At 37.2% G+C, this 129830-nt stretch overlaps 1 protein-coding gene across 1 annotated transcript; it reads right to left on the bottom strand.

Annotated features, from left to right (window-relative positions):
* Positions 1 to 8405: 8405 nt before the first annotated feature.
* On the bottom strand, positions 8406 to 53348 carry ABL2_2 (Tyrosine-protein kinase abl2). The gene is made up of 15 exons (XM_051218401.1): positions 53133 to 53348; positions 52959 to 53099; positions 49518 to 50197; positions 36866 to 37277; positions 34512 to 34588; positions 31853 to 31940; positions 30572 to 30749; positions 28709 to 28882; positions 24692 to 24858; positions 23222 to 23311; positions 18686 to 19369; positions 15082 to 15552; positions 14576 to 14775; positions 13181 to 13728; positions 8406 to 11333 (listed from the first exon to the last, which is right to left on the bottom strand). Exons 1-15 carry the CDS (start codon positions 53248 to 53250, stop codon positions 10082 to 10084), a joined length of 5280 nt encoding a protein of 1759 aa, XP_051073315.1. The 5' UTR covers positions 53251 to 53348; the 3' UTR covers positions 8406 to 10081.
* Positions 53349 to 129830: the final 76482 nt, after the last annotated feature.

Raw genomic sequence — 129830 nt, 5'->3', positions numbered from 1 at the left:
GCTGATATCTAACAACAGACCTGGTTGAACTCCACTGGTAACGGCTTCTCACTAGAACTAGGAAATACCTCTTGAAATCAATCACTAGTGAGTAAATGATGATGATTATCAGAATAGGGATTTGTGGATATAATAATAATTCAATAGTTAAATTAATGAGTCGATTTATACGAACTCTTTACAGTTATTAAACACATACCTGATCACTAACTGTTCAATTTTATATTATAGTTAAACCAAACATGGAATTTACTATACATCAAATTTTTAGAAAAAAAAGCGGGTATAATGAATTGAATTATTTGTAACTATTTTTAGTTCATAATCTGAAAATGTAAAGAATAACAAATGATAATTGATTGTTTAAGTGAACCAAAATGAGATTCGTCAAACATATTTAAATACAACGAAGTATTCATTCAAATAAACAGCATGATTATAAATTTAAAAAAAATACATAAAATTGTTGTTCAATTTAGTATCAACCAACTGACACAATCGTCATATTAATGAATATAGAAATTGTTAGTTGAAGATTTTATACTACTTTATATATGACTGAAATCTGTCAATTAAAATTAATCTAGACAGTTTTATTATAAACTGCTTAATATATTTATAATCTAAAAGTTTTCTAAGCCTGAAATATGATCTAACTGATATGCTACTGTTTAATATAACAAGTATAATTGTACTTATATTGAGTAGTTAAACAACATTCAAATAAAAAACTGCTAGGGTTGAGGTTATCACGAGTTCACTTAATCTGAGAACCAGAACAAAGACTCAGTGACCAAAGATCAGTAAGCTAGCTATTTGATGCGTCCCAGCCCCGCTAACTAGAGGGAGAAGTCCAAGCTTGGAATGGGAAGTATATTCTGATTATTTTTATCGGGGCATAACAAAAACAAAACAAAAAAAAATTTATAAATAACGTCTTTGACTATGAAATTTGGTGTTGGCAGCTTTTAATATAATGGACTACATCGAATGTATGTACTAAATTATGTAGTTTTAAAGCAAAGAGAAGTAAACACATGAACAGAATTTTAAGTATATCCCAAAGAATTCGCTGCTCATGTAGTGAAGGAGAACACAGGTGAGGGCAACCGAATTATATTTGACACAGTTACCGGGTTACTTGGTAAAATAGAAAAACCATACTATAATACTTAATTTGCAAAATATTCAATAATTGTCTCGAACTTCGTTCTTCTTGTATTGCCATACTAATTTCTTTCTATTCCCGTTCTTCCTTCTTGATCTTCCCCATCTTCTGCTGCCAGACATTATATTCCTGACTCATGTTATATACTACTTATATCAATATAAGTAGCACGCTCCATACTCATAGCCATCAAATTTCTCAATAGTTTGTTAAACGATATTTTTTTCTAAAATAGAGAATGAAACTCAATTAACATAATTACTAAGTAAAATAATGCGATCTTATTGTGTTTTGTTGAATTATGTATTAATAAATGACTTAAATCCACGTCATAAAATCACAATGAATAAGTTATTAATATATCACTGCTACGGTAATTCAACAACCTCCAAGATTTATTTTTGTCTCATTACTTAATCTACTTTAATGAACATATTTCAGTCCAACGTGAATTTATCATTTAAAAATTCTTTAAAGATTTCAAAGTCATTGAGTGATATATTAAAATAAATAGTAATATTGAATGTGATTATGTACGATATAGGAACTACTGAATTTGTTTAAAACACACTTTATTGTCTTTGAATAAGTGAACGATTGAACAGAGAAGAAAGATGTGGACAAATGTAAACGTACTATACTAAAATCACCAATAACACAAGCAGCAATTATCGTTTTATACAAACACCATATATACGATATTCATTTTCCAGTTATATCATACACAAACGCTTTCATAGTCATCAGTTTTGGTTAAGCGATATAATGTTATTGTTTAAATTGTTAGGTAAATTTAATGAGATAACTAAAAATTAAGGTGGATGACATAAAATCATAAAAAAATTATATATTCACTTGTTATCTATATCAAGAAAATTGAATATTTAACATGCTAGCATATTGTAACTAACGATATGTTACAAAGTGATGGAAAGAAAACAATGATTTCCTTAATTATTTAAACGTAAAAATTGGTAAAACAAAAAACATACATGAAAATATATATGTACCACAAAATAAAAATGAAACCGTGAAGATATAGAAAAAAGATGAATACAAAAAGTGAAAAATACCGTAATTGAATAGAAATAAGTTAATAGGAGTATTAAATAGTGAGAGTAATAGTTTAGTTAAGAAAAGCACAACCAGAATGGAATCTGGCAGTTATTCAAGTTTATTTCACTTATACGAATGTCAGCAATCCTCGAGAGATAACAATGATCGGACACAAAGATCCTCTTAGCATCCTTCACTGACATGCTGTAAATCCGAACACCATTACTCATATCTATCAGACCTGTTTATAGAACATGAGCAATGGAAACGTTGAGGAGGAGCTGTGAGGATGGGCAACCCGACCTTACTTTTTTGAATGGAAGACATCCATTCCTTATGATGAAACTTCTTGAGGCCCAGCACGTTCTGGCACATTGAAGTTAGTGTTCCTTTCAGCCCTTTCCGGTTATTTTCCGTAGAAGTTTCTTCGTATTTGAATAGATCCTGTAAGGCTTGGAACCTCTTGTTCAGAGTTATCTTGAATTCGTTGAGCTTGTTAGTATCTCGTAGGAAGACTGTATTGAACCTTTGTACTGCTGTTTGTTCAGTGCTTCCCTAGCTTCAGTTTCATCTTGGCCACAACTAAATGGTGATCTTAATCTATGTCAGCTCCTCTCCTGGTTCTCAAGTCTCCCATGGGACTGATTTTTTATTGATGCAAATATAATCTATCTGGTTCTCCGCGGTGTAATCCGGTGAGACCCATGTAGCTTTGTGTATGCGTTTGTATGGAAATATTGTGCTGCCTATAACCGATTTGTTGAATGCACATAGGTTTGCAAATCTTTCCCCATTCTCGTTTCTCTCTCCCAGTCCATGTCATTACATAATATCTTCATATCCGGTGTTGTCTGTTCTGACTTTGGCATTTAGATCTCCCATCACAATGGTGAGGTCCTTTCTTGGGCACTTCGCTATGATTAATTGCAGCCACTCGTAAAACTGATCTTTATCGTCTTCATTGCTACCATTGGTGGGTGCATAGTATTGGATTATATTCATTAGGATCACCTTCGTTTTGAAGAATACGTTGACGATCCTGGGTCTATGAGATTCCCATTCTATAAGTGCATTTTGTGCTTCTTTGGACAGCATCAAAGCAACTCCCTGAGTGTGTAGAGGATTTTCCTCTTCGTGACCGGACTACAGCAGCATTTCTCTAGTACCCAATCTTTGCTGTTGTTGTAACGGGTTGATTGCAGGTTAGATGCGCAGCGTATTTATCGATCGATTCAGTGACACGTAAACACGTAATAAACGACTAAGAGTCCCGATTGGCCCTGCTTCCCTGTCTAGCCCAGCCAGTTGAGTCCAGAACACAAGTCACAGCCTCTGAGATATGAATCATTATATTTCAGACATACTCTATTTATATACCAAACAAACAAACCACATCGTACCATAAAATAGAAAACAACATTTACACAATATTTAACAAGTGAAACAAATATCGACCAATAGGGAGTGTACATTCAAAGTCCTAGGTCACCGTTAGACTTAACATGATAATTATTGGTATATTCCTCTGAATCCCTAACAGCTGTCCAGCTTGAGTCCAATAGATTTCGCTGATTCCGAGAACCGTCAAGTTGTATCTCCTCATTTAGGTTGCTATTCGACTGGTCCTCCCGCTCTACCACATTGTTCAGACATCCCATATACCTATATTAATTTTTGTCATGGTTGTTAGAGGAGACATCAGCATCGTGACTTCCAAAGAATCTTGGTTTCACCATGAAGCATCATAATTCTCCTAAATAAAGACCTTCGGCTCCCAAGGCAAAGTTTAAATGATATGAATGATTTTTTATTTATGGCGTTCTTTAACAAGCTTTTTTTCTATGGGATACGGTTTCTTACCCTATATATATATATATATATATATATATATATATAAAATGTGATTACGGACTCATACGCAAAAGATTTAGACTTACTGCTGATTCACAAAACAATTGGCAAGACACATCATATGATAGTTAACGCATGAGATTATGTCATATTCTTTGATAAGAATAAGCATTCAATGTTACGAAAAAATCGATACACTTTTAGTGTTATATTATGCCCGTCAATCAAAAATATTTACAAATTTTAAAAATCTCATACTGTGGTTTGTTCCTGGTGAATGTTGAATCCAGACGATATAATATTCAAGACTAACTTTTATTACAAATTATACCACAGAAATCTAATCAAGGTGTATTACAGTTGCATGTAACATGCACATGCATTCTAAAATAACCTGATAAACAACCCGATGGGTAGAAAAAATTGACCTATAAATCAAGAGACGACTCTGTTAACATAATGGTAAATTAAATTCCGCGCTATCTAATGGTAAACAGTACAATTCGAGAAAACAACGAAAGAGCTTTGATGGAAAGCTAATTCTATAATTATCAGATCTCCAATCAAAACGTGGTATGCGAATTAGTGGACAGATATAAGTAGTAGTATTCACGAGGAACTGGAATTAAGATTCTTACTGAAAAGAGGTTGGCATATTAGTGTAAACTGGTTTACTCTAACCTGATGTTTGTTTATTACAACTTTACAACTAATATCAATTTGTAAGAAGCGGACTTATTCTTTTCATATAAGAAAATGTTTGTGAACAAAAGAAATTAAATAAACACAAGACATTCATAAACTCACATCAATAAACAGCAGAATAATGACATTTTTCATATGAACTATTCATTCCGATTTTCGAAGTATCACTCTCTGATCGATCAACTTCGTATAATATGTTGCTGGAATTTATTTTAAAGAATATATATATATATATATATATATATATATATATATATATATATCATTGAACAATAAATAAACAGACAAAGGTATATAAGGAGTTTAAGTGTTTTGATGTATAATATGTCAGGAATGTGAGTTTTGAAAAAAAAAAAAAAGGATAAAACAATATTCAGTTTGAATTTTACTACATATGTTAACTGAGAAGTTAAACTGAATACATTAACAAACAGTAATTATTCTTAGATATTGTTATATCTAGAAGGTTGTTCTTAATATACCGCGTATAACGTGAGCACTAGAACGCTAGAACCCTTCGAAGTCTCAATGAGAAAACAGAAGACTAATGAAAGGAGTATTATTCCCAGACAGTGTCAATTATAGTACAAAATCATCAGGTATTTATAGTTTTTAGTAAGAACGAAATCATCATTACAGTCCTCCAATCCGCATACAGGGGGTTATTAGCATTGTCTAATCGGGAAACTACACGTAGGAATTCTAGAATATTCTACCGAAAGGTGATCGGATGGAATATCTTCGGCTCCTTCTGAGCCTCCTACAGCTTCCTCGAGTTCACCCGTGGTCCGTCGTCACAGATATGAAGACAAAAATTTCTTTTTTCTAATGAACATCATTAAAATCACAGGAGAAATGACAATAAAAGTTTAAAGAAGCTTCAGTAACTAGTTTAATCAAACGCATATCATTTTGAAATTATCTGATTACAATGACTATCTTTGTGTTTTAGGCAAACATATACATGAAATAATTCCCAGTGAAAATACTTGAAACTAATGACGAGTAAATACAAAACCGATAAATATTCGTGGTTCACACTGTTCATGATTGATAGTTTGCAATACAGTTGTAATCAAAGTAGAGCTAAGCAAAAATGCGCACAAGCCAAAGTTGTCAAACTAAACAAGTACAAGATGAGTAGCAAAAAATTAAAATAACAGCAGTATCGATTATAGTTGGAAAGACAATAAGTTGAGAATATGATTCTGTTATGTTTCACTGATATATACGCTTTCTATACACGTGCCCAGATCAGCTACTAATGTGAGGGAATCAAGATTGAATAGATGGCTTTCATTGGCTAGCCTAAGTGAGCACATATGTACAAACTTATTCCTCAGAAAATAGAGCCACATTTCCAACTAATACCGTGCATTCTTTTCCTCCCACAGTGAAGCCACACTTTGATCAATAGTGTGCATCCGCTATCATTTCCCAATTATCATTTTGATTATATCTGATTAGCCTAACTTACGAGATTCTAAAAGAAGGAATGGAAGAATAGGTGTAAAAGAAACTCAAGATCTTAGGCCTGACAAAAAGTGAATGCGTCTGGAGATGCAGTAATCGATTTTAAGACATCTCATTCAATGACTGCGATCATCAATTACAATAACCGCGCGGAAACTGACCAGGTAGTCTATATGCCCCAAACACTTAGTCGATGAGTTCTATAAGTGATGCCATGCTCCATATTTAGTCAACCACAGCTCTATTTAAACTCACTCTAATAATTGATGATTCACAAACTCATCAACCGATTTACCATATGTACCGTCTAAAATACTCTTAAACTAAGCACTGCTTGCTCGATAGTTTCAACATACGCCTGTAATGCTCCGAAGACAATGATGATCAAACACTAGAAACCTATGAATTCCCTCTACTTTGAAGGGTCATGTATCACAGACAGTCAAAGATGTGTAATGTAAAATTTGGCACAAGTTTGGATTGGTTCAAGTTTCTATGCAGTAAATCCGTCCTTTGTTTGAGACTGACATTTTAATTACGCCAAAAGTCGGCAAAAGTCAATCAAGCTTTCTAAATCCAGTCCGTGATTTTATCAGCTACTAAAGTACCACAGTCGATGAGACTCTCGAGTTGAGTGAAGTGGTCAACTATTTTACTCCCGTTAATGATGTGGAACAGTATTGAAGTGACATTTGCATTTAGAACGGTGGAAACATGCCTGTGTGAATGCTCAAAATGAACAGAAGAATCTACTCCTTATCGGTCTTCAGCGGACAAAACTATCCCATCTAATAATTTTAAGTCGATAAATGAATCTCTTGGTAAACTAATCCACAAAAAGGTTGATTAGGAATACAATCTGTGTATGTTCATGTACTTCTTCCGTACATTTTTCATGAAAAGCATTGTTAAATACTCTCACTCAACGGAGTCGAATACTGTCGAGATGTAGCATTTCTTCACCAGTGCTAAGTTTAAAAAAAGTCATATGTACTTTGTGTTAAGAGTAGACTAGAAAGAGAGAGTGGTATGAAGCTATAATTCAAAAGGGATATCAATTGAATAACAAGAGGTCATCACCACTCAGTACTCAATATCCTTACATCTGAAACAATCATAAAAGACACGTTTCATTGAAAACACCCAAACTTACTAGGGTGCAAGTACATTGGTTACACTAGAAAATAGTTAAACCTTTAGGTATCTGTTAAGACGACCTTAATATTTTCTAATGTGAATGCAAGTTATATACAACTGATTAAGCAAAATATTTAGCTAGTTGATGTAATTAACTGTACAACAGAATAAGTACATTTATATACGTTGTAACTGAAGTAGCGTTATACAAATGCACTAAGATATAAAGAAAAACCTGTATATCAAAATCGTTCACAATAATACTGATGCATTCACTTTGTACCTTCTTCTAGATATTAAATTCCAACAATTCTACATACATGCCGTTATATTATAATCAATAATCTTTCTTATTATCATAGCTATAATATTTTTTGGTATTCATCTTATATTTATTTCGTGCTAATATGCTACAACTTAAGCCAACTTACACCAGTGCCAGGCTCTATGTTGATGGTACCTAAATCAAATCTATATTTTGTCAGACTACTGCTCCAACTTGAGTAATGGTATACCTTGCTTCACTACTCTTAAATCTGTTTTACTTAGTAATCTTTGATTCACATAATCTAAAATCACCTCTACATCGATATCATGCGTGTGGCTAATGATATTATGCAATTAAAGACGGTAAAAATAAGGAATCCTACTTCTAGATTCCGATCGGTCAATCCAGGCACCATTTTTTCGATTCTAATGTTATATTTTAGTTGACGTGTTCTACCTGTAATAAAACCCATATACATTTGAGCCATTACAGAATAAAAATCAATCTTACATAGCTCAATAAGTAACTTCTTACTGTCAATATTTTCTTAACCTTACTACTGAAGATACAAAAAGCAGATCCTACTACGAATAATTCGCACATGCATAAACTCAGAAATAAATTTCTTTGATGATTAAGATGAGGCTTATGATGATACCATGGTTGTCGCAAAATCTAAAAGTTCCGGGGTAAAATCTTCGTGACTGATCACTTAAGATATGAAAATAAAACAAAACAGCTGGTTGATTATCTTATTAATTCATCCATTAATATCATCTTTCAATCAGGTTTTAACGTATGTTTTAAACTGTATTCAATACATTTCAAAACATATTAAAAAGGAATACAGGAAACGGATCAACATAACATCATAAAAAGGGTTTCTATTACGAGTTCGGAAGAAAGGTTGATTGTTTTGCAATCTCTACCTATGTAGTAAATAATTTATTAAAAATATATCGAAACATACAGACATTTACTTTTCACATCCATGATGATATAAACAAGACTAGGAATGACTAACGATAAGATTTTATTTACTAACAGTATACGATACACACATATCACTCGGTAATAAATGAAGATGTAGGAAACGTATTTCCCACTGTTCAACAATACTCATTCACTGACATTCTTTAATTCATACAATAATCAATACATTGGTTATTAGTTTTATCTCAATATGAAAGGAGAAAAACTATTGATAAGTACAATGGCAATAGGAAGAAATGTTTTAAATACTTCAAGTAAGAATTCAAAAAGGAAAAAAATAATTTTATCATTATTATTATCAGTTACTAATAGCAATCGATATTATGTCTCTTTCATTATGTATTTATATAATGATATACATAGGGGACTTTTAAAAACTTTTATTTACTTGGCATTATTGTGTCAAAATTGTTGTTTATGAGTAAAATTTGAAACACACATTTGTTGTTATTTAAATTAATGTTATTTTGACAGGAAAATAAATTAAATTTCATTTTCAGAATGTAAAGACGTAACATAGAATTTTATATCACACTAAATGGGTCACCCATTAGAATGCACAATCAATTCGTGTGTACACAAGTCAAAAGATTATCAATGTTGTATTATTATTTATGTATACAAAGGTAAACAAGAGAATGTCAAAAACGAGATTTAACTATTATTATTATTACACATAAAGTGGGAATAACACAGACTATCTCTCTCCGAATTTGTGTGTATGTATACTCAATATATTCACCATAGAAACTGATCGTCTGACTTAGTTTTCTGATGAAACAACAACCGGAAAAAAATTGGTTGACAAAAAAACAATTGTGGTATTATTTTTATAGATAATTAAGATAGTGTAAATCACATATTCCGAGTGAAAATAAAAGGTGAGAAATCGGAAAAGAAAACAAACAGAGAGGAAAAAACACAGTGTCAAAAATGATATAAATTTAAAACGAAGAAATGAGCAAAAAAAACACCAACATGCAAAATGAACTTTATACAGATATGATAACATTGTATGACTTTTACAGTAGTAAACAATGGGGTAAATAGAGATGATTGAAATTATGTAAAATTAGTTTCTGTCATGAGACGATCAGATCAGTCGATCGCCCAATCATATATATAAATGATAGAAAAGTGAATATTCGAAAGACATTGGTGTAATTTGAATGAGGTGAAAATTTGAAATATGATAACGTTTCAGTTGAACAAAACAACAAGTATATGTGTAAATGATGTGATGGCTATTTCTGAATCCCGGACACTTATTAATGTTGATCAATTCAGAAAGAAATCAAAACAATTAGCTTTTAAACAATAAGAATCTTGTAGACTATGAATAATAATTGCAACAGAATGAAGCATATACAAAAAGATATGCGCATACGCAGTGAGTGAAGAAACAAACACAAAATAGTAAAATTCAGAAGTTAAACTTTCCCAAATACATGAGTAGTAGTAGTAGTAGTAGTAGTAGTAGTAGTAGTAGTAGTAGTAGTAGTAGTAGTAGTAGTAGTAGTAGTAGTAGTAGTAGTAGTAGTAGTAGTAACAGTATTATTAGCAGTAGTACTAAACGATCGATCATCATGTAAATGAGTTTGATTAGTAACAGACGTGGTAGAACCAGTGGTGACCGCGGTAGTGGTTACCTCATTGGTTACTTTTGACTTATTTAAAAGTTGTACGATATGTTCATGAATTTCTTTTAAACACAAATGACAAGAATTACAATGTACACTAAAGGCAGGTTTATCAATTTCCATAGTCTTTAAATGCAAAGATAAATTTGTAGTTAGTTTACCTAGATTATCACATGAAATTAAGATAGTTTTAGTAAGATTTGGATTATTGCTTATATGTTCCACAATATAGGCTTCTAATTCAATACGAAAAGAATCTAAACAATTCGATAGTTCAATGAACGATGCATTCGGGATCTCATATTCCATTTCACAATAACTACATAGATCTTTAGTCCAACTGACTAATTCAATAGATCTTTCAAGTAGATTTGTAATTGATTCCTGTGAAGTAGAGTTAAGTTGTAAATTTTGTGAATTCGAATTATTATTATTATTATTACCAACATTTGGTAAATAGTAAGAATCTGGCGCCTGGTAAACATCGTCTCCTTCACCACCACCTGAAAGGTCTGCATCGGGTTTAATCGATATTGAATTATCTTGAGAATTGTTCGGAGAGTCAGACGCGATGGATAAAGTCTCATCCTCGAATGATCTTGGAACTTCTTCCGTATTCGATTCCTCTTCTGATCGATCATCCAGTGGTAAATGACGTCGCCCTACTCCTGGATAGTCCAGGTGTCCAGCATTACCACTAACAGCACGTTCTATATCTACTCTATTACGTCGGCGTGCCTGAGAAATCTTGGAATAAGAAGTATTAGGATGCATATCTTTAATATCAGTATCATTGTTGCTACTGTTATTATGATTCAAAGAAGATTCATCAACAACTATGTTATTCTGTTCAGACGAAGCTTTCAATTGAGATATATTTTGATTGTTAGACGATAAACAGTTGATTGGCTGGTTCATATTTGTTCCGGTCTCACCATCCCTTATTTCTTTTGAATGAAAATATTGCTTACTACGTTGTACAGGAGAAATCGGGTGAGAAATATTTGACTTTGAAATTTCCCCGGTTGAAGTTACGTGCGAGCTATAAAAATAAATAGAATAAATTTAAAGAAATAAGAAATTTAAGAAGAGTTCATCAATTAGGATAAAAATCAAAACAATTAACTAACGATTATTCACAGAGAAAAAACGATGTTTTACATGAAGAGTTGTTCTACAGCAGAAAATTTCGAGCAATTTTCAAACGTAACTGATTTACCGAATACAGGTTTGTGTTCGGTTATGAAACATGCTATTTATAAGCGGTAAGTGATGTCTAAGCCGGATGTTATACGCTGAATATGTTAATTGATAACCAACCACTCTATTTCGATAGATACTGCAAATGGATTTAATAGACATGACTCTAATCCCCTTGAACGATAAACTCAATACAAATTTGATCTGTCTTCAAAGTTAGTTATAACTAGAAAGTACATTATCTTAATATATACTAATGTTAAAGCCATTAGGTTGAACAACAGATAAACTGAATACAGCATTCAACATACACCAACATTCAAATGATACAAAGAGTGTTTTGGTACATTGACCAAATATTCTTTTCACTATATAAAAATTGAGTTTGCTAAATTAATCAAATAAAAGTTAATTAAAAACAACAATTAACTTTACCTTTTACATCAACTAACTTTTGTCACAGGTCAAAGTAAAAATTATAGGACTATAAACATCTTGCTAATTGAAATTATTCAACCGAAAAAGAAAAGTGTGTTGGCTAGGTAGACAGTGAGAAACCAAATATTACACAATATTACTATAGAAAAATCATAAAAACAACCAGTTTAATAACCAAGGACAGACAAAGAAAAAGCAATCGACAGCCAGTGCTTTCAACATAATGTCGTTATATAGTTTATCAGTAATGTTCAACGATCATCTAAACAACAAGAAAATAGCGCTGAACCTATTGCATTAATATACCCAGAAATTTCAAATTAAAATCACCCTATCTGGAAGTCAGTCTTCTTGAGTCGGCTTCCGAGAACCACAACGGAGCCTCCAGAGGCCCTAAAGGAGCCGAAGAGTTCCAGCCAATCAGAACATGATGGAGCTTTCTAGAACACTAACGTGGCGTGCTATTACTGGTCAGTAGCATAATATATCTCATAGCGGATTGGCCGAAATATAATATTGACTTAACAAACGCTAATATCTATAAATACCCTTGATTTTCTGCACACTTTGATTCTTACCAAATAAACACTTCTCCAGCTTTTTTTCTGTCTTCTGATTTGCGACGGTGAAGTTCAACGTTCGGGTGTCGTAGTCGTAAACCTTATTCTGCGTTAATCAAGTAGCGAACTTAATAAGTCTTAGTAGTGAATACAATGAAACACAGTTTATTAGCACTGAGTATATATATATACTAGTAACTAGCCTATTCAAGCATAATTGTAAAATCATAAGGGCTAGTTAACAATAAAATTATCACAAAATCAATTCGTTAAAAAAAACACTTAAAATTTAATTTAATTTCATTCACAATAAAATTTGTCCAAATAATTTGAGTAGAAAATGCTTTCTACTAAAAAAGAAAGAATGTATAAATTGGTAACGTAAGAATTTGAGGGAAAAAACGAACAAGTGAAAAGACACTACTCAAATATTTCTTATTATGAAAAATCTATCAAATTCGTTGATTAGTGTCACAAATACGAAAATCGAAGTTATGATCATCAGTTTTTTTTTCATTTGTGTATGAATGTATATGTAAATTAAGTTCACCGTAAACTTGACCACATGTTATAACCACAAGAATATTTTGGAATTTCATATAAATATCACATGACTAAATACAGAAGACAAATTACTTGCCTATAGAAGAATAGAATACATTAAACTTAATTATAATCTAAATTGGTTTACCTTAATTGAATTGAAGCATTATTGGTGGTAGATGTAGGAGGTAACAACGGCGAATTGCAGCATTCCATTATTGATGAATGAGGTGGGGGAGGCACCGGTGGTGGTGGCGGTGGGAGATAATGTAAAAAGTTCGATGGATGATTAAATGTTTTATCATTTACATCAAGTATATCAGTTGGTAAATTTGATTCATTTGGTTGCGATTGGTGATAAGCAAATGTTGGTGGTTCGTTACAACGATGATGACGACCACCACTGGTATCTAATTCACCCAAACTTTTTAAATAACTTCCAATTCTATCGTGAGGTGGTATTGTAGAGAATTGTTCCATTAATGGATTAACATTGAATTGAGTAGATGATGAGGCAGAAGAAATATGAGAAGTAATGGTATTGATAGTAGTAGTCGTTGTTGTAGAAGTATTAGTAGTTTGAAATAAATATGGATAGGAATGTGGATGGTGAATAACATTTGAAGAAGGAGTTATTATTTGTGCATGATGAAAATGTTGAGAATAATCATCAATTGACATGGACACTTCAAACGGCTGAAGTAAGAAAATAGAGAAATAAAAAATAACAGAATATGATAGTAAGTATACATCATGTATATGCAAGTAAGAGTATAGCGCATAACAATGGCCTGGAAAGAGAGTTTGTGAATACATTAGCGTCACACATGCACAAATTCATAGAAACTTGTGAATATAAATGTTATAAACAAAAAGAAAGTCTCAGATTCATAATTTCTAAATAATACCTCGAAATGAGTAAAGTAGATTGATTTGTATCTACTTGAAGTAATTTTTAATAAAGAGTAGATTGCATATATGTGAAAAATGAAGTAGATATTAATTATCTTAAAAGTTAGTTAGAAATCAAACACTTTGAGACTTATGATCTGGTTCCTATAATTGATCACATGCTGCGGTTTGGGCACCCGGGCAGTATCCCAGCCCTCACACAAATCAAATGATCTGTGAGGTACATATATATTTGGTGCTTATTTGTACCAAAGTTTATGTGTCTAAATCAAAATCAATTGATCACCCGAAAATGTATGAAAACCAGGATCAAATGCATGTAACTCTCACGACTAGGCAAACAATTTGACAAAGAAACCTAGATCCTACGAAGAGATAAGAATAATTTCCACTTTTTAGAATAAGGTAAAATATTAAACAAAAATTTTGACAAATAGAACGTTTCGTGTGTGTATTTGTTTGAACTAATGCAAATTCAAGCTTTCATAGAATACTAGAATAGAAAATAAGATGAACTCAAAGTTCACATGATGTTTATAAACTAATGTTTGCTTTGTCGTTTATTTTTAATTACGTTGAGATGTATCGACAAAAAGAAAACGAGAGCCTAAAACAAAGAAATATTACTCACCACATTTAAACGCCAATCAACTTGACAGGGTCCACTTGGTGTTATCGAATTCATAGTAGCAATTACACCAACACCGACAGCATTACTCATTATCCCACCGCCACATGCTCGACTTTCTGCAGGAGATTCGTTTGAAATAATCGATTCACCAACACCACTTTCATCTGGTGTATCCGTATCTTGACTACGTGTTGTACCATCTACGTAAAATGGTGAAAACATTAATAGAGCATTAAATTCATTTAACAACAACATGGTACTGATTATATAGTGAGAAATCATGGATATAATCTACTCATTAAAAACAAATCTCTATAAACAAAAAACAACACTTAGAAAAGACAGGAGAGTTGAACGATCATGTACGTATATATATAAAATAAACAAGACCAATAAATGGCAAAAGTGTGAATAACATATTCCAATTCAACACACAAAATATACAAAAAAACTAAATTGGTATTTTTTTTACATTGTAAATGAAAAAGATTTGAAATAACACTTACTTTGTTGAGAACTAGTCTGAGTATTACAACCAGAGGTAACATTACGATGAATAGAACGATTCGTTCGAATAGCTGATCGATCATTCACCACTTTTGTTGAATTACCAACATTTAAGTTAGGAATTTTAGAAACTATGGAAGCTGAATTATTATTGGAAAATTGAGAAAGATTTGAAGTACCACAATTTTGTGTAATATTTGACGAGGTAATATGTGAATTAGGTTGATAAGATAAATTATTACTCATTGGGATAAAGTAACATAATTTTTCACCGAAAGGTAAAAATCCATTATCAGATAATGAAGCCGGTGAATATTGTGTTTGTGTTAAACAATTTGATGAAAATGGTGTTCGACATTGAATCAAATTAGGAAATCCATTTTGGTTAGATTCATGTATGGATTTATTTTGTGGGCCGCATGGTAAAAATTTAACCTGACCTAAACTGCTAGTGGGTAATAGAATATGATCTATATTTGTTAGATAGAAAATGTTAAAAAGATTAAACAAAGAATTTTTAATTATCAAAAAGACATCAACTTACATGATTAGACAAAAATTTCAAAATTAGATAATAATGAACAATTAAACTGCCAGAAGAAAATAATAAAACAATGACTAATAACGATGAAATAGTGGAAATTAAGCAATTGATTGTGGAGAGAAGGCCGTAAAATGTATATGTAAACAACTAGCATTGATATGGATTTCTGTCCAAAAGTGAGATAGAAATTTATCACTGATCACATGACAAAAAGATCATATCATATTAGGGAAAAGATTAAGACAATTGAGTTCTGATTTAGTGATCGAAATTAATTGTGCCTGCCAAGAAACCTCAATGTTCTGGATCAAAATTTTTATAAGACGATATGTGCATACGGCTGGGAAATGTCAAAACTGGAATGAAAATAAATCCATTATTTTTTGCTTTCCAATGGCCGATTCATTAAGAAAATTTTTATGAAATAAAATGGTTTTGCGCAAACTACTAATGCAAATAATACTCATTTGTTTGTACATTCAATTAACGACGGAGAGAAGGCCAAACAATTACTATACATATTTATGAGTCACCATGTTTAAGTGACCGATAAACCATGTGTTGCATATATATATATATATATATATATATATATATATATATATATATATATATATGATCAGCCAATTTGTACATATAATTCACTATGATAGTACTATTGTACCAGTTCCGCTAACATGACTCACTTTACCTGCGCTTATTACTTGGAAATGCTTTTGTACACAACGTAAAAAATAAACAATATTCACTACTTTGACGGACGCACAAAATGCAGACGCACAGATTCATACAATATAACTTTCTTACAAACTTCGAAACAAGAAAAAAAATCGAATAAATACACAAATGTATGTGTCCATGTGAATGACTCTAATGAGACAGAAGAGAAACTGTGACCAGTAAGTGAATGACAAAGTAGTTTGTGGAGAATTGTTTAAAAAAAAAAACTGAATAAAATCAGCAAACATAGACACACACACATTAATAGCCATCAATTGCTTCAAGACAATGGACGTAAAAACAACTTGTGTTGAAGGAATAAGTTCACGCATTTTTCAACCGTCGAAGTAATACTGAGAAGTTGGTTTACATTATATATATATACGATAATGTCCTTCCGAAGAATAAAGGTGACATCAACGAACTAAAAATTCACATTGTTTTCCTCACTTCAAGTGAAGAAACACTTTTTGACTAAAGGAGTTCTAATGGTTTTTGTAGAAAAAAACGAGACGTCTATCATCAATTTGTTTCTGTTTGCAATTATCAGGTGGCAAACTTAGTAAATTATTTAATATTGTAAACTAATTTCAAATATAAAGTCATTGGAGAAAAAAACACTGCTAAATAATACAAGTTACTTCACATCAAGTTACCATCAATGATTACTATTTCAATATACATGCAAACTACCACAAATCAATTGAATTAAAGTGTATTTATACTGTTGTATAGTTGATATTTGATCGATTTCTGTTATTCTATTGGATAAGAGCATATGGCATTTAAAACGATGGATAAGAGGTTTGAGTATCAGAGTGAAAATCAACCCTAGAATATTGGTACACATAGATAATGAATCTGGAATAAAAGGAAATGTCCATCTGGGATCCCAATGTTATCCATAAACAAACGAGACTAGAGATTTTAATGTTTTTTTCCAATGCATATACACTTTTCCCTAACTAGCTAAATATGATTGAAATATATAAAGAACTAGAAAACTACACCTAGATTGTAGTTTTGTTATGTTTTCCAATCATATAGGTTGACGAACGAATCTAAATACGGTGTCAGCAGAATTCCTGGTAGACGAGGTGAGATTATATGCCATGACAATGTAGATAAAAATGTCATCAAATGAAAAATCATACTGAAGGATGATATGCAGTAACCACATACAACCCATATTGATTAGCAGGTTCTGTTTCCCATATTAGAATCGCGTAAATACCACATCAGTTATGTACACCGTTTACAGCTACGCTCATTAACAACTGGGAGTTGGATGCTAAACTGCTCAAACTATTAATCCTGAAGTTTGTGTGTACCCTTGGTGAAATTCGCTTGTCCAGAGACAATTAATGAGTCTGTCTGTGAACGACTCACTACTCAATTGGAATTGAAAAGTATTACATATTCATTAGCACCCAGGCAGTATCACATCCCTCACACATATCAAATGAGATCTGTGTGGTGCATATGTATTTGGTGCCTCCTTGTACCAATATCTATATGTTAAAATAAATAAATAAATAAAATAAAGTACGACTTAGAGATCGGTGCTTATGTGAGCGGTATTTTAGTGTCACTGATGTTTAGTGATACAAATTAACATTGGCACTACAATTGTGTGCCAAACGGATGTGTGAAACTAAATACTAGTAGAACGTTGAACTCGCTAGTTTAATAGTAATTAATGCCGAAGTAGTGTCAAGTAAAACTTTTGAGGTTACGGATAAGTTGTGATGAGGAAATTATTACTCTGGTTACAAAGCATATATGTTATTTTGAGAATGTACAGGATATCGCACAGATTCCAAAGGAAAACTGACACAATTAACAGAAGATAAAGAGAAATAGGGAGGATATCATAAAGATGTTACAAAGTACTGAAATTTTAATTCATATATTATCTGGCTAAAATAATGTTGATATATTAAAAATTTGTTTTACGAGCAACATAAATAGGTGTGAATAAAGCCATTTTTATTGAACACATTATCATCCTAAACGCACCCCAAACTAATAACAGGTTTTCGAAGATGAGAATTTTCTTGTTTAAACTTAATGAGGTAGTCAAAACGATTTTTAAAAAATAATATATCGTTCACTAACTATCACCTTTGGAGTGAATAGCATAATCAATAATTGACTTGGTGGGTTCTCCACTCTCACCTTTCAATTCATATTTTTGACAACTAGTTCAGTTGAGAAAAGAAAAAACAATACTTAAGCAATACTACTAGAAGGGATGACTTTTTAATACAATTATTATTATTATTAAGATACAGAGATGAATAGAAAACAAAAATTGAATCAAAATAATAAACACTTGCCTGGATTTATCTCCGAATTACTTTCACGTTGAACAGCATGATTATTTGAACTAGCCGAGTGTTTATTTTGATTATCACCATCATCATCATCATCATCATCATCATCATCGTCATCAATATTATCATTATCATCATTGTCATTGTCAAGTGAAACAGCAGCTAAATTATCAGTAATACGACCAAAATGATCACTGCCACCAACTCCACCGCCAGATGATGAAGGAGAAGGAAGAACTGAATGTTTATCTTTAGACAAACGATTCTGACCAATAAATATAGTCTTTTCTTGTTTTATACAATTAATATTATTATTGTTATTAAGTGAAGTAATATTATTTTCAACATGATGATGTATTGAGTGATTAGCAACAGAATTCATTGTAACATAAGAAGATATTGGATTCGGTCGACTTGATTCAACATTATTACCGGTGAAATCTATATTCGACGTGGAATGAATAGCGTTATTATGTCTAGAAACGACATGATCCGAATTCACAATTTCTGTTGATATAAAACTATTTGGTAAAGACTCCTTGAAGACCATATTAAATTGATTTACTGAATTGCCTTGTAAATCTTGTGGTTGTATTTCTGTGAATCTGTTTGAACTCACAAGTGGTTGTTGTTGTTGTTGTTGTTGGATAAAATTAACAGGTTGCTTTTCCAATTCCAAAGCAACTTCTATTAGAGGGGTAAAATTAGAACAATTAATGATTTGATAATTAGAAACTGTATATATATACATATGTATATACCAAGGACCAAAACATTAATTTACGTTGACAAATAGCATGTGCATAAGTTAGTTTAAAAATAACAATAGTTATTATCTTTATCATTACTTGAACAATAAATTAATGATAATGTACAGTTAAGTTACTGATGATAAAAGAGATTAGTAGTAAATAAAGTTATATGTGTGAATAGCGCCAAGTATGGAGTAACACAAACAAACACATACTAAACGAAATTATTCTATTATATTCTTGTAGAAGATTGAACAGAGAAATTTTCTCCTTATTAAGAAAGAAAACTGAAACTTCGTACAGTTCTGAACTGTCAGATATAATCAACAACAGATGACAATAAACGAAGAACCACAAACACTTGGCTTTTGGAACACAGCTCGACAATGTTATACCAGATGGTTAGAAACAATTAAATAGATAGGTAACATCATGAACACGGAGTCCAGTTTGTAACATATATGTAAGGAATAATGCTGGAAAGAACCACATGGGTTAAAGTAAATCAATAATCATGTAAAATATATGAGATGTGTCTTACAATCTGATTGGTTAATGATATATTGATGAAGAACAAAGACTACAACGTGAAGGCTAGTGCCTATTTTGGAACACATAATAAAATAGCATCAAATATTACAGTATATTAGTCACATGAAAAACTGTTAGTAGTGATGAATATACATGAGAATATATATATGAATATAATTTATTGAAATATTTCGAAATCTACCTAGTGATCTATGTCATTTATCCTACGAAAAATAAACCTATGAAAACATAATATCAAATTTTTATCTCCACCTATGTAAAAAAAAAAGCCAAGTAGCAGAATGATATGACAAATGGATGAGTAAAACTAGTGACCTTTCATAGATGGATAGAATGGCACAACTTATAAAAACATGTACAATAACTTAAATATTTAAACTTAGATATTGAAAATTCAGCTTTTCAATTAAACTCTCATCAAGCCTCAATACTAAAACAGAACTTTACACTTGAATGTGAAGAATCAATACAAATTAATTGGTTGTGAGTAGATTAACACAGTAATGATAATAATACTCAGGAAATAGAATTCTAATTGATTGGTCATTAAGACTGATTACACAACAATGAAGATGTAAACAATGTAATTCGTTACTCGGATTGATTACATAAAGACGGAGAAAAATAACGGAATAGCTAATGTAAACATGTATTTAGAATTGTATGGGTGTGTTGATTCTTGAGAATAATTGCATGTCAATAATAATAATGAAAAATGTGAGAGATATGTTTGAAATCAGTTTGATGATGAGGACAAGGCGGGGGAGGCTGTACACACACTTTTTCTTGATGGAAAGACCAGGTTTATTAAGGTGGATTCCTATAGCTTTCGCTGAATGTAAGAAATGACATCTGAAAATATGGGAATTTTATGGAATTCGATATTTCATTTTTCATTTCACATTTACATCGACTTGATGACTAGTGTCAACCAGATGTATCAAGATATAGTTTCTTATTCGTTTCATGATTTTTTCATCTATGAAGTACGATATTCCGAAATACGGTGATGGGCTTAACTCATTGTACGCTCAGTGTAACTGGTTTCACAGGACTCGTCGAATTGGCAAACACACACAAAGGTTGTTATGCATTGAGACGCTAACCAATATCACATGCTGAAGTCGCCAATCAAAATTCTAATTTTAATTTTGTCTGTTTCACGTCTACTATTTCTTCCACAGTGAAATATCCGAGACTTGATTAGTTATGGGCCTGACTAGTATCGTTGATCGTGAGCGGACGCAGATAACCTCTTGTCGATTAACTTTTCGCAAGTTTTTCTTTATGTCCTACCTTGTGTCCGAAAAGTCAACAAACATCTCTTATTACTAGACTTCAAAAATATATGGGTTCATATACAAACAGACTGGACTGAATCGGACCATAAAACGAAAAATGACAAGAATATACAAACCAATACATTCAGAGAAAGCTATAGGAATCCACCTTAATAAACCTGGTCTTTCCATCAAGAAAAAGTGTGTGTACAGCCTCCCCCGCCTTGTCCTCATCATCAAACTGATTTCAAACATATCTCTCACATTTTTCATTATTATTATTGACATGCAATTATTCTCAAGAATCAACACACCCATACAATTCTAAATACATGTTTACATTAGCTATTCCGTTATTTTTCTCCGTCTTTATGTAATCAATCCGAGTAACGAATTACATTGTTTACATCTTCATTGTTGTGTAATCAGTCTTAATGACCAATCAATTAGAATTCTATTTCCTGAGTATTATTATCATTACTGTGTTAATCTACTCACAACCAATTAATTTGTATTGATTCTTCACATTCAAGTGTAAAGTTCTGTTTTAGTATTGAGGCTTGATGAGAATTTAATTGAAAAAACACCTTTTCTTTGTTAAAGTCGATTTCTCGTAAAGTACAGTAAATTAAACAATATGTTAAATAAGATAATTAAACTGCACCAGAAAAGGTAAGCTGATAAGAAATATTTAACTAGATAAAATAAAATACTAGTGAAACAAAATTAACACCTAACAGTCATATAATATGCATCGAATAATTACTACGATTATTATTATTCATTAATGGAACTACTTACGGGAATCGATTGAATAGTGATTTGAATAAGGAAAAGCATATTGTTTCATTAATTATCACAATGTAGTAGAACAGTGTGACAGGTTAAATGGGAAAATCAATTTTAATGCACTCTAAACTGAGTGAAAAGACTCATAGGTGTACATGTTAACGCTTATTTCACGGCACAATATGTCAAGCACAATACTAAATTCAATGTCGTTAATATGAACATTACAGACAACAATAACTAATATATAGTAAATTAGAAAACAATTTTCCTAATACAGTGTTAGAAACTTGTCAACAACTATACTTACAATGATTCATTACACAACGAATGAACTAGGAGAGAAACAGAGCATCCAATTATTTATTTTATTTAAACGCACAGATATTGGTACGAGAGGGCACCAGATACATATGCACCACAAAAATCTCATTTGATATGTGTGAAGGCTGTGATACTGCCCGGGTGCCCAGACCGAAGCAGGTAGAGCATCCAATGATTATGTTTGGCTTTAGATGTATTTAGTCAATTGACATATCGAGTACCTACGTTAATAAATTCATTACTGTTACTCGTCCAATATAGGTTTGGGTAGTCAGTTTTCGAATAGATTGCTTGTATGTAAGGGTTAATGACAATATCCAGTTATCCAAATCAAAATAGTCGATGTGGAATCCGAACTTACAGACTCATAGGTGACGACGACATAAAATCACTGCATGAGCATACTATTAGGAATTCTATGGAATTTAATACTTTGAAAATAACAATGTAACTAATAATAACCATAGATAAATAAGAGGCACAATCAATAAACAACTTTTTAAAGCAGTACTCGCTGAAGCACATAAAGATGAACAGAACACTTGGTTAACACTCATGCATCTACGCTTAGATAATAATAGCTTTTAAGGCAGTAATATATGAAATTTCGTACCTACTATGTTAAACAAGAAAAATTCAATTCAACGATAGTGTGATGACTTATTACAAACCTAATGAAGACAAAATAAATAACAACACTGCCCATATATATATATATATATATATATATATATATATATATATATATATATATATATATAAGAGTAGATAAGAAAATCGAATTAGTTATTAAGATAAAAGAGCTATCATATTAGGCTAGTTAGGTAGGGATTCAAGCTTACCAGCTTCAATGTTCATAGTTGTATACATTTGTTCTAGTTCTGCATGGATTTCACTGAATGAAGGCCGCAAATTAGGATCCCAAGACCAACCTGAATCAGATAGAATAAAAGAAAAAATTTAGTTTATATATCGAAAATATATCAACCACTGTATTTAAACAACACCTAAGTAAAACGAGATCAATTAATGCGATCATATCAGTTTTAGCGACCTCAATGTTACAGTAGGGTGAAGAAAGGACGAGGAATTAAACTGGAATCAGTCGACCGAGTTATAAATGTTTGTTCTGTGGAAGGATATTACATTTATATTCAAAGTATAAAAAGTAATTGTGAAACAGTTATGAAAACGTTTCAAAGTTAGTCGGAGCGACACAGACACATTCATTCTGTTTCACATATTACACCTACTATTATTCAACAAATTCATTAATTTCATTTCACGGTTATACTAAATTTTATAAGCTATTTATTATTATAACTTGTATTTCTTATAGTATTTCTTTTGGTGATACCCTCTTCACTACGCTGATGTGGAAGTGGAGCATGATAGATTGATATTTTTCAAAGCACAAATCATATTGATATGTTGTTCAAATAACGAAGAGAACACTACATTCATCAGATAACAAATTAATATATTTCAGAAATTAAAGGGCAAAAACACAAGGAGTTCAATCTCACCAATATAAAAAATAGTTTTAATATTTACTAAAGATATGCGAAAACTGAAGTTAAGAAAAAAGTGAATGTCATTTTATCAGGAAAAACATTCCGATTTGAAAAAGATTTGTAACAAACTTTTTTTCCATAAAAATGAACAAGAAAAACGCAACCATTTAAGTTTAGATCAGTCAAAAACATCTAAAACAGAGATAATCACGGAAAAATTTTAGAAATTTTGAAACCGAAGATCTTGACTTCAATCAGTAGTGAGGTCATAAATGTACAATGTTAAGCATTCCTATACTAAGAAAAAATAGTTGTTCAGTACTCCTAAGTTTTCAATGGTTGTTTAACTTAACTTGGTTCGTGACGTCAATAAAATTTGAAACGACTAGTTGATTGGATTTAGAGATAATACTGCATAGAATGACATATCAGACCTATATATATCAGTCTGAGAAATAATCTGAAAGAATACAGATTTACCACTAAAATGATGGTTATTACTGTTTTATACATCAATTTTAACAAAGAAAATAAGTTTTTTTAAATCAGTAAATAACAACTACTTAGGGACATCCTCATTAGTGAGCTATCGATAAACACAACAACAGAGAAAACATGCTGACACACACTAAGCTACAAAAAAAGAAAATCGCATTGATTCAGTGGATATGGATTTTTTTTAAAGAAGCACAGATTGAAATTCTACAAACTGGGAACAAAAATGATTGACGTACTGGTGGTAAGAAGTGGCAATAATATTAGTAGTGAATAGAAAAGATGAAAAATATAACTACTTACATCTTAACATTATAGAATAAACTGCTTCTGGGCATCCATGTGGCCGTTCCATTCTGTAACCTTTCTCTAAAAGATGATAAACATCATGCAATTCAACTCCAGGATAAGGTGAAAGACCATAGGTGGCAAGTTCCCATAGGACTACACCAAAAGCCCATACATCCGATCTACAAAAATGTACATAAAACGACAGAAGAAATATAATCAGTTACAAAAAACATATCTTAATATGTATCAATGACACTTATGAAATGATTCACTTATTAGTAAGTTCTCTGTATGTCTACTTCTACACTGGCTAGTATTGAAATTTGGAGTAGACGGTGACATAATATACATTATATATATCCTAACTAACACAGTTGATGAAGGTTTATTATTAATTCTCAGCAACTGACATGTTATCTCTATGTAATACTATTTTCAAAGAATTTATTTGTCAGTAAACGATGAAAATCAGCTAAAAAAGAGTACACTATAATTTTTATATTTCAACTAAATACGCCAATAAATCTAACTCTTAATCCTGCAGTAATATTACATAAATGAAAGAGAATAGTATCCCAAGACCTGAAAACACTTATGAAAAAACATTTCAGTGGAATAGTTTACATTCTTATGTAACTCTTACGTTTACCATATATATATACACCAATTAATTTAGTTAGAATGATTAATGTACACGAAATTAAACAATAGGTTTCGATGATATTTTATTTGAAAATTATTACATATGATCGGTTGTTATTTCTACTGATATGATGGGTATAGTCGTTAAAAAAAACTATCTGAAGATTATTGGTAAGACAACAATTCATGCTATGAAAAATATCAGAAGTCTAACAAAACCAATTGACTTGTAACAAACTAACCACAAACAGGTACACAACAGATAATTCATTAGACAATAAATTATTGACAAACTTATTTATCTAACGATTAGGTTAATTAGCAATTTTAGTTATATTTAAAATGAACTTATCTAGTCAAGATGTATTATTTGTGAACATTAAAGAAAGAAATCCATTCATTGATGGTTCGTCGCCTTTCATAAACAAATGTGTGTGTGTGTTCACAAACACAAATGAATGTAGTACCGAAATGGAATCTGTGCGCAATATTATAATATTAACCATTAAACTTATTTATAGAAAGAAGAAAAGAATTACATTTACACATTACAATCAATTTGCACCAAATTCTTTACTGTCATCCTCCCAGTGTAAGCCAACGCAAATGTAACAACGTAATTTATTTTCTTTATTTTGGTAAAGGATAATGACGAACAAATCTTTATTTAATTGTTTCATCACGAGAAATTTTGATTCGCAAAGCGTGATGTTATATGAATCTATTTACAGTCCTGATACCTCTCTTTCAATTAAAATTCACTGATGAATTAGTCACCTGGACTACTACAAAAAAAATAAGACTGATGTTTATTTTCATGCTATATGTATGCACTGTTGTTCATAACACTCATTTTACATTGTTTAAGGAACATGGACTTATTTACCATTTAGGGCTAAGAGTTCCGTTATATATTCATCTGGCCTTATTCTGAACTGTATAGACACTTGTTTAGTGAATCATATCGTATGTAGCAACAACAATATATTTTACTTTACAGGATGCATTTAACTGTGATTACGGTCGGTCAAGTAAAGTAGGCTTTTGCTACCTGCTAGCTTGCGAAGTCTGCAACATGGCTTCCCTCAGCTCGGAGTGGACACCAAGAAGTTTGAAGTGAGAAGCAAGTTGGTAGTGACATCACTCCATACTAAAAAATACCAGAAAGTATCCTCCAAACTTAAATGAACAGGTTGGTGATAAAATTCGGACTGTGGGGAGGTATAACGGCCGTAATTAAGTCTACCAGAAAACGAACCATCTCCACAAATTAAAATAGTCATAGTTGTTGGCTTAACAACTAGTTCTAAACAAAATTCAGCATTTAGCGTCGGGTGGTCGGAGATAATCAGCAAAAAACGCATTCTTGACAGAGTTGAATTTTTTTAGGTCGTAATGAGATGTACTGATTTATCGAATAATTTTGTTGTTTGATTATATTTTCCTTGAAAAAGCTTGGACCAGATTGTCAGGCGAAACGTTGGATTTACTTAAAATTCATTTGCTGAGATTTTACAAATATATTCTTCTTTTTAATGTCTAAACATAATATGGTTGTAGCAAAACTTAAATGTGCTGGATTTGGTGCCGTGTTAGACTGAGAATATGAATTACTATAGAGTCCCAAAATTGTACGATACAGGCATTTGTTGCTTCCTAGTTTCCACTCTTTATTCATCTGATGCTTTAACTTCAGATAAAAATATCTCTTTAAATATTAAAGGATAAAGTACAAACTTAAGTTGATATTTTAAAACCCTTGAATCGATTATTTATTTATTTATTTATTTGAACACATGAATATTGGTACAAGAGAGCGCCAATATATATGCGCCACACAGAACAATGAGAATTCGAAGAGAAATAGAAAAAAAACTAAGGAGCGCAAAAGAAAAAGAGAACAATAACGAAGAGATTGGTGTAAGGTAGTGTGGTAGTAACGAGGGAACGGAAAGGTACAATCAGAAGAAATCTTTCAGGTAAGGGAGACACACAGCCACTTTTTGTGAAGAAAGTAAAAGAAGGTTACAGCAGGATCGCCACTGGCTTCTATTCTGAGCCATATCTGATAACGTCTCTAGCCACTGTGTAGCACCATCTCTCAGACCCCAACCAGGGAGTCGTGAAGGACCAACAGAAGCCAGTCCTTTGCAGCTTTCTTTCATACCACGACACCATGTCATGCATTGACCACCTCTCCGCTTCTTCCAACCAGTCGCAGAGTCGGCAAATAATGCACGATGTGGAATTCTCTGGGACGACATTCGGAGAACATGTCCAAGCCACCGAAGTCGGTGTTTCAAGATGGTGACACCAATTGCATTATCATCTCTGTGCCCGAACACACGATGCCGAACCTCTGCATTACTGATATGGTGTTGCCACTGAATGTCAGCAATCCTTCGGAGACAGCGATGATCGAACACAGAGAGTCGTCTAACATCCTCAACTCGGAGAGACCAGGTTTCACAAGCATAGAGCAAAACTGCTCTCACCGACGCGTTGTAGATCCGACCTTTTACAGCCAGACTAACATCTCGAAGGCGCCAAAGATGGCCCAGATTGGCATAAGCCGCTCTGGCTTTCACTATTCGTGCATTGATCTCATCACTCACACCCCCACCAGCACTTATGCAGCTACCCAGATACACGAACAGTACTTTGCACTTCGAAGGTGCAAAGTACATTCCATACCTACGGACACTGATTGCCAACTGATTAAGTGCGGATTGCATGCCTTGGGCATTATCGCACAGTAAGACAATATCGTCCGCATACTCAAGGTCGAGAAGTCTTTCTCCAGGCAACAGATCCACACCACCATTACTTACATCCATCAGAGCTGTTTCCAGAATGTCATCGATGGCAAAGTTGAAGAGGAATGGTGATTACAAGCTTATAACATAGAAACCACCATACAATGTTAATACTTATGAAGTTGAGAGAAATCATAAAACAAATTATGCTACATTTTCAAACTTATGTTTACGATAAAAGAAATAATGGAAAAATGGATTTAATTGATGTGTTTGATAAAATTAATAATAATAATGGGGTCACTAGATATCAAATTAGAGGCAATAGATGATTAAAACAATAGAGATAAAAGATTTTATTAAGCAGAGTTCATCAGCGAGTGGTTTTAATCCAGTACTTAAAATTACCAACCTACAAAGGTAAAAATTATTAAGTTGCATTCTTTTATAATATATTTAATTAAATGAGTTAAACTATGTTATACATTCAACGAAAATGAAAGACGAGTCCTGTAAAATTCAGTGATGTCCAATATGGCTATTTACAAATCGCTAAGAAAACACGTCATGCATCAAATTTAATATAAACAAATATTAAACAAGTTTCTTTTTAATTACAAAAACAACATACTTTGATGAGAACAAATAGTAAGAAAGACCTTCAGGAGCAGTCCATTTAATAGGGAATTTAGCACCATTACGAGCAGTATAAGTGTCTTGCCGTTGCATGTAACGTGCTAAACCAAAATCCGCAACTTTGATCAAATGTTGATCACCCACTAAACAATTTCTAGCAGCTAAATCCCTAGGAAAAAAAGTAAAATAAAATAATAAATAAAATCTTTTACAAAAATATTACTTAGTTTACAAGATTTTTAAGAAGAATGCATATTAAAAATTGAATAACTACTGACAAGACATACATTGAAAATAGAATCACATTATTGAATTAACTAACAATACGATTACATATACCAAATAAACCACAATATCTAAAGGTAATCAGCAAAGGATTGTTATATACTGATATCTTTATAATGTAAGTATATTATTCTTTAAAAGGTATTTTGTGTTATCATTACTGCATCAATAATACATTAATTCTATGAATAAAATATTCCGGATGAAATAGTTTCGTGTAATGTAAAGCATTTTAAAAAATGTCCTAATTTTATTATGTAATTTTCAGTTATTTAAAGTATTTTTTCTACTGGTACTGAATTACAATGTAGAGTAAATGTTATGGTGGACGGTGTCCAAAATATGATACCGCCCCAAAATGCCCTGGTATGGCCGAGAGTGGAGTGGGCCCGCCCTCCCTCTCAAAATACTCTCACACGGCCACGCGTATACAGCCTCTGCCAGGGAAGTCCTACTCACTGCCTTCTCGTGGCGGGGGTGTTGTTTACGAAAATGAGAGGACGAAAAGCGAATGTCCGGCGCTTTAACCCGATCCCAAACCAATGGTGCACATGGGCTCCAGTATCCTACGGGAACAAATGGCGTAGGAACCAATCGTTGGTCACCGGCTACCATGGGACTGTATCTCCTCACGATTCTCCACTGCCTCGTGGGTTAGACCTTTAGGTCAAAGGCTCGGGGTGTGGTCCCCTAAGAAAACCACCTGCTTCGGTCTGGGCACCCGGGCAGCCCTCAGACAAATCGAATGATTTGTGTGGCGCAAATCTATTTGGTGCCTCCTTGTACCAATATCTATGTGTTAAAATAAATAAATATATAATATGATACCAATACACGACGCGCTACACACTAGCCGGTCCCCCAATTGACTACTTGAGTGAGAACAAGAGTAGGGAGAAAAGTACACTGGGCTACTGAGTAAAATACAATATATATATATATATATATATATATATATATATATATATATATATATATATAATTTCACTAATTGAAATCATCAGTCAATTGAAGCTAGACCACCATGGAAAACCTGGAGGCACTCGCGCCTGGCGCGAGACTGATAGGTCCTGGGTTCGAGTTTCGCAGGGTGCGGGATCGTGGATGGGCACTGTTGAGGAGTCCCATACTAGGACAAAACGGCCGCCCAGTGCTTCCAGGTTTTCGATGGTGGTCTAGCTTCAATTGAATCATGATTTTAATCAATGAAATTTCTAAAATCTCCACAAAACCCCTTCTGATATATATAATTGATCTATTTCTTAGCCAATGAAATATACTTATCCTGTAGGTCACTTTTGATTGCCATCGACCGACCTTGACATCCGGCTACTTCATTGTATCGGTAAATATTGAGTATTTTACAATCATGTGATTCCCAGAATGATTTAATAATTTGAGTTCAATGACTAACCCCATGATACTAACTAAATTTCAATATTTAAAATACATATTACGATTAATGTCAAAAACTAACGTTTGCACCACATAACATCAATAAGTTACATTAAATTCAATGTAATTCTACTGATAAGTAAAATAACACGATGCAGACAATAGTGACATTACCTACCTGTGGATAAAATTATTAGCTTCTAAATACGCCATTCCAGAGGCGATTTGAACAGCCATATAAAGTAGAGTAAGCGGGGTGAGTTCACCTGGACTACGTGTACGTAAATAATTCAATAAATTCCCATTTGGCATATATTCCGTAATTAAGTAAAGGGGCGGTTCTCGAGTACATACGCCTAAATAGAACAGTGAAAATAAACGAAATAGAAGAACGATAGAAAATATACATATTTTTAATATTTTTTTCCAAAGATCATCGTTAAAGAAAATTAAACTTAAGGGACAATGAACTGAGCATATTTCCTCCAGTATACCTGCACTAGTATTATACCGTTGGCAGTTCATGTTTAGGTCCCTTAAACAGAATCCAGTTCAAGAATTCATTCAAAAAATGCAGAAACAATAAGTCATATTTTCAACATCAAGATCTAGTGAAATTATGATGAGATCACGATAATCAATAACCAGAAAAATAAATCTTCATTCATTATTCAGAAAGCACGTCGTACATTTTGAAAGAAAAGCTCCCGAAAACCCTATAATAACAATCATTATGCGCGCACCAGTCAATAACTTCAAAGGCTGATTCCCAGAGTTCTAGTGAGAAGCTGTGACTGATCAGTGAATTTCAATCCTGTCGAGTGTGAAACGATGGATGGTAGGTAACAGATGATGGCTGCATACTGTATTCACATAAACACAGCAAAACACGGAATTAAATGAAAATCAAAGGTTCTGAACTGATAATATCAATGATAGTAAAGCAAACTAGTGTCAAAACGTATGATTTATCAAAAGTTAACAAATGAGTGAATCTGTGCCACTATAATCGATCTTGACCCATAGTTATTTAAAGCCTTTCAGCACATATAACGACTGTTCAGTAAACTCCAATCAGAAAGTTTGCAAGTAAAATTAATTAAATGCCTATTTGAAAGATTCTAACGAAATAGTTTGATATACAAACTAAAACAGAAAAGTTTAACATATTCATTCAACATATTATCTTGCGAAAAAAATTAAGTTTTCTACATTCTCACTATTACGTTCGTAAAATAAATTTTTTGATCCAAACAAAGTGGGTTAGGGAAAGTGTCCTCTCATTTAAAAATTTGAGGGGGCTGACCACATTCGACGAATAAAAGTGTTAATCGAAAAATATAATGGCAAACAAATCGAAATTACTGAAACCAATTTTACTTGACGATTAAATACATTTTATGAATATAAAACCATGAAGAAATATTAAAAAGTGAATAGAACCACAACAAAAACATACCTAATAATTGAACTAAATTCCTATTACGTAACTTCTTCATAATAGCAGCTTCTTTGAGAAAATCATTGACATTCAAATTAACATCTTGCTATAAAATTATTTTTTTAAATAAAAGCAAATATCATATAAGCTGTGAATAGGGAAAACGTGTTTCACACTAATTGTTTGTAAGTCTTGTAAAAGAAAAATTCATAGATCAATAACGCACAGAATCCATTATCTGTGATTCGCTTTATCAACATTTTTCTCAAAAAAAAACATAAAAATATAACTATCTACACGAATTATTATTGGAAAATCGTACTAACAAATAGGGATGAAGTAAGCTTGCATTATAATGTGAACGGGTGTAATGAATGACTCCTAATAACAGTATGTATTAAAGCAATGATGAATGATTAACAATGGTAATTTAAATTTATCCATAAGGAAAGAATAAATAGTACAAGGTTGCTAAGTGTTGCATATAACTTTATGTGAACATATCTATAATATGAAATGGTTAAGACAATCGACATTATAACCAAATAGGTAATCCATTCCGAACTCGAATTGATCTGCTATGAATTAAAAGGAATATATACCGTTATAAGCTACCATTAAGCAGATATAATTTAAAATCTCCAGTAAACTAACACGTAATGGTAATCTACATCCGCCTTTGCTCAATAAGTTGTGACAGAAAATTTTCTTTAGAATAACCTGCCACAGATATCTGTACCAATTTTAATTTGATATTAATAATAATAATAATAATAATAATAATAATAATAATAATAATAATAATATGGTAAATAACTGTGAATAATAATACAAGCTTAAATGAATAATGATAGCATAATTATCTACATTTGATATCAGTGAAGTTTTGACTGTAAAAGTTTCTCCCTCCAGTATATTGAAGACTACTTAATCAGCATTAATAATTGCAAAATAAGTAGCTTTACGATGATTCTACAATAACTTTTAATTCCTACGCTGCAAATTCATTTAAGTTGAAACTATTAACCGTATACTATCACTAATAAATTACATACAAACCAATATACATGTACAAAGCGTAGATCAGAATCGAGTAGAGCAACCTATACATAATGTTACACTATGGTTCACTAAAATGAAAACGTAAACAGATCATTTTTACATACACTTAGTTTATTTCATTATCTTGAGGAGAGCAAGAACAAATTGAATAACGTGAATTCATTCTATTTCGTTAGTTTTTCATTAGCTGATACTTACAACCTATAATATTTTAAAATAAAAACTAACATAAAATTTTCATACTCATTACAGTAAAATTGGATATGTATGATTGTGATGGGAGTAATGAAATTGAAGTCATATAAAGTGTTTTAAATAAATACATTATGTGAGAGGAAATCTTAAATCATCAGACATAGTAACAATAATTTATTGAAGTATATATATGTAATAACTGATTGCGTAATGAAGTAGTTGGATACAAATTAATAGCAATAAAGAATAAACATGAATTAAGTCAGTCAAAAAATAAAATTCGAAAGAAACGATTATATCATTCTCACTGACAAGTATTTTTAAAGTTGAACAAAATGCAACGAATAAGAGAATAGATACATTCGTGTATGCTTTAAAAAGTACAATTAACTTTGATTGTTTTCTTCCATAATCTTTTTTCTTGACTAACTTTTAAAGTAATGCATATTCTTTTTTCGTGACTTTCAACATACAACAGAAAAACACATATCATTTAATCAATCTGTTAAAACATGAAATAACTTGATTACATCATCATCCAACATAAAATGAACTGGAAAAAAAACCGGATTCATCCTTTTGTTTTGTTTTACTTAAAAGAAAGAAAGCTAAGTACATTTAGTTAACAACCAATCAATTAATGATTGTTAAACAAACCATATTATTACCCAGTACAATATCAGTATTAACAATCTCGAAAATAGTTCATATATACAAATACATACCATACACATATTATATTTTAGATTGTATTTTGAAAACCATCGAATAAAATTGTCTACCTATATATACTTGGTCTCATTTCATATGATAGTGTACTACTACTTATAAACGAACTGTAAACTTGGCAAATACAAATTGTGTAATCCAGATCCGAAGTTTTTCATGTGTGTCTGACTGTCTGACTATTATGAAATTCAATCATGACAGTTAGCAAACCACTACTGTCAATGAATTATCAGATTTAGCCCCACACAACCCAATCATATTTAGGAAAACAAGTATTATGGTATGATAAAAATACATTGGCTCAAATATATATTATTATTAAGATAAACAATCAATCGCATCACAAAAACTTTGTGCACAAAAAATGCAAGTGTGTGTATATGTGATCAACTCTAAATCGCAGTCTTTGTATGATGCCTAGTGCCACTAGCTGGGTAAAAAACCAAAGGTGATTCAGTGGTCCTATGACAAATGCGTTCGAATTTCAACTATATACTTGCAGGTAACAGCCCCACCTATCTTCAATTTCAGAAGCTAGTTAGCATCACTAGACACCATACTCTAAACTGTGTAACTGAAAGCTGACCAAATGAGGTCATATACTTGGTTATTAAACTCATAAAACAGTACAGAAGCAAATAAGACAAAAATGAAAACCACAAGAAAAGTCGAAAACAGATAATTGATTTACTTTCAGTGTTTTTACTGCAACAACAGAGTTAAAACGTTTCCATACAGCTTCATATACATCACCATATTGACCACAGCCTAAACAAAGTAACAAAAACAACAAAAAATAATTTAAGGCTTATGTTTGTTGAAATACGATTGCACACGGAATAACAGCCTTGTGGATAATAAATATTAAAATAACTGCTTAAGCAGACGAATGACGAACGAAGTACTGTACCTTTAAAAAGTTTCTAAATAACAATCTTTTACTAGCTAACCAGTAATGCTGGAACTGATTGTTACGCATTTGTAAAGTAATAAGAATAAGCTTTGCAAAAACTACAATGAGTTCGTTGTACCTCATTGTTTTCTGTGCATTTACGTACACGCGGAGAACTGGAAAATATTATCAGTATGGAGGTTATGGAGATAGTTGAATATTATTGAGATCAAGAACTGATCAAAGTTAAATAATCACTGAAAACCAGGAAGCCCTGGACAACTGTTTCATTCTGATATAGGATTTCTCATCAGTGGGCACCCACGCCTGGAGACTGAACCAAGTACCATAGGTTTCGTAGTAAGGGATCAACCTCTAAACTGGTAATTCCGAATTCAATAGTTGGCAAGCCCAACTTTAATCAATACACAATATTGCGCAACCACCTTTTATTATCTTTGGTGGATACCATCCTCACATCCGAAATGGCTGAGTTTCACTGGTCATGGCTTCGCAATAGAACTCCGGAAATTTCGTCTCGAAGCTAGTAACTAGTAAAGACATGATAATATGGCAAAACACATCTTTACGTTGTGTCATGAAAAATTTAAGATGATAGTTAATTTAGCCGTAATGCAAAGCGGTCGATCATTTTAGTTGATAATACATCATACTTATGAGCACAGGATAATATGATGGTTATTTAGCACTAAGTAGATAGACAGATACATCTCTACTTAACACAAACTTTTAGAAGTGGAAATTACTAGGTCACGTGAAGCATTAGGTACTTGCCCGAGAATATAGCACTCATGTTTGCATTCCTTTTTAAAAGAGTCCAAATAGTATTTTCGTTTACACTATCCACTTAGAAAAATAACTTTCTTTATGTCGTACCTTTTATTAACCTACATTTTGTACGTTCTTAAGAAATGTGATTAACTTCCACAAAACGCGGTGATTTAATTGTTTGTAAGGGATAAACACTTATGCAAACTGATTCTTAAATACCTATGGCCTATTAATTAAACTGACGTTTAGATACCAGGTGGCTAGTTCGAATATTAGGTTAGATATCTCAGTTAGAGTTAACTGGCTATTATCACTAGCTGTCACACAAAAATTTTGACTCCAAATTGAGCACATAACATCCGTTTAGTAAATAAATAATAAATAATTAATATGGCAAAGTAAGTTAACATAAAACAAATGAAATTTAGCTAACAGTGCAATCCGAGACTGATCAGATTTCAGTCAAAAATAGCAACAACGGGATAATAAAAACCGTTTCAAATTGAAAGTATGTTAGTATATTGAGGCTAACCAGTCAACAAACCAGTCGATAAAGACAAATTACCAATTTATAATAAATTGGTATATTTAACTAATGTATATGCCAAATTTGAACACTAGATACTCCAAGAGTAAGTCACCTTTCATCATTATATGCAATTATTTTCCATCCTATGTCAATGAACTATGCAATATAAATGGAATGAAAAATCTAGGAATACCAATGAACAGGAAAATAATTCACTTTCTTTTAATTGAATAAAATAACCCTGTCGGTTTTTACATGAGCTATATAGAAGGAAAATAGTTCCGTTACTGATCGACATTACAGTAGTTTCGCGAATAAATAAGGTTTACATTGTCTACGATAATACAAAAATGTTTGTGAAATCTTTAAACCACTTATAATAAAAAGAAAAGATTAACCGCTATGAGTAAATAAAAGTTATAAGTTCAAATGACAGAATCTTAAGTGAAAGAATAAACCTTAAAACACTTCAAAGACCAAAACGAAAGATACCTTGATGAGACTTATATTAAACAATGTTATTATTTGAGCTAGTCACATCACATTGCTTGAATGGTTGACTAGAAATCGAAACAAATTACTTTTTATTGTAAACTGAGAACTCGTGAAAATAGAATTATATGCAAAATGTTAAGTTTCGGATTATAATAAATAGTAAAAGATTAATTATCCTGAGATTTCGTCAAGTCATCCCCTAGTAAATTCGTCTCCTCATCAATATACTAAGTAGAAGAGAAAACACGCAAATGTATAACAAAACAAATCTAAATTCTCTGGATAACAAATGACATATATTAAAAAGCCTATAAAAGATAACAACCTGTTCACTTACCCAATTTTTGACGCATAATAATTTCGGACCTATCAATTTCCCATCCATCAAATTCCATACTTCCGATAGAATCACTACAAGCACTTAATCTTTCTGAATTGTTTATATGACTTTGATGAAATGGTCTGGGCACATGTGATACGGGATTTATATGAGTTAAAGGGAAGTTAGATATTTCAGCATTTGATTGATGAACAATGGGATTGACTTCAAACTGATTTTGACCAGGTATTCTTGAACTGGGTAGTGTTTGAGGGACAGATGAGTAGCAAGATTGTTGCATGGGTTGATTTAAAAATTGCGGTTTCGGTACTGAATAAAGAAGTGGACAAACCAAACCATCAGCAGAACGAGAATGGTGCTCAATTAGTTGAACGACGGTCGGGAATCGATGAGCTTCCGTTATATAGAACTAAAATTAAAAGAAATGTTTTAAAAATACTTGGCGATATGAATCTGGATGGTATTAAAAACTGTTTTTATTGTAACTGAACAATGAGTTTAATTGTTAGATGCTGCACTTAATAATATCTCTCATATATCAAGGTCTTAAGAAACTCGAAATCATTTACACGACGATTTTATCGAATCTCGAGAATATCTGCTGAATTAAGGATATAAGTTTAAAGGATGTTACGTTGAAAAATCCCTCCCCCGAAATAAATAATCAACGAGAGTTAGCAACTTGAAATATAATCAATTGATGAAAATAGTCGCAAAGAAAACTGCTCTATTCTGAGAAAAACACCTCGTTAATAGTACAGAAAAGAATACTCACATGCATATTTTAACGAGTGTGACTCCCAAAGATAAACAAGTCACTAGTAAGGAAACAAACAATTAATGTATAACCCAAATAAAATAAGAAACCGATGACACCGTTTCAAAAAACCGAGTTTCGATGGTTTAGATATGTGTTACGATTGTCATCCCAGAGAATTCTATATCAAACATTCTTTTCCAACAGTAGGATTGGGTAGAAACGACGGAGAGGTGGTTAAATTATGACATAGTGTCGAGGTTTGAAAGAAAGCTGTATTGGACTGGAATTGTCCGGCCCATCACGAATCTACAGTTGGATTCATAGACGTTATTAAACATGGCTCAAGATATAAGATAAAGACGTTCCCGCGACAGCTTTTTTCCTACATTCTTCACAAAATTGAAACTTTTTCGAATGAAAGAATTCTTCCCAATTGCAACTTTTTAACTGCACTTATCTTTATTTATTTGTCTGTTTTGATTATACCCCTCTCCTTAGTCGCATAGTTTATTTTTGTGCCCATTCTTTTTTGAAATAATATAATTGAGAGCTCTAAAGCTGCATCTAGTAGGCCGAAACCTACAGTATATTCACATAATGAATAAATAATGTTAATTAGTATAATGAAATCTTACAGTAAGTGGTCATTATTGTCAAATCAAAATAACTTATAAATATCAGACCATTTAAACAACTTCAAGTAAAATAAGTTCAGTATTATCGATATCTAACGAAGGAAACTATGCACAAAAGCAGAAAATAACAAAAGTGTAAAACATGTCGTAAACTTATTGATATATTATTTTCCAATGAAAAATATAAACTACTTAGAGAAAAAAAGAAGCCATGGATTTCTTGAAAGATAAGGCCTAATGACTAATACAAACTGTAACAAACAATGTCGCAATATGTATAATATCGATTAAAATCAATTAGTAATGAACACACACTTAAGTTAGAATATTTTAATCACGAGAAAAACAGTATCTCATTCACATAAAAGTATGACAAATAATTGCCTGTCGAAAAGTTTGTGTGTACAGGCACCAAAAGAAACAATTTCAGGTTAGAAATGAAAATTTCGAACAACTGTTGTCGACAACACAAAATGTAACCTTGTAAATTTTTTAACATTGATTTACAATAACTTTAAAAACCAATTTTAAAAATATAAAAATACATGAAGTTTTAATAAACAAATATATATATATATATATATATATATATATATATATATATATATATATATATATATGTACAGTCACTAGAAACAGATACAGAAAACAACTAATTTATGTGTACTGTTGATCATTTAAAACAGCTGTCAGAAAGTCTCTTTCAGTCTTGGTAAGCTTCTAGAAATGATAAAATGTATATTCTTGTACTCTATTTACTTTAAAAATTTCTTATATACACATTTATTGAATAAATCGATTGTGTAGCGTGAGGGTGCGATTATGAAGACACATGTACAGTCATATCTCATTAGTGATGAATTGACATTTACAAAAGTACAGTAGCTCACGTAAATGGAATTGAACTAAGTGGAAGAAATCTAAAAAAGACTTACTTTGAGTTCTCTTAATGTAAAGTAAGACAAATGCTACTGACCAATGCTCACTGGTTTTGATTGTTCCTCTAAATGGTAGTTTCTTAATCACAATTATTTTAAACTGTATATTCATTTCATTTTATCAACTTACATTTATTTTATTAAAATCATGAACCGATCTAAGTTGGACCGCCGTTGAAAACACAGATGAATTGAACGAGCATTTCGCGCAATGTCGTAAATTGTTTGAAGTTGGACAATAGCGCTGTTAGATGGAGGTTCATTGGTCTACAGGCTAAGCGTTCGCTTGCGGGACCGAAGGTATTGGGTTTAATCCCCATGTGCGGTGTCGTGGATTTGCTCTACTGAGAAGTCCCATACTAGGGCGAAACGGCCGTCCAGTGCTTCCACGTTTACAATGACGATCTAACATAGATCGGTTCATGATTTCAGTGAAATTCAACAATCTCCACAAACCTACATTGACAATTACACTATTTTTGTTTAAATTGAGATATTTTTTTCGCTTTTTTGATCAACACTATTCGAGTACCACCCAACTGATTATAGTACAAATAATAGAAAGAACTTTGTCTCAATAATAAGCATTACAAATATACAAAATTCAAGCATCCCTAAATCATATCAAGTGATATATTTTTAGTTGGATTAAAAATTAGTATTTTCTCCTTGTTAAATGCTAGGAGATAATTCAACTAAACGATAAACTGAAAAATTAATTTCCGGTTAGGTTCTACGTATACAGTAAAAATGGATATCAACAGTTGGTGAAATATTATACAGTGACAGTTCAACCCATATGAATAACATTGCTTATTTCAAACTAATTTAAGACTATATGAACAGTTCTGAAAGAAAAGGGACAGAATATGACTAGCAAAACCCAGTAAGCAAATCGGATTGACTTAATAACATGTCACATGTGATTGCAAAAACATGATAAGATATCATTTAATTAGTTTAAACTTTTGATTTTCACTTGACTAGGTAATTTTTAGTCCATGACAGATAAATTGTTATTTGAGAAACCTTTTTCGGAGAGCACAAAAATAGGACTGAACACTAATTATACACACAAAATTATCCAACAGTCTTAAAACATTTTCTACCTAAAAGTCGACCTTTTGAAATATACAGATGTACAGATATGGACATGTTTGTTTGTGAACAACAGTCAGAGAAAATATGTTCACGAATATATGTTTAGTAGATGCACATGATTAACTGTTACCCTTTATTTAAATATATACAGTTCTTAAAGTATGTGAATATAAATTAGATGGTAAACTTCAGGACAGAACTAGATATATACACATTTAGTTATATATATATATATATATATATATATATATATATATATATATATATATATATATATATATATATATATATATATATATAGGAATCAGTATTACGTAACTTTGAATGGTCGATTACTGTGTAAATGTGACATAAGTACTTCATCTAAAATAAGCAAATTATAAATCTCCCAGTAGATTTTGTCATGTCTGGTGAAAATATAGGTTATACTGGAAAAAGATCGACAATTCCGAATTATAATCTTATAAAAATCAAATGAGAAAGGATGAAGTTCAATTGACATTGTACGGACCATTCTGGACAAGGCGAGTCCACCTAGGGGAATCGGAATGGGATCGTAATGTAGATTATATTTCAGTATTCCTCTGGTTATGTAGTAATTAGCCTGCAGCTAATGTATAGATTATGTTTGTGGCCAAGTATATCTTTACTGATCATGAAAATGATAAAGTTATGTAGCTCATATTTGCTTTCTTAAACCATAAGCACTAAAAAAATCAAGGGAAAACAGTAGTATTTCCTTAGAAATTTTCAGTTTCATGTAACCCAAGGACAGTTTTCTATAATCTAAAAGGTTTATTGTGTTCCAGACGGTCGTTTCCGTCCCGATGAATCCTGTAATCGCTATTGTGCCTTTTAAGAGTGTGCAATATTCTTTAGGACTCCAGTTATCCCCATCATGAGTTTGCTCGGGTCATCAACCTACCAAATATTTTTAGTATTTATGTTGACTAATAGATAGAAAGAGATGATAGTATTTTCAAAGTCGTCACACTCGTGAGCGTTTCTCTGGAGCAGGAAGGCGATTGACTGTGTAAGTCACGAAGCAACAAACATAACAATATTCTTCATTTTATGTAAATGCGTAGATACACTAATTAATCATTAAGTACTAACCAATGCCATGTTTATCTAATTATTAATGCTATTCGAACTTTATAGATCGATATGTTCTGTGGTCACCAGTATGTTATTCGGCGTCGCGTTCATTGTTTTGATTTTCTCAGTGATTAGGCAAAGTCAGGCAAGTAATCACGTTCTTGTCCTACCTGTGGACTCTGACAACATGCATTTACCCCACGAAAATCTAGAATATTAGTCAATAAAGCGAACACCATTTAAGGTCGATGCAGTGAATGATCCAGTCAGTAGTTAGGAGAGCACTTCCAAGAAACTAGTCTCGTTTGCAGAAAAAACAAAGCTAGAAAGGAAGTGTTTGTGATATGGATGATGAGGAATCTAATGAGCAAGGAAGGCAACTGTTAAAAGATTTAATTAGTACTGGAGATGTGAGGCAGACCGGAGCTGCTACCTTGACGCGGTGGTCGGGCTTGCCTATCGTGATGACCCAACCGAGCTATATTGGCTGGAACATATGTTCCTGTATGTTCTACCATGCCAGGCAGGTCGATTGGAGAACGGTAAGACTAAAAGCAGCAACTCAAGGTCTGAGGGCGAAGTCGTACTGCTGACTGTAGAGGGGTGTGACAGCAGTAAGGTCTTTCCCTCAGACAACCAGCATCTACAGCGACGCTGCCTTCCCACAAGGAGGGATGGGGTAAGAAAAGGTCGACCCTAAAAATGTCACACCTCACCTTACCTCACGGATTTCCGTCTCCGGCGGTAAGGCCCTTTGAAGAACGGAGCTAACACGTCAAAACCCTTCCACAAAAAGGCCGTGCGCGACCGGCCTCAAGCAGTTGTCCCTTGGGCTCTGCGGTCACGCTCCCAGGTCGTTAAGACCAACACTAATCTAATTTCCTTTTCAGGTTCCTCAAGAAATACCCTTCCACGGTGTGGTCAGCCGGGAAGTGATATCATCCCTAATACCCGTAACAGCACACGAGACCAAGTTGGTCACATTCAAATCCTTCCTACACCTCCTAATACCTCTCTTATCTCCATGACTAACCCTCCTCACGTCTCTCTATCACCTCGCACCGCTAGGGTAAACAATTCGAGTACGCGGAACGCTATTCCTGGTCTCCTGAAACCACGCTCTAAACTACACGTAGGAGCTTTTAACGTCCGAACACTTTGCCAAATAGGACAGCAGGCTTCCTTAACTAGGACTTCAGAATCCCGCGCCATCGATGTGTGCTGCGTCTCCGAAACGCGCATACAGGATTCGAGTAGCGTCATTCATCTGACTTCACCATGCCAAAATAAAGAACCGACTCGATTCACACTTCGTGTATCTGGAAGCCCTGATTCTGCTTCCCGTGGCCTCGCCGGCGTAGGTATAGCATTGAATCCTAGGGCAGAACTAGCTCTCTTAGAGTGGAACCCAGTAGACAGTCGTTTGTGCGCTGTCCGACTGAACGGAACAGTACGGATCCGAAAAGATAGGGGCACTCGTCGTTGCCTTTTCGTCGTCTCTGCCTATTCTCCCACTGACTGCAGCGCAAATGATGTAAAAGATGAGTTTTACAGAAAGCTCTCCGACCTTCTCCGAAAAGCTAGGCTCTCGGATGTAGTAATAGTGGCCGGTGACTTTAATGCTCAAGTAGGTAAACTAAGCGATAGGGAAAGACACCTGAGTGGATCTTACAGCATCGTGGCTCAAAGAACAGATAATGGCGACCGTCTGTTGCAGCTATGCTCAGATAACCGCCTCTTTCTTGCAAATACTAACTTTAAGCGTAAGCAAAAACATCTTTTAACATGGCGACCCCCGAATTCGTCCCAACGTTGGACCCAAATAGATCACATCGCTATCAGCCACCGATAGAGGGGCTCGATAGAAGACTGTCGCTCATTCTGGAGCACATGCTTAGACTCAGATCATGCTCAAGTGCGAGCGCGTATTTGCCTGCGTCTTACTGGACGTAGGAAAGACGCTGCTAGGAAACCTCTTAGGGTCCTACTTAATGATAGTCAAGCTAAGAGTATATTTCAGGAACAACTAGAAAAACAGTTAGGCAACCATGTATGTGCTGCCCACCCCGAGGCAGCATGGAATGATATCCGAAAAGCTGTGGAAACAGCAGTGATATCTGCTAGTAAGGTAAACCACAAGGTTAGGGAGAAACATTGGATCTCAGCAGCATCTATCGCACTGATAGATGCTCGGAAACTCATTCCACCTGGCTCTGAACATAATGAAGAGCGGAGTCAGCTTAAGCGCAAGCTGACAAGAAGTCTACGCAATGACCGTGAACAGTGGTGGGTAGCGAAAGCAAGAGACATGGAAAAGGCAGCGGCAATAGGTTATAGCAGACAATTGTTCAGACTTGTTAAGGAAACCGGTATTACGAAACTGACTGTTAGCGAAACACTCTCAGAGAAAGATGGACATATTATACATTCTCAATCCAGGAGATTGGGTCGATGGGCAGAACACTTTAGGGATCAGTTCAACTGGCCTTCAGCCACACTTTGGTTTCCCACGATCTCCAGTCAACCTGAATGGCAAGTTAATTTAGGTCCTCCGACTCTTTATGAAGTTGAAAAAAAGCTATCGGAAATCTGAAGCGAGGGAGAGCAGGAGGCCCTGACAGGTTTACTCCTGAGATTTTTAAGGATGGTGGTTCAGTATTAGCAGTGAGATTAACTGGGGTCTTGGGTAGAATTTGGGAACTAGACGTAATCCCATCTGACTGGTCTCAATCACTGATTGTGCCAGTCTATAAGAAAGGACAAAAGTCCTCTTGTGACAATCACAGAGGAATCAGTTTGACAAATATAGTGTCTAAAATATTAGCTTCAATAATACTTCGACGCCTAATCAAAGCTCGTGAAGAGCAGATTAGAGAAAACCAGGCTGGTTTTCGACCTGGACGTGGTTGCATAGATCAGATATTCACACTATGTCAGGTTCTAGAACACAGACACACATTCAGACGCCCTACAATGGTAGTATTTATCGACCTTAAGGCGGCATTCGACTCTGTTGATCGTGAGGTTCTATGGCAGTGTTTGTCACTGAAAGGAGTACCAAAGAAGTACATTAACCTCATTAAAGGCTCTCCACTCGAACACAACTGGTAGAGTGAGGGCTTATGGCGAACTGTCATCAGAATTGATTACCTCAAGTGGTGTTCGTCAGGGCTTTCCACTCTCTCCATTCTTGTTCAACTTTGTCGTCGACATACTTTTAGAGATAACACTTTCCTCGTCTAGATTTCCAGTGGTTGAACTTCTACCGGGAGGTCCACTTGTTGACTTAGAATATGCTGATAACATAGTTTTATTTGGTGAAGACGCTGAAAAAATGCAGTCTTCTGACCACTCTAAGCAACAATGCAAGCATGTTCGAGATGCGATTCTCTCCCTCGAAATGCAAAATGTTACTTCAGGATTGGCTTACATCGACACCCGAACTAATGATAAGGAGTGAAGTAATTGAGCGTGTCGATCGCTTCACTTATCTTGGAAGTCTCATCAGCCCTTGTGGTCTGGTGTGTGACGAAATCTCAGCACGGATACAAAAGGCTCGACTAGCTTTTACCAACTTGCGTCATTTATGGCGTAGGCGAGATATCCGTCTATCAACCAAAGGACGTGTTTACTGTGCAGCAGTTCGTCCCGTCCTACTTTATGGCAGTGAAACATGGCCGGTAAGAGTAGAGGATATCCGTAGGTTACTAACATTTGGTCATAGATGTCTTTGAAATATTGCTCGTATATCCTGGGACCATCGAGTAAGTAATGCAGTTGTTAGGAAACGGGTACTAGGTAAGGATGGCAAATCAATTGATGACGTAGTGAAACTTCATCAGTTGAGATGGCTGGGACATGTGTTACGTATGCCCAACCACCGACTGCCTCGATGTGCGATGTTTTGTTGTATAGGAGTGTAGGTTGGAAGAAAGCTAGGGGCGGCCAGACCAAAACATGGCACAAGTCCATGAAGTCACTGACAAGTGGATTGAGTCATGTTGGTAGGTGTAGACTACCTGGTTAGGAACCGCGAGACGATAGCAACCGATGGTTAGAGACCTTGAATGACATGGCTCAAAATCGTTTGCAATGGTGCAGGTGCATTCACTCTCTGTGTTCTCCCAAATTCTAATCTTCTGAATTCTTCATGTCCCTTTCTTTTACTCTTTCCAAATTTATTTCACTGGATTATACTCCTTGAATAACATCTTCAAACCCCAATTTTTCTGATTACAGCTTATAATTTTACTACATCTAGCACTACGGGATTTGAATCGACCACTGCATCTCTGTGCCAATGTGATGTGGCAACTTGAACTGATGTACGTACGTACGAAGTTCTACGTTGTTATTGACTGACTGAGGGGAATTGGAAAACCCTGAGTTCAAACCAAGGGTGCACATGGGCCACAGTATCCTGAGGGAACAAATGTTGCATGAACCAATCATTGGTCACCGGTTACCATGGGACTGCATCTTCTTATGTCGCTCCACTGCCTTGTGGATCAGACCCTTGGGTCAAAGGCTCCGGGTGTGGCTCCCTAAGAAAACCACCTGCTTCGGTTCGGGCACGCGGGCAGTATCCCAGCCCTCACATAAGTCGAATGATTTATGTGGCACATATCTATTTGGTGTCTCTTTGTACCAATGTTTAAATGTTTAAATAAATAAATAAATACTATACATTTACGTAGACTTCCTTGTAACTATATATATATATATATATAGTGGTGAGCTCTAAGTGCATTGAACATGCGTTGACAAATAGGGAGGAAGGAAGGTTTTATTAATAACAAATATTAATATCGACAGCAAGATGATACCATTAATTAGATAGAACAGTATAATATAATTTCTACACTAAAATATACAGCAGAATTTCACTAAGGTCATCTAATCATTTAAAATCTTATCATACCATTGTTTTTATCTAAAATCTTATATGATAACGAGGAAACCTGACGAAAAATTCATTTTCTTAAGTTTCCTAACTTATCTATGCCAATAGCTCTACTTACATTAGAATCTAATTATGTCGAAATAAACAAAGCAGAATATCAAAAGAAGGCAGAAAAATTTGAAACACACAAATCAAAATGTTTCAACTTCACAAATAGTAAATAGTGAAATTTCCCCTCTTTAGCAATTATTTGAAGTGAAATATTTAAAAAATCTATTGTATGTTTTGCAGTTCATTTCTAGAGAAGCTGCATGATCGTGCATTTTAACAACATTTAAATACACATATCCCTTGGATGTTAAGGCTTCACAATCAACACAAAGTTATGGGATCTAATTAATGGTGCATTTATAGAGAGTCTAATACTTGGTACTACAGTGCACATTGTATAGTGTTTATGTGCAAATCGAAAAAGATCTTAAGTACAACTGGATACAAGTGAAATATATTACACAACTAAAAATATGTATATTAGTAGTATATAATAGGTAACCTACTTATTTCCCAACTACAGTTTTACGTAATCGCTGTTGTATCAGACTATATGCATGAAAATGAATCATGTTCCCAGGTTGCACAAACGAAGTGTGTGGAGCGAGTTTCAAACGAACAATTCGATGGTTGAAAGTCAAGTGCTTTGCCACTAAGCTACTAACCATAACAATCCGCGAGAGTATTCATATTTCTATCTATAATTCTGAATCACTCATTTTTACCCACACGTATGAAGGTGTTGTGAACTTGTCAACTAGAAACACATGATTTTAGACCTTTTCAAGCTTATGCATTTCAATAACAAAATAGACAAACTCAATGATTTCAGATAAATGAAGATCATGAAAAGTTAGAAAGATTACTATGACATATGAGAATAAGTTATTTTGGGCTTCCAGTACATGAAATAGTAACCAACCTCGTTACATACATATCTGAGAGCTTACTTATATATTTAATTTCACATAACTGCTATATGTGTTCATCAGCACCTTTGGAACCTGGTCCACCCTATATGCTGAAACTTCACTTATCAGTCAAAGAAGTTATTCAACTTGAAAGAAAATTGATCGCCTGATAACTACTGATGTAGCCAGTGAAAAGTATACTAAGATACAAAAGGCGATATCATTATTGGTTATAGTAAGAATTGGGGATGTTCTGGACAATAATAATAAAAGCTTTTCAAGCAGCTAAATGACCGTATTTATAGAATCTCTGATGGTGACCGGAGTGTGACTAAGCTAAAAGAAGACAAGACTGATTATTTCAAATTAAAACATTAGTTTATGAGGTATGCAAAATGTTATAATCTTGATTTTAGCCTTATGGATCACATAAATCAAAAATTAAATACCCTTGGTAGAATAGCTTAAAGTAAACCAAAATAAAGTAGGTGCATTTCCATTTTGTTTCATATGTCTTGAACATAATACTGTTCTTTATTCCTTGCATTGATACATATTCACTTGGCTCATTTTAACATCACTCTACTGGTTACTTAGCTTTTACGGTGGATAAAAAATTAGTATATAAACATTGTGAGGTCTCTCCTCTCGAACACTATTGGTCAAATCAGAGCTTACGGTGAACTATCATCTCAATCGTCAATCCCAAGTTAGGTTCGACAGGGTTGCCCACTGTCTATTTATTTAATTTGGCCATGAATGTCCTTATGGGAATCACACTTTATTCATCTAACTGTTCAGGGATTTATCTTCTACAGGGCGACCCACTTATTAACTTACAATATGCAGATGAAATAATCCTACTCAGTGACAAAATTGACGTTGTGCAGAATATTCTGGTCACCTTGAGTATTAACCCAAGTGTATTTAGGGTGCATTTCTCTCCCTCTAAATCCGAATTGTTGCTTTAAAACTAGTCTGTATCATTGACTATATTAACCATAGGGAGTGAAGTAATTTAAAGTATCAAACACTTCTTGGAAATCTTATGACCATTCGTGGATTGGTGTCTAATGAAATCCCAGCATGAATTCAAAAAGATGGGTTAACTCTTACCAACTTACATCACTTGCGGCCTAGGTGAGATGTCCATCTGCCAACCAAAGAGCGGGAAGGCTGTACGGCAGTCCATCCTGTATTACTTTATAGTTACGAAACACTCTTTGAAAGTAAAAGATATTCATTGACTACAAGCTTTGGACCCTACATGTATTCGAACCATCGCTCGCGCTAAATGTAAAGACCGAGTGAGCGATGTTAATCTTAGGCATAGGGTACTAAGCAAAGATGGCAAATGAGTTGATGTGGTTATAAATCTTCATCAACTGAGGTATTCAGGATATATTACACATAATTAGTCACAAGGTGATGCTGCCTGGTATACGAATAGGTTGAAAGAAAGCTAAAAGCGGTAAAAACAATGCATGGCATCAGTTAATGAAGTCATTGGCCGCTGTTGTGAGACATCTGGGTAGAAGTTGGAGATGCGTGGTACAGCAGATGCATTCGTTCTTTACTCTGCTCTAGATCTTGAATCCCAGTATTATTTCATACATGACTCGTTACTGTCTTTTTGAACCAGATTTTCAATATTTAGCCCTTTGCATAGCTACCATATTACTTCAACTCCTTCACCGTACATCTTGTTAATTTCATCCCGTCGCAATTTACGTGGTATGGCAACATGGGATAACGCACACCTGCGCCAGGTTCCATATTGATTATGATTGACTGGGTTTTTAAATACTGGCAAGTTGAATTAATGTGTATTACAATAGCTCATCAATTTGTAGAACAGAATTAATGTAGCTGTTGATTACTTAACTTAGCTTTAATACGAATTAGTTCAAAATTAAATACTTTTGCATATTGATACTAATTAAAACAGGTATTACGTTGAAACACTACAGAGTTAGACTTTTTAGTGGGCTTAAATGGAGTAAACAGGAATTGTGTGCAGAAATCCGAAAAATACCTCTTAGAAAAACTTTGTTAGAGTTAACCATATATCTTTCAGAAACCAGAGCAATAACATAAATATTTTTTTCCTTACAATGACACTTCCCCGTTTGAAACTTATTATCCTTATTGACATGTTGAGATTGTTTTGTTAGTAAGCAAAAAAAACTGGTTAATCAATCTGATCATTTTAGGATTAAAACATAAAAACGAGAAAAAAACAACGAACATACTAGTCCTCTGCTGTCCTGACTAATACGATAATGATAGACTCTTCCTAAGTGGCGCACAGTTACAGAAAGTTGACCAGGTGCAGACTCTGATGCTCTAACCAGAAAAGAACCTGTGATACCACTTCGAAGGAGATGTTCTCCAGCTTGTCTTGAGACAGCACCATGATACCATGAATATGGAAGAAGACTTGGTTCTAAAAGACTTAGAGGCGATGAATCCATCATTAAATGATGAACAGGTCCCTTGTTTGATACGTTTTGTACCCGTGATTGCATATGGTCATTTGTAATAATTGGTTGTGAATTAGATAAACAAGGGGCATTAACTGAGCAATTTGGCTTTTCTGAACCTTCACAACTAATCAACTGTTGTGAATAAGACTGTTTTGAAGGAGCAGAACTTTGGAAGACATTTGTAATAGCTAAGTAACTCGTTGGTACCCATCCACGTCTGTAATTATTGAACAAATACATACAAGTATTTACACTGTTCCCAGTTTCCCTGGTGGGCCCATGATTATGCTTTACAGTAGCTCCACCTGTGCATTGAGAAGGATGACTTTCTGACCCGGAAGTAGAACTACCCGGTTCAGGTTTGGGGAGAGGTGGTAAGACAATAGAAGCTTCCACCTCAGACCAGTCTCCAGCTGGACTATAGCTTAAAAGGCGTACCAATTCACCTGAAAATCAACAGAATTTATAAATAAGAATAAGCATTTGTGAGATGCAGAATCAACTAGGTAAAACAAACAGTACTCTCTATGATGACTCTCCAAACCAGTACAATAACGGAGTAGATAGGTAGTAAAAAGCTTATCAGAATAAACTCCCACCGTGAAATCAACATGAGATCTTTTAGAATAGATTTAAACAGATGTTTAATGAGATTCGAACTTATGATATATGCATCACATAACAAGACAGTATAAGTAATGTTCATAATTTACAAAGTCCAGTATGAGAAAATCAACAAGAGGAACGGCAGAAATTTGCACTTGGAGATGTAGCTGAACTGGCACTAACTGACTATATTTCTATTGATATGTATAGGCTGAGACAGTCCAGTACCCACTACTTACTAGTTATCTGGAGGGAAATTACAACAAAGCTCTGTTCAACAACTTTGACAAGATTTTGACGTCTAGTTTTGAAATTTCGAGGGATAGCGTGTGATGAAATTTATGAACTTGCGAAATAAATAGTAACTAGAAGTATGCAAGAACCGAAGACAAGATCTGAACTTAACTAACGAAAAAACTAAGTGCCAAGAACGAATGAATTTTACCAATGCACGTCAAAATAACCACTCGTGGAATTTAGGCACGACAATAACTACTGAGCACTTAAATAGAGAAACTGTTCATAATGGTGCATCAAACATGGTGTACTCTGTATTTTTGGACAGTGAGATTGAAGTACTGAAGACGATTAAAAATTTGAACTTTTTCTGAGTTTTTTTACATCTGTAACATAACGATCTGAGATCGGTTTTGAGACTGAATAATCAAGAGATACTCTAACTGAATGAGTGCAGTGAAGCTTAGCAATAAATAAGTAAGCTACTTTTCCCACATCATTAATCACTGAAAACGCTGAGAGAAAATGGAGCAATATTTAATATGACCTATTGTTTTCGAAAACTAAAAGCGGATAAATGACAGTCACAAAATGATCAGATCCGATAATTATTTCTGATACGAAGTAGATGACGATCAAGAACGACTTAATATTATTTATTCTACGTGAAAGTGATGACAGAGGCAAAAGATTATTTTGCCTGAGGGAACCACACAATTTGAGCTTGTGGTAAAACTAGTAAATATTAAACGTCCGAATCGTTCTCATCAACATAAACGTCTTAAGACCTTATACAATGAGACTTCAATATTCAGACTTATACACAATGCTTAACAAGGTTGGCGGGCCTCCGTTACCAAGCACACCTGAAGTGATATCCACTATGATTTCTGACCAAACTTGATCATCTTTTATTCGGTCCCTTTCACTATGATGCCCTTTAACAACTGTTGTGCAGAAGCACATTCTTCTCAGGTTACTTCTAGCAGTTGTGAACAGTCTCAACATGTACACATTTTATTCTCATCATAGTTATTCCCGGTTTCACTTTGCATATTTACTTGACGCACTGATTCTTTGGTGAGACTATAATTTATGGACGACCTTTGAGCGACGCTGAAGTGACCTTGAGTGGACACCTACTGATTAGGCCTAAATGAGGGTTATAAAGCAGTTAAGATTCTCATTTACAGTTTATGGCTAGGATTAAAAATTAGATTTTGGGTTTTCATCACGAACTGACATCAGCTATAATGTCAAAACTCTATTTAGCCAAATGTATGGATGAATTTTGCGTTAAAATTCGTGACTCGTTATCTTATATCTGATTGGTTCATCCGTAAATTGTAGTCTCGCCGATTCTTTTACTTTATTATGCCACCACTTTAAACACAGATTTTTAACAAACTACACGTGGACGTTAATGACCTTGTTTCAATTATTATCAATGATTTCTCCTAATACATAGAAATGCGTCGTTTCCCTCTATTTGTGATATTAAAGCCTGGCAATAGATCGTAGAAAGAACATACTTGCTTAAATTGTTTGTTTAATTTATGATAGTGGGGATACTCAGTTTGTTACTAAGCAAAGACCAAATAGTTATGTTTTAAGGATATTTCGACGCTCTAGAAACATCTTACACTATGATCCAAATCAAATATACGAAATAAAATGTGACTTCGTCTTACTTTGTTGATTTTTACAAAATTAGGTGGAGAGATCCACCACTTTTCATAGTGCGTCCACCAAAAAGGCAATATAGTTTACCGAAATTTTAGCGTGCGATGCCTAAAGTATATGCGTCTCCTAAGACTCAGTAAACTATGACAGTAGACGTTTTAGATGTTAAACACGGAATTTTAAAAGGAGACCAACAGGAAAGAATGTACGTCATTCCATACGTACTAATCCGCACTGTCGACTAGCACTTAAGTAATATTACGGTTGGTAAGATGCAAATTAGTTCAACTTTAAGTTTACTAGTTCGTCCGAAATCTTTACGGTATAAACATAAATAAGGGTGAAAAGCTCGTGTAAATTGAAGTAGTGAATACCGATACCCTCCCTCCTTGTTATGTAGCTTAATGGGTGATAGTAAGTTTCGTATTTTGTACATTTTTATGACCACAAAGCTAAAAGCTGTTATGTTCCTTATTCGTAAGCATTTGGCTATAACATGGCAAAGTAATTAAAAAGAATATGTTTCCGAAATCCAGTCCCAACCAGGATACATCTTGCAGTAATTAATTTTCAGTGCTAATACTTTTTCAAACTACTGCTGCTTTTTTCTCGCCCAGCGCAAGTAAAAAATGCACTAGACTATATGTCAAGTGGAATATATTCATCACAGTGAGAACTGACCTCGCTTAATGCTGATTTGAGAACTCATTGATTCGGCGAAGTCGTATAATACGACCATAATACCTCCTCGACCCAGCATGAAGGAATCGTTAGAATTTTGCGCATCCATCTTTGTGTAAGAACGAATATCAGCTAGTTTTTCTGTCATTCTGTAAAATCAAAATGAAGATTTACCGTCAACTTTGTTGAGGTCAGCCAGTTTAGGGTTTTTGCTCAGGTCAGAAGTATCAACCCTACTCATGAGATTTGGCTCATCTTTTGGTACTGTCAGTTTACTATTATATCCTCCCATCAGATATCCGACTCCACTTCATCGGAAGCTCACAAGCTTTCATCAATATTAAAGCCCCGCCCCTGGAACATTACATACACATTTGGCGCTCAGTAAATGGTATTCCACAATACCCTGTTACATTGAATACAACAGAATTGTCTTCCTAATCACCAGTCAATTCTAGACTGCATTTACTTATTTAGATGCTACGCAGTTAAATTTCAAAGCAAAAATAGTTTTATGATCATATTGGGGTGCGAAGCAAACTTTGTTCATTAATCTTGTCTGATCGTTTATTGGGGATATATTGAATTGCTCACTACCATACGATTACTGAAAAATATTATCTAACAACTTCAAAAATACCTGTAAAAACCCATCTAGTTATTTTGCTTTGGCGTCTCAATTCTGGAGACCGATTTCATTTTACCTGTCTTCACTTCTATGAATATAAACACCTGGTCATAATAGCCCCAAGACGTTTTAGATTCGGGCTTATATTTCTTTATTAGGTACGGAAAGTCAAGGGAATAGATGGGCTTTTTTTCTTTAGGCTTGTCTTTTCCTGAAAGAGTCTGTAGCAGTAACTAAGTCTCCCCGAAACATAGTTCAACATGTCTTTGGTATCGATGTTCTAATAGATGCACTCCTAGATGGAGGCTATTGATCAACCAACCCCACTAAATCAAGCTTATGTGATCTGTGCTACACACCCCTTACGGAAGTTAGTTAACCTGAACGTCATATGCCTACATATATTGAACATAGCCCTAATTACTTACTTACTTACGCCAGTTACTTCTCGTGAAGGAGCATAGGCCGCTCACCAGCATTCTCCATCCAACCCTGTCCTGGGCAATCCTTTCCAGATCCTTCCAGTTGTTATTAATCCTTTCCATATCTGCTTCTGTTATCCGACGTAATGTGTTCTCTGGCCTTCCTCTTTTCCGCTTCCCTTCAGGACTCCAAGTTAGGGCTTGCCTCGTGATGCAGTTTGATGATTTGCGTAATGTATGTCCTATCCATTTCCATCGTCTTTTCCTAATTTCTTCTTCAGCTGGAAGTTGGTTTGTTCTCTCCCACAGAAGGTTATTGCTGATGGTATCCGGCCAATGGATGTTGAGTATCTTGCGTAGACAACCATTTATAAGTACTTGCACCTTCTTGATGATGGCTGTTGTAGTTCTCCAAGTTTCAGCTCCGTACAGTAGGACTGCCTTGACGTTCGTATTGAAGATTCTCACTTTGATATTGGTTGAAAGTTGTTTTGAGTTCCATATGTTCTTCAATTGTAGGAATGCTGTCCTTGCTTTGCCAATCCTCGTCTTTACGTCTGCATCTGAACCTCCTTGCTCATCGATTATGCTTCCCAGGTATGTGAAGGGTTCTTCATCTTCTAGAGTTTCACCACCGAGAGTGATTGGATTGCTGTTCTTTGTTTTGAATTTGAGGACTGTAGTGGCATTGGACAATAGCCACACAATCCACAAAGCTGTGAACACGAGACTACTCAGAAAATAGATATTCAATATTTAACTCGGGGAAATACCTAACAATGGAGAAGGCGCGGAGAATGAATTGAATGCACTGGAGTTGATCGAGTGGCATGGCTCGGCCATGCAGGCGTGGTCTCTGCTGAATGTTACCTTATATCTTCTATTCATATTAAATATATTGTTCCTTCTCTAGCCTAACCTTGTTCTACATCATGTATTGGTAATTGATACGATACAGTGAGTTGGTGTAGTCGATGGTGTGACTTCCACGTAAGATCTTATAGGTTAGGCAGTTATATCATGACAAACCTACAAATTTAGGATTAGGTCTATTATAAGAGCAGTACTAATATCATAGTAGACCATAGTTCTACATTGGTGAGCCCAACTAAAGAAACGCAACCTATTATTGTTAATCCTTATTTCCACCTTAACCTTCTCAATCGGATTTTATTTTTGTAAACCCACTATTCTAATAGTCCTTTGATTAATGGTCACATATTATCGTAATGTTATATCTATTAGTTCACATAACTTACTAGCTCAATCGATAATAAAAGTTGATCATCTATATCAACTAATTAGCTTTGATCGTTCGTTAACAAGCTTTAATAGCATTTACATGCTTCAGCAACATAGACTTGTTTAAACATCAAGCTCTAGCAAATATGACCTGTAAATAGCGTAAGTATACATTGACTAACAATGCAATCAAGGACTAAATAGTTATCTGGATCTAATTATCAGTGTTCCTTCACCTAACACCTCATCCTGTTTTAAACTATGCACTATCCTGTAATATCTTTTCTTCTGACCACTGCCTGCCTAATTTCATATTTTCGAGTTCTATTGCCAAACAACAAGGATGACACTTCTCCAAAAACATACGGTGAGTTTCATCTATAGGTTTTCTGCAATCATAAGGTCATTTTAGATGGCTCGTTCAATAACAACCACACAATTAACTGAATTCATTCGATTGTTCTAATCCGAGCGAGTGGCGGAAACATCAACACCATCAAGCACCCTGGAATTAATTGCCATACTGCATGTTTTATTCTGGATACTTTTGGATCATTACTACTCCTTACAAATGGCGTTATATATATCGTCCACTGAATAATCTAATTTTTAGAAATAATCCAGGCGAGTTCAACTATCTTACTTAATGATTTTTTGTACTGAACATATATATGTTTTCCAGTTGCTTTTGCCATATATTTGTAGGTGTCCCTAGGCTGAATGCAGTAACTTCTTATGGAATGTTTATAACGCGTCATATTCCTGCCTGAAGTTTCATAAGCAGCCTGGTCGTGTTCATTATTTTTTAATTGTCATATACGTCAACAACCTGCTTGTTAACCTGGCCCGTACATGCGTTGCACTATATCTTCATGTCTTCTGAATTTAGAAATCATCTGAATCGCCTTTAACGTGTATAAATAAACCCATCATAGTCGTTGTTGCTAATCGTATTTGGGTTTATGAATTGGTTTATCATAGTAGCAGCCTAAAATGCAGACATAGTTTAGATAATTAGATTACAAATTTAGGTACTATCAACGGCACTAGTCAAATAACTAAATCCCCAGGTAGCTGTTGACTAAACAAACGTTTAAAATCAAAACTCCGTAGCCTACTAGAATTACCACTAAACGAATATTTCTAAATTGAAATTTATAATTAAATTAGGCGTCTCGGATTCTTTAACGTTATAAATTTCTGATAACTTCGAATCACCTAAAGCAACAATACCTATTTTTCCACTGACTAATCCTCATTCAACATTATGACTAGTTAAACATAATAGTTTCAGGATATCGTCATAAAGCACTGTCATAACTTGACAATCACGTAATATGATTGATAAAATTAATGAAACTGTTAACAAAATCGGTCAGCAAATCGACTTATAATTATCACTAGTGTTGTTTTTCTTTTATCTTCATTCACTACAGATGATTACAGTATGTTTCTCTATCAGTTGCTCATTCAGTAAATATCTCAAAACCTTGTCAGTCTAATTGATGGTTTAGCGACACAATAATGCATGCAAATAATCAATATAAGCAGTCGAGCAAATCTCCTGCAAACTGAAAACATCAATGTCGAATTTACCCCAACACTGACTAAGGTTCAAGCCATTATCATAGACATGAGTTGGGAGTGTACTCCCCTTGGTTACAACTTATGTACTCCCTGATAATCACATGAGCATCACTCACTGTTAATCATCTTGTAAAAACGTATTTGGCCGAGTACATCTTACAGCACCACATCACTTAGTAATGTGACACAGGCTTAACTGATTTCAGTAACTTATAATCACCATATCTCATTTAAATCGTATTCTGCCCGCATACGTGCAACTAACTTGTATGCCCATCAGCCGGCAAGTATAAATATAAATAAATAGTCTATCGCAGATCAGAACATTGAGTCTAGAGCATGTCTCTTACGAACACACTCATGTTTAACGATTTTTCCTAGCTATCTGTCCAAAATCCATATAATTACCACTCATGTATTTAAATTTTATTTTGATAACCATTCATTTGTATTAGTAGTATTACTAAATTCTATCACGGTCAAGTAAAAATGAGGGTGAGAAAATCTCCCCGTAACTAAATAAACCGTATCAAACTAACTGGAACACTAGTTGGAATTCTTCTCCACGGTATACTTTTGTTCCTTCAGTTAGCCTACTAATACAGATGCAATTGGAAATCAATTCATATTGACAACTTACCGGCATAATCGTTATCTGATTTCATAATTTAAACCAAAACTAATACCAATATTAACATTTCTACAATATTCATCACTTTAATATTTCTAAACACAAAATAATTACTACCTATAAGTTAAGTTATTAACACGCATCGTTTTATTATTATTATTATTGTAATCCCATTTTTTAAAGTTCAAATAATCTTCAACCAAATTTTCATTTTAAGCGTGTTAATCATGAAAGCAGATATTTTAAGATTATTACATGTATTTCCCGACCAGATGCTGCCGCCTTCTTTTTGATTTATCTTTCAGCTTATCAATACCCGGAGGATCCTTATTATCCTTGGTAACCGCCGGCGCGCGACGATCCCATCCAATTTCGTATCGAACCAACATCACGTTGATTCTGGTGGGAGAGTAGTGTAGTGGCATTGGACAATAGCCACACAATCCACAAAGCTGTGAACACGAGACTACTCAGAAAATAGATATTCAATATTTAACTCGGGGAAATACCTAACAATGGAGAAGGCGCGGAGAATGAATTGAATGCACTGGAGTTGATCGAGTGGCATGGCTCGGCCATGCAGGCGTGGTCTCTGCTGAATGTTACCTTATATCTTCTATTCATATTAAATATATTGTTCCTTCTCTAGCCTAACCTTGTTCTACATCATGTATTGGTAATTGATACGATACAGTGAGTTGGTGTAGTCGATGGTGTGACTTCCACGTAAGATCTTATAGGTTAGGCAGTTATATCATGACAAACCTACAAATTTAGGATTAGGTCTATTATAAGAGCAGTACTAATATCATAGTAGACCATAGTTCTACAGGACCTTGGTTTTCTCCTTGTGTATACTGAGGCCTACTGATGCGGAGACTGCTGCTACATTGGCTGTCTTTATCTGCATCTGTTCGTGTGTATGTGATAGGAGGGCTAGGTCATCTGCGAAGTCAATATCGTCTAATTGATTCTGAGCTGTCCATTGTATTCCGTGTTTTCCTTCGGATGTCGAGGTCTTCATAATCCAGTCGACCACCAGAAGAAAGAGGAAGGGGAGAGTAAACAGCCTTGTCTGACTCCGGTCCTTACTTAGAATGCGTCTGTCAGCTGTCCTCCATGCATGACCTTGCACTGTAGTCCGTCGTATGACTTCCGGATAATACTGACACACTTCTCAGGAACTTCGTAGTGTCGAAGAGGTTTCCATTATGTCCTCCTATCTACACTGTCAAATGCCTTTTCATAATCAATGAAGTTGATGTACAGTGACGAGTTCCACTCAACTGATTGTTCGACGATGATCCGTAGTGTTGCAATTTGGTCTGTGCACGATCGATCCTTACGGAATCCAGATTGTTGATTTCGAAGTTGGACGTTTACTGCATCCTTCATCCGGTTCATCAACAATCTGTTGAGGACTTTCCCTGGTATTGACAGTAGTGTAATGCCTCTGTTGTTTTCACATTTGCTCAGATCTCCTTTCTTTGGAATCTTGACGAGGTGTCCTTCTTTCCAGTCCATCAGCACTTGTTCCTCCTCCCAAATCTTTTTGAATAGAAGATAAAGCATGCTTTTGGTTACTTCGACGTCTGATTTCAGTGCTTCTGCTGGTATGTTGTCGGGTCCTGCTGCTTTCCCGTTCTTGATTTGTTTGATGGCCATTCTGATTTCTTTCGTCGTTGGTGGGTTGACATCTATAGGAATATCTGTGTGTGCTGCTTCGATGTCCGGTGGATCCATTGGAGCCGGCCTATTCAGGAGTTCCTCGAAGTATTCTACCCATCTGTTCCGCTGTTGTTGAATTTCAGTGATTGGCTTGCCTTCTTTGTCTTCGACCGGTCTCTCTGGTTTACTGTATTTCCCTGATAGTTTCTTCGTTGTATCGTAAAGCTGTTTCATATTTCCTTCTCTAGCAGCTTTTTCTGCCGTCGTTGCTAGTTCTTCCACGTATTTCTTCCTGTCGACTCTAATACTCTTCTTCACTTGCTTGTTTGTTTCCATGTATTCAGCTTGTGCTTGGACTTTCTCTTCTCGTGTTCGGCTGTTGTTTATTGCTGCCTTCTTGTTCTTCCTTTCTTTGATCTTGTTCAGTGTTTCTGTAGAGATCCATTCCTTATGATGGTATTTCCTTAGACCCAGAACCTCTTGACACGTTGAAGTTAATGCTTCCTTGATGCCTTTCCAGTTGTCCTCCATAGTAGTTTCTTCTTCTTTCAGTAGATCTTGAAAGGCTTGGAACCTGTTGTTGAGAGCTATCTTGAATTCATTGAGTTTGTCAGTATCTCGAAGGAAGGCTGTATTGAACCTTTGTAGTTCTGTTTGTCCAGTTCTTCTTTAACTTCAGATTTAAATTGGCCACAACTAGGTGGTGATCTGAAGCTATGTCAGCTCCTCTCCTGGTTCTCACATCTTCGATTGTCCTTCGGAATTTTTATTGATGCAAATATGATCTATCTGGTTCTCTGTGGTGTGGTCCGGTGAGATCAATGTAGCTTTGTATATACGTTTGTGTGGAAATATTGTGCCCCCTATGACCAATTTATTGAATGCACACAGATTTGCAAATCTTCCCCCATTTTCGTTTCTCTGTCCCAGTCCATGTCGTCTCATAATATGTTCATATCCGGTGTTGTCTATTCCGACTTTGGCATTTAAATCTCCTATTACAATGGTGAGGTCTTTTCTTGGGCAGTTCTCTATGATTGATTGCAGCCTCTCATAGAATTGCTCTTTAATGTCATTGTTGCTATCATTGGTGGGTGCATAACATTGGATAATATTCATTAAAATCCCCTCCTTTGTTTTGAATGATACTTTGATGATTGTGGATCCGTGAGATCCCCATCCTGCAAGTGCATTTCGTGCTACTTTGGACAGCATTAGAGCGACTCTCCGAGTTTGTGGAGCATTTTTCTCTTCGTGACCGGAGTATAGCAGCATCTCTCCCGTAGCTAACCTTTTCTGTCCAGCTTGGGTCCAGTGGGTTTCGCTGATTCCCAGTACTGCTAAGTTGTATCTCCTCATTTCCATTGCTATTTGACTGGTCTTCCCGGTTTCCCACATTGTTCGAACGTTCCATGTACCTATAAAAAATTTTGCTCTGGTTGTTGGAAGGGGCATCGGCCTCGTGGCTTCCGAAGGAACTCGGCTTTCACCATGAAGCGTCATAATTCTTCTAAATGAAGACCTTCTAACTCCCAGGGCAGAGTTAAAATGGTTTGAATTATTTTTTCTGGTAAGCGTTTTTTCAGCGAGTTAGTTTTCTACGGGATGGGGACGCTAACCCCATGCCCAACCCTCCTCCTTTACCCGGGCTTGGGACCGACAGTAACTCTAGAAGAGCTACAGGCGGAGTTAACATAGTCTTAATACGTCTGATTAATTCGTCCTCGATTTCGGTGACAACGTTGCGAAGAGCATTTTATCCAGGACATCTTCAAATCAATTCGAAGTGTGAACACCATCTAATTCTGTAATAAATTTTAATAGTTGATGATTCAATGAGAACAGGGATATTTTTTCCTTCTCTCCTATAGTGCACTTCGATTTGTCATGAGTGAGTTGGGGGAAGAAGATAGAATATGCCGAGTTCACAATAGCTTCCTATTATTCCGTACATTGTAACTAAATCTATTAATCTGTTATAATACAAAGTGTGGCGGTCTAACTTGACGATGTGTACTGCATACGGTAAGTCACACAGCTCCATGGTTGTATAGTTTGCCACTACTTTCTTGCGCCATTCGGGTACAATGTTTTAATTTTTATCTTATCGAGGCAGTGTAACAAGCTGGAAATCATCTAGAGTTGCTTCTGGTCCCAAGTTCGGAGTTAAGGAAGAGGGCTGAGCATTCCGAACTCATTATAAAAAACCGCGTCGCTAAATTCCTGACCAGAAAAAATGCGTGACCCCTTGACAATGCGGCCTGGATGTTGATGTGTTCATGAAGGAGAGCAACTGATATTCCAGCAGTTTGGGTTGAGGGCTGATAAACAAGGGTATTGTTATATCCCATTCACACTGGTGTGGACCTACTTAAGCATGATGTCAATGTTTTGAGGTAATACTGAAACATTAACGTGATCTTATGATCGGAGAGTGTTACTCTCAATAATGTACGTTGTCTATAAAACGTTCCTGAACATTTCACAGATACCTAATGTGACGAGATCTAAACAACTTTTATATGTATTCCACACTTTTTTGTTCGTGGCCAGATTAGTTTGAAAAGAACTTTACCTACGTGTATCACATGGTGCAATGAGTAATATTCTTTTCAAAAATAACGTTTAGAAGTGTTTTCGTGCCTTAAGGTAACCCTCGTGCTATTGATAGAAGAAACCAGAGAAGTAGTGAATAGGTCTTTATTTCGATCTTCGCGCAGTCACAGTGGAGCGTGGGATTATCTGTTCAGACAAACAAAGGCTCTCAACATTCGATGTAAGATAATAGGGAATATAACGCTTATACAAAACAAGGAAGTGAATGAATACTTGAACAATACTGTTTTAGCATATGCTTGGTTGTTTGGGGTCAACTCTTAACCAACCAACCTAAGCTGTTACATTAGCTTCCCCTAGAATCGACTTCCGTAGGAACGTCGGTTCGATTAACCTATCTATCGAAAACACCTCAGTTCTATTTCTCATCCCAAGGGAAAATTATCAACTCGCTCACTATTTGACTTACGATCAGTGACGACTAACGCTGTCAACGATAGTCCATGGATGTCTCCTCATTTACTAGCTTGTCATCTTATTTTGTAGCATGTGATCTATTCTACAACTATCGCTGACGGTTTGCTGCGTGATTTCAAGAGAAAGTGTGAGAATGTGGAATAAGAATATCTGAGGAAGTGCCGCGAGCGGGCTACCCAACACCATGTTGGTGAGGTACGATTTTTCCGTGCTCAGACCGGCTATCAGGTGTTTACTCACCTGCCTCTTGAGTCGCCCTCAAGTAAAAAGTAAAGAAGAATCTACTTCAAAGGTAATGGTGAAAATCAAGCAAACCTGAAGAACTGCTCCACTGCCTGCATAAAATAATAAGATACAAAATGGAAATACATAAATGTAATTGATAATTGTTCGGTTCCATGTAAGTGCTTGGTCTCCAGAACGGATTGGTATTCTGGAAGAGAATAGACATAGTGTAGATATCTTGTGCACGAAAAACCATGAAAACAAAAAAATACTCTTTTGTAATGCATATATGTAAAAGGGTGAACCTGCTAGAAGTTGGACTCTTTAACAAAATCGATCAAATGTATGACCTTGGGCCTATGACGACCGCCTTTTATAACCAGGTACGTAACCAAGGGTGCATAATTGTACTCCACAAAACGGAAAAGAATATAAGGTTAACGAGGAAAAAAATTGTGTAGATTATGAGGATTAAGTACAGTTGTGTCAAATACTCTTTTCTGGTTTGATCTAGGTATTTATGATATATTGAAGCAATATTTCGTCAATTCATCCAAGTAACGAATTTGTCTGCACCTTAGAAGTGTGTAAGTCCTATTACTCATTAGTATTATATATGATTAATCGGTAAAAGGAAAGATTGCAGTCATTTCCCGTGGTTTGATGTGGTCTAATGGCTGGGCACACGGTCTAGCATTCAGGAGGGCAGAGTTTCGAGTGCGTGTGGGGCTAGTGTTTTCGTTCACCAAAACCTCCTTCAATACGATGTTTGTTGGCCATATGTTGCTCAGATATGAGAGAAAGATAACAGGAGGACGGATTGATATGTCAAAGTTCCATATTGGAACAGTACAAGTTCTTTGTTTGTATTAGTAATAATACTATAGAAAAAAACTACAAGTGTGGTAGATTTCCATTTTACGTTATAATTATGCCAACGAGAAAAGAAAAGGTATATATATAAGTTATTGACATAACATGTCTTTTTTATAACGCTAGTGTTAAGTTCCAGGATTTTGTATGGACCACTAATAATAATTGGTTTAACGTTAGCATAGCTGTGATATTCATATCAGTTCAATGTTGTGATTATTTAACAGTTCCTTTATAAGTTGTGTTAAAAATTAGGTATGTGGAATCAATGCGGCTAACATAGTAACCTTACAGTAACGCATCGTACTATATCTTCACGGTTATTGATTCTTAAATGTCAGAAATTTAAAGAAAATTTGAATATTGCCAATAAAGATGGGTTATATGATCACACTAAAACGCATGCTGCAGGAAAACTGGTTAAGTCATTACGTAAGTTTCCTAAACATGAAAAAAAATGATGAGAACTTTAATAAGTACTTGACCATGGTTTAATCCAAAATGTTTTGTCTAGAAAACCACTTATTAATAGTAGTATTAAGCGTATCAGGCTACTAAACACATCTTCGACCGAAAACTTTTAGAATTAGTTCATATGGTATATATGTATAGCCAGTCTATGTGAAAAATGTATATAGATATATAAGAAGTACAGCCAACATAGTTAATTAACCAGAAAAAGAAATTATAAAACTCGCCTGCGTTGCTTTTTGAATTCGTTGTATTTGCCAGTGATAGTTGTATGAGTTTAATTAAAATCCGCAGCCATCGTTTCGGAATACCTAGCTTATGTGTCCAGTATTTAAAAAAATATTTAACATAACACTTATATATCAAAGGCAAAAGGTCTGGGGAGTTGTAGGTGAGGCGGAATGAGGAAAAAATTATTTTTAAGTAGATGCAGGGTCTGATTAGCTATGTTATTAGATTTTATCCTGCAGCCGAAACTGTCAACATCCTTGACTGACTAATTGGATGTGCCCAGCGAACAGTTTTAGTCATTTGTAAAGATTTATCATCTTTACGTTTCGATTCCGTGATGGATTTGTCAGTTAAACGATCTAACAACACATATGGTGGCTCATGATCTAGATAAGCCGGCTTTAGCCTATCAATACTTACTGTGTCGATGTTTCCATGTTTTTCTATCACGAAATATTTAGATTTTCTTGAGACGACTTTGAAAGGACCTTCAAATGGAGGACTGAGTGGTGCTTTTATTTTGTCACATCTTATCCAGACGTGCGTGCAATTGCCTAGGTCTTTAGGTACATATACGGCGCGCGATTGTTCGCGAGTATTATTTGGCTTAAGTTTGGACATATGGTTCCGTAGTTGATCTACGTAATTTTCTAAATTATGTTTTTGACTGTTAGTATTAGGGTTAATAAATTCACCTGGTAGTCTCAGAGTTGTTCCGAAAACCAGTTCCGCAGCTGAACACTGTGCGTCAGTTTTGACAGATGTTCGTATTCCCAACATAACTAACGGTAGGAATTCTGTCCACTGATTGGGGTTTGAGTGAGATATAAGGGCTGTTTTTAGCTGACGGTGAAAACGTTCTACCATCCCATTAGCCTGAGGATGATATGCAGTGCAGCGTATCCTATTGGAGCCTAGAAGTTTAGCCAAGTTATTAAATAGTTCGGATTCGAATTGCGCTCCTCTATCCGTCGTTATTGTTATGGGTGTACGAAAAATGGTTACCCAGTTCTGCATGAAAACTTTGGCTACTGTTTCCGCTGTGATGTCCGCTATCGGGATGGCTATAGGGAATCTGGTAAATCGATCTATGCATGTAAACAGATAATTAAAGCCGTTTGAACGTGGTAAAGGACCTACCAAGTCGATATGCACATGGGCAAAACGTGCATCTGGTTGCGAGAAAACACCTATGGGTGAATTTGTGTGACGATTAATCTTTGATTGTTGACATGCTGAACACTCTCTAACCCATTTGTGTACATCCTTCTGTAAATTCGGCCATATATATCTGGCATTGATTAGTTTTGTTGAAGCTTTCGCGCCAGGATGAGACAAAGAATGAAAGTTATTATATATCAACTTTCGCATATTTTTGGGAACGAAAGGTCGCGGCATTGTCTTGGTCGTGTCACAATAAATTAGAATACCATCGATAGGTGATGGGAATTGTTTTAAATTAAGACTTGAATTGTTTGTTTTAAGTAGGTTTTGTAATTCTAGGTCCTGCTCTTGTTCGTGTCTTAACGTCTCGAAGTTTACTGTGGACTGCTGTAGCACGTTCATTTCTAGCCTAGATAAAGCATCTGCCGCCTGATTGTCCTGACCTTTGACATGTCGGATATCGCTTGTAAACTGTGATATATAGTCAAGGTGTCGGACTTCTCGAGGTGAGTATTTATCGGCTCTCGCTTTTAATGCATTCGTCAGTGGTTTGTGATCCGTAAAGACTATAAATTCCCTACCTTCTAACATGTGTCGGAAGTGTTTAATGGTCAGGTAGATTGCAAGAAGTTCTCGCCCGAAGGTAGAATACCTTGTTTCGGCTGGAGCGAGTCCTTTTGAGAAGAAAGCAATTGGTTTCCAGGCGTTTTTAACCAGTTGGTTAAGGGTACCGCCTACTGCTTTATCTGAAGCATCCACCATCAAAGCAAGTGGGGAAAGAGAATTCGGATATATCAACGTAGTTGCTTGAGCCAGTTTATCTTTAAGCTGTTTAATAGCTTCGACAGCGTCAGAAGACAGTTTGAATTCTTTTGGTTTTCCTTTAGTGAATCTGTCAAAGGTTGCATTAATTGTGCACAACCTGGTATGAATCTGCGATAAAAGTTAATTAGACCTAGAAAACTTCTCAGTTGTGTTAGAGAACTAGGTACTGGGTATTGTTCGATGGTATCCACTTCTTTTTTATAGGTTTAATCCCTTCTGGGCTTATTGTGTGACCGAGAAATTCTAAAGCTTGAACACCGAAAACACACTTACTTTGATGTATGTTTATTCCATGTTCATCCAGTCTTTTCAACACTGCTTGTACATGCTGTTCGTGTGATTGCAAATCGGGGCTGGCAATTAACAAGTCGTCTATATAACCCTGCGCAAATGGCATATCTCGAAGTAGGTTATCTATGAATCTTTGAAATGTCTGTGCCGCATTTCTCAGGCCGAATGGCATGCGTACAAACTCGAATAAGCCAAAGGGTGTAGTAATAGCTGTCTTGGGAATATCTTCATCAGCCACCGGGATATTGTGATATGCCCTGACTAAGTCAATTTTAGTGAATATGTTCATACCCTGTAAACCGTTTGTGAAATCTTGGATATGAGGTATTGGGTACCTATCTGGTACGGTTTGACGGTTTAGGGCTCTGTAATCCCTGCACGGTCGCCAGTCACCTTCATTCTTCTTTGGGACCATATGCAAAGGGGATGCCCATTGACTATCAGAGGGACGGATAATACCCAATTGTAGCATATAATCAAACTCGGCCCTAGCGATTTTGAGTTTATCTGGTGCTAGTCTCCTGGGTTTTGCAAACACCGGTGCACCTTCGGTTTTGATAGTGTGACTTACTTTTAGTTTGTCTTTAGAAGGCTGTGGGTTTGGTTTAGTTAAGTTTGGAAATTCCGCGAGTATATCTTGGAATTTCGCTGTTGTTACTGGAGGAGTTTGAATCAAGTTAAGAGAGCTGATGTGACTTTCTTTGCCTTTTGTGTAATACGAAGTTTCTTTTAGTGTTAATCGCCGTTTCTTGGTGTCAACTAGAAATTCGTATCTCTCTAGAAAGTCCATCCCCAGTATTGCCAGATCTAAGTCGGCTACCGTGAAAACCCAAGGGAATTGCCTCCTGAACCCCAAATCTAGGGTTAAAGTTTTCTGCCCAAATGTCGCAATTTTAGTTTTATTTGCAGCTTGAAGTGTAATTGATGATGTTTCTCGACTAATCTCAGTTTTATTTCGAGGGATGATGCTAAGAGCAGCGCCAGTATCCACCAAGAAATTCAAGCCAGAGTTTCTGTCTCTAACATAAAACAAGCGACTGTTTAGGCGCCCCTCCTCAGTCGTCGCGACCTGGGGAGGGGTTACTCGTTTCCCGCTGTCTTAGAATTATGCTTAGGCCAGGCGCATGGTTGCATGCACTTGGTTGAGTTGACACCAAACTTCCAGTGGTACCAACAAAACTGCCCAGATTGTCTGGACATTTGTGACCTGTTTTGTGACTTGGATCGTGGTCGTTGTGGTGACCTGCTCCTGTTTCTATGACCCATTTGCATTCTGGTGACAGCCTCAGTGAGACTCTTAACACTCGCAATGAGTCCTTCTATTACGGGGTCTTTTGCTGATTCTACTTTTTGTGTGTGATTTATTGTGCCTGATCCAGTTGGAGGACCTCTTTCCATTATTCTGTCGGCTATACGCGCTAAATGAGATAATGAGGTTTCAGGATCTTGTGCATCCAAACAGTGTTGGACGTAGCATGGGAGAGCTTGTATCCATCCTTGTTTTAGGACTGCTTCACCTACTGTGTTATCACCCACTAAGACTTGGAGGTGACGTAAAAACTGTGACGGCGACCGATCACCTAGTGTTTCACCTTGAAAAAGTCTTTGGATTCTTTGACTATCTGATAATGATAAACGGTTCATTATCTCTCGTCTTAAGATGGTGTATGGTTGTGGTGATGGTGGATCTAAAATCAAGTCACGGACTTCTTTGGCGACTGAAGGAGGAAGGATAGAACACAAATCTCTATAGCGAATCCCTTCAGATTTGATATTGTGTCTCGTGAAATAATGCTCTAGTTGAGCAAACCACAACTCAGGATCACTACGATCAAATTCTGGAAGTCGGGATTTCGTGGTCATAACAGTGTCTATCTCCACTGGTGACAAGTCATCCAGATTATGGGTTTCTATTGAGTCTGACATGAGGTATGTGACAAATATAGCAATAAAGTTAGCACAAAAAGTGGTTACTATAACACGAATAACTTAAGATAATACGGAATAAACTAGTTATATACTCAAATTAGTTTACGGATAATCAGGTCTACTTTTACGATTAAGCAAAAAAATGTTAATAACAGAAATGAGGTTAAATTTGTGTTCAAAAAGGGCTCACCAATTTCGTGCCTTAAGGTAACCCTCGTGCTATTGATAGAAGAAACCAGAGAAGTAGTGAATAGGTCTTTATTTCGATCTTCGCGCAGTCACAGTGGAGCGTGGGATTATCTGTTCAGACAAACAAAGGCTCTCAACATTCAATGTAAGATAATAGGGAATATAACGCTTATACAAAACAAGGAAGTGAATGAATACTTGAACAATACTGTTTTAGCATATGCTTGGTTGTTTGGGGTCAACTCTTAACCAACCAACCTAAGCTGTTACAGTGTCACGTGTTGTTAGTAGGTTATGACTGATCGCCTGGGTCATGAGCGCCTGTCAACTGAAAGATTAGATTCAGTCACCACATGAGATCGATGTTTTATAAATATCAAGACGTTCAACAGTTTGTGAACAAATTTCAACTCATGAAGAGAAGATACTTGGGTTACATCACTGAGTTCTTCTTACTTCACCGTCTTGAACCAGACTAACAGAGAAGTGCATAAACAGCAGTGTTTTAAGTCTGTTCTGTACAGAACTTCAACATTTACTGGTAAGGCCCCCACTGACTTCATTGAAGAAAGCAGTAGGCAGCTGACTTTCGTCAGTATTCATAGATAAGCTTTATGACTGGTTTATTATCCAGACATAGATGCTGCCAAAGAACTTATTCGAAATTACAACACAGCAAACATCAGTAGGCTGTCTAGCGCATAGAAGGAATATAAATTCTATGTCCTGCCTCTGCCATTTTATTCTGTAACAGCTTTATGTTTTTCAGTTATCAAACCTTCTCTAGTTATGCAAAGTTCACAATAACGGTACGTAACGTTGTTCCGTTTGGCTATTTGTTTCGCGCTTTTGATGTTAAGGTTAGCTTTCCACGTTTTTTGGAGGCTATCAGAAGTTACTTTTCAGGTACTTAGATTAGTGTCTTACCCTTAAGGAAATAACCGTAATATATATTCAGGATTCTGACCTAAAAACCAACCTCGACCTTATTTTGGAGTCAGTCCCTAAAAATCTACTAAATGATTCCCCCCATCATGCAAATTATTTACCTGCTGTAATAAAGAGTGCAATCGATAATACCTCGGTCCTCTAATCACGGTCGTGCATAGTTACCATGTAAAGTATAGAAAGTATTCAGAGCGGAAATTGCTTGTATTGCGTTCAAGAACGTGTAGTTCTTAGCTTGTTAGATGTATCGGAGTAATTCTCAGACTCGAATCAGGAAAGTGTCGTCTTAAACTTGTTAAAAGAAGGGGAATAATTTTTAAACTTGAATTATGAATCAATTCTAAAAGAGAAGTTCACCATAACCAAATACAAAACTTTTATTAGGGCGAGCAGTGTACAGTCAAGCCATTACAAAAACGAAGCTGCTATCAAGCAGTCTAACGACCAAAATACCAATATATGGTTTGAACGCACAACCAGCGAACTAAAGTTTACTTCAACAGGCTAATACACATTAATCTGTTTAGCGTACGAAGAGTCTGTAGCGTGGCGTCGAGTTGAGATTAACTATGAACACCGCTACCGAGAAACACGTGCCAAATAGATCAGAAGGCGTAAGAAGCTCGTTCCAAATGACTCCATAAAATCCCCGAGAAGCCAAATATCAGAAGGCAATTAATGGACCAAGTCGAGTTATATTTGCTGGCGATCTCGTGGCATCGAAAGGATACTGAGATCGTGCCAGGATACAACCTTGGTTACAGAAGGTAACCGAATTCGCGCGAAGTTACAATCGAAGTGTCAGTATAAGAATGGAAGCACAAAATAGCTGTCATTAGCACAGTCAAACAAAAGCACATTAAAACAAACACTGGTACAGTTGGTTATAATAATAATTGTTTTTATTAAACCAGTCGTGTTCTCGTGATAAATGTGAGTCACTACAGGAGCCCCCGCTAGAAAGGGTTTACACATTCGATAAATAGCGGTTTGAATCGTAGGACTGATCGGCTGACGAGCGATTGTAGGACGGAAGAATTGGCGAACAGGAAAGCGATCGTTGATCGTCGAGTTGCCAACGAAGGTCGTTTTCGGAGAACGGTACCAGGAGCGATGTGTTGTATTTATTGCTTGAGTTGGCATGCTACACCAGAGTGGTTTGTATCCAGAATCTGAAGAGGGCGTTCGTAGGGGTCCGGACCAGAAACGCTGCAGACGTAGGACGAAACCACGTTGAGCCAAAAGACCAGAAGCGACCGTAACGACCAAGTTCGAGACCAAGCGTATGCCAAGCATTCGAAACCAATATATCGACTGATTACGTTGACAAGAGCGTGGGTGATCAGGCCAGCTTTCGCCAAAGTTGACTGAAGTCAACGGAACCAAACGGAGGTGGTCGAAGGCGTGGGCTCAGGAAACAAAAAGAAAATCAAAAAAGAGAAGAGTGTAGCATGCGTGTAGTATAGGAATAATCCTACACCGTATCGGTTGTTGACTGTGCGACTATTCGCGGAAGCGTACGGGCAACCGTACTCGGCGACCGGAACGTGAGACGGTAGTCTCGTTCGTATCGCGTGAGCCTGCAATCTCATCCGTGGTCAGAGGCGGAGTGGTCTGCTGATCTGGACGTGAGACTATCGTCTCGTCCGTAGACGGTGCAGATGACGCGTGCTGTTGACCGGGACGTGAGAATGAGGTCTCAGATGTCTCTAGCGTGGGAACTGAAGAAGAATTAAGGATCCCGCTAGGTTTGATAGGTCTAGCATTGAATCTCAGGTTACCAGATAGGGCACTGTCATCGACGTGTGCTGGTTTGAGACGATCAACGCTGACGATCTCGACGCGTCCATATCGATCAACCTTGAAGGTCTTTTCGTGACGAGCGATCACGTGGAAAGGGCCTTCGTAAGGTTGTTGCCAAGGTTTGCGTACCGAATCTACTCGTACAAAAACATGTGAACAGGTAGATAACTCTCGAGGGAGAGCGACCTGTCGATGTTGTATTCGAGTTGACACCGGAGACAGCGTTCACATAAATGCAGACAGTCGACGGACGTTGTCTGATTTACCGAAATTAGGTCTGCTCCGTGGTGTGAAGAATTCTCTGGACAGACGCAATGTCGTGCCGTATACCATTTCAGCGGCGGAACATTGTATATCTGCCTTCAAGCTCGTTCAAATACCTAAGAGGACGAGCGATAAGGTTTCGTACCAGTTGTCGTTCTCGTGTGCTCGTAGAGCACTTTTAAGTTGGCAATGAAACCGTTCAACTTAACCATTTGATACTGGGAGGTAGACGTTAATGCGTATGCGAATGCATTCCGTACCAAGCAGCCGGGTCAGCGAGGAGAATAGTTAATAGGGAAAATTTCTCGAATAAAGCGTGGAATTCATCGTCACGCGAATAAAAAGTAACAAGGATTCGGTACACATACATGTGAGTCTATTATATTAATACTATTCTTATCGTTATCCGTCATGTCGAGTATATTATATATTAAATATGAAAATATACGACAGACGTGGATAGATAAATCATAGACTCACCGAATTGACTTCTTTGGAAGATTTGACCAGAAGCAGAGGCGTGTTCCAAAATACGGGTCACCAATTGTCGCGTGTCCCAAACTTTGGGATCACCAATTGTAGCGTGGTGTCGAGTTGAGATTAACTATGAACACCGCTACCGAGAAACACGTGCCAAATAGATCAGAAGGCGTAAGAAGCTCGTTCCAAATGACTCCATAAAATCCCCGAGAAGCCAAATATCAGAAGGCAATTAATGGACCAAGTCGAGTTATATTTGCTGGCGATCTCGTGGCATCGAAAGGATACTGAGATCGTGCCAGGATACAACCTTGGTTACAGAAGGTAACCGAATTCGCGCGAAGTTACAATCGAAGTGTCAGTATAAGAATGGAAGCACAAAATAGCTGTCATTAGCACAGTCAAACAAAAGCACATTAAAACAAACACTGGTACAGTTGGTTATAATAATAATTGTTTTTATTAAACCAGTCGTGTTCTCGTGATAAATGTGAGTCACTACAGGAGCCCCCGCTAGAAAGGGTTTACACATTCGATAAATAGCGGTTTGAATCGTAGGACTGATCGGCTGACGAGCGATTGTAGGACGGAAGAATTGGCGAACAGGAAAGCGATCGTTGATCGTCGAGTTGCCAACGAAGGTCGTTTTCGGAGAACGGTACCAGGAGCGATGTGTTGTATTTATTGCTTGAGTTGGCATGCTACACCAGAGTGGTTTGTATCCAGAATCTGAAGAGGGCGTTCGTAGGGGTCCGGACCAGAAACGCTGCAGACGTAGGACGAAACCACGTTGAGCCAAAAGACCAGAAGCGACCGTAACGACCAAGTTCGAGACCAAGCGTATGCCAAGCATTCGAAACCAATATATCGACTGATTACGTTGACAAGAGCGTGGGTGATCAGGCCAGCTTTCGCCAAAGTTGACTGAAGTCAACGGAACCAAACGGAGGTGGTCGAAGGCGTGGGCTCAGGAAACAAAAAGAAAATCAAAAAAGAGAAGAGTGTAGCATGCGTGTAGTATAGGAATAATCCTACACCGTATCGGTTGTTGACTGTGCGACTATTCGCGGAAGCGTACGGGCAACCGTACTCGGCGACCGGAACGTGAGACGGTAGTCTCGTTCGTATCGCGTGAGCCTGCAATCTCATCCGTGGTCAGAGGCGGAGTGGTCTGCTGATCTGGACGTGAGACTATCGTCTCGTCCGTAGACGGTGCAGATGACGCGTGCTGTTGACCGGGACGTGAGAATGAGGTCTCAGATGTCTCTAGCGTGGGAACTGAAGAAGAATTAAGGATCCCGCTAGGTTTGATAGGTCTAGCATTGAATCTCAGGTTACCAGATAGGGCACTGTCATCGACGTGTGCTGGTTTGAGACGATCAACGCTGACGATCTCGACGCGTCCATATCGATCAACCTTGAGGGTCTTTTCGTGACGAGCGATCACGTGGAAAGGGCCTTCGTAAGGTTGTTGCCAAGGTTTGCGTACCGAATCTACTCGTACAAAAACATGTGAACAGGTAGATAACTCTCGAGGGAGAGCGACCTGTCGATGTTGTATTCGAGTTGACACCGGAGACAGCGTTCACATAAATGCAGACAGTCGACGGACGTTGTCTGATTTACCGAAATTAGGTCTGCTCCGTGGTGTGAAGAATTCTCTGGACAGACGCAATGTCGTGCCGTATACCATTTCAGCGGCGGAACATTGTATATCTGCCTTCAAGCTCGTTCAAATACCTAAGAGGACGAGCGATAAGGTTTCGTACCAGCTGTCGTTCTCGTGTGCTCGTAGAGCACTTTTAAGTTGGCAATGAAACCGTTCAACTTAACCATTTGATACTGGGAGGTAGACGTTAATGCGTATGCGAATGCATTCCGTACCAAGCAGCCGGGTCAGCGAGGAGAATAGTTAATAGGGGAAAATTTCTCGAATAAAGCGTGGAATTCATCGTCACGCGAATAAAAAGTAACAAGGATTCGGTACACATACATGTGAGTCTATTATATTAATACTATTCTTATCGTTATCCGTCATGTCGAGTATATTATATATTAAATATGAAAATATACGACAGACGTGGATAGATAAATCATAGACTCACCGAATTGACTTCTTTGGAAGATTTGACCAGAAGCAGAGGCGTGTTCCAAAATACGGGTCACCAATTGTCGCGTGTCCCAAACTTTGGGATCACCAATTGTAGCGTGGTGTCGAGTTGAGATTAACTATGAACACCGCTACCGAGAAACACGTGCCAAATAGATCAGAAGGCGTAAGAAGCTCGTTCCAAATGACTCCATAAAATCCCCGAGAAGCCAAATATCAGAAGGCAATTAATGGACCAAGTCGAGTTATATTTGCTGGCGATCTCGTGGCATCGAAAGGATACTGAGATCGTGCCAGGATACAACCTTGGTTACAGAAGGTAACCGAATTCGCGCGAAGTTACAATCGAAGTGTCAGTATAAGAATGGAAGCACAAAATAGCTGTCATTAGCACAGTCAAACAAAAGCACATTAAAACAAACACTGGTACAGTTGGTTATAATAATAATTGTTTTTATTAAACCAGTCGTGTTCTCGTGATAAATGTGAGTCACTACAAGTCTTCGGACGACTCGTACTACAATATATCGACACACAAACTTTGTCCCATTTGAGCGGTTCAAATTAAAAAAGAACAAATTATACTAAAGGTACAAAACACGTCAAACAGTACAACCTGTACTACATAGTCAAGGACTTCTCAAACGTATACTAACGTGCTAAACAACATAAAGTATAGTTATTCAACATCAATTCGAGACCCGGGTATAAATAGAAATATTTCTAAAAGATAGGATCAGATAAATGTCCTCACAGATCCCGGCAACCTTTCCAAGCCGACAGTCAAAAGTTAACATCTATACACTGAACCTCACCGTGGCCTTGAGTTTAGTCAAACGCGAGCTTATTGTCAATTGTCTGGCAATATGCAAAAGTAAATTAAGTAACAAAAGTCAAATCTTTAATCAGGATCAAGTAACGAAGGCCAAGAAAAGGAAGACTGAAGAACGTAATGTGTGGTTTAGAAGAGACTCGAATAACGGCTAAAATACAGAGCGGAGAGAAAATAGATAAGTGACACTACTGTCCAACGAAATGCTATGGAGGCATTTTCAGTTTTCTATCCATTACAAATAGGTTTTCTGAGCTAGACTATTGGCCAATTCGGAGTGTTAGTTATTTGGATGTTCCGTGAAAATTTCACGTAAAAATTCCAGAGCTGTTCAGTATTTCACGTTTCCTTGATGAAAATGACAACAATTCGGTGAAATTCTCGGATGAACTTGGTGTTTTTGCCATGAAAACCACAGAAATGTGTGAATCTGGCGATGCCTCATTACATTTACTCGAAATTTCAAATTCATATTGTACTTAAAAAAGGAAATGTGGAACTCCATCTACTTAATTACCCTTCGCAGAAAGACAATCAAATTATGCAGCACTTAGTGTTCGTGAATAATATGAAAAACTCGAGGAAGAAAAGTAAGTTCTGCTGTTTTTGCGCATATGGAACGCGTCATCATGTGCATCATCGAATCAACATTTCTCAGCTGAACGCTGCAATTTTGTTGTGTTGTTGGTTCCCTTGCATTTTGAATAGTTTTAGCTTCCACTATAAGACAAGTACTCGTGCTTTATTTAAGAGTTTATTCTGTACTTGTGTGATTGTTAAGTGAGTTATAATCCTGTCTTTCAAGTCAATCAGACATATTATGGTTAAAATCTCATTGTTATACAGTTTCATGCTGACGTACTTTTAGTTTTTGAAGCGAATTATTCCTCCAATTTGTTTAACAAGCGTTAAATATTGTCGATCACACGAGTTAGTATTGAGCTCTTTTAGTTACTTTTAAAATGGTAAAGTTCGCACTCATGTACGAGTGGTATATATTCAATTTCGACTAGTTTCTTCGTAGGGTGTGTTATACTAAGATTACCACATTACCTTGTATGTGGGGTACATTGTATAGTTTAAAGGTAGATTCTGAAAGTCATTTTCCAGCTGATACATATCCATCGTGAATTTTTCTAAATATTTTATATAAGACCTCGGTGGTCAACGTTAACAGTTTTCTATCTTCTGATTATACTAATTAAAGTATAAGCACTCAGTTAACTACTTTTATTTCACATATTAATTGAATGCCTAATGTCTAAAATCATTCGTATATCCACAGCCACTTGTTTGAATATTAACACGGGTAACACTTAGGAATAAATTTATAATGATATATTCCGTTTGGTTACCCATATCTTTACTTACTGAGATTTTAGTTATAACTAGTGATTCCAGTAAAATAAAAAGATAACCTACTTCCACTAAACGAACCAAAAAGTCGAAATCTGTGATCACTGTATCTGAGGAACCAGTGCTCATTAAATTCAAACCTTGATCTGCCAAACTCTACACCTCTTATCCACAAATATCACTACCACTGCCTGATTTTCCGCGAAACAACCCCTCCAGTTCCTTTATGATACCTGAATACACCGTAAAGTCAGCGCAGTGTTCCTGTCAGTATTGTTTACAAGGGTCAGAATCCAAAACTCCACAAACCAAGACGTCTTGCATTTTATCTAACGCACCGAAATACTGATCGCTATGGTAGCTATATAAAATAGTTCCAAAAATTTCTTACTAAAATTCACTAAAAACTTAACCACTTAGCACCCTCACGCGTATATGAACCCTGAGTAATGATAAAAACCTCGAACAACTCACTGAAGCCGAAAGCCCGTTGTAATTTGCAGCTGAAAAATTTTAAAAATGAGGATTTCTTCCTGTGGTGCGATTGCGTACAGTACTCCTGACGACATGCCTCCACCAAGCTAAGGAGTATTTTCCTTCGAGCATACGGTAAACTGAACGTCAACTGCCAAGTCTCTCGTCATAGAAGGAAGTCAGATAAGTCAACATGTTCCCGTTCAATTTTCTCTAATGTAGTGATACCGAACCGTTTACTGATTCGAGTAAAAATATAGGCCGATTGGATCCATATAAAAACTTAAAGGCCACTTCAAATCTAACACCTTGCCAACGTCATGTAAGACGTAAAGCGATAGGATAGCATAGTCGAGCCACATCAAGTACCTAGCTAGAGACAACTTTCAATACAGTAAGAAGTAGCAAACACATTCATCGTAAGCTTGATGTGAATACACAAGCGATAGATCACTCCGTAAACCTAGATCATTCTGCAGACCGGGACTCTGAATAAAATACGGATTCGGACTAACACTGGAAAACATAACGACATTCGCGATCCTAATCCAAACTTTTCGAGTAATAAAGTATTTTAATGTGAGCCGTGTAACGATTCACAGCCAATTAAACCCGATTAAGTTAACACCAATCCTCGTAAAAGAACGACAGAAGATGGCCTAAATGGACTTGAGTTCATTTCACAAACACAAAAAACTCTCCATCTCTGCCAAAGGAATGTGGAAAGACAAAAACCAGGACACCAAGCAAATAAATGCGTAGTATTCAACCCAACTTCTTGATATGTATGCCAGAAACACTGACCAGGTTCTCCACCTCTAAGTAGCAAAACTGGTGATAGGAACAAGTATAATCAACCTTAAAACAGACAAGCTAATAATGACTATCAAAGTTCTGGACATATATCACCCACCCATTAAAGCCTGGAAATATCATTACGAAAACTAATGACAGATTTCTCACCCCCACAATCTATTTCAACCCCCAAGATCACAATTGTATTTACTCTCAGAACAAACATTATTCACATTTTAAGGCACCGACCCTCCGAATACGAATGATCCCAAAAATTAAAAGTAGTCAAAAAATTCTAAATACGAAGGGCAGAGTCTACCTAAGCTAAAACTAATGCAAATGGCCGTAACTTGGGATAACAGATTTAATAACAATAAGTCTTTCTTAAATAACAGTTTGTTACATGAGTCATGAAAGTTTACAGACAAGATAAAATTGTTATTAAAAATACAATTTACACTGTAGTAAATTACTCAGCTGGGTTGACATTTTATAAGATATGAATGTAGATGGTTTTTGTAAAAATTGTATTGTCATTATCGCGGTTGACGATCTTTATGAAGGTCGCGTTGCGACGTGTAACTGATAGTCGAGAACAGATCTATGTGAAGTCGGGGGCTTCTAAAAACCGCAACCTTATATCCCTCTGGAATATCTGAGGTTTTAATGATCAATACCGTTGGTTTGTGACATTCCACTAAACCATAAGGAGCCATTAATAAACAAAATGTTCTGCTCTACAGACATGGATGGATTGAAGTTATTTCCCCACCATCATGTTTGCTGGTTAGTAACGCCACCCTCCCTCCTTTTGTGATGTTAGACTCACTTACGTTTGTGGTAAGCATGAACAATGCTTTAATTAAAGCCTATAGTTGGAATACACTGTCTCAGTTAGTCCCATGTTACAGGCAAATCAGATGGCTAAAGCATTTGTATTATTGGTTAGAGATCCATTTAGTATATCACACTGCTATGAAGATAACTAATGGTAAAGGTTAAAAACAGGTCAGATTATATGTGGTTTAGAGATTGTAAGGACTAATAGTAAATCAAAGGATATGAAACAGTATAAGATAGTAAAATTTTCAGGGTAAGAAAAATTAAACATTCAGCAACTTACAAAAATTTAGGACATTTTGAGCTTCCTATGGTGAGCCTTAGTTGATCAACATCCATAAGATTAGTGAGTTATCTGTCCACTTGTAATAGAAAAAAAGGACATGGCACTAAAGAAGAATAATGTGTCTTTAAGCATTAGGGAGATCTGTAGAATTATGGTCTACTATGATATTAGTACTCTTCTAATAATAGACGTTATCCTAAGCTTGTTAATTTGTCATGACGTAACTGCCTAATCTATAAGATCTTGCGTGGCAGTCACATTATTGTCTACACTAATTCATCGCGTCATAACAATCATCAATATATGATGAAGAACACACTTAAGCTACAGATAGAACAATATATTTAATATGAATGAAAGGTATATGCTAACACTCAATAATGGCCACGCCTGCAAAGCCGAGTAATGCCATCCGATGGATTCGAACTAACTCAATTCATCCTTCTAGCCTTCTCCATAGTTTGATTTTTCTCCGCGTTCAATACTGAATATGTAGTTTCCCACTTGTCTAAAGTTCAGCTTTAAGGATTGTGTGGTCAGGGTCCAATGCCACTACAGATTCGGAAACTGAAATTGAGGGTTAGGAGTATAAGGCCATGGTTAATAATGAAATTTATAATGGGAGAGGATAAACCATGTGTTCTGTAATTTATTTATATTCAGATTAATAACAATGGGGTTCGTTATATTCTTGTTACGTCTAGATATTAGGCAGTCCATAATAAAGTGCCTCATTGGTGGACAGGAGTTCAAGGAATAGTTGAAGCTCATTATCGTTCAGCAACAGGGTTATTAGTCTTTTGAATTTGGTAAAAGTGTCACAGTTAAGGAAAGGTATTGGCAACCTGCTCCACAATAAACTAAACCGCACTGTAAAAAACTTACAACGCATTCGTTTTTGGTGTTTTACGGTAAGTAGTGTATATGCATTGTTTCTTAGTCTGTAAGCTGCTACGACTATGATACAAATGGCAGTACGCTTTGCGATCAGATTATACAAGATTGTTTGGAATACAGCTCCTAGTTGCACTACTAGCGTTGCATTTAGCAAAAGTCGTTTCAAACGACATACAAGGTATAACCTCGCTTCTCGTGCACAATTCCGATCAGACAGTATTCTCACTCCTCCCTCCTGGTTAAACTCTCTAAGCAACATCACTGGCTCACCTGCTATATTTATTGAAGAACAGCCTATCGCTGTTATTAAACCCATACCACACTTCTGAGGGTCAGAATAACTCCTTACTCGAGATACTTTACCCTAGTTTAACTTGACTGCCCATTTGTTTGGTGTATATCAAATAAGCCCTCGGTTGATCTGCGAAAAAGACAGATTTAGCTCTTTCTTCGTCCCTTCATCAACCATCACCTATAATGATATATAAAGCATGGGCGGTTGTGCCCAAGATTTTACTCTCTTACTTTATTAAAGCACGGTCGATTGATCTACCTGTAAATTAAATCCCCAAACAGCAATAGAACGAAACTCTAGTTCAAGCACCATTACAAACTACAAATAATCGACCCAAATATCGTTTAAATAATAAATATAGCAATTACAAAACGAAATTGCAGTTTTCTAGGTTACCGGAGCAAAACCATTCATATACAGAACCAAAGACAAGGAGAAACCGAAATGTGTAAAGACAAAGATATCAGCAAGCATGTTCAGAAATTGTGTGTAAAAATACAACCAAAAACACCGCGGAATTGATAATATTCAACATAACAGTATTTTTAGTCCTGTGACACAGACTACAAATATTAATCCCGATTAAGGCACATCTCTTGATAACCATCTTTTATATTTAGTGGTAGATCAAAAGATGAGGCATGGGCTGACTTTTATATGTTCGCTCCAGCCTGAAATCAATTTTTGGTGGTATCAAAACTAAGCAAGTCACAGTATTTGATGTGGGTTGTTCCAAAGCCGTCAAATTAAGTTCCCTCACTATTCACCCATGTTTACTGCCAACAACAGCGGAAATAGCAATATTTTCAAAGGTATTCACGGTGGCCTCATCCTTGCCACTCACAAGCACGTTTATTTGTGGAGAAATCAGCATGCTTGAAATTGCTCGGTCACTATTCAAAGCCCCGAAAAGTTTCGAATTATTTGTTGAGTGTCTAGAGCTCGGAAAGTTGACCAAATACGTCGATATCCATACCAGATATCAAAACAACTTAGAATTAACCTTAACCAGTACATTCTCCCTCAAAACCGCCTTCATTGGGGAAACATATTACGGTATTAACCATAATATCGTCATCCACAGTCTTAATTTAAAAACTACACCCAGTAAATATAAATTATGATAATTCGTAGAGACTTTCGCCAAGTTGATTGAAAAAACTTCTAAAATTTCCAAGGAAGCGTTGATCGGGGAACCTTCTTTACCGACACACTAACTTATCCTATCGCGCCTTTAAGATACTGGAGACCGAGATCCTATAAAGATTTGAATATACTGGTCCATATAAGAAGACGTCATTGAAGGTATGTCACCAGATTCCATAACCTTCATGACTTCCTCTCTTTGGTCACAAGTACAGAAATATTTATCGAGGTAGAGGCAATACATACACTGAAGGCTGACACACAAGGCGCTACCAAACCTAATGATTATACGCCACCCATGAAAATCCTCCGAAATAAACCTAAACTTTCTGAATTGGAAGAAAAATACATATTAATCAAGTATATAGAGATCTCATATTTATCACAGAACTATTCAGCGAACGCTTTTGAGTCTCATAGATGAAAGGAAAACTACTCAATGAATCAAAGCCTACCTCAACACTTTCCTCTGAAATTATTGATGTAGACTTCAATGAACAGAACATTTTTAAGGCAATTAACACAGTGAAATACACTCACGCTGAAGGACGGAATGGTATTCTATATAGCATGCTAAAAAGTGAAAGTGATGATCCGTATGTTGTACTTCTTAAACTATTTGCAATATCCAAAGAGTGTTACCTCTTTACCTACAAAAATAAACGTCGTTTTCAAGCTTAAGTCAGTACCTGAAGCAAATATTTGAGATTACCGCCCCATAAACATGAATTTAATGTTTTTCTACAAAGCAATTCATGGTCTCTCATTTCTAACCTTTTGCCCAGTTGTGATCTATGACTGTATACAGACTTGGGAACAGTGCACACACTACTAACTGTAAAACACTGAAAACCAACTAGCTGTAAGTTTTTTACAGTGAGGTGTAGTTTATTAAGGAACAGGCCGGTAATACCTATCCGTAACCGTGATACCACCGCTAAGTTTAAAAGATTAATGACCATGTTTTAGTCCCTAACGAACTTCATCAACTATTCAACGAATTCCCGTTTTAACCCCAAGGTACTTTTTTGACCACCCAATATTTAGAGAGATCAGAAATATAGCGAACTCCCATAGTCATTCAGATATGTATGCTCAAGTGATTGAACATATGATTTCCCTTCTACTACTATTCATTATTAGTCAATTCGATTTGCTCCTGCCCCTTACATTTATATTAGGAGTCTTTCTAATGTTTAAGATGACATAATATATCCCATGAGATTCTACGAAACTTTCTAACTTCTATCTCAAGTAGAAAGATAGCTCACTAAACTTATGGGTGGTGTTCGAACATGCCTTATCATAAGAAGCACATAATATTCTAAATTATTGTAAGTTCCTTCTTATTCCTGTTCTACCAGTTTAAAAACTTATTAGCATTTAAATGTTTTGTCTTCTTACTTACTTATCACTTTACTCGTTGATTTTTCAACCCTAAACTCTTCCGTCATATTATTTGATCATTTATCTGTACTTAATATTTGTAAACCACATATTATCTGACCAGTATCTTTCAGTTTATACCATAAGCTAACTTCATAGTAGCGAAACTTACGAAATGTATATCCAAACCACAATACATAAACCTTAGCTTCCTGATTTGCTTGTATGAGTGTATCCCAACAAGGTGTTCAACGTAAGATTAAGGAAACATTCATAAATAACACAAATCTAACAGAGCCTAACATCACAAATGGAGGGAGAGTGATGTTACTGATTAGCAAACAAGATGATGTAGAGACAACCCCGATCCACCTATGTCTGTGGGGCATAACATCCTAGTAAATTACTGTCCCTCATGGTCTAGGAGAAAGTAAAGGACTAACTGTATTGATGCCAATTTCCTATAACAAGTACCGCTTTAACTCATGTCTGTAATCATGAACTGGTTTTACTTCCTGTCAAAAAAATCCCAGTGCAAGCAAAACTGGGAAATTTGACAAAGGCTACACTCATGACCTCAACGAAATTCTAGTAAGAAAAGACGGTTTGTAATAACTGTCATGAAATGAGTCATCTACGAATCTAAATATTGTGATTTCCTTTCTACATTTCAAACTTATGCATATTCTTAAACTTAAAGCCATTTTAAACCACTTCCATTTATACAGTTCTTCGTTCATTAGTTGCCAAATTTTGGCTTGTTTTATTTAACCTACCAACATACTTATGCATAAAATTTTACCTTAGAAAAGAATTAAGCATCAGTAGCCATATCTTACATATTCCATAACAACTGACTAAACTTCACTAGTCATGAGCACTGTCTGTTCAGCTTCGCACCTTTCCCTTTTTCCGTCTTTTTCTGCACCCTTGTGGTATACCACTAAAAATCATATGAAACATATGACTTGGTTGTGTGCCTTAATTAATGCCCTCAATTATTTGTCAGAAAACATTATCAAGAAGCACAAAATAAAACGTTTAGATTGATGTTTTGAACTGACTGGTTATGGGTTTGCCGCGTTACTCCTTTTTATAAATAGTTCTGAACTTCATCTGAACTTATTCTTGATCACCGATTGTTTGTCGCGACTTGACCTCCATAAAGCGCGCCTAGTCCTATACTGAACATTAGAGTCTACTAACATTCATATTCCAATGTACGAAAATTTATCCTCCTGTTTTATGATCAACGTGTCTAATAACATATCAACCTTATTGAGTAACTTGTCACAGTAAATCCTGTAGCATTTTTAACAAACATATCTTGTCTGAGAACTAGTATGCTTCGTGCAAAATATTGTTAGTTCAGAATATAGTATTAATGTACGTGTCTGTTACTATTTGTATATTTGTCGAACTTTAGACATATGCCATGTACGTCGCACTATGTATAGGGAGAATTGTGTCCTGTGTATGTAATGGAACTTCAGCTCCTTCGTACATACAAAGCAAAAACACGAATGTTATCCACGTACAATCATTAGATTTAACAGCATTCAACATTTTTAGTTAAAATGTTTAAATCATTGATTAAGTTAAAGTAAAAATAAATAACATTTCATTGTTCCAAGGGAAAGAAAAAAAAAGCTGTGAAATAAAGTCAGCCATAGCAAACTAGTGGGCTTCGCATATATGTAGTTACTCAAGTGAGGTGATTAAGAGTCAGCTGATAACATTCTGTCTGAATTAAAACAAATATACACCAGCAAACATATAGTAGGGAGATAACTTGAATTGGTTTCACTTCATATCAAGAAATTATATTCCAATCAAAACTGGAAATTACTCCGAGCAGAAGTCCACCTATGACTACAAAAAAAATGAGTTATAATAATTTCGACGAAAACAACCAGTTGTTTTTCGAACACTGTTTTCCTACACATTCCTAAACTTTCAGTTCTTTCGAATCCGTTCCATTTATACAATCCTTTATTTATTCAGCTCCGTACTTTCGTTTGTTTTCTTTATCCTGATGCAACAAATCTGCTTAGGAATGAACCTAATAAAAGGAAGTAAGTCTGAAGTATTTCAACACAAATGACTAAACTACGCTTGCCGTGAACACCGTTCGTCCGGCGTCTCACACTACATCTTTCCCACTTTTTCATTACCTTCGCTTTATTTGTGGAACATATGACATCGTCCAGCACCCTCGCTAATACCTCTGAAACGTATCTAGGATCACTATCAAGGAGCACGGAATTGTATGTTAAATTTGATGTCATCAACTGGCTGCTCTAGACTTTAATTTCATTCATTATCGACCACCAGTTGTTTATTGCAAAGTAACATCCACGAAGCGCATCAACTCTCATAGTGAAAATAAGAGTCTATCAACATGAATATTCTAATGTACGAAGATTTATCATCTGTTTATGTAACCATTGTGTCCTACAACATATCAACTTTACTGTGGAACTTATTAAAGCAGGTCCCGAAGCATTTGTAACAGTTTGACCTTACCTGTGAACCGGCGTGCTTCATGTAACGCATTGTTATCTGAGGACATATATATTATTATTTATCTGCCTCCTTAATTTTCGTCCACATTACTGCTATACTGAATGATGAGATGTTTGTATTGGAATTAGCAGTCAAGCAAATTGTTTGCTACGTGCGCTGTGTGATAAAAATGCAGTGAATAGCTGGTAAATTTATTATGCAATTAAATGTCTACATTGTGTTTCAATCTGTTATTATAATACAAGAAAATGTGTTCCTCAATTCAAATTCTAGTTCTTGGTTTCGTTTTGGTAAAGTTTCAAACCAGCTGAGACAAACAATAATTCGTCACGTGCACTTCATTTATATACCATTGATTTCATCCTTTATCGGTAATTGATATATCCCCACAATTTTTGCTCAATACGTTGAACATTTGTCTGCCACTATTACTTACCAAGTGCTTATACTTTGAAAATCCATGATTTATACGACAGTCATTTAAAGCATTGCAACGATGCCGTACTCAAAGTCCACAATGTGTAACGAAAATTTGTAATCCATAATTTGTAGCGTTTTCCAACAGGATATGAAACAACAAACATCAAGTACGACATAATATTTTATCTGAAAATTACCTTGAAAAACCTAAGATCAAGTTACGAGGGAAGTTTGAGTTACTGAGAAGCAATCACTTTGATGAGGAGGGCGACAACTTCAATCCACCCATGAATATGAAGTATAACGCTTTGTTTCTTTCGGGTCTTTTATGATTAAGATTGGTCTAACCAACCAGGAGTGCTGAGGTTCTCCTACAGCTACCACAGAGGCTCATTCTCCTAGTTTTATGCTGGATTCGGCATTCCACTAACATAACCCGTTAAATTCTAACTCGGACTAGCAAATTTTGACTTGGTGACTGACGTTAGATTAAAAACGAGAATATTAAGAAGAATGTTGAATAGTTAAAGATATATTTACCAGCTTTTCAAAATACGTTACTCTCTTTTGTTACACTTATGATTTTAGTGGACAGTCTTCCATATTGTAACTTCAACGTTCTCTCAATCATTCAAATTTGCTCAACCTTTTTACGCATCACAACGCACATTTCGTAATCCCTTACTTGAAGACAGTTTAGTTACAATTCATGCTAGTGATAGCAGCTGGTAGGAGTTTTATCGACAAAGTTATACCTTTAACAGCATGAAATAAATACTAGCTTGGAATTAAAACGACTTTTGCGTTTCAATGACCTTGAGCGCCTTGCTCCATGTAAGTCATTTCATATTTGAAGTCTCCCTAATCAATGGCTTGTTTGCAAGCTATCGTAACTAAACAATCTTTGTGCCTTTAGGCAACCTGTATATTTCAGAAGACGCTGAATAACATGGAGCCTTATGTATCGTATGTTTTTATCTGCCTTTCAGATAAAGAGAACTTGTGTTACACTGTTTGATTACCAACCTATGGCTTTCATTAAGTAAGTTTGTATATTTTGTACTTTTGTGACTCGATTTTCCGTCCATTTATTTGGTAATGATAATGCACTAAATGATTATGCATGTATTTTGATAAACCTAACAGATAATCCTCAGTTAACAATCCTATCTCAAATGTTCTTGCCATGAGACGGATTCAAACGCCCCATGAAAGTCTTCCAGCGTGTAAGAATAGTACAATTCTGATGGTTTCCGACTGCATGAACTTGAAGATGCCACAGGTATTTGGGGCTTGTCAACTCTTTAATCAGTAACACCTAATAGGAATCGTGCCCACCAAATGAAATCAAAAGACAGAGAAGAGGCATATTAATTTGTTTATTTATTTGAACACATAAATAATGGTACAAGAGTGCGCCAGATATTTATGCGCCACACAAAACAATGAGAATTTGAAGAGAAGGAAAAAAAGGTTAGGAGCGTAAAAAAGAGAACAATAACGAAGAGATTGGTTCAAGGTTGTGTAATAATAATAGTAATAATGGGGAACGCAAAGGTACAATCAGAAGAAATCTTTCAGGTAAGGAGACACACAGCCACCTTTTGTGAAGAAAGTAAAAGAAGGTTACAGCAGGATCGCCACTGGCATCTATTCTGAGCCATATCTGATAACGTCTCTAGCCACTGTGTAGCACCATCTCTCGAACCCCAACCAGGGAGCCGTGAAGGACCAACAGAAGCCAGTCCTTTGTAGCTTTCTTTCATACCACGACACCATGTCATGCACTGACCACCTCTCCGCTTCTTCCAACCAGTCCCAGAGTCGGCAAATAATGCACGACGTGGAATTCTCTGGGACGACATTCGTAGAACATGTCCAAGCCACCGAAGTCGGTGTTTCAAGATGGTGACAACAATTGAATTATCATCTCTGTGCCCGAACACACGATCTCGAACCTCTGCATTACTGACATGTCAGTAATCCTTCGGAGACAGCGATGATCGAACACAGAGAGTCGTCTAACGTCCTCAACTCGGAAAGACCAGGTTTCACAAGCATAGAGCAAAACTGCTCCCACCGACGCTTTGTAGATCCGACCTTTTACAGCCAGACTAACATCACGAAGGCGCCAAAGATGGCCCATATTGGCATAAGCCGCTCTGGCTTTCACTATACGTGCATTGATCTCATCACTCCCACCCCCACCAGCACTTATGCAGCTACCCAGATACACGAACTTCTCGACTACGTCTATCTGCTCACCACGCAGGGTGAGTACAGGATTAGAATCCTGTCAGTCTTGTAGAAGTACTTTACACTTCGAAGGTGCAAAGCACACACCGTACATATGGACACTGATTGCCAACTGATTAAGTGCGGATTGGATGCCTTGGGCATTATCGCACAGTAAGACAATATCGTCCGCATACTCAAGGTCGAGAAGTCTTTCTCCAGGCAACAGATCCACACCACCATCACTTACATCCATCAGGGCTGTTTCCAGAATGTCATCGATGGCAAAGTTGAAGAGGAATGGTGAGATTGGGCAACCCTGCCTAACCCCACTGCTCGAATGGAACAATGGAGAGAGGTGGCTGTATGCCCTCACTCTGCCTGAGGTGTTTGTGTATAGGGCTTTTAGGATGTTAGTAAACTTCTCAGGCACACCCTCCTACAATAGGCAATCCCAGAGAACAGCCCTGTCCAACGAATCGAAGGCAGCCCTGATGTCAAGAAACACTACGATTGTTGGCCTTTGATAAGTATGACGGTGTTCCAACATTTGGCGGAGGGTGAAGATATGATCAAAACATCCTCGACCGGAACGAAAACCAACCAGCTCTTCGCGAGTCAATCTTTCTCGGGTTTTGAACAACCTACGTAGTATGACGGAAGCCAATAGCTTGTACGCAATCGTGTGTTTCATTTGGTAATATTTAGAAGGGGAACAAGATCGTCCACAAACTGCTTGCAGTATTGTACTGTAATTGACAATGTTATCCAAATGTTTAGATGAATAAAATAAATATTGATGTGTACAAGTTCATAGTGGTTATATAGTCAGCTCACAATGCACAGGCACTTGTTCGTTGTTGTATACGGATGTGACTAGTATATTGGCTTACCCTATTCTGAAATTTTAGACTTTTTGTATGTAATCATTCTCAATACATAGGAAAAAATGCACGATACAGCACCTCATTGACAATAATTAGCAATGTTTCTTTGTGAATGCAATTCTCACTTGTTTCATCCAATGAATTGAATTTTTAGATCAGTCGCCCTAAATTGAATTTCGACTGAAGACATCTAACAAATGTACCACCTCGTATCAGATTAAACTCAAATGTATTGTACACATGCGCCGATATTTTCATGAATCAAACTAAATTAGATGCATGAATTACGCAACTTATAATCTATGACAGTGCCAATAATTCAAAAGACTATGTATTAAGAAATGAGTATGTGATTTTGACCACTCACGAAATCGTTTTCAAAGCCTCTTGACTACGTGGTGTTAAGCCATAATACAACGGTTGTTAGTTCCCAACTTCATTTAATCGGTGACAAAATAAGGTCATTCTACAATCTCACGGGTTAATAAACTCCTGAACTGTCTTCCGAATTGGTCCTACTAATTTCTACTCCTTAAACTCTAAAAATATTCACTACTTAGCAAGTTGCTGTTGGACATTAGATCATCATTCATTTAAGTAGTATGTAAATTAAGTAATGAATTAATTTAGAGATTTTGTGAACTATTTGTGGCAGTCACTGTAAGAATTACTAGGTACATATACTTCGCATCTGGTATTTTTGCCTCAATGCGTATCAACGGCCATATATCCAGTAATCAAACCCTGACTTTTCAAATCTCATGCTAAACATTGCTTAAGTCCTACTCATTCGAAACTTTTTATTTCTCATTTCCTTATAATTTGACTTCTAACTTTTTCTGATTGCTCTCAGCATTTTGGAAAATTCGTTAGCTCAAATCCATGCCCCATTTGTCGTGATGAATATTTAGTATTAAGTCATCGAGTAAGTTAGTCTGTTTCTTAAACTTCATTGAAAGTATAAACATCAACTCGTGACATGGCGTTTCTTTATTTTACTTGATATGCTACTGTCATTTAGAATCACTTTGTTTACCTTGAAAACTATAAAGTTTCAAATTAATGTGGATATGTATTCCAAATATACATTCATTTCAAAAGATATCAAGTGTGTCCTTCAGCTAGTGATTCCCAACATTTGAATGGTCTCAGGTAGACTACTCACCTTACGATTTTCCACAATCTCCAGTATATTGTGTAGAGGTAGACGCTGCCTTAGCTTGCGTAATATGCATATCCCAAACTATTTACATTATTGAAAGTCTATAACTCGACTGATTCATCTTTCTTCTCCAGAGTTCTACGATAATCTCTACATTTCTCATTAACAGGTCCTAAAGGATACGTACGATTGACTACCCAACATTTATTGTAGCTATCAGTCGGAAGTAGACTTATCCCCCGATAGTTGTTACAGGAACGACGTGAACCCTTTTTAAAGATAGGGACAACTATCGACTCATTCCACGACGTTGGTACACTCTCTAGTTCCAAAACCTTTGTAAACAACGTCGTTAATTCCTTAGTCAAAAAGTCACCACAATCTTTAAAAAGAGCCGGATGTAAGTCATGTGGGCCAGGTGATTTGTAACGCTTCAAGAGTTGTAGTTCCTTGCGGACTTCCGTCCCATTTGGTGAATAAGTCATCACTGGCCATGGACGACAGGACAGTCTGACCGATGTTGCCGGAGCAGCAGGCCATCGTCCAATACGTCGATGGATGTTAGTGTTTGGCATCCGATCATCTTCGCAGATTGTTTCACTCACACCAGACTTCTTGCTGCCAGTGGCTCGGATGAGTTGGAAGAGCTTCCGGTGGTTACCAGATGCAGCTGCTGCTTCCAGCTCATTAGCACGCTTCGACCACCAGGCTACTCGGTCCTTACGCAAGCTTTGCCCAATTTCCTTACGTAACATCCTTCGTTTATGGTCAAACTCACGGTCACCCGGAGTAGACCGACGGGCTTCAATGAGTTGTAAGGAGCCTGAAGAAACCCAGTGCTTATAAGCGGGACGTTTCGCGAATCCACAACTGACTGTACCCTCCATTTTCATGGCGTCACGCAATTGCAACCAATGCTCATCTATACTTTTCGGTGGAATGGTAGCTAGCCTAGCAGCTAGCTCGGTTCGATACTTACTTGCAACAGAAGTTGCAACCAGCTTGCTAACATCAATCCGTTGATGGCGGTCACTTCGTTGTCCACTGAAAGGTAAGGCAAGATTGGCGCAGACCAAGGCGTGGTCAGAGTCCAGATAGGTACTCCAAAAGGAGCGGCAGTCCTGTACACAACCACGCCAGCGGTAGCTCATCGCGATGTGATCAATCCGAGTCCAGGCTTGAGATGCAGAGGGAGGACGCCAGGTGGCACATCGGCGATGACTGTGCCGAAAGTTAGTGCTAGCCAGAAACAGGTTATGGTCTGTACAAAGTTGCAGTAGACGGTCCCCGTTATCTGACCTGCAACCGACGAGTCCCCATCGGCCACCTAAACGACTCTCTTCTGTGCCTAGACGCCCGACCTGAGCATTCAAGTCTCCGGCTAGTACCACAATATCTGTCGAACGCACTTTCCGGAGAAGAACAGATAACTGGTGGTAAAACTCATCCTTGATTGCATCCGGGCTGCAATCTGTCGGAGCATAGGCGGAGATGACGAAAAGACATCGTTTCTCAAGCCGATTTCTTCTCACTTTGATGGGACTTTCTAATCTAACAGCACATAACCGACTGTTAATGGGGATCCAATCGATCAGTGCTGCCTCAGCTCTAGCGCTTAGTGCGGCACCAACGCCAGCGAGACCAGACGAAGATGCCACAGGGTCCCCGGATAGAACGCACGTAAAACAAGCTTTTTGAAGCGACAGATGGAGATCGAATTTGTAGTACTTCGCCAGAGTCTTGAATACGGGTCTCGGATAGACAACAAACATCAATATTAAGACTTTTTAAAGACATAGCCAGCCCTATCTGTTTTCCGACCTGCATAAGTGTACGAACGTTGAAGGCAGCCAGTTTGAATGGCGCACGTGGTTTTAGAAAAACTGCTTCAGTACTCATATTCGGTGGTAACATACAATTTTCAACCGGACAGTGACTCGAGAACGTTTAGATAGAGTCGACTTCCCACCACAGGCGAGCCACTGTATAAGTATAAAAGAGGGTGAATAATGTGGTAAGTAATAATAATAATGATAATAATAATAATAATCATTTGATTGTTAGTTGAAGCAAGTAAAGTAGTTTCCATAGACACAAATAGTTCATCATTTGTGTGTGGGCTGTGATACTGCCCAGGTGCCCAAACCGAAGCAGGTGGTTATCTTAGGGGCCACTCCCCGAGCCTTTGACCTAAAGGTCTAACCCACAAGGCAGTGGAGCATCGTAAGGAGATGCAATCCCATGGTAGCCGGTGACCAACGATTGGTTCATACGCCACTTGTTCCCGCAGGATACTGGAGCCCATGTGCACCATTGATTTGTGATCCGGTTAAAGCGCCGGACATTCGCTTTTCGTCCTCTCATTTTCGTAAACAACACCCCCGCCACGAGAAGGCAATGAGTAGGACTTCCCTGGCAGAGGCTGTATACGCGTGGCCGTGTGAGAGTATTTCGAGAGGGAGAGCGGACTCTCCCCACTCTCGGCCGTACCAGGGCATTCGGGGCAGTCCCACCCTTTTCTCCTGGGTAAACTCCCCAATCAACTTCACCAGCTCATTTGATACATCTCCCACTAAGTCTAGCTATCAAAATACCGAGCTAATGAAGAATATTCAATCCCTCATTTCAAACTCATCTCACACCCGCGAGGGTTACGACGACTTTATCCGAGATACCCTCACCCATTTTAACTTAGTAGGCCACTTGCTTAGTATATGTCTTATCAACACTCGATCGATCTGCAACAAAAAGACGGATTTGGCCCTATTTGTATCCATATATCAACCATCAGTTATTATGATATCTGAAGCATGGACTAACAGTAATATTTCCGACCGAAGTATATCTCTTGATAACTATTTCTTATATAGAAGCGACAGATTGAATGAACGAGGGGAGGATGTCTTATTTACGCTCACTCTAGCCTAAACTCACTACTATGTGATATGCCTGAACTAAACAAACTGAAGTATTCGGTATGGATTGTATTAAAGCCGTCGAATTCCGTTACCTTACTGCTCGGCTGTGTTTATCGTCAACCTAACGCATTAATAGATGAAATAGCAGTATTATCGGAGGTATTCACACTAGCATCATCCCTCTCATTCACAGGCAAGCTCATTTGTGGTGACTTCAATATGCCCGAGGTTTCTTGGTTGCCAGTTAAAGCGCCGAGACGTTATGAATCATTTAATGAATGTCTAGAGCTTGGACAATGGACTCAGTATATCGATAGCCCTACCAGACATCAAAACATTTTGGACTTAGTCTTTACCAGTGGCCTCATCTCCAATACTTTGTATATTGGAAAAAGTTCCCAGGTAGTGATCATAACATTGTCATGTGCAGCCTTAATGTAAAAACCACAACCGATAGAAGTGAAACCGTAACACTTCGTAGAAACTATCACAAGGTTGATTGGAATAACTTCCACAATTACCTAAGAAGCACTGATTGGAGAACTTTCGTTACCTCAAACAATACCGACACATTAACCAATATATTTTATCACAACATCAAAAGTATCATCAACAACATCGCACATTTAGAATACTGTAAATCTGCGTTCTCCAAAGATTTCTATATACCGGTCAGTACAAGAAGACGTTTTCAAAGACATTGTACTCGATTCCACAACTTAAATGACTTTTCCTCTTTAGTAACGATGACAGAAATACTTGTCCGAACAGAGGCAATAAGTAAACAAAAAGCAGTAACACAGGAAAAACGTGCAGTTGAACTTAATAATAACTCCTCTGCACTCACCATACTACTCCAAAATAAACTTAAACGCTCTAAATCGAGAGGGAGTATATTCATTAAAGGCAAACAAGTATGCGAAGATCCCAAATTTGTCAAAGAATTATTTAGTGAACATTTTTGTTTCTCACTAACTAACGAAAAACCATTTAATGATTCAGAACCAATCCCAGTAACTCCCTGTGAAATTACTAATGTAGAATTCAGTGTACAAAATATCTCCAAGGCAATCAGTACATTGAAACACCAGATGGTATTCCATCTAGCATGCCAAAACGTGGAGGTGATGATATGTGTGTTTTGCTTCTCAAAATATTCGCGATATCACTCTCTTCAGCGTGTTACCCTACTGCCTGGAAAACTACACATATCATTCCCAAAATTAAAACAGGACCTGAGGCAAACGTTGGAAATTACCGGCCTATAAACATACCTTCATTGGTATCCAGAGTGATGGAAAAAGTAGTTAAGGCGGCTGTAGTCCAACATCTACTAACTAATAATCTCATCTCGACCTCCCAGCATGGATTTCTTAGGTCCAGATCATGCAATACATGCCTAGTAGACTACCTGAATGATATAACTCTGAAACGAGACAGCGGACTCCTTGTATCAGTCTTATTCTTAGACTTTACGAAAGCCTTTGATAAGGTCCCACACAAAAGCTACTCGTCAAACTAAAGTCCTTCGGAATACACAACCCACTGTACTCATGGTTTGCTTCGTTCTTAACAGAATGTAAACGGATGGTAAAGTACAATGACTGTCTCTCGTCCCCTAGACCAATCACCAGTGGAGTCATCCAGGGAAGCGTATTAGGTCCACTTTTGTTTCTTATGTATATAAACGATATATGTAACACCATAGAATTTGGGAAACCACACTTATATGCTGATGATCTCAAAATAGTATACAGCTATAAGCCTGAGACACTAAGCGAAAGTGTATCCCAGATCCAAAAGGACCTCAATAACTTAACTATATGGAGTGAAAAACGGCAATTACCATTTAACCTCAACAAGTGCGGTATCATGCACTTTGGAAAGCATTCCTATGAACCGCAACTTCACTTAAATGAATGTAGAGTCCAAACACTCGAATCAGTACACGATTTAGGAATTAATTACACAGGAAGCCTGAACTTTGAAGAACATGCCCCCTCTATTATTTCTAAATCTAGACGGCTAATTGGTTTTATAATGAAAAACGTTTTCACAACAGAGGGTAAACTTACTCTCTACAAAATATGTGTACGACACTCCCTTGAATACTGCTCTTTTGTCTTCTCTAATATGAATATCACAGACAAGATAAGAGTAGAAGATGTTCAAAGACGTTTCACACGTCAACTACTAGGATGCAACTCGAGTCTCGATTACACAGACAGATGTAAGCATCTATCTTTAGAACCTTTATGGCACCGTAGGCTGAAAAACAATTTAATATTTCTCTGCAAAGCGATATATGGGCTCTCCATTCTAACCTCCTGCCCGACTATCACCCACAACCCAGCCTATAGACTTAGAAACAACGCATATACACTACTTACCGTAAAACACCCAAAACAAATGCGTTGTAAGTTTTTTACAGTACGGTATAGTTTATTGTGGAACAGGCTGCCAATGCCTATCCGTAACTGTGATACGTTTACCAGATTCAAAAAGCTAATAACCCTATTTCTAGACTCCAAAGAGCTTCAACATTTCCTTGAACTCCCGCCCACCAATCAGGCACTTTATTACGGACCGCCTAGTATCTAGAAATAACAAAATTATAACAAGTTCGACTGTTACTAATATGAATATAACAAAATCACAGAATATATGGCTCATCCTTTCCTATTATTCATTGTTTAATAATCATGACTTTATGCTCCTAACCCTAGCTTTCAGTTCCCAAATCTCTACAGGTTACATGTACATTATTCTTCCTAAAAGTCATGCCTTTTTTTTCTACTGCAAGTAGACAGATAGCTCAATCTTATGGATGCTGATCTACTAAGGCCGATCATACAAAGCTCAAAATTTGGCCACAAAGTCTTGTGAGTTTCTCAATGTTTTATCTGTCTTACCCTGAAATCTTTTTTTTCTACAATTTTATACCCTCTCATATCTTTTGATTTGCTATTAGTCCTTACTTCTTTAAACCATTAGTTATTTTCATAGCAGTGTGATATACTATATGGACATCCAACCCATAAAACAGACTTTTCAACTATCTGATTTGCTTTTAACATGGACCTAGTAGAGACAGTGTATTCCAACTATGGGCTTTGATTAAAGCGGTATTCATATTTACCACAAACGTAAGAAAGCCTAACATCACAAAAGGAGGGAGGGTGGCGTTACTGACCAGCAAACATGAAGGTGAGGAGATAACTCCAGTCCCTGAATGCCCTGGTACGGCCGAGAGTGGGGAGAGTCCGCTCTCCCTCTCGAAATACTCTCACACGGCCACGCGTATACAGCCTCTGCCAGGAAGTCCTACTCATTGCCTTCTCGTGGCGGGGGTGTTGTTTACGAAAATGAGAGGACGAAAAGCGAATGTCCGGCGCTTTAACCGGATCACAAATCAATGGTGCACATGGGCTCCAGTATCCTGCGGGAACAAGTGGCGTATGAACCAATCGTTGGTCACCGGCTACCATGGGATTGCATCTCCTTACGATGCTCCACTGCCTTGTGGGTTAGACCTTTAGGTCAAAGGCTCGGGGAGTGGCCCCCTAAGATAACCACCTGCTTCGGTTTGGGCACCTGGGCAGTATCACAGCCCACACACAAATGATGAACTATTTGTGTCTATGGAAACTACTTTACTTGCTTCAACTAACAATCAAATGATTATTATTATTATTATCATTATTATTATTACTTACCACATTATTCACCCTCTTTTATACTTATACAGTGGCTCGCCTGTGGTGGGAAGTCGACTCTATCTAAACGTTCTCGAGTCACTGTCCGGTTGAAAATTGTATGTTACCACCGAATATGAGTACTGAAGCAGTTTTTCTAAAACCACGTGCGCCATTCAAACTGGCTGCCTTCAACGTTCGTACACTTATGCAGGTCGGAAAACAGATAGGGCTGGCTATGTCTTTAAAAAGTCTTAATATTGATGTTTGTTGTCTATCCGAGACCCGTATTCAAGACTCTGGCGAAGTACTACAAATTCGATCTCCATCTGTCGCTTCAAAAGCTTGTTTTACGTGCGTTCTATCCGGGGACCCTGTGGCATCTTCGTCTGGTCTCGCTGGCGTTGGTGCCGCACTAAGCGCTAGAGCTGAGGCAGCACTGATCGATTGGATCCCCATTAACAGTCGGTTATGTGCTGTTAGATTAGAAAGTCCCATCAAAGTGAGAAGAAATCGGCTTGAGAAACGATGTCTTTTCGTCATCTCCGCCTATGCTCCGACAGATTGCAGCCCGGATGCAATCAAGGATGAGTTTTACCACCAGTTATCTGTTCTTCTCCGGAAAGTGCGTTCGACAGATATTGTGGTACTAGCCGGAGACTTGAATGCTCAGGTCGGGCGTCTAGGCACAGAAGAGAGTCGTTTAGGTGGCCGATGGGGACTCGTCGGTTGCAGGTCAGATAACGGGGACCGTCTACTGCAACTTTGTACAGACCATAACCTGTTTCTGGCTAGCACTAACTTTCGGCACAGTCATCGCCGATGTGCCACCTGGCGTCCTCCCTCTGCATCTCAAGCCTGGACTCGGATTGATCACATCGCGATGAGCTACCGCTGGCGTGGTTGTGTACAGGACTGCCGCTCCTTTTGGAGTACCTATCTGGACTCTGACCACGCCTTGGTCTGCGCCAATCTTGCCTTACCTTTCAGTGGACAACGAAGTGACCGCCATCAACGGATTGATGTTAGCAAGCTGGTTGCAACTTCTGTTGCAAGTAAGTATCGAACCGAGCTAGCTGCTAGGCTAGCTACCATTCCACCGAAAAGTATAGATGAGCATTGGTTGCAATTGCGTGACGCCATGAAAATGGAGGGTACAGTCAGTTGTGGATTCGCGAAACGTCCCGCTTATAAGCACTGGGTTTCTTCAGGCTCCTTACAACTCATTGAAGCCCGTCGGTCTACTCCGGGTGACCGTGAGTTTGACCATAAACGAAGGATGTTACGTAAGGAAATTGGGCAAAGCTTGCGTAAGGACCGAGTAGCCTGGTGGTCGAAGCGTGCTAATGAGCTGGAAGCAGCAGCTGCATCTGGTAACCACCGGAAGCTCTTCCAACTCATCCGAGCCACTGGCAGCAAGAAGTCTGGTGTGAGTGAAACAATCTGCGAAGATGATCGGATGCCAAACACTAACATCCATCGACGTATTGGACGATGGCCTGCTGCTCCGGCAACATCGGTCAGACTGTCCTGTCGTCCATGGCCAGTGATGACTTATTCACCAAATGGGACGGAAGTCCGCAAGGAACTACAACTCTTGAATCGTTGTCCCTATCTTTAAAAAGGGTTCACGTCGTTCCTGCAACAACTATCGGGGATAAGTTAACTTCCGATTGCGTCCAAGCTATTGGCTTCCGTCATACTACGTAGGTTGTTCAAAACCCGAGAAAGATTGACTCGCGAAGAGCTGGTTGGTTTTCGTTCCGGTCGAGGATGTTTTGATCATATCTTCACCCTCCGCCAAATGTTGGAACACCGTCATACTTATCAAAGGCCAACAATCGTAGTGTTTCTTGACATCAGGGCTGCCTTCGATTCGTTGGACAGGGCTGTTCTCTGGGATTGCCTATTGTAGGAGGGTGTGCCTGAGAAGTTTACTAACATCCTAAAAGCCCTATACACAAACACCTCAGGCAGAGTGAGGGCATACAACCACCTCTCTCCATTGTTCCATTCGAGCAGTGGGGTTAGGCAGGGTTGCCCAATCTCACCATTCCTCTTCAACTTTGCCATCGATGACATTCTGGAAACAGCCCTGATGGATGTAAGTGATGGTGGTGTGGATCTGTTGCCTGGAGAAAGACTTCTCGACCTTGAGTATGCGGACGATATTGTCTTACTGTGCGATAATGCCCAAGGCATCCAATCCGCACTTAATCAGTTGGCAATCAGTGTCCATATGTACGGTGTGTGCTTTGCACCTTCGAAGTGTAAAGTACTTCTACAAGACTGACAGGATTCTAATCCTGTACTCACCCTGCGTGGTGAGCAGATAGACGTAGTCGAGAAGTTCGTGTATCTGGGTAGCTGCATAAGTGCTGGTGGGGGTGGGAGTGATGAGATCAATGCACGTATAGTGAAAGCCAGAGCGGCTTATGCCAATATGGGCCATCTTTGGCGCCTTCGTGATGTTAGTCTGGCTGTAAAGGTCGGATCTACAAAGCGTCGGTGAGAGCAGTTTTGCTCTATGCTTGTGAAACCTGGTCTTTCCGAGTTGAGGACGTTAGACGACTCTCTGTGTTCGATCATCGCTGTCTCCGAAGGATTACTGACATGTCAGTAATGCAGAGGTTCGAGATCGTGTGTTCGGGCACAGAGATGATAATTCAATTGTTGTCACCATCTTGAAACACCGACTTCGGTGGCTTGGACATGTTCTACGAATGTCGTCCCAGAGAATTCCACGTCGTGCATTATTTGCCGACTCTGGGACTGGTTGGAAGAAGCGGAGAGGTGGTCAGTGCATGACATGGTGTCGTGGTATGAAAGAAAGCTACAAAGGACTGGCTTCTGTTGGTCCTTCACGGCTCCCTGGTTGGGGTTCGAGAGATGGTGCTACACAGTGGCTAGAGACGTTATCAGATATGGCTCAGAATAGATGCCAGTGGCGATCCTGCTGTAACCTTCTTTTACTTTCTTCACAAAAGGTGGCTGTGTGTCTCCCTTACCTGAAAGATTTCTTCTGATTGTACCTTTCCGTTCCCTCGTTACTACCACACTACCTTACACCAATCTCTTCGTTATTGTTCTCTTTTTCTTTTGCGCTCCTTAGTTTTTTTTCTATTTCTCTTCGAATTCTCATTGTTCTGTGTGGCGCATATATATTGGCGCTCTCTTGTACCAATATTTATGTGATCAAACAAATAAATAAATAAATGAATAATTATAGCTGCTTATGGTTTAGTGGGATGTCACGAACTTATGGTATTGATGCTGATTTATCACGCAAAATACCTCTTTAAATCGTGTTACGAACAGTGAATTGGTTTCACTTCCTAACCAGAAATCCTATTACAAGCAAACTAGATAATTCGCTAATATACGAAGCCTACAAAAGACCCTGTAATACCTGAAAAAAATAATACAAAGAAACGAATTTGGGGAAGAGTGATTAGGTCTGTACCCCGACTGTTGTTGTTGATAACCAGAGAACAGATGAAGCAGGTCTCCTCGAAGCTTCGTATTAGTCTTTGTTGTTACTAATGTAGTTAGGTCGAGTAGGCGTACTGCTGTAAGTCCTACTCGTTCCTATAATGTCATATGCTACATAATGAACCATGACCATAGGCATCAAGGTAGCTTGTGTGATATGGAGGGATTTTGGAGGCCGGTGTAAGATCCAATTTGAATGCTTTGTGTGTTTGTGAAAATCCCTCCGTGTATATACTTGCACCTTGTTCCTGTTGATCCTCTTAGTTGTACATTGTTAACCTTTTGACTACATTTGAATTGTTAATATTTGTATTTATTATAGTTTTCGTTTGTACTACACTTTCACTAATCCCCCATGTTTCTTCCCGAACTGCACTTATGTTGTTTTACTTTATACTAAGTCTGAGCGGCAGCCATTTTGGTTTGTTCCTGCTTTTGATTGCTTGACCTGTGTTGACTGGAATTGTGCATTTTGGTTGTGAATTGAAGCACTCTTCCAGAATTGAAAACTCTCTGTGTTATAGAGCGACCAATTGTTACCTTTTGAAAGAATCTGTACGTGATCTATCCAGACAGGATAGAATAACATTTATTTGTGGTGATTGTTTAGATTTGATCAATTGAACAATTATTGGTTGGATAGCTGAGTGGTTATATTTGTTTAGGTAATAATGTACACTTAAATTTATGATAAATTATAGAACCGTCATCTTACCCAATTACTTTGTTTTGGTTTCCATCGGGCGAGGGCGCGTATCTAACTCATCCAGATAGCTGTCCTTCACTACAAACCGTAGTTTGGATCTTACACTCTCTACATAAGACCCTATAATACCTGAAAAAAAATAATAATACAAAGAAACGAAAGGGGTTGTAATAGCTTAGATAATAAAAGAAAGACAGCCAATTGTATATCACAATACTGTTTCTAGCACTATATTTTATTTTATAATCACACATAATCCCATACTCTCAGCTCCTTTCCGAGTCGCCTCCATTTGTCAGTTGTATGTCCACTCACACCTTGTCAACACTTATTTTCTTTAACCTATTAAAATGCTCTTTCTTAACAAATACCTTAATAGAAGAAAATTAGACTGAGTAATCATACCTTAAACATTCCTTCATGAATATTGGCTACTCTGCCTCTCGTGTATTCTTTTACTTGCTCCCTCTTTCAGCCCCCTTGAGGTATGGAACGGGTGACTTCATCGTGCACCATCCTTAAAGCCTTGAATATTCCAAAGGGACATAAGGTTGCGATTTCTAGAAGCTCATACCTTCAACGGACCTATCCTTGACCACCAGTCGCACATTCGCAACGCAACTTCCATGAAGCGCGCCAACTGTAGTACTGATTAAAACAATCACCATTCACATCTTATAAATTATCAACCCAGCTATGTAATTTACTACAATGTATATTGTATCATTTGTATCAATTAGATCTTGTCTGTAAACTGGCATGACTCATGTAACAAACTGTTATTTGAGAATAAATTATTATTAATATGTTATGCGATCAGGTTACACCCCGTCCAAATGTATAGAAAGCTAACAAATCAGCCATTCAGGAATGTGCTGCTAAGGCAGATTGGTTAGTAGATACTAGCATATCAGTTGAAGAAGCATGGTCTGTATTTAAAGGTAAATTCAGACTAGTTAAGTCCCCGTTCACACCATACCTGGTACCGCGAAGACCGAATAACAGTCCACCATGGATAACTAAAACGGTCAGGAAACTCCTTAGAAAAAGGAAGAATCACTGGAATATGTTCATCTCTACTAGCTTAGAACAATACAGATCCAGTTATTGCAAGATTAGGAATGCATGTAAAGTGTTAATAAGCAAGACTAGACTATCATACGAAAAACAACTGGTTAGGGATTCTAGATATAGTCCGAAAAGGTTATTCTCGCATATAAAAAGACGAACTAAGAGAAGCGATGGAATTCCATCACTTTTGATACAAGAAAATCCGTTAATCTTGGCAGAAAATGATACCGAAAAAGCTGAAGCTTTATCGGAATGTTTCAGTAAAGTGCTTTCTATCGGTAACGAGGAACGATCGACGATTCATTGTGATCGCGGCGGCTCGCTGATGAACCCTGTAGTCATTGAGAATCGTACTGTTTTAAGGCTACTTCAGCATCTTGAACCTGATGAGTCCAGTGGTCCTGATGATATTCATCCTAGGATTATGAAAGCCATATCAGATGAAATTGCTGAACCATTAGCGATACTATTCGACATGTTTCTGAGACAGTCCAGACTTCCTAGAGACTGAAAAGACGCCATAATAAGTCCGGTGCATAAGGCTGGGAGTAGGGACTTTGTTAGTAACTATAGACCAGTTAGCTTAACTAGAGCAGTTGTAAAACTGATGGAGAAAATCATTCGGATAGCTGTTATAAACTATGTTGAAGGACAAAATCTTTTCTCCAGGGCACAACATGGTATTCGGAAAGGCCTATCTTGCTTGCAAGAGAAGATTGGGCTGCTGCAAAAGATGGGAATGTTCCTGTGGATGTGATTTTCATAGATCTAAGTAAGGCCTTCGATAAGGTTTCCCACTCTGATCTTAAATTCAAACTAGAACGTTTTGGATAAGTAACTTTCTCCATGACAGGAGACAAAGGGTAAGGGTTAATGGGGCTCTCTCCTCGTGGGTACCTGTAAAAAGTGGGGTTCCCTAAGGTTCAACCCTAGGTCCTCTTCTCTTTTTACTTTAAGTAAATGAATTGCCAACTGTAACAAAATCATCCGTTCTACTTTTCGCTGATGACATAAAGATTTGGAGACCCATACATATTATGTCGGATAGAATAGTATTACAGGACGATCTTAGCTCATTGGTGGCATGGTTAGACGGGTGGTCACTATAAGTAGATCCCAATAAGAGTGTAGTGATACAGTTGAATAACTCTGATGAATCGTATGACTATACACTACGTGGATTCGTGCTACCCAAAGCAAGAAACTATAAAGATTTAGGAGTCATATTAAGCAATGATCTCAAAACCACTAGTCACTGTAAGGTTATAGGATATTATGGTCAATTCGTAGGTCTTTCCAGTATTTAGATGATGAAATGTTTAGATTACTATACCCGATTTATGTGAGACCACATTTAGAATATGGGATTCAAGCAGCGTGTCCTTGTTTAAAGTATGAATCAGACATGCTAGAAAGATTCCAACGACGAGCTACTAAGATGGTACAAGGTCTATCTGGCCTATCTTGTTAAGACAGACTGAGACACCTTAACTTATTTCCGTTATCTTACCGTAGAATATGGGATGATCTAATATCGGCCTATCGTATACTAAACGATGACCTTGGTATTAACATGTCTTATCTTTTGCTTCCGCCTAGAACCGATCATTTGAGAGGACATTCGAAGAAAGTTCAAAAACCGATATCAAACCGTTTACGTCTGGAGTTCCGTTTCTCGCACCGAGTAGTGAATTACTGGAACTGGAGAATGCGCTGCTAAGACAGATTGGTTAGTAGATACTAGCATATCAGTTGAAGAAGCATGGTCTGTATTTAAAGGTAAATTCAGACTAGTTAAGTCCCCGTTCACACCATACCTGGTACCGCGAAGACCGAATAACAGTCCACCATGGATAACTAAAACGGTCAGGAAACTCCTTAGAAAAGGAAGAATCACTGGAATATGTTCATCTCTACTAGCTTAGAACAATACAGATCCAGTTATTGTAAGATTAGGAATGCATGTAAAGTGTTAATAAGCAAGACTAGACTATCATACGAAAAACAACTGGTTAGGGATTCTAGATATAGTCCGAAAAGGTTATTCTCGCATATAAAAAGACGAACTAAGAGAAGCGATGGAATTCCATCACTTTTGATACAAGAAAATCCGTTAATCTTGGCAGAAAATGATACCGAAAAAGCTGAAGCTTTATCGGAATGTTTCAGTAAAGTGCTTTCTATCGGTAACGAGGAACGATCGACGATTCATTGTGATCGCGGCGGCTCGCTGATGAACCCTGTAGTCATTGAGAATCGTACTGTTTTAAGGCTACTTCAGCATCTTGAACCTGATGAGTCCAGTGGTCCTGATGATATTCATCCTAGGATTATGAAAGCCATATCAGATGAAATTGCTGAACCATTAGCGATACTATTCGACATGTTTCTGAGACAGTCCAGACTTCCTAGAGACTGGAAAGACGCCATAATAAGTCCGGTGCATAAGGCTGGGAGTAGGGACTTTGTTAGTAACTATAGACCAGTTAGCTTAACTAGAGCAGTTGTAAAACTGATGGAGAAAATCATTCGGATAGCTGTTATAAACTATGTTGAAGGACAAAATCTTTTCTCCAGGGCACAACATGGTATTCGGAAAGGCCTATCTTGCTTGCAAGAGAAGATTGGGCTGCTGCAAAGATGGGAATGTTCCTGTGGATGTGATTTTCATAGATCTAAGTAAGGCCTTCGATAAGGTTTCCCACTCTGATCTTAAATTCAAACTAGAACGTTTTGGATAAGTAACTTTCTCCATGACAGGAGACAAAGGGTAAGGGTTAATGGGGCTCTCTCCTCGTGGGTACCTGTAAAAGTGGGGTTCCCTAAGGTTCAACCCTAGGTCCTCTTCTCTTTTTACTTTAAGTAAATGAATTGCCAACTGTAACAAAATCATCCGTTCTACTTTTCGCTGATGACATAAAGATTTGGAGACCCATACATATTATGTCGGATAGAATAGTATTACAGGACGATCTTAGCTCATTGGTGGCATGGTTAGACGGGTGGTCACTATAAGTAGATCCCAATAAGAGTGTAGTGATACAGTTGAATAACTCTGATGAATCGTATGACTATACACTACGTGGATTCGTGCTACCCAAAGCAAGAAACTATAAAGATTTAGGAGTCATATTAAGCAATGATCTCAAAACCACTAGTCACTGTAAGGTTATAGGATATTATGGTCAATTCGTAGGTCTTTCCAGTATTTAGATGATGAAATGTTTAGATTACTATACCCGATTTATGTGAGACCACATTTAGAATATGGGATTCAAGCAGCGTGTCCTTGTTTAAAGTATGAATCAGACATGCTAGAAAGATTCCAACGACGAGCTACTAAGATGGTACAAGGTCTATCTGGCCTATCTTGTTAAGACAGACTGAGACACCTTAACTTATTTCCGTTATCTTACCGTAGAATATGGGATGATCTAATATCGGCCTATCGTATACTAAACGATGACCTTGGTATTAACATGTCTTATCTTTTGCTTCCGCCTAGAACCGATCATTTGAGAGGACATTCGAAGAAAGTTCAAAAACCGATATCAAACCGTTTACGTCTGGAGTTCCGTTTCTCGCACCGAGTAGTGAATTACTGGAACTGGAGAATGCGCTGCTAAGACAGATTGGTTAGTAGATACTAGCATATCAGTTGAAGAAGCATGGTCTGTATTTAAAGGTAAATTCAGACTAGTTAAGTCCCCGTTCACACCATACCTGGTACCGCGAAGACCGAATAACAGTCCACCATGGATAACTAAAACGGTCAGGAAACTCCTTAGAAAAAGGAAGAATCACTGGAATATGTTCATCTCTACTAGCTTAGAACAATACAGATCCAGTTATTGTAAGATTAGGAATGCATGTAAAGTGTTAATAAGCAAGACTAGACTATCATACGAAAAACAACTGGTTAGGGATTCTAGATATAGTCCGAAAAGGTTATTCTCGCATATAAAAAGACGAACTAAGAGAAGCGATGGAATTCCATCACTTTTGATACAAGAAAATCCGTTAATCTTGGCAGAAAATGATACCGAAAAAGCTGAAGCTTTATCGGAATGTTTCAGTAAAGTGCTTTCTATCGGTAACGAGGAACGATCGACGATTCATTGTGATCGCGGCGGCTCGCTGATGAACCCTGTAGTCATTGAGAATCGTACTGTTTTAAGGCTACTTCAGCATCTTGAACCTGATGAGTCCAGTGGTCCTGATGATATTCATCCTAGGATTATGAAAGCCATATCAGATGAAATTGCTGAACCATTAGCGATACTATTCGACATGTTTCTGAGACAGTCCAGACTTCCTAGAGACTGGAAAGACGCCATAATAAGTCCGGTGCATAAGGCTGGGAGTAGGGACTTTGTTAGTAACTATAGACCAGTTAGCTTAACTAGAGCAGTTGTAAAACTGATGGAGAAAATCATTCGGATAGCTGTTATAAACTATGTTGAAGGACAAAATCTTTTCTCCAGGGCACAACATGGTATTCGGAAAGGCCTATCTTGCTTGCAAGAGAAGATTGGGCTGCTGCAAAAGATGGGAATGTTCCTGTGGATGTGATTTTCATAGATCTAAGTAAGGCCTTCGATAAGGTTTCCCACTCTGATCTTAAATTCAAACTAGAACGTTTTGGATAAGTAACTTTCTCCATGACAGGAGACAAAGGGTAAGGGTTAATGGGGCTCTCTCCTCGTGGGTACCTGTAAAAAGTGGGGTTCCCTAAGGTTCAACCCTAGGTCCTCTTCTCTTTTTACTTTAAGTAAATGAATTGCCAACTGTAACAAAATCATCCGTTCTACTTTTCGCTGATGACATAAAGATTTGGAGACCCATACATATTATGTCGGATAGAATAGTATTACAGGACGATCTTAGCTCATTGGTGGCATGGTTAGACGGGTGGTCACTATAAGTAGATCCCAATAAGAGTGTAGTGATACAGTTGAATAACTCTGATGAATCGTATGACTATACACTACGTGGATTCGTGCTACCCAAAGCAAGAAACTATAAAGATTTAGGAGTCATATTAAGCAATGATCTCAAAACCACTAGTCACTGTAAGGTTATAGGATATTATGGTCAATTCGTAGGTCTTTCCAGTATTTAGATGATGAAATGTTTAGATTACTATACCCGATTTATGTGAGACCACATTTAGAATATGGGATTCAAGCAGCGTGTCCTTGTTTAAAGTATGAATCAGACATGCTAGAAAGATTCCAACGACGAGCTACTAAGATGGTACAAGGTCTATCTGGCCTATCTTGTTAAGACAGACTGAGACACCTTAACTTATTTCCGTTATCTTACCGTAGAATATGGGATGATCTAATATCGGCCTATCGTATACTAAACGATGACCTTGGTATTAACATGTCTTATCTTTTGCTTCCGCCTAGAACCGATCATTTGAGAGGACATTCGAAGAAATTTCAAAAACCGATATCAAACCGTTTACGTCTGGAGTTCCGTTTCTCGCACCGAGTAGTGAATTACTGGAACTGGAGAATGCGCTGCTAAGACAGATTGGTTAGTAGATACTAGCATATCAGTTGAAGAAGCATGGTCTGTATTTAAAGGTAAATTCAGACTAGTTAAGTCCCCGTTCACACCATACCTGGTACCGCGAAGACCGAATAACAGTCCACCATGGATAACTAAAACGGTCAGGAAACTCCTTAGAAAAAGGAAGAATCACTGGAATATGTTCATCTCTACTAGCTTAGAACAATACAGATCCAGTTATTGTAAGATTAGGAATGCATGTAAAGTGTTAATAAGCAAGACTAGACTATCATACGAAAAACAACTGGTTAGGGATTCTAGATATAGTCCGAAAAGGTTATTCTCGCATATAAAAAGACGAACTAAGAGAAGCGATGGAATTCCATCACTTTTGATACAAGAAAATCCGTTAATCTTGGCAGAAAATGATACCGAAAAAGCTGAAGCTTTATCGGAATGTTTCAGTAAAGTGCTTTCTATCGGTAACGAGGAACGATCGACGATTCATTGTGATCGCGGCGGCTCGCTGATGAACCCTGTAGTCATTGAGAATCGTACTGTTTTAAGGCTACTTCAGCATCTTGAACCTGATGAGTCCAGTGGTCCTGATGATATTCATCCTAGGATTATGAAAGCCATATCAGATGAAATTGCTGAACCATTAGCGATACTATTCGACATGTTTCTGAGACAGTCCAGACTTCCTAGAGACTGGAAAGACGCCATAATAAGTCCGGTGCATAAGGCTGGGAGTAGGGACTTTGTTAGTAACTATAGACCAGTTAGCTTAACTAGAGCAGTTGTAAAACTGATGGAGAAAATCATTCGGATAGCTGTTATAAACTATGTTGAAGGACAAAATCTTTTCTCCAGGGCACAACATGGTTTTCGGAAAGGCCTATCTTGCTTGCAAGAGAAGATTGGGCTGCTGCAAAAGATGGGAATGTTCCTGTGGATGTGATTTTCATAGATCTAAGTAAGGCCTTCGATAAGGTTTCCCACTCTGATCTTAAATTCAAACTAGAACGTTTTGGATAAGTAACTTTCTCCATGACAGGAGACAAAGGGTAAGGGTTAATGGGGCTCTCTCCTCGTGGGTACCTGTAAAAGTGGGGTTCCCTAAGGTTCAACCCTAGGTCCTCTTCTCTTTTTACTTTAAGTAAATGAATTGCCAACTGTAACAAAATCATCCGTTCTACTTTTCGCTGATGACATAAAGATTTGGAGACCCATACATATTATGTCGGATAGAATAGTATTACAGGACGATCTTAGCTCATTGGTGGCATGGTTAGACGGGTGGTCACTATAAGTAGATCCCAATAAGAGTGTAGTGATACAGTTGAATAACTCTGATGAATCGTATGACTATACACTACGTGGATTCGTGCTACCCAAAGCAAGAAACTATAAAGATTTAGGAGTCATATTAAGCAATGATCTCAAAACCACTAGTCACTGTAAGGTTATAGGATATTATGGTCAATTCGTAGGTCTTTCCAGTATTTAGATGATGAAATGTTTAGATTACTATACCCGATTTATGTGAGACCACATTTAGAATATGGGATTCAAGCAGCGTGTCCTTGTTTAAAGTATGAATCAGACATGCTAGAAAGATTCCAACGACGAGCTACTAAGATGGTACAAGGTCTATCTGGCCTATCTTGTTAAGACAGACTGAGACACCTTAACTTATTTCCGTTATCTTACCGTAGAATATGGGATGATCTAATATCGGCCTATCGTATACTAAACGATGACCTTGGTATTAACATGTCTTATCTTTTGCTTCCGCCTAGAACCGATCATTTGAGAGGACATTCGAAGAAAGTTCAAAAACCGATATCAAACCGTTTACGTCTGGAGTTCCGTTTCTCGCACCGAGTAGTGAATTACTGGAACTGGAGAATGCGCTGCTAAGACAGATTGGTTAGTAGATACTAGCATATCAGTTGAAGAAGCATGGTCTGTATTTAAAGGTAAATTCAGACTAGTTAAGTCCCCGTTCACACCATACCTGGTACCGCGAAGACCGAATAACAGTCCACCATGGATAACTAAAACGGTCAGGAAACTCCTTAGAAAAGGAAGAATCACTGGAATATGTTCATCTCTACTAGCTTAGAACAATACAGATCCAGTTATTGTAAGATTAGGAATGCATGTAAAGTGTTAATAAGCAAGACTAGACTATCATACGAAAAACAACTGGTTAGGGATTCTAGATATAGTCCGAAAAGGTTATTCTCGCATATAAAAAGACGAACTAAGAGAAGCGATGGAATTCCATCACTTTTGATACAAGAAAATCCGTTAATCTTGGCAGAAAATGATACCGAAAAAGCTGAAGCTTTATCGGAATGTTTCAGTAAAGTGCTTTCTATCGGTAACGAGGAACGATCGACGATTCATTGTGATCGCGGCGGCTCGCTGATGAACCCTGTAGTCATTGAGAATCGTACTGTTTTAAGGCTACTTCAGCATCTTGAACCTGATGAGTCCAGTGGTCCTGATGATATTCATCCTAGGATTATGAAAGCCATATCAGATGAAATTGCTGAACCATTAGCGATACTATTCGACATGTTTCTGAGACAGTCCAGACTTCCTAGAGACTGGAAAGACGCCATAATAAGTCCGGTGCATAAGGCTGGGAGTAGGGACTTTGTTAGTAACTATAGACCAGTTAGCTTAACTAGAGCAGTTGTAAAACTGATGGAGAAAATCATTCGGATAGCTGTTATAAACTATGTTGAAGGACAAAATCTTTTCTCCAGGGCACAACATGGTTTTCGGAAAGGCCTATCTTGCTTGCAAGAGAAGATTGGGCTGCTGCAAAAGATGGGAATGTTCCTGTGGATGTGATTTTCATAGATCTAAGTAAGGCCTTCGATAAGGTTTCCCACTCTGATCTTAAATTCAAACTAGAACGTTTTGGATAAGTAACTTTCTCCATGACAGGAGACAAAGGGTAAGGGTTAATGGGGCTCTCTCCTCGTGGGTACCTGTAAAAGTGGGGTTCCCTAAGGTTCAACCCTAGGTCCTCTTCTCTTTTTACTTTAAGTAAATGAATTGCCAACTGTAACAAAATCATCCGTTCTACTTTTCGCTGATGACATAAAGATTTGGAGACCCATACATATTATGTCGGATAGAATAGTATTACAGGACGATCTTAGCTCATTGGTGGCATGGTTAGACGGGTGGTCACTATAAGTAGATCCCAATAAGAGTGTAGTGATACAGTTGAATAACTCTGATGAATCGTATGACTATACACTACGTGGATTCGTGCTACCCAAAGCAAGAAACTATAAAGATTTAGGAGTCATATTAAGCAATGATCTCAAAACCACTAGTCACTGTAAGGTTATAGGATATTATGGTCAATTCGTAGGTCTTTCCAGTATTTAGATGATGAAATGTTTAGATTACTATACCCGATTTATGTGAGACCACATTTAGAATATGGGATTCAAGCAGCGTGTCCTTGTTTAAAGTATGAATCAGACATGCTAGAAAGATTCCAACGACGAGCTACTAAGATGGTACAAGGTCTATCTGGCCTATCTTGTTAAGACAGACTGAGACACCTTAACTTATTTCCGTTATCTTACCGTAGAATATGGGATGATCTAATATCGGCCTATCGTATACTAAACGATGACCTTGGTATTAACATGTCTTATCTTTTGCTTCCGCCTAGAACCGATCATTTGAGAGGACATTCGAAGAAAGTTCAAAAACCGATATCAAACCGTTTACGTCTGGAGTTCCGTTTCTCGCACCGAGTAGTGAATTACTGGAACTGGAGAATGCGCTGCTAAGACAGATTGGTTAGTAGATACTAGCATATCAGTTGAAGAAGCATGGTCTGTATTTAAAGGTAAATTCAGACTAGTTAAGTCCCCGTTCACACCATACCTGGTACCGCGAAGACCGAATAACAGTCCACCATGGATAACTAAAACGGTCAGGAAACTCCTTAGAAAAAGGAAGAATCACTGGAATATGTTCATCTCTACTAGCTTAGAACAATACAGATCCAGTTATTGTAAGATTAGGAATGCATGTAAAGTGTTAATAAGCAAGACTAGACTATCATACGAAAAACAACTGGTTAGGGATTCTAGATATAGTCCGAAAAGGTTATTCTCGCATATAAAAAGACGAACTAAGAGAAGCGATGGAATTCCATCACTTTTGATACAAGAAAATCCGTTAATCTTGGCAGAAAATGATACCGAAAAAGCTGAAGCTTTATCGGAATGTTTCAGTAAAGTGCTTTCTATCGGTAACGAGGAACGATCGACGATTCATTGTGATCGCGGCGGCTCGCTGATGAACCCTGTAGTCATTGAGAATCGTACTGTTTTAAGGCTACTTCAGCATCTTGAACCTGATGAGTCCAGTGGTCCTGATGATATTCATCCTAGGATTATGAAAGCCATATCAGATGAAATTGCTGAACCATTAGCGATACTATTCGACATGTTTCTGAGACAGTCCAGACTTCCTAGAGACTGGAAAGACGCCATAATAAGTCCGGTGCATAAGGCTGGGAGTAGGGACTTTGTTAGTAACTATAGACCAGTTAGCTTAACTAGAGCAGTTGTAAAACTGATGGAGAAAATCATTCGGATAGCTGTTATAAACTATGTTGAAGGACAAAATCTTTTCTCCAGGGCACAACATGGTTTTCGGAAAGGCCTATCTTGCTTGCAAGAGAAGATTGGGCTGCTGCAAAAGATGGGAATGTTCCTGTGGATGTGATTTTCATAGATCTAAGTAAGGCCTTCGATAAGGTTTCCCACTCTGATCTTAAATTCAAACTAGAACGTTTTGGATAAGTAACTTTCTCCATGACAGGAGACAAAGGGTAAGGGTTAATGGGGCTCTCTCCTCGTGGGTACCTGTAAAAGTGGGGTTCCCTAAGGTTCAACCCTAGGTCCTCTTCTCTTTTTACTTTAAGTAAATGAATTGCCAACTGTAACAAAATCATCCGTTCTACTTTTCGCTGATGACATAAAGATTTGGAGACCCATACATATTATGTCGGATAGAATAGTATTACAGGACGATCTTAGCTCATTGGTGGCATGGTTAGACGGGTGGTCACTATAAGTAGATCCCAATAAGAGTGTAGTGATACAGTTGAATAACTCTGATGAATCGTATGACTATACACTACGTGGATTCGTGCTACCCAAAGCAAGAAACTATAAAGATTTAGGAGTCATATTAAGCAATGATCTCAAAACCACTAGTCACTGTAAGGTTATAGGATATTATGGTCAATTCGTAGGTCTTTCCAGTATTTAGATGATGAAATGTTTAGATTACTATACCCGATTTATGTGAGACCACATTTAGAATATGGGATTCAAGCAGCGTGTCCTTGTTTAAAGTATGAATCAGACATGCTAGAAAGATTCCAACGACGAGCTACTAAGATGGTACAAGGTCTATCTGGCCTATCTTGTTAAGACAGACTGAGACACCTTAACTTATTTCCGTTATCTTACCGTAGAATATGGGATGATCTAATATCGGCCTATCGTATACTAAACGATGACCTTGGTATTAACATGTCTTATCTTTTGCTTCCGCCTAGAACCGATCATTTGAGAGGACATTCGAAGAAATTTCAAAAACCGATATCAAACCGTTTACGTCTGGAGTTCCGTTTCTCGCACCGAGTAGTGAATTACTGGAACTGGAGAATGCGCTGCTAAGACAGATTGGTTAGTAGATACTAGCATATCAGTTGAAGAAGCATGGTCTGTATTTAAAGGTAAATTCAGACTAGTTAAGTCCCCGTTCACACCATACCTGGTACCGCGAAGACCGAATAACAGTCCACCATGGATAACTAAAACGGTCAGGAAACTCCTTAGAAAAAGGAAGAATCACTGGAATATGTTCATCTCTACTAGCTTAGAACAATACAGATCCAGTTATTGCAAGATTAGGAATGCATGTAAAGTGTTAATAAGCAAGACTAGACTATCATACGAAAAACAACTGGTTAGGGATTCTAGATATAGTCCGAAAAGGTTATTCTCGCATATAAAAAGACGAACTAAGAGAAGCGATGGAATTCCATCACTTTTGATACAAGAAAATCCGTTAATCTTGGCAGAAAATGATACCGAAAAAGCTGAAGCTTTATCGGAATGTTTCAGTAAAGTGCTTTCTATCGGTAACGAGGAACGATCGACGATTCATTGTGATCGCGGCGGCTCGCTGATGAACCCTGTAGTCATTGAGAATCGTACTGTTTTAAGGCTACTTCAGCATCTTGAACCTGATGAGTCCAGTGGTCCTGATGATATTCATCCTAGGATTATGAAAGTCATATCAGATGAAATTGCTGAACCATTAGCGATACTATTCGACATGTTTCTGAGACAGTCCAGACTTCCTAGAGACTGGAAAGACGCCATAATAAGTCCGGTGCATAAGGCTGGGAGTAGGGACTTTGTTAGTAACTATAGACCAGTTAGCTTAACTAGAGCAGTTGTAAAACTGATGGAGAAAATCATTCGGATAGCTGTTATAAACTATGTTGAAGGACAAAATCTTTTCTCCAGGGCACAACATGGTTTTCGGAAAGGCCTATCTTGCTTGCAAGAGAAGATTGGGCTGCTGCAAAAGATGGGAATGTTCCTGTGGATGTGATTTTCATAGATCTAAGTAAGGCCTTCGATAAGGTTTCCCACTCTGATCTTAAATTCAAACTAGAACGTTTTGGATAAGTAACTTTCTCCATGACAGGAGACAAAGGGTAAGGGTTAATGGGGCTCTCTCCTCGTGGGTACCTGTAAAAGTGGGGTTCCCTAAGGTTCAACCCTAGGTCCTCTTCTCTTTTTACTTTAAGTAAATGAATTGCCAACTGTAACAAAATCATCCGTTCTACTTTTCGCTGATGACATAAAGATTTGGAGACCCATACATATTATGTCGGATAGAATAGTATTACAGGACGATCTTAGCTCATTGGTGGCATGGTTAGACGGGTGGTCACTATAAGTAGATCCCAATAAGAGTGTAGTGATACAGTTGAATAACTCTGATGAATCGTATGACTATACACTACGTGGATTCGTGCTACCCAAAGCAAGAAACTATAAAGATTTAGGAGTCATATTAAGCAATGATCTCAAAACCACTAGTCACTGTAAGGTTATAGGATATTATGGTTAATTCGTAGGTCTTTCCAGTATTTAGATGATGAAATGTTTAGATTACTATACCCGATTTATGTGAGACCACATTTAGAATATGGGATTCAAGCAGCGTGTCCTTGTTTAAAGTATGAATCAGACATGCTAGAAAGATTCCAACGACGAGCTACTAAGATGGTACAAGGTCTATCTGGCCTATCTTGTTAAGACAGACTGAGACACCTTAACTTATTTCCGTTATCTTACCGTAGAATATGGGATGATCTAATATCGGCCTATCGTATACTAAACGATGACCTTGGTATTAACATGTCTTATCTTTTGCTTCCGCCTAGAACCGATCATTTGAGAGGACATTCGAAGAAATTTCAAAAACCGATATCAAACCGTTTACGTCTGGAGTTCCGTTTCTCGCACCGAGTAGTGAATTACTGGAACTGGAGAATGCGCTGCTAAGACAGATTGGTTAGTAGATACTAGCATATCAGTTGAAGAAGCATGGTCTGTATTTAAAGGTAAATTCAGACTAGTTAAGTCCCCGTTCACACCATACCTGGTACCGCGAAGACCGAATAACAGTCCACCATGGATAACTAAAACGGTCAGGAAACTCCTTAGAAAAAGGAAGAATCACTGGAATATGTTCATCTCTACTAGCTTAGAACAATACAGATCCAGTTATTGCAAGATTAGGAATGCATGTAAAGTGTTAATAAGCAAGACTAGACTATCATACGAAAAACAACTGGTTAGGGATTCTAGATATAGTCCGAAAAGGTTATTCTCGCATATAAAAAGACGAACTAAGAGAAGCGATGGAATTCCATCACTTTTGATACAAGAAAATCCGTTAATCTTGGCAGAAAATGATACCGAAAAAGCTGAAGCTTTATCGGAATGTTTCAGTAAAGTGCTTTCTATCGGTAACGAGGAACGATCGACGATTCATTGTGATCGCGGCGGCTCGCTGATGAACCCTGTAGTCATTGAGAATCGTACTGTTTTAAGGCTACTTCAGCATCTTGAACCTGATGAGTCCAGTGGTCCTGATGATATTCATCCTAGGATTATGAAAGCCATATCAGATGAAATTGCTGAACCATTAGCGATACTATTCGACATGTTTCTGAGACAGTCCAGACTTCCTAGAGACTGGAAAGACGCCATAATAAGTCCGGTGCATAAGGCTGGGAGTAGGGACTTTGTTAGTAACTATAGACCAGTTAGCTTAACTAGAGCAGTTGTAAAACTGATGGAGAAAATCATTCGGATAGCTGTTATAAACTATGTTGAAGGACAAAATCTTTTCTCCAGGGCACAACATGGTTTTCGGAAAGGCCTATCTTGCTTGCAAGAGAAGATTGGGCTGCTGCAAAAGATGGGAATGTTCCTGTGGATGTGATTTTCATAGATCTAAGTAAGGCCTTCGATAAGGTTTCCCACTCTGATCTTAAATTCAAACTAGAACGTTTTGGATAAGTAACTTTCTCCATGACAGGAGACAAAGGGTAAGGGTTAATGGGGCTCTCTCCTCGTGGGTACCTGTAAAAAGTGGGGTTCCCTAAGGTTCAACCCTAGGTCCTCTTCTCTTTTTACTTTAAGTAAATGAATTGCCAACTGTAACAAAATCATCCGTTCTACTTTTCGCTGATGACATAAAGATTTGGAGACCCATACATATTATGTCGGATAGAATAGTATTACAGGACGATCTTAGCTCATTGGTGGCATGGTTAGACGGGTGGTCACTATAAGTAGATCCCAATAAGAGTGTAGTGATACAGTTGAATAACTCTGATGAATCGTATGACTATACACTACGTGGATTCGTGCTACCCAAAGCAAGAAACTATAAAGATTTAGGAGTCATATTAAGCAATGATCTCAAAACCACTAGTCACTGTAAGGTTATAGGATATTATGGTCAATTCGTAGGTCTTTCCAGTATTTAGATGATGAAATGTTTAGATTACTATACCCGATTTATGTGAGACCACATTTAGAATATGGGATTCAAGCAGCGTGTCCTTGTTTAAAGTATGAATCAGACATGCTAGAAAGATTCCAACGACGAGCTACTAAGATGGTACAAGGTCTATCTGGCCTATCTTGTTAAGACAGACTGAGACACCTTAACTTATTTCCGTTATCTTACCGTAGAATATGGGATGATCTAATATCGGCCTATCGTATACTAAACGATGACCTTGGTATTAACATGTCTTATCTTTTGCTTCCGCCTAGAACCGATCATTTGAGAGGACATTCGAAGAAAGTTCAAAAACCGATATCAAACCGTTTACGTCTGGAGTTCCGTTTCTCGCACCGAGTAGTGAATTACTGGAACTGGAGAATGCGCTGCTAAGACAGATTGGTTAGTAGATACTAGCATATCAGTTGAAGAAGCATGGTCTGTATTTAAAGGTAAATTCAGACTAGTTAAGTCCCCGTTCACACCATACCTGGTACCGCGAAGACCGAATAACAGTCCACCATGGATAACTAAAACGGTCAGGAAACTCCTTAGAAAAGGAAGAATCACTGGAATATGTTCATCTCTACTAGCTTAGAACAATACAGATCCAGTTATTGCAAGATTAGGAATGCATGTAAAGTGTTAATAAGCAAGACTAGACTATCATACGAAAAACAACTGGTTAGGGATTCTAGATATAGTCCGAAAAGGTTATTCTCGCATATAAAAAGACGAACTAAGAGAAGCGATGGAATTCCATCACTTTTGATACAAGAAAATCCGTTAATCTTGGCAGAAAATGATACCGAAAAAGCTGAAGCTTTATCGGAATGTTTCAGTAAAGTGCTTTCTATCGGTAACGAGGAACGATCGACGATTCATTGTGATCGCGGCGGCTCGCTGATGAACCCTGTAGTCATTGAGAATCGTACTGTTTTAAGGCTACTTCAGCATCTTGAACCTGATGAGTCCAGTGGTCCTGATGATATTCATCCTAGGATTATGAAAGCCATATCAGATGAAATTGCTGAACCATTAGCGATACTATTCGACATGTTTCTGAGACAGTCCAGACTTCCTAGAGACTGGAAAGACGCCATAATAAGTCCGGTGCATAAGGCTGGGAGTAGGGACTTTGTTAGTAACTATAGACCAGTTAGCTTAACTAGAGCAGTTGTAAAACTGATGGAGAAAATCATTCGGATAGCTGTTATAAACTATGTTGAAGGACAAAATCTTTTCTCCAGGGCACAACATGGTTTTCGGAAAGGCCTATCTTGCTTGCAAGAGAAGATTGGGCTGCTGCAAAAGATGGGAATGTTCCTGTGGATGTGATTTTCATAGATCTAAGTAAGGCCTTCGATAAGGTTTCCCACTCTGATCTTAAATTCAAACTAGAACGTTTTGGATAAGTAACTTTCTCCATGACAGGAGACAAAGGGTAAGGGTTAATGGGGCTCTCTCCTCGTGGGTACCTGTAAAAAGTGGGGTTCCCTAAGGTTCAACCCTAGGTCCTCTTCTCTTTTACTTTAAGTAAATGAATTGCCAACTGTAACAAAATCATCCGTTCTACTTTTCGCTGATGACATAAAGATTTGGAGACCCATACATATTATGTCGGATAGAATAGTATTACAGGACGATCTTAGCTCATTGGTGGCATGGTTAGACGGGTGGTCACTATAAGTAGATCCCAATAAGAGTGTAGTGATACAGTTGAATAACTCTGATGAATCGTATGACTATACACTACGTGGATTCGTGCTACCCAAAGCAAGAAACTATAAAGATTTAGGAGTCATATTAAGCAATGATCTCAAAACCACTAGTCACTGTAAGGTTATAGGATATTATGGTCAATTCGTAGGTCTTTCCAGTATTTAGATGATGAAATGTTTAGATTACTATACCCGATTTATGTGAGACCACATTTAGAATATGGGATTCAAGCAGCGTGTCCTTGTTTAAAGTATGAATCAGACATGCTAGAAAGATTCCAACGACGAGCTACTAAGATGGTACAAGGTCTATCTGGCCTATCTTGTTAAGACAGACTGAGACACCTTAACTTATTTCCGTTATCTTACCGTAGAATATGGGATGATCTAATATCGGCCTATCGTATACTAAACGATGACCTTGGTATTAACATGTCTTATCTTTTGCTTCCGCCTAGAACCGATCATTTGAGAGGACATTCGAAGAAAGTTCAAAAACCGATATCAAACCGTTTACGTCTGGAGTTCCGTTTCTCGCACCGAGTAGTGAATTACTGGAACTGGAGAATGCGCTGCTAAGACAGATTGGTTAGTAGATACTAGCATATCAGTTGAAGAAGCATGGTCTGTATTTAAAGGTAAATTCAGACTAGTTAAGTCCCCGTTCACACCATACCTGGTACCGCGAAGACCGAATAACAGTCCACCATGGATAACTAAAACGGTCAGGAAACTCCTTAGAAAAAGGAAGAATCACTGGAATATGTTCATCTCTACTAGCTTAGAACAATACAGATCCAGTTATTGCAAGATTAGGAATGCATGTAAAGTGTTAATAAGCAAGACTAGACTATCATACGAAAAACAACTGGTTAGGGATTCTAGATATAGTCCGAAAAGGTTATTCTCGCATATAAAAAGACGAACTAAGAGAAGCGATGGAATTCCATCACTTTTGATACAAGAAAATCCGTTAATCTTGGCAGAAAATGATACCGAAAAAGCTGAAGCTTTATCGGAATGTTTCAGTAAAGTGCTTTCTATCGGTAACGAGGAACGATCGACGATTCATTGTGATCGCGGCGGCTCGCTGATGAACCCTGTAGTCATTGAGAATCGTACTGTTTTAAGGCTACTTCAGCATCTTGAACCTGATGAGTCCAGTGGTCCTGATGATATTCATCCTAGGATTATGAAAGCCATATCAGATGAAATTGCTGAACCATTAGCGATACTATTCGACATGTTTCTGAGACAGTCCAGACTTCCTAGAGACTGGAAAGACGCCATAATAAGTCCGGTGCATAAGGCTGGGAGTAGGGACTTTGTTAGTAACTATAGACCAGTTAGCTTAACTAGAGCAGTTGTAAAACTGATGGAGAAAATCATTCGGATAGCTGTTATAAACTATGTTGAAGGACAAAATCTTTTCTCCAGGGCACAACATGGTTTTCGGAAAGGCCTATCTTGCTTGCAAGAGAAGATTGGGCTGCTGCAAAAGATGGGAATGTTCCTGTGGATGTGATTTTCATAGATCTAAGTAAGGCCTTCGATAAGGTTTCCCACTCTGATCTTAAATTCAAACTAGAACGTTTTGGATAAGTAACTTTCTCCATGACAGGAGACAAAGGGTAAGGGTTAATGGGGCTCTCTCCTCGTGGGTACCTGTAAAAGTGGGGTTCCCTAAGGTTCAACCCTAGGTCCTCTTCTCTTTTTACTTTAAGTAAATGAATTGCCAACTGTAACAAAATCATCCGTTCTACTTTTCGCTGATGACATAAAGATTTGGAGACCCATACATATTATGTCGGATAGAATAGTATTACAGGACGATCTTAGCTCATTGGTGGCATGGTTAGACGGGTGGTCACTATAAGTAGATCCCAATAAGAGTGTAGTGATACAGTTGAATAACTCTGATGAATCGTATGACTATACACTACGTGGATTCGTGCTACCCAAAGCAAGAAACTATAAAGATTTAGGAGTCATATTAAGCAATGATCTCAAAACCACTAGTCACTGTAAGGTTATAGGATATTATGGTCAATTCGTAGGTCTTTCCAGTATTTAGATGATGAAATGTTTAGATTACTATACCCGATTTATGTGAGACCACATTTAGAATATGGGATTCAAGCAGCGTGTCCTTGTTTAAAGTATGAATCAGACATGCTAGAAAGATTCCAACGACGAGCTACTAAGATGGTACAAGGTCTATCTGGCCTATCTTGTTAAGACAGACTGAGACACCTTAACTTATTTCCGTTATCTTACCGTAGAATATGGGATGATCTAATATCGGCCTATCGTATACTAAACGATGACCTTGGTATTAACATGTCTTATCTTTTGCTTCCGCCTAGAACCGATCATTTGAGAGGACATTCGAAGAAAGTTCAAAAACCGATATCAAACCGTTTACGTCTGGAGTTCCGTTTCTCGCACCGAGTAGTGAATTACTGGAACTGGAGAATGCGCTGCTAAGACAGATTGGTTAGTAGATACTAGCATATCAGTTGAAGAAGCATGGTCTGTATTTAAAGGTAAATTCAGACTAGTTAAGTCCCCGTTCACACCATACCTGGTACCGCGAAGACCGAATAACAGTCCACCATGGATAACTAAAACGGTCAGGAAACTCCTTAGAAAAGGAAGAATCACTGGAATATGTTCATCTCTACTAGCTTAGAACAATACAGATCCAGTTATTGCAAGATTAGGAATGCATGTAAAGTGTTAATAAGCAAGACTAGACTATCATACGAAAAACAACTGGTTAGGGATTCTAGATATAGTCCGAAAAGGTTATTCTCGCATATAAAAAGACGAACTAAGAGAAGCGATGGAATTCCATCACTTTTGATACAAGAAAATCCGTTAATCTTGGCAGAAAATGATACCGAAAAAGCTGAAGCTTTATCGGAATGTTTCAGTAAAGTGCTTTCTATCGGTAACGAGGAACGATCGACGATTCATTGTGATCGCGGCGGCTCGCTGATGAACCCTGTAGTCATTGAGAATCGTACTGTTTTAAGGCTACTTCAGCATCTTGAACCTGATGAGTCCAGTGGTCCTGATGATATTCATCCTAGGATTATGAAAGCCATATCAGATGAAATTGCTGAACCATTAGCGATACTATTCGACATGTTTCTGAGACAGTCCAGACTTCCTAGAGACTGGAAAGACGCCATAATAAGTCCGGTGCATAAGGCTGGGAGTAGGGACTTTGTTAGTAACTATAGACCAGTTAGCTTAACTAGAGCAGTTGTAAAACTGATGGAGAAAATCATTCGGATAGCTGTTATAAACTATGTTGAAGGACAAAATCTTTTCTCCAGGGCACAACATGGTTTTCGGAAAGGCCTATCTTGCTTGCAAGAGAAGATTGGGCTGCTGCAAAAGATGGGAATGTTCCTGTGGATGTGATTTTCATAGATCTAAGTAAGGCCTTCGATAAGGTTTCCCACTCTGATCTTAAATTCAAACTAGAACGTTTTGGATAAGTAACTTTCTCCATGACAGGAGACAAAGGGTAAGGGTTAATGGGGCTCTCTCCTCGTGGGTACCTGTAAAAGTGGGGTTCCCTAAGGTTCAACCCTAGGTCCTCTTCTCTTTTTACTTTAAGTAAATGAATTGCCAACTGTAACAAAATCATCCGTTCTACTTTTCGCTGATGACATAAAGATTTGGAGACCCATACATATTATGTCGGATAGAATAGTATTACAGGACGATCTTAGCTCATTGGTGGCATGGTTAGACGGGTGGTCACTATAAGTAGATCCCAATAAGAGTGTAGTGATACAGTTGAATAACTCTGATGAATCGTATGACTATACACTACGTGGATTCGTGCTACCCAAAGCAAGAAACTATAAAGATTTAGGAGTCATATTAAGCAATGATCTCAAAACCACTAGTCACTGTAAGGTTATAGGATATTATGGTCAATTCGTAGGTCTTTCCAGTATTTAGATGATGAAATGTTTAGATTACTATACCCGATTTATGTGAGACCACATTTAGAATATGGGATTCAAGCAGCGTGTCCTTGTTTAAAGTATGAATCAGACATGCTAGAAAGATTCCAACGACGAGCTACTAAGATGGTACAAGGTCTATCTGGCCTATCTTGTTAAGACAGACTGAGACACCTTAACTTATTTCCGTTATCTTACCGTAGAATATGGGATGATCTAATATCGGCCTATCGTATACTAAACGATGACCTTGGTATTAACATGTCTTATCTTTTGCTTCCGCCTAGAACCGATCATTTGAGAGGACATTCGAAGAAAGTTCAAAAACCGATATCAAACCGTTTACGTCTGGAGTTCCGTTTCTCGCACCGAGTAGTGAATTACTGGAACTGGAGAATGCGCTGCTAAGACAGATTGGTTAGTAGATACTAGCATATCAGTTGAAGAAGCATGGTCTGTATTTAAAGGTAAATTCAGACTAGTTAAGTCCCCGTTCACACCATACCTGGTACCGCGAAGACCGAATAACAGTCCACCATGGATAACTAAAACGGTCAGGAAACTCCTTAGAAAAGGAAGAATCACTGGAATATGTTCATCTCTACTAGCTTAGAACAATACAGATCCAGTTATTGCAAGATTAGGAATGCATGTAAAGTGTTAATAAGCAAGACTAGACTATCATACGAAAAACAACTGGTTAGGGATTCTAGATATAGTCCGAAAAGGTTATTCTCGCATATAAAAAGACGAACTAAGAGAAGCGATGGAATTCCATCACTTTTGATACAAGAAAATCCGTTAATCTTGGCAGAAAATGATACCGAAAAAGCTGAAGCTTTATCGGAATGTTTCAGTAAAGTGCTTTCTATCGGTAACGAGGAACGATCGACGATTCATTGTGATCGCGGCGGCTCGCTGATGAACCCTGTAGTCATTGAGAATCGTACTGTTTTAAGGCTACTTCAGCATCTTGAACCTGATGAGTCCAGTGGTCCTGATGATATTCATCCTAGGATTATGAAAGCCATATCAGATGAAATTGCTGAACCATTAGCGATACTATTCGACATGTTTCTGAGACAGTCCAGACTTCCTAGAGACTGGAAAGACGCCATAATAAGTCCGGTGCATAAGGCTGGGAGTAGGGACTTTGTTAGTAACTATAGACCAGTTAGCTTAACTAGAGCAGTTGTAAAACTGATGGAGAAAATCATTCGGATAGCTGTTATAAACTATGTTGAAGGACAAAATCTTTTCTCCAGGGCACAACATGGTTTTCGGAAAGGCCTATCTTGCTTGCAAGAGAAGATTGGGCTGCTGCAAAAGATGGGAATGTTCCTGTGGATGTGATTTTCATAGATCTAAGTAAGGCCTTCGATAAGGTTTCCCACTCTGATCTTAAATTCAAACTAGAACGTTTTGGATAAGTAACTTTCTCCATGACAGGAGACAAAGGGTAAGGGTTAATGGGGCTCTCTCCTCGTGGGTACCTGTAAAAAGTGGGGTTCCCTAAGGTTCAACCCTAGGTCCTCTTCTCTTTTTACTTTAAGTAAATGAATTGCCAACTGTAACAAAATCATCCGTTCTACTTTTCGCTGATGACATAAAGATTTGGAGACCCATACATATTATGTCGGATAGAATAGTATTACAGGACGATCTTAGCTCATTGGTGGCATGGTTAGACGGGTGGTCACTATAAGTAGATCCCAATAAGAGTGTAGTGATACAGTTGAATAACTCTGATGAATCGTATGACTATACACTACGTGGATTCGTGCTACCCAAAGCAAGAAACTATAAAGATTTAGGAGTCATATTAAGCAATGATCTCAAAACCACTAGTCACTGTAAGGTTATAGGATATTATGGTCAATTCGTAGGTCTTTCCAGTATTTAGATGATGAAATGTTTAGATTACTATACCCGATTTATGTGAGACCACATTTAGAATATGGGATTCAAGCAGCGTGTCCTTGTTTAAAGTATGAATCAGACATGCTAGAAAGATTCCAACGACGAGCTACTAAGATGGTACAAGGTCTATCTGGCCTATCTTGTTAAGACAGACTGAGACACCTTAACTTATTTCCGTTATCTTACCGTAGAATATGGGATGATCTAATATCGGCCTATCGTATACTAAACGATGACCTTGGTATTAACATGTCTTATCTTTTGCTTCCGCCTAGAACCGATCATTTGAGAGGACATTCGAAGAAAGTTCAAAAACCGATATCAAACCGTTTACGTCTGGAGTTCCGTTTCTCGCACCGAGTAGTGAATTACTGGAACTGGAGAATGCGCTGCTAAGACAGATTGGTTAGTAGATACTAGCATATCAGTTGAAGAAGCATGGTCTGTATTTAAAGGTAAATTCAGACTAGTTAAGTCCCCGTTCACACCATACCTGGTACCGCGAAGACCGAATAACAGTCCACCATGGATAACTAAAACGGTCAGGAAACTCCTTAGAAAAAGGAAGAATCACTGGAATATGTTCATCTCTACTAGCTTAGAACAATACAGATCCAGTTATTGCAAGATTAGGAATGCATGTAAAGTGTTAATAAGCAAGACTAGACTATCATACGAAAAACAACTGGTTAGGGATTCTAGATATAGTCCGAAAAGGTTATTCTCGCATATAAAAAGACGAACTAAGAGAAGCGATGGAATTCCATCACTTTTGATACAAGAAAATCCGTTAATCTTGGCAGAAAATGATACCGAAAAAGCTGAAGCTTTATCGGAATGTTTCAGTAAAGTGCTTTCTATCGGTAACGAGGAACGATCGACGATTCATTGTGATCGCGGCGGCTCGCTGATGAACCCTGTAGTCATTGAGAATCGTACTGTTTTAAGGCTACTTCAGCATCTTGAACCTGATGAGTCCAGTGGTCCTGATGATATTCATCCTAGGATTATGAAAGCCATATCAGATGAAATTGCTGAACCATTAGCGATACTATTCGACATGTTTCTGAGACAGTCCAGACTTCCTAGAGACTGGAAAGACGCCATAATAAGTCCGGTGCATAAGGCTGGGAGTAGGGACTTTGTTAGTAACTATAGACCAGTTAGCTTAACTAGAGCAGTTGTAAAACTGATGGAGAAAATCATTCGGATAGCTGTTATAAACTATGTTGAAGGACAAAATCTTTTCTCCAGGGCACAACATGGTTTTCGGAAAGGCCTATCTTGCTTGCAAGAGAAGATTGGGCTGCTGCAAAAGATGGGAATGTTCCTGTGGATGTGATTTTCATAGATCTAAGTAAGGCCTTCGATAAGGTTTCCCACTCTGATCTTAAATTCAAACTAGAACGTTTTGGATAAGTAACTTTCTCCATGACAGGAGACAAAGGGTAAGGGTTAATGGGGCTCTCTCCTCGTGGGTACCTGTAAAAGTGGGGTTCCCTAAGGTTCAACCCTAGGTCCTCTTCTCTTTTTACTTTAAGTAAATGAATTGCCAACTGTAACAAAATCATCCGTTCTACTTTTCGCTGATGACATAAAGATTTGGAGACCCATACATATTATGTCGGATAGAATAGTATTACAGGACGATCTTAGCTCATTGGTGGCATGGTTAGACGGGTGGTCACTATAAGTAGATCCCAATAAGAGTGTAGTGATACAGTTGAATAACTCTGATGAATCGTATGACTATACACTACGTGGATTCGTGCTACCCAAAGCAAGAAACTATAAAGATTTAGGAGTCATATTAAGCAATGATCTCAAAACCACTAGTCACTGTAAGGTTATAGGATATTATGGTCAATTCGTAGGTCTTTCCAGTATTTAGATGATGAAATGTTTAGATTACTATACCCGATTTATGTGAGACCACATTTAGAATATGGGATTCAAGCAGCGTGTCCTTGTTTAAAGTATGAATCAGACATGCTAGAAAGATTCCAACGACGAGCTACTAAGATGGTACAAGGTCTATCTGGCCTATCTTGTTAAGACAGACTGAGACACCTTAACTTATTTCCGTTATCTTACCGTAGAATATGGGATGATCTAATATCGGCCTATCGTATACTAAACGATGACCTTGGTATTAACATGTCTTATCTTTTGCTTCCGCCTAGAACCGATCATTTGAGAGGACATTCGAAGAAAGTTCAAAAACCGATATCAAACCGTTTACGTCTGGAGTTCCGTTTCTCGCACCGAGTAGTGAATTACTGGAACTGGAGAACCCCACTTTTTACAGGTGCCCACGAGGAGAGAGCCCCATAACCCTTACCCTTTTCTCCTGCCATGGAGAAAATTACTTATCCAAAACGTTCTAGTTTGAATTTAAGATCAGAGTGGGAAACCTTATCGAAGGCCTTACTTAGATCTATGAAAATCACATCCACAGGAACATTCCCATCTTTTGCAGCAGCCCAATCTTTTCTTGCAAGCAAGATAGGCCTTTCCGAATACCATGTTGTGCCCTGGAGAAAAGATTTTGTCCTTCAACATAGTTTATAACAGCTATCCGAATGATTTTCTCCATCAGTTTTACAACTGCTCTAGTTAAGCTAACTGGTCTATAGTTACTGTAGTTACTTTTGATATTGCATGCTTTGAGCTAAATGGTTTGATTTAGGAATCTTCATTGGTATTCCGGATGTCTTCAACACCCTCATCATGTTGAACCCTGTAAGAAGTTTTGCCGAAGTAATTTTTCCATACAAACGTACAATTTCATAATTTTGATCTGTTTGTTTTTGTTGTATTTCTAAGAGTGATCCATGCAACACATGCCGTTAGAAATGAGTAGCAGACAGAAAAGTGGAAAGACAAATTTATACACATGATTTATATGAATATAATGTGCACTGCTTCTCGGAGACTTGTAGTGACTTACTTTTATCACGAGAACACGATTGGTTTAATGAAAACAATTATTATTATAACCAATTGTACTAGTGACTGTTTAAATGTGCTCTTTGTTTAACTGTGCTAAAAACATCCATTATACTTACTTCGATTGTGACCTCGCGCCAATCCGGTTACGCTCAGTGACCAAGCTTGTATCCTGGCACGATCGCGGTATTCTTTCGATACCACGAGATCGCCAGCAAATGTATCTCGACTTGGTCCATTAACTGCCTTCTGATATTTGGCTTCCGGGGGATTTTGTGGATATCCTGGCACGCGTTCCTTTGTAGTGGTGTTCATAGTCAATTGCGACTCGACGCCACGCTACAGACTCAAGCATGTGATACAATTGTTGTTTATATAGCAGACAGCCACATAGGTTAAATATACACAAATTTCTACTTGTATAACATTGGTCTATGCGGTTCTGATGAAAAAATAGTTTTGAATTATAAAACCCAGACCAAGGATAATCGTCGATATTCTTTGTGGCTTAGTAGCTGATTGAAAAATCATTACTGTTGTATAAGTAAACTCTGTCAAGAATAAACTAGTTAACAGGATGCTTCCTCAAGACAAATGTAAACGGAGATACTGAACCCATTGATGATAAAAATAATTTTCAAACGTTTAAGCTTAATGAACAACACAAATAGCTGTCTCTCTACCTTTACACTGAAAGGTTTCTTAGATGACCTAAATTTACTTTATTCCATGTAAACTTTGATTTCCTTATATCTAATCAGTCCCACAAGTCATTCAAGACCCGAATAACGGAGTGATATCGTCTCGGACTAAAGCCAGGTGGCACAGAATCGTATTCACCAGTTCTCTCAGGATCGTATATGAATAAAGGACGACCTGTCAAGTACCTTTGACAGATCCACTTGCAAACTCTGCTGAAAGTGGCCATATCGAAGCGATTCACGTAAGATGTGCATATGCCAACAAAGATAGTGTTTCCGATTGTTGCTAATTTATTTATAACCCATATTGAGTGGCGCCATTTTGCCAGTACCACGCATCTGGCTCAGATATGCAAATTACGTTTTTGTCATTACTAAAAACATTACTTGGAAATTTCTCTAAACTAGCAAACGCTCTCAAACCACATCAGACTCACTTTCGAAAAGGACTATAAACATAGTGAACTACAATTTTAAGACCGTTTGGTTAAAAAGAATTCTGATGGAAATCAAAATTTAACCATATACTGAAAACCGATACATCGATTCCAACTGTGCACATTTAGTGCGAAACTTTCTCCGGATTTTAATCTATTTAGAAGAGCTACCTCAGAAGTAGATAACCTAAAGGGAAAAGGTAACATGATAAATATCTCACAATCCAACGGTTTTCCTATAAGTTTTACTGAAAACATATTAAGACGAGACGATCTATCTTTAAATAACAATTTAAATGAATCATCTTAGATTGGTACCTTAGTTTTACCTTACCTGAGACGGTACGACAGAAGAATTACAGAGTATCTCGAGAACAGTTAAAGGTCTCTACTAAGCGATCGACTTTCTTTGAAATGCTTTAGTCCGAATTACGGAAAATATCCCTTGAACATTTACACAAAATTGCGTCTGCAAATTAGGTTGTACAGATCATGACGCGTCCTTCTTTGGATTTTCCTCGTGAAATCTCGACTCATCCCAAGGAACACTTGAGCTACATAGAACTACTAATTCTGTAAGGCGAAAATCTACAAATTAAATCACTAATCGTAGTGCATGCTATGTCCAATAACCCCTAATTAAATAATGAATACATCCTTATAATTCAGCCTCTAACGGTTTTTCTAATAACCATTCGGACAATTAAGAGGAAGTTCTAAATAAAGAACCTATTATAATTTATTTCCATGGGCTACAACTAACTCCTCAAAACAACCAGTCGAGTGAGAGTTGCAATCAGCAACTAAATAGGACACAGCAGGACGTTCAGTCGCTTTCACGCCGTAGCTCGAACGTTCGCGCAAAAATCCTTCCATTACCATCACAGAGTCAAAACATCAAATAATCCTCAGCCTCCTGTGGATACGTGCTTATTCAGTTTTCATAGGCCGTTTGAATCTACGCGTACTGTGACAACACACGTGAATTCGAATAATACTTTTAAAGTAGCGGGTACATGCCATTTCACGGGAAGATCAATAATTTACAACGTTGGTTTGAAGATGAGATACTACTGATATGTGGTTACTAAGTAAATAAAATCAATGACAAAATATACTTGCAGATATACCAGAGAGTTGATAATTAGCTTCATGCGATAGAACTGTGCTATGAATACACAAGTTTCATGATCTGTTCTAAAGTGTTCAGTTGATTTTGGTTGAAGTGAATATTCTGCCTTGTTAACTTTGTTAATTCGATTCTGTTCGCAATTTACTCCAAAAAAGTCGATCACACTAAGTCACAAAACGTCAGAATTTCACATTTCTCCTCATTACTATAAATACATTATTATATTACTATTGACATCCTAGCCAATGCAATGCTTAAATAATTTAAAACAAAAAAAGGGAATTTTTTATGTCACACAACATAACTACAGCTATTGATTTTTTCGAACCAAAAATAATTGTTTTGAATCAGTTAGTCATTTGTGCTGAAAGAACATCAGTATATTCCTAATCAAGCCCACGTATTCACAGGATAAGTAAAAAATCCAGATAGCAAAAAATAAAGCCATTTAAATTATTATGCTTTATGCTGAATACCATTGTGGAGATATGACTGACAAGCTTATTTTGTAAATAGTTTTTAATATTATTTGTATTTATTTTGTCAATTTCTCACTGCATGTACATTTATCATTAAATGATTGTACCTGTTGTTTAAGTAAATGACCTTGAAGACTTTTTCCGTTGTGATACTACATAGCGTGACATATCGTTGCTGGTTAACAAATACACTGCTTCTCTCAAATTCCCCGTTCTGTTTTCATTCGAGATTGAGTTAACTGAGATATAAAACAAATATTATTTACATTCATAGACTGTGAGAGCGAATACACCATATCTTACTTTGGATTACACCACTGGGGAGTTCATCAATACGATGGTACTCAATCATGACATCAGCCTTGAAACCATGGCTAAGTTACAAGCAGACGATGCAGAATTAAAAGCCTGCAAAGAAAAGCCTAGCTTAGA

This window comes from Schistosoma haematobium, chromosome 1 (assembly GCF_000699445.3).
Source record: "Schistosoma haematobium chromosome 1, whole genome shotgun sequence".
Classification (NCBI taxonomy): domain Eukaryota; kingdom Metazoa; phylum Platyhelminthes; class Trematoda; order Strigeidida; family Schistosomatidae; genus Schistosoma; species Schistosoma haematobium.
This window is presented reverse-complemented; position numbering and strand designations above follow the sequence as displayed.

Excerpts from the sequence above, each read along its gene's own strand:
- ABL2_2 (XM_051218401.1), bottom strand. The coding sequence starts at position 53,250 with ATGGGAGGATATAATAGTAAACTGACAGTACCAAAAGATGAGCCAAAT. Across the intron at positions 31,941-34,511 it reads TTGCAGTAAAAACACTGAAA|CAAGATGTTAATTTGAATGT; the intron begins GTAAATCAATTA and ends ATAATTTTATAG. Across the intron at positions 13,729-14,575 it reads TTGATTGGCGTTTAAATGTG|CCGTTTGAAGTGTCCATGTC; the intron begins GTGAGTAATATT and ends TTCTTACTTCAG.